The 141,588-nt window shown below is 43.2% G+C and overlaps 14 protein-coding genes across 14 annotated transcripts; all 14 read right to left on the minus strand.

The window, feature by feature from the left end:
• Positions 1-960: 960 nt before the first annotated feature.
• Positions 961-1,589, minus strand: KRTAP3-1 (keratin associated protein 3-1). The gene has a single exon (XM_017640224.3). It carries the CDS (start codon positions 1,519-1,521, stop codon positions 1,225-1,227), a length of 297 nt encoding a protein of 98 aa, XP_017495713.2. The 5' UTR covers positions 1,522-1,589; the 3' UTR covers positions 961-1,224.
• Positions 1,590-25,866: 24,277 nt separating this feature from the next.
• Positions 25,867-29,733, minus strand: LOC108383628 (keratin-associated protein 1-3-like). Its single transcript, XM_073235574.1, has 2 exons — positions 29,312-29,733; positions 25,867-26,852 (listed from the first exon to the last, which is right to left on the minus strand). The coding sequence occupies exons 1-2, from the start codon at positions 29,534-29,536 to the stop codon at positions 26,460-26,462; spliced, it is 618 nt and encodes a 205-aa protein (XP_073091675.1). The 5' UTR covers positions 29,537-29,733; the 3' UTR covers positions 25,867-26,459.
• Positions 29,734-39,088: 9,355 nt separating this feature from the next.
• LOC118973215 (keratin-associated protein 1-4-like) lies at positions 39,089-40,482 on the minus strand. The gene has a single exon (XM_037022679.2). The coding sequence runs from the start codon at positions 39,923-39,925 to the stop codon at positions 39,512-39,514; it is 414 nt and encodes a 137-aa protein (XP_036878574.2). The 5' UTR covers positions 39,926-40,482; the 3' UTR covers positions 39,089-39,511.
• Positions 40,483-44,252: 3,770 nt separating this feature from the next.
• On the minus strand, positions 44,253-45,096 carry LOC140849133 (keratin-associated protein 1-4-like). Its single transcript, XM_073235575.1, has one exon. The coding sequence runs from the start codon at positions 45,016-45,018 to the stop codon at positions 44,641-44,643; it is 378 nt and encodes a 125-aa protein (XP_073091676.1). The 5' UTR covers positions 45,019-45,096; the 3' UTR covers positions 44,253-44,640.
• A 2,909-nt stretch (positions 45,097-48,005) lies between these two features.
• KRTAP2-1 (keratin associated protein 2-1) lies at positions 48,006-48,682 on the minus strand. The gene has a single exon (XM_037022639.2). It carries the CDS (start codon positions 48,608-48,610, stop codon positions 48,239-48,241), a length of 372 nt encoding a protein of 123 aa, XP_036878534.1. The 5' UTR covers positions 48,611-48,682; the 3' UTR covers positions 48,006-48,238.
• Positions 48,683-56,124: 7,442 nt separating this feature from the next.
• On the minus strand, positions 56,125-56,824 carry LOC118973220 (keratin-associated protein 2-1-like). The gene has a single exon (XM_037022691.2). The coding sequence runs from the start codon at positions 56,747-56,749 to the stop codon at positions 56,378-56,380; it is 372 nt and encodes a 123-aa protein (XP_036878586.1). The 5' UTR covers positions 56,750-56,824; the 3' UTR covers positions 56,125-56,377.
• A 4,046-nt stretch (positions 56,825-60,870) lies between these two features.
• On the minus strand, positions 60,871-62,351 carry LOC118973213 (keratin-associated protein 2-1-like). Its single transcript, XM_037022674.2, has one exon. The coding sequence runs from the start codon at positions 61,627-61,629 to the stop codon at positions 61,258-61,260; it is 372 nt and encodes a 123-aa protein (XP_036878569.1). The 5' UTR covers positions 61,630-62,351; the 3' UTR covers positions 60,871-61,257.
• A 3,457-nt stretch (positions 62,352-65,808) lies between these two features.
• On the minus strand, positions 65,809-66,565 carry LOC118973212 (keratin-associated protein 2-1-like). Its single transcript, XM_037022673.2, has one exon. The coding sequence runs from the start codon at positions 66,498-66,500 to the stop codon at positions 66,129-66,131; it is 372 nt and encodes a 123-aa protein (XP_036878568.1). The 5' UTR covers positions 66,501-66,565; the 3' UTR covers positions 65,809-66,128.
• A 6,564-nt stretch (positions 66,566-73,129) lies between these two features.
• On the minus strand, positions 73,130-81,938 carry LOC140848623 (uncharacterized). The gene is made up of 3 exons (XM_073232890.1): positions 81,096-81,938; positions 75,868-75,893; positions 73,130-74,364 (listed from the first exon to the last, which is right to left on the minus strand). Exons 1-3 carry the CDS (start codon positions 81,573-81,575, stop codon positions 73,836-73,838), a joined length of 1,035 nt encoding a protein of 344 aa, XP_073088991.1. The 5' UTR covers positions 81,576-81,938; the 3' UTR covers positions 73,130-73,835.
• A 12,852-nt stretch (positions 81,939-94,790) lies between these two features.
• On the minus strand, positions 94,791-95,778 carry LOC140849141 (uncharacterized). The gene has a single exon (XM_073235588.1). The coding sequence runs from the start codon at positions 95,695-95,697 to the stop codon at positions 95,080-95,082; it is 618 nt and encodes a 205-aa protein (XP_073091689.1). The 5' UTR covers positions 95,698-95,778; the 3' UTR covers positions 94,791-95,079.
• A 1,145-nt stretch (positions 95,779-96,923) lies between these two features.
• LOC108387393 (uncharacterized) lies at positions 96,924-106,963 on the minus strand. Its single transcript, XM_037004104.2, has one exon. The coding sequence runs from the start codon at positions 103,723-103,725 to the stop codon at positions 102,964-102,966; it is 762 nt and encodes a 253-aa protein (XP_036859999.2). The 5' UTR covers positions 103,726-106,963; the 3' UTR covers positions 96,924-102,963.
• A 19,708-nt stretch (positions 106,964-126,671) lies between these two features.
• On the minus strand, positions 126,672-130,542 carry LOC140849139 (uncharacterized). The gene has a single exon (XM_073235586.1). It carries the CDS (start codon positions 127,830-127,832, stop codon positions 127,146-127,148), a length of 687 nt encoding a protein of 228 aa, XP_073091687.1. The 5' UTR covers positions 127,833-130,542; the 3' UTR covers positions 126,672-127,145.
• A 1,452-nt stretch (positions 130,543-131,994) lies between these two features.
• Positions 131,995-134,743, minus strand: LOC140849138 (uncharacterized). The gene has a single exon (XM_073235585.1). The coding sequence runs from the start codon at positions 133,153-133,155 to the stop codon at positions 132,469-132,471; it is 687 nt and encodes a 228-aa protein (XP_073091686.1). The 5' UTR covers positions 133,156-134,743; the 3' UTR covers positions 131,995-132,468.
• Positions 134,744-137,307: 2,564 nt separating this feature from the next.
• Positions 137,308-139,622, minus strand: LOC140849140 (uncharacterized). The gene has a single exon (XM_073235587.1). It carries the CDS (start codon positions 138,466-138,468, stop codon positions 137,782-137,784), a length of 687 nt encoding a protein of 228 aa, XP_073091688.1. The 5' UTR covers positions 138,469-139,622; the 3' UTR covers positions 137,308-137,781.
• Between the last annotated feature and the right edge of the window lie 1,966 nt (positions 139,623-141,588).

Raw genomic sequence — 141,588 nt, forward strand, 5'->3', positions numbered from 1 at the left:
ATTGGCGTTTGGGTCATTATAATGGATTCTCATCATAATCCTGAGACATAAGTGAGGAAGGCAGTATTGTTTCTGCTGTAATAACAAGGAAACCAAGGCTGAGAGGGAAGTAAGGGGCCCAAAGTCCCAAGGCAATTTCGAGAAAATATACAACTAGATTGTACTCTTTCTGGTGCTTCTTGCAAAAACCTTTTGCAACTAAAGAAATGAATTCATGGTCATCATTAAAGTTTTGTTCGAAGAGGAACTGTATGTTTTTGCTCCCAAGAACTGTGTGCCTGTTTCCGGTGTATAGACAATACTGCTCTATAGCCTGGTGCTCTATAGCCTGATATTTTCAGTTTATTTCACTGCTGTTATTTTATATGTCACTTGAGCTAGTGAACTTCTAAACATAGTTATGAGTAATGTAAACCAAGTCTTATTTGATGGAGCAAGGGATATTCAATAAATGCTAATATTCACATAAAATAGATTTTCCTAGAAGTCAGTGTGTATCAAGAAATGAATATCTGTACTTCCCAAAACTGCATCACATTTTGAGCTTGGAATTTCATTGATGACTATGACTAAAGGAGTCAAAATTATTTCTACACACCAGCAAAGTAATCAACTTCTTTAGTCAACCAAGGGAGAAAAAAAATCAGTTTCAGGAGTAGTGGAAATTAAAATATTTTTAAGGTGCATTAATCTCTAGACTGTAGTTTATGCTTGGCACAGCGGTTGTCTTCAAAAAATATTTATTGAATAAAAAGATACAAAATGATCTACTGAATTTTTCACTTTTTAATTAATCACAAAGAGCTTTTCGAACTTATCACATATAATTTTTCATTGATTCCACCACAGAAGCTCTCATTCTGCCAGGGTAAATCTCAGTATAGTGACCCACTGTTAGGTTTAGTAGGCTTTCCGCTTTCCCTATGAGGAAATAGGGGAATAAATAATCACAAGGCTGTGTTTGCTAAGCCAGAATGAAGTTTATTAATGAATAGTCAAAACGGTTATTTCTCAAAGAGCACTGAAATAGCCTAAAAGACAGAAAGAAGGTCTCCAGCTCTACCCAAAGGAGGAAAGAATTAAGAAGGGCAAGTTCATGAAAACATGGCCTGGAGAACTGGGACTGTTTCAGCCTGATGTAGGTAGTAGGGAATGTTGAAGGCCCAGTGAGGACGGGCAGGATGTTGACCTGCCCATCGCTGAGCTGTGCAGGGAAGTGGCTGCTTAGCAGCCGGGCTCACAGGGACCCTGGCAGCAAGGCGTAACAAAGGTCTTCAGCTCAATTCCACTCAGGCCAGGAGCCGAGTAGTTAGAGTTGAGCAGCCAGCACGTTGGCACGTAGGTGTCAGGCTGGCAGCAGGGCACAGGGCAGGTGTCGCAGCAGGTTGGCAGGAGGAGGCTGATCCCGTGCGGGCAGGTGCTGGGCAGGCAGACTCCGCACCGGCAGCTCTTGTCAGAGGAGCAGATGGTGGTGGCAGGGCCGGTGGGGACGCTGCAGCAGTAGGAAGCACAGCAAGCCATGGCGTTGGGAGTTGGGCTTTTGTGGGGTTGAGAAGAGAAGTCTGTTGGTGTCTCAATGCTTCTGCCCTCTGCTCTGGCTCTTATATACCCGCCTCCCTGGGCGTCAGCCTATTACCAAGATTTTTTTCCCCCATGTTTCAGTTTATAGTTATCTCCATAAAAACCATCTAATTACCTAAGTGTTTATTACTTAAGACACACTCCTTACCTCATAAAAGGGGTTTAGGTTGTTTTGTCAAATTAGTATTCCTCACATTGGCTGTTTGTCACTGCACGACCATTTCCTTTCAGTCTTCAAAGGCACCAAGTCACTGTCCCCTAATCATCACACATTGCTGATGATGGCCCGGTATGCCAAGTATCTGCAAGTCGTCCCCACATTTTTGGTCCAACTTTTCAGATGAAGAGATAAGTAGGCTTTTTAACTGCTATTCTATCAGCAACCAAAGACTGTATGTGATAATTTAGGCCTTTTTGGCTGAAAAAAATGATAATATCTTTAATTTATTCCCTGTGGCTCCAAGAAGCTGAACTTAGATGCATGGGTGGAATCTATAGAACAAGAGATTCTGGTTCTGTGTAAAGAAGCACTTTCTTACAGAGCTGTAACAAATCATTTGTTCTCCATTCCCTTTATACATGCTTTGAAAGATAACTTGGCAGGGTCACACAGATGGCAGGTTAGAACTGCATGGGTGACAGAGACAGATGCATTTTAAAACTCTGTCCAACCATGTTACAAATTAAAATTACTTATGACTGAAAGACTAGTTTTTTTTTTTTTTTTGCCATTAGAGACTGTATGGTTCAGTATTCCCAAAATGAGTTCCATGAATGCCCACTCCAAGGAACAATTAAAGAATTCTCTGGTAAACGAGTTTGGGAAACAGTGAATTCTTCATTCGTGGACATTTCAGAGCCCTTAATATACTAAAGTGCTCTGTGACTTTTCAACAAAGATATATGCTATGTGTTTTCTACCAAACTTGACCATAGAATAATTTTTTTTGGTGTTAGTGTTCATAGATCATGTTCTATGGAACACACCTGTGGAGATTTCCAAATTACATCTAAACCACTAAAACCTTAATAACAAAATTATTTAAGTAAATAAAGTTATAAAACCTAGTACGATATTTTAGAGTATGTTAAAGTAGGAAAACATTTAAACTGGTAAACCTTTAGAAACATCTTACTTAGAAAATCTGAAAAATGTGTATGTTTTCATGGCCAATCTGCAGATAAAATGTCTCAGGCTCTAATAACACGTAGAAAATTGCAGAGTGTAGTGGAGTCAGATGCCCAGAGATGCAGATCAACAAGATGATGGAACCAAAGGATGCTTAACATTGAAACTGCACTCGTTTCAGTCATCTTCTTGCTAGAACAATTTTGTGGTTTTGGATTCATCTGCTAGAATTGTACTTGTCCATCTGGCTTCAATAGATATCTCTTAGTTTAGTCAAACACTCGTGGTTGAGCATCTGCTATAAGTCAGGCATAATGCAAAACAGAAGCAATTATGTTCCTGCCCTTGAGGAGGTCATAGAGAAGAAGAGACACAGACAAGTAAACTGGCAAATGGCAGCACAGGGTTGTCCGCTGAGGTTTTCTAGGTAAGATGTGGGAGCTTAGAGGAAGGTGCCGCTGACTTTAACTCCCCACTGACAAAAGAAACATTCATGTAGTTCTTGAAGGATGAACAGAAGCTCAGCAGGTAGAAAGGACGAGGAGGGGAATTTCAGCACGTGAAGTGCAGATACAAACTGGCATGGAGTATAGATGGGACGGTCAAAGTGCTGATTGGTTAAGGCCAGATTTTGGATCTCTCTCAGGGAGGCTGAGGGAGAGAATGATGAGAGATGAAGCTGGAAAGGAGTCCAGTGCCACAGTAGGGAGAGTTTGCACTGTGCTTGGTTGTTCTGTGCTTAGAATTTTGAAGGTCATCTCATTGGCAGTGGACACTAATGGAGGGTTTTTGAGCAGATATGTGACACAATCGGATTTGTATTCAGGAAGATGGCTAGTGTTTTAGTGGAGTCTCGTCATCACCGCCACTTACTAAGTATTAGGCCTTGTGCTGAGTGATTTTATGTGTTGTGCTGTTCTCACCACAGCCTATGGTGCCTGGCCGTCTTACAGGTGAGGAAGCTGAGGCATAGAGAGGCTGAGTAACTAGTAAGCGAGTAAGCGATGGAGCTGGCGTTTGAAGCCAAGCAGCCTGGCTCCGGATCCTGTGCTCTTAACTGCTATGCCATACACCCTCCCTAACACCGCTATGGGGGGATTGTTCCGACTAGAGTGAAGATGACCCTCAAGATGAGCTGCATGTAAGATGGTCTCTAACGATGGGACTAGGTCATGGAAGGTCTGGAGGCCGTAAGGTGATTGATTTTACAACCAGTTTTCCTCCCTCCCTCCCTCCCTCCCTCCCTTCCTCTCTCCTTCTTCCCTCCCTCCCTCCCTCCCTCCTTCCTTTGTCCCTTCCTCCCTCTTTTTCTTTCTTTTCCTTCCATCCTCTCTCTCTCCCTCCCTCCCTTTGTTCCTCTTTCTCTCCTCACTCATTCCCCCCCTTTCCTTCCGTCCTTCCTTCAGTTCTTTTCTCTCTCTCTCCCCCCTCCCCCTTCTTCCTTTCCTGAAGTCTAATTGATATACAATATCCTATTAGTTTTAGATGTACATTGTAGTGATTTGATAGTTTCATATATTACAAAATGATCCCCATGATAAGCCTAGTTACCATCTAAAGCCTAGTCTCTTACTAAAATACTATGCTGTAGGAGGGAGATAATTTGAAAGCAGCAACAGTGGTTGGGAAACTATTTGGATGTGATGTGTATTTTATGGGAGTGATGAAAAGAGTGTAATTTCTGTCTTAGAGGCTATCGTAGTTGGGTGGAAATAGAGAAGAGGGGACATACTGGGATCTCATCACATCATTCAGTTTCCTGGGGATACTGGTGGTGCATCAGTTTCCACAATAAAACTAATATTCTTCTTTTAAAGGTAACTAGAGCATGATAATCTTATCTTCCACTAAGAGTTAGCATTTATTGACTACACACCACATGCCAGCTGGTCTTCAGTATTTAATGCCCATCTTCTTCCTTATTTCTTATAGCCCTGTAAGATAAAAACAGTTACTATACCCATTTCCCAGATGACAAACCGAGAGTAAGGATATTAAATAATAGTTTAAAGTGATATGGCTCATCAAACAGTAGTACTTCACACTTACCAATAAAACTCAGTATTTTTCTGGAGTTGAATTTTATGTAACTATAAATTGTGTTCATTCTTTTTAAAAATTTATTAAATTTTTCAGCAAAATGCCAGCACCAGGCTAGGTACTATGCATATAGAAATAAACAGGTCAGAACACCATCAGTAGAACAAAAAGGGATCCTACAGTATGAGAGAATATATTCATAAATGACATATCCGATAAGAGGTTGACATCCAAAATATACAATGAGCTCATGTACCTCAACAAGCAAAAAGCAAATAATCCATTTAAAAAATGGGCAGAGGATCTGCACAGACAGTTCTCCAAAGAAAAAATTCAGATGGCCAACAGGCACATGAAAAGGTGTTCCACATCGCTAATCATCAGAGAAATGCAAATTAAAACCACAATGATATCACCTCACACCAGTTAGGATGGCCAACATCCAAAAGACAAACAACGACACATGTTGGTGAAGATGTGGAGAAAGGGGAACCCTCCTACACTGCTGGTGGGAATGTAAACTAGTTCAACCATTGTGGAAAGCAGTATGGAGGTTCCTCAAAAAAGTCAAAATAGAAATACCATTTGACCCAGGAATTCCACTCCTAGGAATTTACTCTAAGAATGCAGCAGCCCAGCTTGAAAAAGACATATGCACCCCTTTGTTTATTGCAGCACTATTTACAATAACCAATAAATGGAAGCAACCTAAGTGTCCATCAGTAGATGAATGGATAAAGAAGATGTGGTACATATACACAATGGAATATTATTCAGCCATAAGAAGTAAACAAATCCTACCATTTGCAACAACATGAATGGAGCTAGAGGGTATTATGCTCAGTGAAATAAGCCAGGTGGAGAAAGATAAATAGCAAATGATTTCACTCATCTGTGGAGCATAAGAGCAAAGAAAAAACTGAAGAAATGAAACAGCAGCAGAATCACAGAACCCAAGAATGGACTAACAGTTACCAAAGGGAAAGGGACTGGGGAGGATGGGTGAGAAGGGAGGGAGAAGGGAAATAAAGGGCATTATGATTAGCACACATAATGTAGGTGGGGCACCGGGAAGGCAGTATAGCACAGAGAAGACAAGTAGTAACTCTACAGCATCTTACTATGCTGATGGACAGTGACTGTAATGGGGTATGTGGTGGGGACTTGATAATGGAGGGTATCTAGTAACCACAATGTTGCTCATGTAATTGTATATTAAAGACACTAATATTTAAAAAAAGTTAAAAAAAAGAAACAGGTCAGTTGAGGTCCTTGTTCTCAAGGGGTTCATTCTAGTGGGGGAGACAGACACTAAAAAAAGTAAACAAATGAATAAATAAGAACTTCAGACAGTGACAAGTGCCAGCAGGAAGCAGAGCAGGGTAATGTGACAGACAGGGATTAGGAGGTGGTGCAGGGAGTGTGCGTACTTTGGTTAGAGTGGCCAGGGACATTCTTTGTCAGGTGGCTGAAGTATAGTGAAAGAGAAGTGTGGAATGAAATGAGGTCAAGGAGATGGCAGGTGCCAGGCCATGGGGGAGTTTGTAGGTTGTTTGGCAGTGTTTCAGCTGTATTCTCAGGGCACTGAGAACCCACTGAATGATTTGCAGCAGGAGCCATAGGATGTCAGGTGTGTTCTACGGAAAAGCAACCGCAGCAGGGTCAAAGTGCACATAGGCAGAACGTGTAAGCGGCCCAGGTAAGGGGGCAGACAGGTACGTCGATGGTTGATGACCCGGTAAGAGGTGGTAAAGTCTGGGAGATTTTTGAAAATAGAGATGGTAGGTCATGCTGATCAAGAGGGTGTATGGAGAGAGAGGTCAAGGGTCATGTTGAGGTCTCAGATTTACTCATAGGTGAAAGGGCACCCGAGCCAGAGAGCTGCCGTGAGGGGTGGTAGGGCAGGGGTCGGTGGTGAGTTCAGTATGGGATCTGTAGAGAGTGAGCAGCCTAAAGCCCATGAGCGTGAGCAGGGTGGAAAATTTGGGAGGCTCCAATACACAGGTGAAACATGTGCTCACTGCCAAGTTCCTTGACTGAGATAAAAGATCGTTTTTATGTGTGTTAGTCACAGTTTGTTGTAAGCCTCTGTGCCTTACCAGCGTCCATCTCCCAGTAACTCAGTGGATTTCTGGATTGCTGTCGGGAAAACCCTCCCATGATGGCACCTCCTGAGTCAGCAGGAAGGCCACTGCTAGGAGGCGTCGCACTTGACTGCAACTCAGTTTTCTTCCAGCCTCATGGAGCCCTCATCCCTTTATAACTGCAGGCTGTGAGAGCCTTTTCAGTTTGTCATTCTAATAAAAATGCCTGTAAGTAAAAATATTTGGTCTTTATTTCCTGAATTGCACTATCCTTTCAATTTCTGGTGAACTCCTTTATAATACAGATGAAGAGTAGCTGCTCTCATTGACATCAGTCTTTCCATGGCAGTATGTCCACTTTGCTCTTTGCTGAGTGTGCAGGCACAGGATCCTGGGTTTGGGTTGAGTGGCAGATTTTGGGGTCTTTCCCAAGTGGCATCAAGAGATTTTTCTTCCCAGGATGTGGTTATAGTCAAGACTGACATAACTCTTGCTAGCTTATTAGCCTGCGCTGAAAATTACTCTCAACTTGGATCTCTTTCAAACAGAAGTAATGTTATTTTGCTTCTTGAGGACAGCTGATATCAGCTGTAGTTTTGTATGTTTGTATCACCTAAATGGGGTGACCTCTTCTTCCCTGCCTCACGTGGACATGTATGATCCCATTGCAACATGCCAGAGTGGATCTCACAGTACTAGCTGTATGGCACCCACAAGCTTAGCCCAGCTTCTGCTGGCTGGAAGTGTTGCCTATTTTTCTTGGGGAACCTAGCCTTTCAGTTTCTTCCTCATGTATTACTGTAGCCTGTGGAACCTGCAGATAGCCACTGAGAGTTATGCACAGTTAAGTAAGGTATGAAATATATGTATTAGTTAAAATTAACCTGGTTGGAAAATGGATGTTCAATAAAATTTGAATGCATTCTATATGCCATGCACTGGGAATATAAAAATTTCAGCTGTTTACTCTGTGAAATCTAATATTGAGATATTTAAACTTAATTATTTTATTGTTAACTTTGGGTTTTTCATCCTTGGAATTATTTACTCTCAATAGTTGTGTCTTAACAATTTTGTCTTGAATCAGAGGTGTTTTTGTCCATTAGTTAAACAAATCTGATTACAGGACTGAATTAGATAGCTACTGGATTTTCAAAGAGCTCCTGTAGCAATAGAAATTTATTTTAAATTAAGAGAGTTTAGTGTTTATATATGAAATATTAACAATACGACTTTAAAAAAGATTTTGAGTTGTTAGTTTACTGAAAATACAGCTGGTTTTATAATAACAACATATCCATATACAGCATTTACTATATAACAGATACAGTTCTAGTTGCTTTACATGTGTCATTTAATTATTACAAGTTATTCATGTAAGGCAAACTGAGACATAGAAAGGTTAAATAAGTTTCCCAAGGTCAGCACTGGTGACTAGTAGAGTTGGCATCTGAACCATGGCTGTCTGGCTCCAGGGTCTGTGTTCTGAATCAGTATACACTAATCCATAATCTCTCCATTACAGATAATTATATTTTTCAAGAGAAAATATTTAGTTCATTTCAATGAATATTTGTTGAGCTGAGCACCTGCTATTTGCCTTGCACCATGCTAGGAGATTTGGGGAATTCAAGGATGAGCAGGACACAGGCGCACTCTTAAGTGTTTTGATTCTACTGTGGGCACAAGGGACTGGAACACAAGTAAGAGAAGCGGGAAGGTCATTTACGCTGTAGTGAAGTGGAAAAAAACAAATTGTCATTTGGAAGCAATGAATAGTGCACTGTGTCTAGAGAACAATCACCCAAAATAAAAACTAGACAGAGTCTTGACCCCCAGGATGAGGAGTTTGAACTTCACTAGGCCTTCACTAGGTGTACCATTAAAAGCCATTGGTATGTGGTTTTCTAAAGCAGAGAAGTTCCTTCATTAAGCCCCTCATTTGTGAAACATGGCCAATGTTACTATCACACTGATAGGTTGTTGAAGGAATAAGCTAAATAATGCATTAAAAATGTTTAAGACATGAACAGATCCCAGAAATGGGTAGCTTTAATTTGTCTGATTTCTCTCAGACTGTTCAAGTACAGTTGGACAATATCCATCATATCATAGACAAATTTTCACAAATGCCTAGGGTGCCTAACTGGTTTTCTTGGCTTCACTGGAGATGGCTGGTAATTGTAGATTTGCTTTGTTTATGTCACCATATTCCTATTATGTTAATATGTGTGTGCAAGTTAGTTAGTAGTTTAAAACCTATACATGCTTAAGGTACTCTACAAGAAGATATGTCAAAGAAATAATCAATCCTCCCATGTTTTCTTCCATATGCTACCTCTATAGCTTTTCTTCTTCCTTCCTAATTACAACCCTTAAATAGAATTCGTGCCTCATATCGAATTTACCGAGTATCATAATTCCTCCAGGTGGTAAAGATACCTCGAGGCAAGTGCTGGGCATAGAAGCCACAGGGCATAAATCTGCAAAAAAGTAAAAAGCTAACCTTTTCAAACAATATGGCTTCTCTCTCACTTACCAACTTTACATTTCCCTGTATGGCCCCGGAAGATGACTGGTTAGCCAGAGATGGGTAAGATTCCTCAAGGGAGGAACAACCTAAGACAGGCACAGTCGCAGAGGGGCCATCAGGTGAGAAATCGGGAACAACAGTGGTGAAGCTTAGAACCTCACCGCCCCCTGTTTTGAGAGAAAGCTTCTGCATCCGTGGATGTTTTATTGCCCTTGTCTAGCTCGGATTAGCGCATAGTCTACAGGCACACACATGATCATATACAACTGCTCTCTTACAGCACTAAACTATGTTTTCTACCTTTATCTTGCATCTACCTACCACTTCAGCATTTTATTAAAAATAAAAATAATAATAATAATAAAGGGAGAAATGTGGGATCCACATATAAATCAAGTATAAAAATCAAACAAATATTCATATTTGACCTGACTGTTTATAGTTCATATTGCATGATCAAAACCGAAAGTTTCTGTGATGAATGCCCTTGTACTGTTCACCATGTAAGAACTTATTCACTATGTAAGATTTCGTTCACCATGTAAGAACTTGTTTGTTATGCTTCAGAAGATTGGAGACTGATGAAAATTAGGCTTGAGATGGATTAATGACTGTGCATTGAGCATTGACCCCCCTATACAGAATTTTATTGTTGTTAACAACCATTTGATCAATAAATATGAGAGACGCCCTCTCAAAAAAAAATGTTTAAGACAGTGTCTGGGACATAATAAGTGCTCAATAAATGGTTCTAATAGATGTGGTAGTTATTATTAAATGAGTTGAGCTCTTTGTCCATCATTTAAAGTTTTCTTTCTATCCAGCAGTAGGGTGATCTAGGGGTAAATCCAGGAGCACAGCTTTCTAGGCTGTCATGCCTGGAAAGGCTTCTGCCTGTTCATAGTTTTCACTATAACTTTTGTAACCAGTAGGGATCCTACGGCCGTGAAGGAAGGAGTAGTGGCCCTCAGCCTTGCTTTGCTGCAACTCTGTGAGGCGACTGGGAAGTAGCTCCTGCTTTTCCAGTGCCTTCTGCCCAGGTGTATCTGCCCTTTTCGTGGAGGCATCACAAACTCCCAGGAAGATTTACATGTAGAGGGACCAAAACAAGTCTCTGTTAGCTTTGGGTATGGATTCTCTCCACTCTGTATTTGTCATTATCAACTGTGGTTTATGTGAAACGATGAAGTTTACATTTAATCCACTCAGAAATTTTAGCTGGAGACTGATATATTAGGTCAGTTTGTAATCACAGTTGTTCAGCATTCCTCAGCAGAAATTTGGCTTCTTGTCCAGTTGGGAATAACTATGTGAAGAAAGAAAAGAACAGGAAGGAAGGGGCATGATGTGAGGAAAAAATCCCCACCAATACTAAGAGTGTTTTCAGAGAAGACAAGTAGTGACTCTGTGGCATCTTACTACCCTGATGGTTGGTGACTGCAGTGGGGTCTGGGGGGGAGACTCAATATGGGTGAATGTAGTGACCACATTGTTTTTCATTTGCAGAGTGTCTAACAATAATACCTTAATAAAAAAAACTATTAAAAAAACCAAAGGAACAAAACAGCAGCAGACTCACAGAACCCAAGAATGGACTAACAGTTACCAAAAGGAAAGGGACTGGGGAGGATGGATGGGAAGGGAGGGAGAAGGGGAAAAAAAGGGGGGGCAATACTATTAGCAGACATAATGTGGGGGGCACAGGGAGGACTGTACAATGCAGAGAAGACAAGTAGTGATTCTGTAGCATCTTACTGCACTGATGGACAGTGACTGTAATGGGGTATGTAGGGGGGACTTGGTGATGGTGGGAGTTTAGTAAACATAATGTTCCTCATGTAATTGTAGATTAATGATACCAAAAAAAATATATCAAGAGTGTTTTGGTTTTTAAGAGTGCAGATGAATTGGATAAAGAAAAAAGCCAACCACCCAAATGGAGTAAAACATCACTCTGACAGTCCTCTTTCTAGTTTTCTCAGCTTTTCCCACACTCGAGTATCTGGGTATTGCTATCCTCCCAAGAGTCAGCAGGATTTCTGCTCCTAAAGATGTACAATTGAATGGAGAGGAAGAAGAGAAAAAGTATTTATTAACCACCTACCATGTGCCAGGCATAGTACTACTGATAAACTTTTTTGATACCTACGGGTCACTGTGAGATATTAGAAATCCCATTTGATAGGAAAGATAAAAACTGAGCTTCTGAGAAGCTACAAGATTTGTCTGCAGCCACAGTCAGTCAGCGGGTAGATTTGGGATTTTCAACTCAGGTCTTCTGATTCCCTTTCTCATCCTACTGTCTGTCTCCTCCTATAGTTAAAAAGTCTATAGAGTGGTCAAAGCGTGCAATATATACTCATATGCAACATAACAAGTTGTTTGTTTGGCTTAGTACATGTTAACACATAAAACGAGTGTTAGTATTACTTCCAGGCTCAGCTCCTGGCTCATACTAATTTCCACTCCTAAACTTTGTGCCATTCTCATTTTTGTCTCTTCTGTTCAATAAAACATAAACATTGGGGTGAAGTTTCAAAATACTAACTCAGATTTTTCTGAGTTCTATATTTAGGATTCTATTACATTGTCTCCTGCCACCCCCCACCTCCCACAGCCCTACAGTGGAGAACCATGAATTCCTCTTGCTTTGAGAACTTTGTGGCTGTTACTCTAAACCTCTGACTCTTCTCAATTTTTCTCTTGCTTCCTGGCCTCGGTTGCTCTGAAAATCATTTCATCCTACACTTCATCCTACAATGTTATAAAGCTATTAGAATCTTTTCTCTATGTGTACAGGCCTCATCTTTTGAACAAATGAATGCTCTCTTACAGATAACATAATTATATTACTTTGTACACATTCAGACCAAGGTTCCTCTAATCCTTTTGGGAAAAGATTTGGTTTGTCTCTTCTATCAAGTTTATCAATAGGACTATGTGTAAGATAAATTCTAGCCGAAAAAATTTGAGAGACCCAAAGTCTTGAAATTCTGTGTTTTAAACATTAGTTTATTAAGAGCCAGAAATTTTTTATTGTAGGATCACAAGTGTATCAATCCTATTTCTCTGTCTCATATTTGTAATTCAGAAACAAAGAAGAGAAAAAAGGAATGTGCTTAGAAATGAGTAGTCCCAATATGGACTAATACATGGTGCTTTGGGTTAGTCTCTCTCAACCTCATAAAAACAATTTTACTCAACTTCCAGGTCACCTGCCTCATCCAAAGCTTTCATGCCTCAGTTGATTGGATGACTCAACATTTTCTTCCTTGAAGTTTCTTAAAATCCTTTTGTATTATTTGACTTTTAAAACTGCCCCTTGGCATTTAATAGAAAAATCAGGAGGGAAAGCATCTTCTTAAGTCAGAGTTGTGGTTTTTGGGGATAAGTCAGTGATTCGCAAGGGGCTGACTGCTGTCAAGTCTCCTGCACAGTCCATTTTGCAGGTTTTTAATAGAAATGGTGGAACTTTTGGAAGGTTTTTAATGGAAATGGTGGAACTTTCTTAACTACAGAGCTAAATGGTGCTTAGTATATCTTTCTAGTTCCTCAGCCAGATTCTTTCAGGCCTAAATTGTTGTAATTTCTCTGATTGTCACTTCCAAAGCCGGGAGACTAATTCTTTCCATAGTCAGCTTCTATGATTAACCAAAGGGAGTAAGTGAAAGGCTCAGATTAAATGACTTGAATTTTTAAAAGCAACAAGTGTATAAGTAAGGGTTCCATCAGGAGATGACACACCCAGTATTTGAATTGAATGAATTTTATGGGCAGAATTTTAAACTAACTTGTTAGCTAGGTAACTGTAACTCACTGGGGTGGGGGAGCATGGGGGTGGTAGGTTTTGGGGGAGGTGGGTGGGTGGGGAAATGTGTTTCCAGCCCAGGGCAGATAAACCTTTGAAGCTGAAATCAGTCAAAGGGAGAAATAAAGTGGGAGAAACCCATTTATTGTTTACAAGCAGTCACCCACTTCTGCTCATTCATGTCTCTCCGGACCTGGCTGCAAAGACCCCCCAAACCTCTCTGGTCCAGGTATGTGCTTGCTCCCCACCCCCTTGCAATCACCTATTGATATGGAGATATACTCTCCACCCCTTGAAAACACCTATTGATATGGAGATGCACTAAGGCCAGACAAGAGATTCTGGAAATATTACGGTTTTACCCACAGCAACTAAAAAGACGGAAGGGAACCCAAAGACATTACAAATGTAGGAACAGCAGAAAGCGCTAGGAGTGATCCTTTCTTTAAAGGCAAGAGGGAAGGAATTAAACGCTGAGAACTTTAGAGAGGGGGTAGCTCTGTAGAGCTGAAATTCAGATGTTTTAGGGCAACCTGGCTGGTGCTGGTAACTCATGGATGTATGTGTGTGTGCACATGTGTGTGTGCGTGTGTTTGTGTAGTTCTACAACTGTTGAGAAAACGGCAGACTAAATTTAAGTGCTTCTGTGGAAAGGATCTGCAGCTGGAGTCAAAAGTGTTACTGTGGTGATAATCCTGGGAACCAGCAGCGTAGGGAAGCCCCTATGTGGTAGAAGGAAGCAAAAAGGAAGGAACAAGCGGCTTCTTCCTCCTCTAGCGTTGTGGTTTTCCTCTGTCACCCCCTTGTGGCACAGCCTGACAGAGTGTCTGGCAAAGCTGTAGCATGGTTGGCAGAGCACCAGCACAACATCATGAAACTGAGAACCGAAGGGAGTGTGTGCCGCTGTGAGACAGCAAGCTGGCACCAGGAGAAACTTATTCTGAAGCCCATAGCTTCCAAGGTAGCCACCTTTTAATTAGTGGACCCTCCCCACACCATTCTTTACTTCCAGTTCCTTAACTTCATTGTCTCTTCCTGATTTTAGAGTTAGAATTGGGTTTATATTTCAATTTTTACTTATGAGCTGTGTAACTCTATGCGAACTACTTAACCTCATTTATTTGTTTATAAAAATCACTTTATAGAGATATGATTGACAGAGAAAGCTGTGCATATTTTGATAAGGAAAATAATATGTTTCAACATGGCCAATAGGGCTAACAGGAGAATCTCAGCTCCCCCACCTTGGGACCCCTCTGGGTTCTTCTTCCTCCCTGCTTGCTGTGTGCACCAAAATGCCACATATTCAGAAGTAGAAAAGTATAAATTGCTCCCTTTGGCTGTCATCAGGGCTCAGATCTTTGGAGATCACTCTCCTCTGAGCCCACCGGTATGAAATAAATCTCCCACCCTTCAAGACCTCTGAGTGCTGCTTGGTTCTTCTGTCGGGCAATCCAGTCCAGGTTCTGTTACATTTGTTTCCCTGACCGGGAAACCCAACTGTGCTGGCCCATTGTTACCACCAGTTTGGGGTAATGGTGGGGCGGTGAAAGAACGAGAAATCGCAACGGAGAAGGTGCGCCCTGCCTAATCTTTTGGCAGTCTCCCACCCGGTAACCTCAGACCAGTCCCAGTCCACTGTTCCTGCCGGACTCAAGGAGACTTGGCAGGTGAGGACCCGGTTCTCACATCGGATTATGGTAAGGCCTGGGGCCCCTGACCCAGTCAGACCACCTTCAGGGTGAAAGGGGAGCCTGATCACCTCCCGGAGACCTCTTAGAGATCTCACAGGTAGGGATTGCGGGGCTGGGGGGAATGTTTAGAATCTGGTCTGAGTGTGTGTGTGATTGTGCAGAGTGACTAACACTATTCAGTTTGCACCGATTCCGTGATTCCACAGCCTGCACTACAGAATCTGAGTGGACCCTTTGCCATATTTGCAGTTGGCCACCACGACATAATGGTGATTCAGCTTCGGCTAACCTGGCCCGGGACTTATACGGGTGCACCTTAGTGACGGCTGACCAAATTCTCAGAAAGGGGAGCAAATACACAGGCATCTGATTGGTCTCCTCTCTGAAGGAGGCACCCCTTACCTTGTCTGTGTTCGTGGCACCGTCTCATGGATATGTCATGAGGTCAGGACACAGCAAACCTACAGTTCTCAAAACCATGATAAAAAGTTTGGGGAAGGAATTTCCAGGGGAGTACGGAGTAAAAATGACCCCCGGCAAGTTGAAAACCCTGTGTGAATCTGAATGGCCCACCTTTGGTGTAGGATGGCCTTGGGAAGGAACTCTAGATGCCCCAATGGCTCGCTGAGTCTGGCGGGTCATTACTGGAGATCCAGGTCACCCTGATAAGTTCCTGTATATTGACTCCTAATTAGGAGTCGCCCAGACCCTTCCCCCAGGCAGGGACAAGGTAGGGTCTTAGTTGCCTCAACAAAATGGCCTACAAAAGACCAGCAGAAGCCTGAGCCTCCACAAATTCTTGTTGGTGATCCAGAGGAAGAACCAGTATCGACCCCACCTTATGCACCCCCAAGGCCGTCAGCATCTAGTCCCTTGGTCCCGGACACTCTGCCACCATCAGTCTCCCCACCGCCTCTAGGTCTCATGGACTCACTCTCTCCCAGACCAACAGCCAGACTGCCCCCTCGACTGGGCTCAGGCACCCTTCATATGCCAGTACAAGAGGCACAGGAGCCTGAGAGGTGTGATGGAAATGGGACCATCCAGCCCGGCTGGTCCCTGCTTTACTATCAACCCTTCTCCACGACTGACCTCCTCCACTGGAAACACAACACCCCGTCATACTCGGAGAAGCCACAAGCCCTGATTGATCTCATGGAATCCCTCTTCTAAACCCATAGATCGACCCGGGAAGACTGCCAACAGCTTCTTTGCACCCTATTCTACCCGGAAGAAGGAAGGTGGATTATCAGAGGGGCCTGCCAATACCTGGAAGAATACCTGGAAGAACATGCACCAGCTGGGGTCCTTGATCAGGGTGCATGGGCTGAAATCGCTGTCCCTGAAGAGCACTCCGGGTGGGATTTCACCATGACTGAGGGACAGCGCCCCCGATATCAGAAGCCCTCCTCCAAGGGATCAAAGCTGGGTCTAGAAGGCCCATGAACATCACTAAAACATCTTCAGTCACTCAACACCCAGGAGGGTCTCCTGGGGACTATTACGAGAGGCTGTGTGAAGCTTACTGCACTACACCCCCTTCGACCCTGAGCCACAAGAGAGCCAACAAATGGTCAACACCTCGTTCGTGGCCCAAGTTGCCCCGGACATCAGACGGAAGCTCCAGAAACTTGAAGGCTTCGCCGGAATGAACATCACCCAATGGACTGAAATTGCCAACAAAATATATATGAACAGAGAAGTTCAGGCCGACAGGGAGGCTGAAAAACAAATGAAGAGAAAGGTCAGCCTCCTGGCAGTCGCTCTAAAGGAAAGCGATGACCAAAGGTAGAAAGAAACTGGCTGCTGAGAGGGGGTAAGCCTGGGACACCCCTAGCCAGGGACCAGTGCACTCACCGAAAAGAGAAGGGACATTGGAAGAACGAATGCCCCAAGTGAGGGAAAGCCCTGAAGCCCAGTTGCTGCCAGGAAGAGCTTCACGGGGAGAAGCTCATTGGCTTGGCAGGAACAGACTCAGGTTGACAAGGACCAGGCTCTCTCACTCTCAGCTCCCATGAGCCCACAGTCAAAATGAAGGTGGGGGACCAAAACATGACTTATGGTCAACACAGGGGCAGGACACTCTGTGGTCACCCTCCCTGTAGCCCCTTCAGTGGAAGGACTGCAACTATTCTTGGAGCCACCAGGACAAAAGCAGTCCAGCAGCATGTCTGCCAAGCCTGTTAATGTGAACTTGGGGGCCACAAGGTCCGACATGAATTTCTCTACCTACCCCAGTGCCCCATTCCCCTCCTCGGCTGACATATACTCTCGAAACTCAGAGACCAAATAACTTTTGAACCAACTGGATGCACCAGCCTGAAACTAAATCCAGGGCAAGAAGAGCCAGGGTCCCTCGTACTGGCAATAACCACACCCAGGGAAGAGGAATGGAATCTGTTTTGTGCCCAGGCCCCCTCCAGTAACCCCTCTGAATTCAGAGCTGCCTTCCCCTCTGTATAGGCTGAAGACAACCCACCCGGACTTGCTCATAACTGAGCCCCTGTCATTGTAGAATTAACTCCAGAGGTGCAGCCACAGAGACAATGGCAATACTCCCTTTCACAAGAGGTGAAAGCAGGCATTCTAGTTGAGTGCCAGTCACCCTGGAACACCTCGCTCCTACCAGTCAAAAAGCCAGGAGGAGGGTACCGGCCAGTTCAAGACCTGCGAGCCATCAACAAGGTGATGGGTATTTTGCACCCAGTGGTCCCAAATCCATATACCCTCCTCAGCCAGATCCCGGGATCTGCCAAATGGTTCCGTTGCCTAGACTTAAAAGATAGCTTTTTCTGCCTCTGGCTGGCCCCCCAGAGGTAGCTCTTGTTTGCCTTCGGATGGACTGAACCGGACATGGGACGGCAGATGCAGTTAACATGGACGCAGCTTCCACAAGGACTCAAGAACTCACCCACTCTCTTTGGAGAGGCATTGGCCGCAGCCCTTGCCAGCTTTCCGAGGGGAACCATGCGCTGCGCCCTCCTGTGGCACTTACCGCCTCCTTGCCAGTGACACCCAAGAGAACTGTACAGAGGGCATGAAGGCCCTCCTGTGACTCCTGTCAGACTCAGGATACTTAGTCTCATGGAAAAAGGCACAAATCTGCCAGCAACAAGTCCGGTACTTGGGCTTCCTCCTCACCCAGGGAGAAAGGGCTCTAGGGCTGGAGAGGAAAAGAGTCATCACCTCCTTGCCCCAGCCCCAGGCAAAGAAGGGCCCATGAGAATTCCTGGGGGCTGCAGGGTTCTGCCGAATCTGGATCCCCAGATTCTCGGCAATGGCACAACCCCTCTACAGCCTCCTGGGGGGCCAGATCGGAGCCCCCTGTCTGGACAGAAGAGGCAAAAGCCACCTTCCTGGAAATAAAGGCTGCTTTAGGATAGGCACCAGCTCTAGGCCTGCCAGATAAAGAGAAGCCCTTCAATCTCTTCATACATGAAAAGGAAAAGGTGGCCCTCAGGGTTCTCACACAGACTGTTCGGCCCTGGCAGTGGCCGGTCACATACCTGTCAAAGAGACTGGACCCAATTGCGGCAGGATAGCCACCCTGCCTCAGGGCTCTGGCAACCACAGTTCTACTCATTAAGGAGGCAGCCAAACTTAACCTGGGACAAGAACTGAATGTCAAGGTCCCCCATGCTGTTGTGTCCCTTATGAACACATAGGAGCACCCCTTCCTCTCCAGTTCTCAGCTAGCATAGTACCAGTTGCTCCTCTGTGAAAACCTGCAGGTCCCTCTTGAAACAGTATGGACACTGAATCCAGCAACCTTCCTCCCCACCCAAGAGGGGAAACCAGATCATGACTGTTCCGAGGTAACTGACAAAGTCTACGCAAGTCGTCCATATCTGTAGGATCAAGCAATACAGAATCCAGAACTCACGCTATTCAGTGCTGGAAGCAGTTACCTACAAGAAGGTATCCAGAGAGCAGATTAGGCAGTGACCACTGCCACTGAGATCTTAGAAGCTAAAGCCCTACTGGCCTGATGGTCAGCACAATGGGCCGAATTACACGCCTTAATCAAATCACCATCAGCGAGAGCAAGTCAGCCAATATCTACACTGACTCCTGATCCACTTTTGCCACTGTACACATTCATGGGGAAATCTTCAAGGAAAGAGGTCTCCTCACTGCAGCAGGAAAAGCAATCAAGAACAAGGAAGAGATACTGAGATACTGAAACTCCTTGAGGCTGTTTGGCTCCCCAAAAAAGTAGCAATTCTACATTGCAAAGGACACCAAAAGGGAAATGACCCAATAATCGTTTGGCAGCCGAAGCAGCTGAAGCAGCAGCCAGTAAGGAGACAGGTGAAGCTCCTTCCCTCACCATGGCCCTACTGCCCCCAGTGGAGGCCCCTCCACCCAAGTACACTGAAAAGGAGAAAGACTGGGCCATGCCTGAAGGAGCCACCCTAACCAAGAGAGGGTGGTGGATGCTGCCCAATGGATGCATCTTTGTCCCAACTGCAACTGGAAGACATCTAGTCAGCGAGTACCATCAGCTCACCCACCTAGGAAAGACTGCATTGGAAGCCCTCCTCAAGAAGCAATACTACAGCAGCCAGTTGCCAGCATTGTGTCAGGCAACAAGTGTGTCAGTCACACCATGACTTGTGCCAGGAATAATGCTTGATCTGCTCTGTGACCCCTGCCAGGTGTCCAAAGGGCAGGAGTTGCCCCCTTTGAAGGCCTAGAAATAGACTTCCCAGACATCCAGCCAAGCAGAGGACTCAGATACCTCCTAGTGATGTGTGCACATACTCTGGGTGGGTCGAAGCCTTCCCAACCGGGACAGAATGTAGTCAAGAGGTAGCCAAAGCTCTCCTGAGGCAGATTGTACCCCAGTTTGGCCTACTGTCTACAATCCATAGTGATAACAGACCTGCATTTGTAGCAGATGCAGTACAGATTTCAACCAAATCTCTCAATGTCCCCTGGAAACTCCATACCGCCTACAGGCCCCAGAGTTCAGGGAAAGTGAAGTGAGTGAATTGTACCCTCAAGGGAACCCTAGCCAAGTTCTGTCAGGAAACTCGTCTCCCATGGCTGGACCTACTACCTCTGGCCCTTCTGCGTACCCACTGCACACCCGGAGCACAAAGGTTTTCCCCTTTTGAACTAGTGTATGGACGCCCCTCCTCCCCATGTTTGGGGAGCCTTTCAGGGAACTTACACCAAATAGGGGATAAAGGGGTAAGAGAAAAGATCCAAGCCTTAGGAGCCACCCTAAATGAGCTACAACAATATACCATAGAAAGAGCCCCAATCTCCTTGGGGACCCCAGTACATTCCTTCCAGATAGGGGACTCAGTCTGGGTCAAAGATTGGAGAAAAGACCCCTCAAGCCTCAGTGGACTGGGCCCCACATTGTTGTTCTAACCACTCCCACTGCCTATTTATATAATTGTTGTTCTGTGTCTGGCTTATTTAACTTAGCATAATGTCCTCTGGGTTCATCCATGTTGTTGCAAATGGCATGGTTTCCTTATTTTTAAAGGCTGAATAATATTCAGTTGTATGTAAATGCCACTGTATGTATGTAAATTTTCTTTATCCATTATCCATTGATGGACATTTAGTTTGCTTACATGTTCTTAGATACTGAATAATATGATGCAGTGAACATGGGAGTATAGGTATCTCTTGAAGATACTGATTTCAGTTAATTTAACCTCTTTTAGACTTAATTTGCTCATCTACAAACCAATTATATTTTACAGAATTGATGTAAGTATTAAATGAAATTGGGTTCATATGAAGTTTACTAAGCCGATAGTAAAACATGTGGTACTACACAAAGGAAGAAGAAAAATAAGGAAGAAAACACACATAGTTTCTATTGTCCTTCTTTCTAATTGGTCACAAGGCTATATATGACCAATCAGTTATAGCTGATATTTATAACTTGCTTCTCTCTGCCCATTTCATATTTCCTATTCCCTCACCCGGGACCTCACCTGGTTGGAGCTCTTTACTTGGTGTGAGTGATTTAAATCTTCATTCCTGAGATGTCTGAATCTGCACTGGTCTTATCTTTTTCAGGTTATTAGTAAATGGGTTAAAGAAGCACATTCAAATATAGTATATATTGACTTCAAAATACAAAAAGTCTACCAAGAGTTGTTCTTTTCTAGCTGAAGATAGGTCAAGGGGCAGCAGTTTTTCTTTCCCCTTGGAAAGGAGATCTCAGTACATTCTGGACAGCCTGACACTAAGGAAGTTCACTGAGGTGGTGAACTCCTTACTTTTTGTGAGGCTTATCACCTATCCTGGAATTCAAATATGTTTTTTTTTTGAGAGGGCATCTCTCATATTTATTGATCAAATGGTTATTAACAACAATAAAATTCTGTATAGGGGACTCAATGCACAATTATTAATCAACCCCAAGCCTAATTCTCATCAGTCTCCAATCTTCTGAAGCATAACGAACAAGTTCTTACATGGTGAACACGTTCTTACATAGTGAATAAGTTCTTACATGGTGAACAGTGCAAGGGCAGTCATCACAGAAACTTTCAGTTTTGATCACGCATCATGAACTATAAAAAATCAGGTCAGATATGATTATTCGTTTGATTTTTATACTTGATTTATATGTGAGTCCCACATTTCTCCCATATTTTTTTAAATAAAATGCTGAAGTGGTAGGTAGATGCAAGATAAAGGTAGAAAACATAATTTAGTGCTGTAAGAGGGCATCAAATATGTTTTAATAAGACATCTAAAGTACTTGCTCCTTCTTGCTTATCAGAAACAATTAGCATGATGTCATCAGTGTAGTGAACTGATGTGAGGCTGTGTGGAACTTCAAGATGATTGTAATCTGTCCTGAGTATATTAAGACAGAAAGCAGGAGAGTTGACATAGCCTTGAGGCAAAACTTGGAAAGTTACTGTTGGTCATACCAGGTAACAGCAAATTATTCTGGATTGTCCTTGCAAACTTATATGGAGAAAAAGACATTTTTCATGTCGAAAGCTGCATACCAGGTACCAGGAGCTATACTGATTTCCTCTGTTAAAGATACTCTGTCTGGAGCATCAGCTCCACAGCCTAAATTAGTTTAAGATAATAATGAATAATTATTCTGTTATTCTCTAAGATTTCTCTTCTTTTTCCATAGGACAAACAAGTGAGTAAGTAGGAAAATGGTACGTATCACCACCCCAGCTTTATTCAGGTCTCTAATAATGGCACTTACCTTTCAAATTCCCCTAGGGATATAGTATCATTACTAGTTTACTACCCTTGTAGTGAGGGGCACTCCCAGGGGCTTTTACTTGGCCCTCCTATCATATGAACAGTATTCCTCAAGCCAGAGTGCTAATATGGGGATTCTGCCAATTATTAAACATGATTATTCCAATTATACATTCACAATTTGGGGAATTGATCTGGACCTACTGGGTCTGTTGTGATTACAATGCAGGTTACGATTCCCAACTATCACTTGGCCACCATAAGCCACCACTCTCATTTGTGGATTTGGAGTGACATTTTGGGTCTTAGGCATTATGCCGACTCAATGTCTAACAGTCCCTATGGTAGGCAGAATTTTGGCTCTTATGACCTCTGAGCCCTGGTGTCATGCCTATAAGTGTGTTATTTTACAGGACAAAAGGAACTTTGCAGATGAAATTAAGGTTACTAATCAGTGGACTTTAAAATATGGAGAATACCCTAACTTATCCAGGTGGGCTAAAGACAGTAACTTAACTGGCACAAAGAGGAACTTATTCCAAAGGCCACAGTTTCCTACATAGCCATCTTTCAGTCTGATGAAACTCCCCATATTTTTCCTTATGTATAGCTCCTTAATTTCATTCTTTATAAGTTTTGGAGTCAGAATTAGATTCAGGTTTCAGCTGTTTTGTTTTTCACTTATGAGAATATGTGTCTTAAACAAATTGTTTAGTTTGACTTTGACTGGCTTTCCTATCTACAAGCCAGAATAACAATATCTATTTCACAGGATTGTTTTAGATGAAGTAAAGCTCACATGAAGTATGTTTTGTGTGTGACACATCATATGGACTAAACAAGGCCATGTTGGTTCCCATCTTTCTCTTTTATGTGCATCTTCCCCATCATTACTCCTCCTTTTCATTTCTGCCTCTTGTCCCTAATCTTTGTCGTTGTGCCTTCCTGTTTTTTTTCTCCTCTATTTTTTTCTTTTCTCTTCCTTTTCATTCTTTTCTCCATCATTTATTACCATATCCCCCCCAATTTGCTACTATCCCTTTTGATATCCATCAACTCATATTATGGTCTATGAATGTCAATAAAAAGTGCTCCCCACATTTGCTTAGAATTTGTAATTCATGCCCTCTTGCCATCACTGAACTGTTTACGCACCTCAAGCCCTCTTTAATGTCATATATAGGAAGTCACCATTTTGAGAGCTTACTGCGTTTTTTTTTAAATTAAGGTATCATTAATATTCAATCTTATGAAGGTTACATGTGAGCAACGTTGTGGTTTCAACATTCACCCATATTATTAAGTCACCCCCCACCCCATTGCAATCACTGTCCATCAATGTAGTAAAATGCTTAAGAGTCACTACTTGCCTTCTCCATCCTGTACTCCCTTCCCTGTGACCTGCCTGTATTGTGTGTGCTAATTATAATGCCCCTTAATCCCCTTCTCCCTCCCTCCCCACCCACCGTCCCCAGCCCCTTCCCTTGGTAACTTGATTATTGTCCACCTGCTCTTTCTCCTGATCTGCAAGCTCTGTGTAATCTTTGCCCCTTTAGCACCCCTCTCACTGTTAGGAAGTCTTTAAAAGTGCCCGCCTTTCTTTTGTTACAGAGCGGCCATTTGTGTGTTCCTGTTTTCCACAAGCAGCTGGAATCTCATCTCTCTTGAGTATTCTGCCCATTTTTGCTTTGCAACCCCACTAATCTCCAGAGCGCCATGTAATGTGGGTTTGTGCTACAAGAGCAGATCTCCAGGGCAGGGTGTATAGCAGCCTTGGGCTTCTATTCCCTCCCCACTCCATTTCTCTTCCTCCCGCTTGTGAGCTGGGGAGGGGAGGGCTTGTGCCCTCCTGGATAATGGCTTTGCTACTTTACCTTTTTCTGTGAGGTCTTCTCTTTTCCCCAGATGTAGGCAGTCTGTTCCTCAGTCTTCAGGTTGCTATTTCAGGATTAGTTTTATTTGCTGTCTTTTTGTGTTATATATGGTTTTGGGAGGAGGTTTCTGCCTCACTTCTCACACCGCCATCTTTTCCCCCCTAAGTCGAGAGCTTACTGCAGTTTATTGTGTAGTGTATCAGTGAGGAATGTTCTAAGTTTTCACTTTTGGAAAAGCCAGCAAATATTGACCTGATTAAAGGACTTATTTTTCTCACAAGTTGGCAGCTGTTAACATTGGTTCAGGAGCTCAATTGTGTCAGGATCAGTGTCTTTTCCATTCTCCTGGGGTTTTGTAGCTCCAGGAATCTATCTGTGTTTAAAGTGAAAAGAGGAATCAGGGTGAAGAGGAAGGGGGAGTGCCATCAATGTGTACCCCTTTTATCAACAGAGGAATGCTTTCTTCAAAGCCTTCAGATGGCTTCTGTCCAGGTTTCATAGGCCAGTCCTGTGCCTATTTCTAAGCTTATTTCTTTTTATTCATAAGCTTATATTTTAGTGTTGGACTATAGACATCTGCAGGGCATAGTAGGCAGACACTGAGAATTTTTTCATCTCTTTAGTTTTGCCTTTTCCAGAATGTCCTCTAGTTGGAATCATATAGTATGTAGCTTTTCCAGGTTAGCTTAGCAATATGAATTTAAGATTTTCCCATGTCCTTTTGTGGCTTGGTAAATCATTCCTTTTTTATCACAGAATAATATTCCATTGTATAGATGTAATACAGTGTGTTTATTCATTCACCCATCGAAGGACATCTGAATTGCTTCCAACTTTTGGCAATTACAAATAAAGTTGCTATAAACATGCAGGTTTTTGTGTAGACATAAGTTTTCAGCTTCTTTGGGTAAATAATGAGCACAACTGCTGGACTGTATGGTAAACTTATGTTTGGCTTTGTAAGAAATGGCCCAATTGTCTTCCAAAGTGGCAAAACCATTTTGCTTTCCCACCAACGAGTGAGAATTCCTGTTGCTACACCAACATTTCATCAGCATTTGGTGTTGGCATTGCTTTGGATATTAGCCATTCTAATAGGTGTGAATGTTGGACATTTTTTTACTCACTCTTTCCTTTCCATTTAGAATGATGTTCAAAGCTCACTTCAAAGACAACCTCCCTTGCAAAGCCTTCCCTGATGCTGCTCCCAGCATGGGCCCTTCTGGTCCTAAAGTGATCTCTTCCCTTTCGAAGTTCTGTTTCTGGCCCTTCTATCTTCTTTGCAGTCTACATAACCAAGATATTACTTTCCATGGTAGGAGCCATCCAAAGCCTTTCCACTATTTCTGAGAGTTTCCGAGGCATTTCTTTCTTTTCTGAGGGGAGGGATTATAAAGTTTTATTGACCTCTTGAGTAGATCTCTCCTCCCTTCTTTTTTCTTGTCACTCCCTCTCTGGAGTAAAAAATATTCCTCTCTTTGTCTCATGTGTAATTGTTTCACAACCTTCTCTTCTTAGCCTTTTGGCGTTGCCACCATTTATGTCCAATATGGATGCACCTATCCAGGCATATTGCCACAACGGCTTCTATCCGTAAGTTAGAAGTATGTTTCTTTTCCCAACTTTTAAGAGAGTAAAACTTACTTGGTCACATTGCATGTAGCTATTTTCACAAATACACTTTTTCTATCTGGATAATAAGGATATCATCAAGGATAAGAATTCTTCAACTTTCTGATCCCCATAGTCCCTGCTTTAGAACTGGTGGTCAATAAATGCTTATAATAAATGAATAAATGAATGAATATACTGTATATGTCTTCAATCTCTTAAAAGAAACAAATGTATTTCTTTCAAGTAGGCATTCTTGAATTACCAGCAGTTAACCCATTTTATGTACAAGTGGAACACAGACCATTGTTTCTTTGCCCAGTAAATAATATTTATTAAGAAATGACAGAAGACACTGTATCACAGATATAATTGAAATAGCCAACAGATAAGATCATTATATGACCCAAAGAAAAGAGATGGAATCAGATGTTGAAATATGGAGAAGTGTAGACTACTTCTTAGAAGCTGAATGTTGGGGAAGGAGCTTCCATTCTCTCTGATGACATCTAAAGACTGTCAGTTGACTTTGATGTTGGAAAAATTTTAGGTAAACAGAAGCTAAAAATAGATCATAAAGCAGGGAAAAATTAGACTTGTGGACAATTCTCAAGGATGAATTCCATAATGTGTCAGTAATCTTCAGCCCTGCAGGAAGAACAGACATAGTATATCCAAAGCAATTTGATGATCACCAGGTGGGTCACAGCATTTCTGTGTCCATAGTGCATACTCAAGGTATTCACTGTAGAAATGGAATCAGATAGGACTTCTATATTTGATCGTCCCATAACAGAAACCCAACTTGTAGTCTAAGAACTTCTTAGTGGTTCAGGGGTGGTTGAGGAGATAGTTAACTCATGAGTTGAATTAGAAGTTGAAAATCAGCAACCTGGCTTTTAGCAGGTGGGCTCACAGCAGTAGGCACAGCAGGCGGGGCGGCAGGATGACTGTCCGCAGTAGGATGGGCGGCAGCAGGAGGCCTGGGCATGGTGCAGCTGGCAGCAGGATGGGGGTATGCAGCTCACCACACAGCAGGGGGGCAGGACGGTGCCCTCCACGCGGCAGTCAGGGCGGCACCACCTGGTGCGGCAGCTCACAGCTCCGGAGCCACCCTCCAGGCTGTAGCCGGTGCCATAGCCGATGCCATAGCCAGTGCCACAGCCGATGCCACAGCCGGTCCCACAGGAGCTGGTCGTGCAGCAGGTTGGCTGGCAGCAGCTGGAGCCACAGGTCCCAGCGGTGGAGTAGCTGGGAAACCCACAGAAGCTAGTGGAGCAGCAGGCCATGGTGTCAGGGGTTGGCTGAGAGTTGGGTTGTTGGAGGAGTTTTGATGGTGACATCTATGTGGCACCTTTTATATATCTGGGCCAGCTGGTATTTATAAAATTCTTAACATATCTTCCTTGTTTTTGTTTAAATTTGTTCTTCAGTGGTCCTCTGATTGGCTTGCATTGAAATACTTATGACACATTGTGAGCAACAGTTTAGTAATTTGTTTTATAGTTTCATTCGGACTGCTCATCTTGGCCCTTTGCTCTCTGGAATGTCTGTGGTCTCCCCTGTTCAAAGAGTCCTCCCGGTTTAGTCCTTGTCAACACCCTCGTTTTGTGGAGGTAGTTATTCTACTTGAAACTCCGTCCAAATCTCTAAGGCTAAAGGTAATTGTGTCCTAATTTATAACTATTATTTTTTCCTTCTGGATTTATAGACTGAATTCTTTCGAATTTAGGACATCACGATATCCACTGAATTGAAAGAGTACCTTTGGACATGCATAGTTAAATCTTCCAACTCATTTACTCCAACATCAAATCAGATTACCATTATAGTTCCTTTGACTTCAACCAATTTGAGATGTGTAATATTATTCATATTCCAGGCCAGAAACCTTTTCTTGTGACCCAAAGGACATAGGATGTATCTAGGAGAGTGCTTAGCTTCTGGGAGAACCTTAATAAATGTTTATTGAATCAGATTTTAAATGGGTGGAGTAAAAGGCATGATTCATAGATGCCTGTACCACTTATAAATGACTAAATAGAACTTTCAAGCTGTAGTACCTCCCATGAAGGAGTCCTTGTTACTGTCAAAAGAGGTTAGGAAATGCTGAATTTTTTCCCCTGCATTTCGTAGTTGACAAGGCTCAGGGAAGAACATCCGAGAGTTACATTTTGAGGAATGTACTGTCATCTACTTTAGTCTTCTCTGAAACACACAATCTTGTGTGTAATCTATTATTGATACCAATTAAATGATAAAGGTAAGTGCTGGGAACTTGTAACTCTGAAAATATTTTTCTTAAATTGTTTTCTATATTTTGTCCTATTGTACTTTGTATATTGCTGTCAGATACTTGATGAAGAATTGAAAATTAAATGATAAATGTATTTCTTGTTCTAGATTTGTGTTAACTTCTTAAGAGAACATCTTTCAAATTGGGTTGCAAAATGCAAAATAATAGCAGTTTCAGATTTCTAATATATGTGTTCGTCAAGTGGTAATGTTGGAAATGACTGGGTATCTCCATAGCTCCTTTTTCTACTCTTGCTTAGACCTTAGATAAACCTTATACATACTTTCATTAAATGGAAGTGAGTGGTGGGAATTGAAGCTTAGAGAGCAATTTGGGGATCAATGGGAAGAATTTAACAGGCTAAGGCATATGAATTAAACCTAAATGCTCTTGGAAAATAGATAGTGTCTGATCGATAGTATCAGTAGATATTTAAAAATCATAATAGGTAATACAATCTTTAAATATTGGGCACACCTGAAAGAGATCATCTAGAATATTAAACAGAAGGAGATTAAACTGGTAGAAATACCTCTGGGTAGAAATCCCACACTTTTGATCAACCTGAAGATTTTAGCTGAAAGTGGCATTATTTGTCTAGACCCAATCATAACATTAGAGCATCTAAGTTTTGAATAACCATGCAGATTACTAACACACAGAGCATTGTATTAAGTGATGGATTCAAGCATAATATAATTTGTTTTTAATCTTTCTAGTTTAGATTTTATGTTTATGCCTTAGGATTATTATGAAAATACAAATCCACTCTTCTTGAGTTCCAGCTAAAAATAGACAAGGTTAAAGGTAGAAGGAAAAAAATAACTCAGTTTGCTTTGCACATTTAAACATTTTATTTCAAATTAACAGGATATTCAGGGGAAAACAGGTCTGAAAATATGGGGACCAAGAGATAAGGAGGAGACCAGAGATGTCACTGAAATGACGAGCTACCCCAGTCAGTCCTGCTCACACAAGGCAGGATATCTAGACAGTGTAATTGATACATGTTTTCAGTGTGCTAATTCTGCATATCCAAGAGGGTCCTGACTAAGACTAAGTATTCTGAGTGGCTTAGAAACATCATGACACTTAGCACCTAAGCAAAATTGGACATTTCTTTAGAGAGCAGTGTAGTTTTGCTGTACTTCCCCTTTCACTCTTAAGTAATCAGCAACCTGGCTTTTAACAAGTGGGCTCACAGCAGTAGGCACAGCAGGCTGGGCGGCAGGAGGACTGTCCGCAGTAGGATGGGCGGCAGCAGGAGGCCTGGGCATGGTGCAGCTGGCAGCAGGATGGGGGTATGCAGCTCACCACACAGCAGGGGGGCAGGACGGTGCCCTCCACACGGCAGTCAGGGCGGCACCACCTGGTGCGGCAGCTCACAGCTCCGGAGCCACCCTCCAGGCCATAGCCGGTGCCATAGCCAGTGCCACAGCCAGTGCCACAGCCGATGCCACAGCCAGTGCCACAGCCAGTACCAAAGCTGGTGCCACAGCCGGTTCCACAGGAGCTGGTCGGGCAGCAGGTTGGCTGGCAGCAGCTGGAGCCACAGGTCCCAGCGGTGGAGCAGCTGGGGAACCCACAGAAGCTAGTGGAGCAGCAGGCCATGGTGTCGGGAGTTGGACTGAGAGTTGGGTTATTAAGAAAAGTTTCTGAGTTTTGGATTGCACGTTCCATATCTGGCCTTTTATATATTCCCTAGAGCGGCATAATTCCCTGACAGCATCTTTCCTTGATATAATTTGCAAAGGCAGTCTCTGATTGGCTAGTAAATGAGTTGTTTAGAAAGTTATAAATAGCATTTCAAAAGCTTGCTTTGGTCATCATTCAATTAAGTCTCATTTTGTTTATTCTTTGCCCCCTGGGTCAAGTAAAGGCTCATCATGGAGGCCAATCACAACATCACCTTTTTATGCAGGTCACATGACAGACTAGACTTGGACTAACCATTGCTCCGGCTTGTTTGTCATCCCTTTTCTTTGATAACTTTTAGGCAGATTTTATCTAAGCTGAACATTTTCTTCCTAAGTGGTCATTCAATTAGGAATCATGATTTCATACATTTCAAATTTGTCCAGACTTGGAATAACTAACATTTGTGTCATCAGAACATGAGCTGTCACCTAAATCATCAACATCCAAAAGAAGTATGCCTTTCTATGATCAGTTCGTACAAATTATAGGATCCTCAGAGTTCTCATGGGTATTTTTGCCTTCAGTAGTCAATGTACATATTTCTAGCTGCAATCCTAATGACTTTTACCTGTAGATTAGTGGAGTAAATGGAAGTTTGCTCCCAGAATTTCTGCTCTATTTGTATATCAGCAGGCCACTGCAGCACCGCATTTGTGTTACTGGTATGTAATTTTTCTGGTGCTCACCAGTCACCAAGGACTCACCCATGGAATTCCTCCCAGAAGGCGTGAGGAGGGGAAAGCGAGCATGCGCTGGGACTGGAGGGATGGATGCAGCGGGCTTGCCAGTTGGTGGCCAGAGAGGAAAGACTTGGGAGTGCGCTGAGGGGAAGCTGAGCAAGAGACTGAGGTGTGAGAAATAAAACCCTTTAACCCACCCTGCCCTTTCCCTTGTCCTCCTTTAGTTTCATCCTATTCATAGGAAACTTTACCTGGGTGGGGAACCCCCTTCCTTCTGGAGCTACATTTTGGCGAGAGTTGGCAGGATCTGGTGAACCCAACATCTGTTCTTATGGGTATGATGTTTCAACGGGATATCCCTATAGATGGTGGTGAAATAACCCTGAACACCCCTATGGGTGGTGGGGACGTCCCCTGGGACCTCTCTATGGGTGGTGGGGATTCACCCTGAGACTTCTCAGTGGGGATTTGGTCTTGGGTAAGGTGCCTCCTAGAGGAGTGGGCCCCTCCTCAGAACTGGGGAAGGATGGGGATGCCAGAGACAGTGGAGTTGGCCCTCTGCAAAATTGGGGGCTCCTTACAGGAACTGAGTGCCTGTGGCACTGTGGGAAATGTGGGGCTGTTTCTCACAGCATTGGAAAGAGTTACCAAGGAGAGAGATGCACTTTGGCAGCAAGTGGCAAAACAAGAGAACAAGTTGTGGGATGCTCTGAAAGATTAACGAAAGCTTAATAGATGGCACTGCTCAGAGACATGCTAGCGGTGCAGAAGGAACAGCAGGAAGACGCAGGCTGCAGAGGCTGTGGGGGAGGTGAAGGAAGGAGTTGTGCTTTCAGCTCTGGAAATGGTAGAGGGAAAATCAGGGGAGAAGGAGCCAGGGGAGGTTGGGGGTGAAGCCGAGGGTGGAACTGTTCCTGAGGCCATTGCCTAAGGCACCAGCCCCTCCTGTATTGAAAGACTGCCTGATTATAGTTAAGAAAATAAAGACACAGTAACCACAGGTTCCTCAGGAGAGTAGCAGCCCCCTCACCAGGTTGTGGAGTGCTCCATGCTCTGCTCCTATGGATTTGAGCCCCCAGTTTTGGCAGAGGCCCTCAGAGCCTCTGCCCACGTGGCTTTTGTGTCTTTGGGATTCAGGAGTAGATGGCATTGTTTTGTCTGTGTCAGAAATGGGTAAAGTGGCTTCCCTGATGACTCACCCCTCGCTCTGGCTGAGGTTACAAAATGCCCATCAGACTCCAGGGAATCATGTGCTTATTGATTGGCTGACTGTGGCCCTCTGCATGCTACGGCCAAATCAGGGCAATTTACCACACTTCCCCATGAGTTGGCAAATGTATGCAGAGCTCCTGCAGGTTTTATGGGAGTTGAACATGAAAAATATCATCTACAGTATGGGCCCTGATGAGGAGTTGTTCACTGTGGGGATGAGAAATCTGATGCTCCATACAGCTCCCTAGTCCCTTTTTCGGTCCCTACTGACTATTCTTGTCCTCCACTTAGGGCAACCCATAAGTGAGGTTACTCATACTATAGAAGATCTGGGGAAGGTTGAAACAATAAGAGCATGGAAGGAGATACAGCCTGCTACTGAGAGAAGAGGTTCAAAGGGCCCCAGGAAGGTCTCAAGGACCCAGATGTGGGTTGACTTGGTAAAGGCAGGTGCAGTGAAAGAAAAACTTGATAGACAGCCCGATAGAATCTTGCTAGAGCTGTGGCACCAGTTAAAGCCAGAGCAGCATTTCTAGCTGCTGAGGTCCAAGACATGGAAGCCAGAGGCAAAGCCCCATGTCCAGCCTGTGTGTCTGCCGGACTTCCTGGGGGTGGACCTGCAGAACCCATCTGGACCCCTGCTGAATAATGATTGGGTGTTACGATCTGACTGAGGGGAGGGTCAAGCCACCTGCCCTAGGGGGCTGGCTGGGGCCTCTTGTGACAGAGACCCCATGTTGAGTAAAAGATCAGCCCCCAGTGAATGTGTAATATCCTGGCTTTGGTGGACACAGGAGCTGGATGTTTCCTGATTTACTGCTACTCTGAGTGGAATCCTGGGTTCCCTCTGTTATAAATGGTTGCAGGAGTGGGGCTGTCAGAGTGGAACAAGCCTGAATCTCCTTGGGAATAGGGGAATCTAATGTTGTACTAACCTCTGATTCCCTTAGAGATAACTGTGGCATTATTAGAAGAGTTTTTTGGTCTTGTAGGCTACTGGAGAGTGTTTATCCCACACTTGGCACAAATTCTGAGGCTCTTGTGCCCCTTGGCATGCAAGGGTGTCAGGTGGGGCTGAACGTGTACATTTACAACTGCCATTGCAAAATGGACAAGCTGGGTGTCTTTGAGGCTAGGGCTTTGGCAGCACCTTGCAGGCCTTTGCTTGGCATCTCCAGGGAATGATGAAGCAGCCAACTTGGTCCAGGGAAGAAGACAATGCGGGCTGTAGCCCATCAATGAGGCCTGCCTCTGACATTTGGAGAAGTCAGTAGAGCATGGCAGGAACACATTGTGTAATCAAGTCCCACAGCAGCCTGGAGACTGTGTGACCTTGGTCATCTCGGCACATGCAGTAGTGATGGCTGGCAGTTCTGGCACTTTGGGGACAAGGCCTGGAAGCTGGTCTCTTGTGTGTTCCTGGAGCAACTGCAGAGTGGCTCCCAATAATCACAGTAGTGCACCCAAACAGCCAGAAGGTAAAAGCACTTTACAGAGAAGTTTTGTCTTATTATTGTGGCCAGTGCCTGTGCCTCCAGTAGCACTACATCTACCCTGTTCTTGCTACTGTCCCATCACAGGACCCTTTCTGCATGCATCCTACTTGCACTGTCCTGTCACAAGACCACTCTGCACACATCCTACCTGATGGACAGGATTTGCTTATGTTGGTGTCATTAAACGTATGTCTTATTGCCTTTAAGGTTACTCTCTTCTACAGTCTTTGCAGATTGGGCACACCCCCTAGCCACAGCTGGTGTTTACCGAGTATGCCTGGAGCCCTCTGCTGGTTCAGCTGCTGGCCTCCTGTGGAATGTGCAAGCTATGGGTTTAATTCGAGTCAGACTTTGAACTCTGGTTACAGTGCATCAGCCTTCTCACACAGGGCCAGTTTTGGAAGACTGGGGGTGCATAGATTGTAAGGCAAGAATTCTGGAGAGGTGTGTGGTGGGGTAAACGGAAGTTTGCCCCCAGAATTTCACACCCTATTTGCGTATCAATAGGCCATGGCAGCTCTGTAGCTGGGCCAAGGGTGGAAAGAAAACAGACATTCTCTACTCCCCTCCGTTTCTGGTATGTAAGTGGTCTGGTGCTCATCAGTCACCAAGGACCTGCCCATGGAGTTCCACCTGGAAGGGGCAAGCAGGGGGAAGTGACCTGGTGCTGGGACCAGAGGGACGGTCACAGCAGGCTTGCCAGTTGGGGAGCCAGAGAGGAAAGACTTGGGAGTGCACCAGGGGAAGCCGAGAGACTGAGCCATGAGAAATAAAACCCTTTAACCCACCCTGCCCTTCCCCCTGTCTACCTTCAGTTTCATCGGATTCATGGGAAACTTGCTCTGGGCAGGGAACCTCCTTCCCTCCATAGGTACAAGATTGTTTTCTGACTCTACTAAATTAAAAATATATGCTAGTTATGAATACACATTTTAACAGTACATTCAAACAGTACACAGGCATATAGAGAAAAGTTAATATTTTTCCTCTTTTGCCCCAAATAGTACTTCCCACAACTAGTACTTCCCTCCCCAAACTAGTACTTCAGAAATCATCAATACTAACAGTTGGGTGCATATATCTGACACTTTTCTCCCTGCTTTTGCAAATATGAACCAGCAAATATACACATACATCTTCTAGCTCAGTAAAGTTGGAGTCTCCTATATTTATTTTTAACAATTTACTTGTAAAATACACATAACATAAAGACCACCATCTTAACTCTTTTTAAGTGTACAGTTCACAAGAATTAAGTACATTCACATCACTGTGTAGTCAGTTTCCAGAACATTTTATCTTGCAGCACTGAAATTCCATATCCATTAAACAGCAATCTTCCCACAGTCCCTCCTAAGCCCTTAGTAACCACCATTCTACATTGTGTCTTGATGAATTTCACCACTTTAGGTTCTTCATACAAGTGGAATCATACAGTACTTGTCTTTTTGTGGTAGACTTATTTTACTTAGCATCAGGTCCTCAAGATTTATGCATGTTATAGAATGTACCAGAATTTCCTCCATTTTTAAGGCTGAATAATATTCTGTTGTATGTATATACCATAGTTTGTTTATGCATTCATCAGCTGATGGACACTTGGGCTGCTTCCACCTTTAAGCTATTGTGCCTAAGGCTGCCATGAACGTCAGTATACTAATATCTTTTCAACACTATGCTTTTAATTCTTTTTGCTATATATCTAGCAGTGGAATTGCTGGATCATATGGTAAGTCTATTTTTAGGTTTCTGAGTAACTGTTATACTGTTTCCATGAGAGCTGTACCATTTTATGTTCCCATCAACACTGTAAAGAGTTCCAATTTCTGCACATCCTTGTGAACACTTTTTGGGTTTTTGAGAGTAGCCATTCTAAAACGTGTGAGGTGGTGACATTGTGGTTTTGGTAGCATTTTCCTAATGATTAGTGGTATTGAACATCTTTTCATATGCTTGTTGGTCATTGTAAATCTTTGTAGAAATGTCCATTTATATATTTCACCCAATTTTTAATTGTTTTGCTCTTGTTGTTCTTGTTGTTGAGTTTTAGGAGTTCTTTATGTTCAGGATATTAACCTCTTACTGGATATGTGATTAGCAAAAATTTTCTTCCATACTATAGATTGCTTTTTCATTTCCTTATTATATCCTTTTATGCACAGAAGTTTTCAATTTTTGATGTAGTTCAATTGATCTATTTTTAATTCTTGTTGCCTATGCTTTTGGTGTCATATACAAGAAATCATTGCCAGATCCAATGTCATTAAACTTTCCTTATGTTTTCTTCCAAGAGTTCTATAATTTTAGCTCTTATATTTATGATCCGTTTTGAGTTAATTTTTATATATGATATGAGGTAAGAGTCTAATATAATTCATTTTTATGTGTATATACAGTTTTCCCAACACCATTCATTGAGAAGACTGGCCTTTTCCATTCACCCTTGTTGAAAATCATTTGGCTATATATGTGAGGGTTTACTTCTGGGCTCTCTCTTCTATTTGTCTATATGACTGCCTTTATGGCAGTGCCATACTGTTTTGATTACTATAGCTTTGTAATATAGTTTGAAATCAGGAAGTGCAATGCCTCCAACTTTGTTCTCCTTTCTCAAGCTTACTTTAGCTATTCAGTGTCTTTTGTGGTTCCCTACAAATATTAGGATTGTTTTTTCTATTTCTGTGAAAAATGCCACTGGAATTTTGATAGGAACTGAACTGACTCTGTAGATTGCTTTTAGCAGTAGAAACATTTATTTAATTGAAGTATCATTGACATACGGTCTTATATTGGTTTCAAATATACAACCCAGTGGTACAACAAGTACCCATATTATTAAGTCCTTACTTCTACTAGTTCAGTTACTATCTGTCAACATAGGAAGAAATTACAGAGTCGTTAACTATATTCTCTATGTTGTACTACCATCCCTGTGACCAACTTATATTATGATTGAGAATTTTTGTGTCCTTTTATCCCTCTCGCCCTTTCCACCCACCAACCCCTCCTTCATGGTAACCAACAGTCACTTCTTAGTGTCTGTGAGTCTAGTAAAGACATTTTAACAATATTATTTCTTCAAGTTCATGAGCACAGAATTCCTTTGCATTCTTCAATTTCTTTCATTATCATCTTATAGTTTTCAGTGTACAGATCTTTCATATCCTTGGTTAAACCTATGTCTAAGTATTTTATTCTTTTTGATGCTATTGTTAATGGGATTGTTTTCTTAATTTCTCTTTCTGATAGATTGTTGTTAGAGTATAGAAATGCAACTGATTTTCTATCCTGCAGCCTTAACTGAATTTGTCTACTAGTTCTAACAGTGTTTTTGAAGTAGTTTTTAACGTTTCCTATATATAGTATAATGTCATCTGCAAATAGAGACAATTTTACTTCTTTCTGATCTGGATGCTTTTTATTTCTTTTTCTTGCCTAATTGCTCTGGTTAAGACTTCCAGTACTGTGAAAAATAGAAAAGGTGAAAGTAAATATTATTGTCTTATTCCTGATCTGAGAGAAAGTTTTCAGCCTTTTACCACTGAGTATGATTTTAGTGTGGGCTTGTCATATATGGCTTTTAATTAGGCTGAGGTAGTTTCCTTCTATTCTTAGTTTGTTGAGGGTTTTTTTTAATCATGAAAGTTGAAATTCAAAAAGTTAAATGAAGGTTGAATTTCATCAAGTACTTTTTCTACATCTATAGAAATAACCATGGGCATTTTCCTCCCTTCATTCCTTATGTGATGTATTACATTCATTGATTTCCATATGTTGTAACATTCTTGCATTCTAGTATAAAATCCCATTTGGTCAGGTATATATCCTTTTAGTGTGCTGTTGAATTATGTCTGACAGTATTTTGTTGAGGAATTTTGCATCAACATTCATCAGGGATATTGGTCTGTAGTTTTCTTTTTTTGTAGTGTCTTTGTCTGGCTTTGGTATCAGGGTAACCCTGATCTCATATGTGAGTTTGGAAGTAATCTCTCCTATTCAGTTTTTTTGGAAGAGTCTGAGGCAGATTGGTGTTAATTTTTCTTTAAATATTTAGTAGAATTCACCAGTGAAGCCTTCTGGTAGTGGAATTTTCTTTTTTGGAAGTTGTTTTTTGTTACTAATTCAATCTTCTTGTTAGTGTGGATCTGTTTAGACTTATATTTCTTCATTAGTGAGTTTTCATAGGTTGTGTGTTTCTAGTAATTTATCCCTTTCATCTAAGTTACCTAATTTTTTGCCTATTCTATACATATTGCTCATTATTTTAATAGTGATGCAAACATTCCGGGGTTTAATCAAACCACACTTCATTCAGTCATCCCCCTGTTGAAAATCCTCCCTTGATTTTAGTTAGTGCTTTTGAATTAAAAAAAGTCAAAAATTTAAGCTGAAAGGACTTCAACTGGGACTATCTTTAAGTGATTATGGATGGTCATATGGTATAAGGGACTGAGACCTTAACTGAGAACTAAATTAAGCTGATTAGATTAAGTAAGCTTCTCAAACTGCTTCTACCATTAAGTGACTGTGTGACCTCAGAAAAGTCACTTAATTCCTCTGAACACTGGTTTATTCATCTCTGAAATGAGAGGGCCTCCCAGACACCTCCAAGGCTGAAATTGTGTAATTGCTCTACCAGATCATTCTTCCTTTAGGGCATGATCTGCCTGTGTCTGAATTACCTGGGTATCCTACAGAGTGCCTGCTGCACCATCTTATATTAGACACTCAGTAAATGATTGTTAAATAAAAGGGGGAATGAATGATTAGTAGCATATGGTAATGATAAGCAGCCAAATTTGCATTTTACTAAATTCACTTGCCATTTTATTTTATATTTTCCTCTCAGCAGGAGCTGTTAGGTAGTGATACCTGAAAGTGGTCAGTAGTGTCTTTTGGATTGGATCAGGTCTCTAGAAGATATGTCATGAAAATCAATTCTTTGCTTACACATTATCTTTTACTCATGCTTTCTAATTTCTTAATTTTCCTTAACCCTTGAATGAATAATGAATTGTAATTTTAACCAAAGTAATAGTGCTCATAAAAAGAGTAATTTCAATACTCTCCAGTTCTAAGTCCACTGAGCCAGGAATTAATCCTGATCCTTGTCTAAAAAAAAACCCTTAGTTATGAAGTATTCCTGATACTTCTGTTTAAATATGTTTAAATTCTTTGTATATGTGTATTATATATAAATGCATGTATATGTATAGTAAACATGTGTGTAGTTCTAAGTGAAAACATAAACCATAGTACAATTGACCCTTGAACAACATGCATTTGAACTGCATGGGTCCACCTCTATGTGGATTTTTTTCAATAAATATATTGGAAACATTTTTTGGGATTTGTGTCAATTGGAAAAAACATTTTATTTTCTCTAGCTTACTTTATTGTGAGAATATAGCACTTGATGCAGATAATGTACAAAATATGTGTTAATCAGCTGTTTGCATTATCAGTAAGGCTTCCAACAGTACATACAATACAGTAAACTATTGGTAGTTAAGTTTTTGGAGAGTCAAAAGTTATATGTCGATTTTCAACTGTACCAAGGGTTAGTACCCCTAAGCTCCCAGTTGTTCAAGGATCAACTGTAGATATGTTGATTCTAAAAATAGAACAAAATATTTATTATCCTCAGTTCCAGGTGAGAAACTGGGAGAAAAAGTTTGGGAGTAAAAATCTCCATTTAATTGAAAACATATTTCATCAGAGATGCATCCCCAACTTACACTTCTCTTGCTTTACTCTGCAAGACTACATATAAATGGAAAAGAGTAACTTATTAGCATACATTGTCATTGATTGGAGATTGCCCAAAAAAGCATTCCTCTAACAGACATGAAAAAATAGGTCATATGGTGGCCCTTGATTCAGAGGTCCTGACTTCTGTAACTTTCTGGTTGTGAAGCACTGTGTGAGGTCAGATATGGTAATAGAGCCCGTACCACTTCTGAGGCCCCAGATAACTGCCTTTGTGCTAACATTTTATGCGAATTAACCTCCACTGAATCTGATCAAATTTCCATATGATATAAGAGCCATGTGGGATATCAAAAACAAATTGAAATCTTTTGTGTGACTTTCTGTGAAATATACATCATGAACACAATCAATGAAAAAGAGATATGTTTGCTGTATCAAGTATATATAGTTTATTAGGTATTGGTGTTTTATTCCTTTTTCATAGGAAGTGCAATTTTCAGGACAGTGGAGTATAAGAGGTGAATGTATCTGAGAAGGGCAGATGGTTCTTCTATGGCCTTGGCAGCATTGAACCACGGAGAGTAGAAGCAAATGTTTGCTGAAGGTCAATTCCAAGGCAAACTGCTTTTCCCATTTCTGGCACCAAATTTGTATTTTGGCAGCCTTAGTGGGGGAGATCAGAGTCTTTCTGGTGTAGAATGGAATCAGATAGCTCTGTGAAGCCCAAATATTTGGTAACTCCCACAACAAAGAGCCCAGTAAAAGTTCAAGATTTTGCTAATGGTCCAGGGTAGTTGAGATATTCGTAAGTTGAGTTAGAAGTTGAAACTTCAAGTTAAAAATCAGCAGCCTGGCTTTTAGCAGGTGGGCTCACAGCAGTAAGCACAGCAGGCTGGGCGGCAGGAGGATTGTCCACAGTAGGATGGGCGGCAGCAGGAGGCCTGGGCATGGTGCAGCTGGCAGCAGGATGGGGGTATGCAGCTCACCACACAGCAGGGGGGCAGGACGGTGCCCTCCACGCGGCAGTCAGGGCGGCACCACCTGGTGCGGCAGCTCACAGCTCCGGAGCCACCCTCCAGGCCGTAGCCGGTGCCATAGCCAGTGCCACAGCCGATGCCACAGCCGGTGCCATAGCCAGTGCCACAGCTGATGCCACAGCCGGTTCCACAGGAGCTGGTCGGGCAGCAGGTTGGCTGGCAGCAGCTGGAGCCACAGGTCCCAGCGGTGGAGCAGCTGGGGAACCCACAGAAGTTAGTGGAGCAGCAGGCCATGGTGTCAGGAGCTGGCTGAGAGTTGGGTTGCTGGGAGTAGTTTTTGAGTTTTGGCAGTGACTTCCACAATGGGCCTTTTATAAGCCTTGACCAGCTATTATTTACATAATTTCCGAAGTCTCTTCCTTGTTTGTGTTTAAGAAATTTGTCTCTGAATGATAATTACCTGTCCCTGAGTTATTTGTTGAACCTCCAAAAGCCTTTAAAAGTTGATTTTATATGGTCTTCAATTAGGAGTCTTGACCGTGGTGAAGTAGTCATTAGTGTTCATTGACTACCTGACCCCTTGTCACATGTATGTGTAAAATTTGCTCATTGCCCTGAAAATAATTGGCTTATGCCTCACCTTTAAGTAGTGTCAGGATTACTCAATGTTGACCCTGATAATTGAGCTCCTGGGTCTCACATGACAGTTTACTTCCCAGCATCCCAGCCAGTGTTGACTGCTGCCCCTTTCCCTTCCTCATCTTCACTTTGGCCAGAAATGGATGCTTTCTTTGGGACTAAGAAATGTGAATAAACTGTTATTGATAAGCTTTTTGGAGCACTAGGTATATGCTCAAACAGTTTTGACTACTTTGCTTGTATCAGTTCATTTAATTTTCACTGTAATCCTATCAGGTAGGTATCATTGCTACTCCCATCATCTATGTGAAGAAACTGAGCTGCAAAGAGATTTAAGTCATTTACCCAAGTTCACACTAAGATTCAAGTGGTGAATCTGAAATTTGAACCCATGCTATCTGACTCCAGACTAAACTCTTTTTACCATTACAGTGAATTCCCTATTTTCCAAGTAAACCATTTAGAGAAAATCAGAGGGTAAGAGCCAGATGTGAAAATTTGTTCACTTTCTTACAGACTTTTCTGAGAGTGAAGGGAAGGAAAATAGAGTTTAGGGTAGTAATGCTATTTATTAGAGACTTCTCTGGATGTTTTATTTTCTTTAACTGCATAATTGCACTTCAAGAAAATCTCAAGTGCTAAAAAGGTTAACCTACTTGACTTGTGACTTCATCTAATCTTTGATCTTAGGATGTCCTATAAATTTAAATGTTCTGAATGGCATAAAAACCACACTCATATTTTTAGTAGTGGAGTATGTGGCACACTATCATGTGTTAGATTTGCAGTATGCATTCACTGCAGGTGTTAGAAACCAGTCCAACTCACTGGGAAGTTTACATAATTTAAATAAGGCAACTGATTGAGGGTGAAGATGAAAATTTTGTTTAGGTACAATGAGAGGTGACCTAGTCTCCATGGAGTGTGGGCTCTATTACAGGGAAATGGAATTTAAAATGCCACTTACAGGGTTTAAGCCAGAATGGTGTTGCTGCTCTAGAAATGACAGTTTTGAATTTAGATTGTAACTCTTCCTAAGACATAATTAAGACATTTTCAAATCCTACATCAAATTTGAATGAAAAGATTCTCTGTGAAATTTTCGCTACTTCTCCTTAAGCAAATCTACATCACCAATCCTTTAATTAGCTAATTTCCCTACCATGTATGTTTGAAATGTGTGGATTTGTCATTACTACAATCTCAGGAGTTGTTTATTCATATCGAAGTTCAGTAGAATCTTTGATACTAAAAAGTTTTCCCTGCAAAAAATTCAGGTGTTTGAGTTGTTGCAATACATACCGATAAGGACATTAGAGATAGTAGCATTAGCTATCAGATCTCCCTTTCTGTGTTTTCAGTATCTCAGTGTAAAATTTAACTCAATTTTCACATTTCTGGTCCTTAGTTACTCTTAGGGAATTATGAAGAATAAGGTGTTTTAGTCAGAGTTCTCCAGAGAAATAGAATCAATAGGTTATGTATAAATGCATAGGAAGAGATTTATTATGAGGGATTAGCTCATGTAGTTATGGAGACTGAGAAGTCCACCAGCACTGAAGTCTGAGGCAGGAGAAGATGGGTGTCCCAGTTCAAGCAAGGTAGCAAATTCTCCCTCACTCTGCCTTTTTGTTCTATTTGGTGTCTCAGTGGATTTGACTATGACCACCCACAGTGGTGAGGGCACTCTACTAAGTCTGTGGGTTCAAATGCTAATCTCTTCTGAAAATCCCCTCACAGACACACCCAGAAATAATGTTACCAGCTCTCTGGGGATCCCTTAGCCCAGTCAAGTTGATACATAAAATTAACCATCACATAAGGTATGACAGTAAATATTTGAGAATTCTACTCTTCTGCCACAGAATAAAGACTAATCTGAACATTCCCTTACCTCCCCTAAATAAATCAAGAAAATAAAGTTCTTTCCTTCTACGACTTAAATCCATTTCTTCTTGATTGGTTCTCATACAGAGTAGGAAGTTATAATTACTTGTGATGTCTTTCTGTGTAGATTTCCTATCCTGTTTAAATGCTAGATACCTCTATCTGTGATCTTCTTTGGGAAAAAAATATCAGTACCTTTACATTTAAAGCTATGTTATTACTGTGCTTGTTCTCTTTGGTTTTCTTTACTTTGTTTAAGCCATGGAGCTCAGACCATTCTAGAGCCATAAGAAGACAGGATGTTTTTGTCTGTAATTCTTGAATGTTTGCCTTCTGTTTACAAATACTAATGTTTTAAGTTAATCTTTCTTTAAGATGTCAGGGTTCTAGTTTTCTTGTTATTAGTTTTGGGGGTTCTCTCAATTCCTTAAACTCCATTTTACTAGCTCTTTCATTCAGTTGTATCTGCCTTAGAGTCCTGAGAGATAAGACATGGTTGATGCAGCAACTGATCAAACACCTGCAACTTTTTATCCAAAACCAAATAACAAGATGTTTGTCTCCTGAATGCAAACCTGGCTCTTCTGAGCTGAAGTCCTAAGGTACATCCAACCTAAATCTTCCTAATCTTTCACAAGAGATTTATTTGTGATGGGGAATAGAATGTTGACCATGTTTTAGAGACGTAGTCTATGAATGTGTAGGTTGTGCCCTGACGGGGGGCTCTGTCCACTTAGAGAAGGAGAACCTCTCTTCACACAAAAGATGCTGAAGCTCAAACAGCTGTGCATTGCTTGGACTGTGTCTCCCACAGCAGTGATGCCTTTTTTCTAATTCTCATAAAATTGTGCTAGTGGAGACCCCAGTCCTTTGATTTTTTTAAAGCCAAGGTGAAATTCACATAAAATACAACAAACCATCTTAAATTGTACAACTGAATGGCATGTAGTGCATTCATCATGTTGTGCAGCCACCACACACGCTATAGTTGCAGAACTTCTTCACTCTGGAAGAGCATCTAATGAGTTTTAAGTAACCACTCCCCACTCCCCTTGACCTCTAGCTACTGGCTCACCACTTCGGTTTTATGACCAAAAATTTTATCCATTTGAGTGGAAGCTCCCTTATGTCTTTTATTTCATCCTTACTTCATTCTAGAACTCCCTCTGGAGATTAGAATAAGAATGGGGATACTGTATGCTGACATCATTTATTTAAATCCATCCTTATAATGAACATTTATTTTCTACTTCACAGTACGTGAGAGAATTGTATAGATGTTATAAAAGGATCAGCTGAAATTTCCTTTCATCATTTTCTAAAGTATATTTTGAGGAACACTTTTGTTAGTTGGTAATAAAGGAACAGGGGATGCCCTGATTACATCAGTTTGGGAGTGATCGGTATAGAGGTTCCTTCATTGCAGGACATCTTAGTCCCTTTAATATTCTAATGTGTTTACAGGACTTCAAGATGGTGAAAATGCATGCAACATTATTTGACCAATGAATATTTTTTCCCCTTTGGGCATCTGAAGAGACTAATTGTCGGTGAGTCACCTGTGTAGGAAATGATGCTGATCTCCTATCCTCTGCTTGGAAGAGAGAGTATAAGAAATAAAATTTAACTCTCTAATTTTCTAGGTTTTCTAGCTGGTGACAGGCAGGTGAAGGGATTTGCTCAAGAGTACATGGATTGTTAGTTACAAAGTAGAGACCAGAACTCAGGTTGCCTTTGCATCTTATGCTGTTACTTTAAATCTTGTATTTACTGTCTTTCCAATTATGTATTATCCTTTTATACCACTGATGATTGAAAGGATTGCACACAGAATCATGTGAATGAAATGAATAGATTTGGCAATATCTCAGATGCTAAATGACATAAAAATCCTTTCTATACAATTGATCTTTTGAATCAATTTGTACATGTCAATTTGTACATGTGAGGACCTTGGGAAATAGTTCCTAAATAAAATGTATGATGTATTTTTTAATCATACATTTTAGTTGCAAACTGTTGCACCATTTAATGGCAGAACAAAGGAAAACCATTTCTTAAAGACCATTATTAAAAGGACAAAAACAAAGAAACATCATAGTACCATGACACATTTATTGATACCTAAAAAAACCTCAGTACCCCAATTTCCATAACAAATTCCAAAGAAAAGAAAGCTCTAACAATGACTTCGTCACTGAAAAATGCAAAATCCAGTGAATTGTTGAGCTATTTCAGATGATATTTAGAGTAAGGCTTTACACATCTCTTTTCACGTTGTAGGACTTCTGTTGGTATCCAGCTCTATGAAATACTTTTGGTCTTCCATTATAAATTAATTTACATTTGGGGGAAATTATGTAGCCATGTGACAAGAGATTGCAAGCTGAGTTATGGGTGTTGGAGCTCAGAAGTTGGTGGGGACTTTACATGGGCTAGTTTTGAAGTGCGATTTTGTCAGGATTTCCATCAGAAGGAGATTTTCAGCAGGTGGGCTCACAGCAGTAGGCACAGCAGGCGGGGCGGCAGGATGACTGTCCGCAGTAGGATGGGCGGCAGCAGGAGGCCTGGGCATGGTGCAGCTGGCAGCAGGATGGGGGTATGCAGCTCACCACACAGCAGGGGGGCAGGACAGTGCCCTCCACGCGGCAGTCAGGGCGGCACCACCTGGTGCGGCAGCTCACAGCTCCGGAGCCACCCTCCAGGCCGTAGCCAGTGCCATAGCCAGTGCCACAGCCGATGCCACAGCCGGTTCCACAGGAGCTGGTCGGGCAGCAGGTTGGCTGGCAGCAGCTAGAGCCACAGGTCCCAGCGGTGGAGCAGCTGGGGAACCCACAGAAGTTAGTGGAGCAGCAGGCCATGGTGTCGGGAGCTGGTCTGAGAGTTGGGTTGCTGGAGGAGTTTCTGAGTTAGGGTTGCTTGTTCCTCCCAGGCCTTTTATAGGCCTTGGCCAGTGCCTATGTTTGTGATGGGCAGCATTTTTATCCTGTTACTCTTTAAGCAAGCTTTTCTGTGGCCCTCGGATTATTCAAATAGTGAATTGTTTTAAATGTATCTCCAAATTGGTTTTTCCTTATTGCTCAGCTAATACTCCGTAAATGTGTTTGTCTTTGGTAGAAGTGTTGATGTTTCATTTTCAAACAATGCTGTAATTTCCCCTCAGGCCTCTGTTCTGTTCTTGTGATCGCATCACCTGACAAAGTGACTCTCACTCATAAGACAACGCTGCTTTAGAGTCATGTTTACCCAAACTCGAGTCTCCAGAAAAAAATTATTAATCATTAACTGCTCTTCATGTAAGGCTATCTTTATATTTTTGAGGATAATAAGATTATAGTCTCTATAATCAGACAGACAGAAACTCTGATAAATTCCACATTCATGGAAACTTACAGATCTTTCCAGAAATTGGATCTCTGATTTCTGTGATCTCCCCTGAGCCTCACACATTCAAATTTGATGAAATATTTATCACTCAGGAGGATATAGGGAACAAAAACTGTTCCATTCCAATTTCCTGTAGATATTTTATTAGCACAAATTTGAAAGAAGTGTTTAAAATTATATCCAGTAATTAGTAAAGAATCACAAAAAATTTTTATGTAATTTTTATTTCTCTATAAAAGATAAAAATCACTGCTATATGGATTACCTGGCCAGTATCCATTTCTCAAAGATGAGATTTATTTTCAGTTTGTCATTTTATGTAACTACATTATGTGTCCTATGAGAAGATATTACACCGAAGAGCATGACAATTGAAATCATGAAGAGAATTCATAATTCTTTTACTGACAAAAGAAAAGGGAGTTAGGAAATACTTTTCTGGATCACAGTGTTTATATGGCAGGTTAGGAAAAGGATGACTGATATCATTCAATAGGCATATGTGCAAAGGGATTAAGTATATCTTATACTTAAGGTATAAGAAAATTGATGTTATGGTATGGACCACTTTTAATTTCCCCTCAACATCAGTTTATGTTAAAATACTGTTGAATCTGTGAGTGGCTACATTGTAGAGAAGTTAAGTGACTTGCTCCATTTACATGGTACATAGCCAGAAGAGCTGGGTATAAATTTCAGCAAAATGAAAATTGAAACAATTTCTGGTGGTTGGTAAAAGAAGGAATGTGATTTTCCATTTGGAATTTAGGTTTACATTGAAGGAATGAAAAAAAGTGGTGGCCAAAAGAACATATTATTGCCACTCATGGGAGGTTTATTCCTCCCTTTCAATCATGAATGGAAGCACATAGTTAGTTTTTTTATGAGGTGGAGGTATTGGTTTGTACAGTGATAGAATTACATTAGAATATGATTCATAAAGATGTTGATGTTATATGATAACCATGACTATAGGTTTGAAGTTGAGAAATGGTTAAAGGAATCATCAAATATTGGAGATAAAAAACCTAATAAATCATCTTATCCAGCTACTTAATTTTATAAGTGTAGACACTGATAATATTCTTCTTATAAATAGTATATGTTTGTTGAATCCTATTATATACAAAGCACTAAAGGGCTGCCCGGAAAACAAGACCCAGTCTGTCTGCCTCATATCTTTCCCTTGTGCACAAATAAGTGTAGTACTGATAGGGATTAATGAAAGAAAAGAGTTGACTATAGAACCATTTGGCTTCAGAGTTCTCAGTTGGAGCACTGATGTGGTATGGACTACTTTCAATTTCCTATCAGCATCAGTTGATTTTAGAATACCGTTGAGTTTAGAAATTGCTGCATTTTGGAGAGGTTAGCAACTTCCTCCGTTAATACAGTATGTAGCCAGAAGAGTTGGGTATAAAACTCCTATCTTTCCTTCCTAGATCAGTTCATTTTACTTTATACCATGCCGCTTTCCAAGATCAATTAGAGTTATTAAAACTCTGTCTCTTATATTTAAAAAAATTTACAGTAGCTCAAGAATAGAAATATTAGTGGTGGGCAGAATACACTGTAGAATAGTGACTTTAAACACACAGTAAATAAGCATCAATATGTTCAAATTCTTTCAAGGTCAGAAGAGTTTCTCCTAGAACTACAATAAGTCACATTAGGTTCCTAATTGTTTTCTACATTCATATTAGTTAATATACCATCTGGGTTTCTGTATTTGCCACACTCTTTGCATTTTCTTTATTTTATGGCCATTATCTTAGTCCAGCCCTTACTATATATTGCTTGGACCAGGGTAATGGCCTCTTGATTTATTCATGTGTAGTTGTTATGTGTCTAACCTTTGGCCTTCTGTTTTTATAACTAGCTACCATATGAACCATCCATGCCTGATGCCTGTCATGCCATTCCCCTGCCCCAAGGCTTTTGATAGCTCCTTTGTGCTATTGCATCAAGGCATACTCCTTTGGCTAGTATTCAAAGCATACACATTTCCCAAATTTACCTTCCACTGTTACTCTTCATATATACAGTGCTCCCAGCCAAACTATCCTCTGAATAACCCCTCTCTATATACCTTTGTGTATACAGTTTCTGTTTTTGAGAATGCTGTTTTCCCTTAGATCTGTACACCAAAATCTTAACCCATATACAATTCTAGCTTCTTTTTCAGTCTTTCTTGTTCTTCCCAATTAATAGTGACTTCTCTGTTGACAGGATAGTGGGGAAAAGTTGTATGTCTCCTTTTCATAGTCTAACTTTTAGTTGAGTTATTGTGAATTTCATTCATCTCCTTAGGAGTTTCTTATGGAGGGGAACATTTTTAAGTCAATTTTAATTTCAATTGTATACTACACAGTCCGTGACTTGAAGATGGTTGGCTATCAATAAATTTTTGTTATGTTTAAATTTAATGAAAATTATTGCAATGAATAAGTAATACCAAATCTGTGTTTGCTAGGCCAAAGATTTGTTTATTAGAAAATAAACATGTTACAAGTTTAAAGGTCTAAGATGGGAAAAAGAAAGTTGCTACTGCTACAAAGATGCGTCTGGATCTCCATTCAATCCTGGTTGACTTGGCGTCTTGATGGCTCAGGTCAGAAGGTTTTTTAGGTAGATAAATGGGAGTATGACTTTTTCAGAAGGTTGATTACTTGCTCTAGGCAGTCAGTGCACTGCTCAGCAGCAAGAGGTCCTGCAGGTGCTGCGGCAGGCGGCAGGCTGGCAGCAGGGGGGGCGGCAGCAGGGGGCCTGCACAGAGATGGGCTGGCAGCAGGTGGAGGCCCAGCAGCAGGGGCGGCAGACCACGGCCGTGCAGGACGTGGGGCAGCAGAAGATGGGGCAGCAGCAGCCGTCCTGCCCGGAGCATGGGTCACAGCAGACGGGGCGCCGGCAGGGCTCGCAGATGGGGCGTGTGCAGCGGGGCACGCAGGTCACGGGGCGGCACACGGTGGTCTGGGAAGACACGGGGAGACAGCAGCAGGGGTCGCGGTAGCAGCCTCCCCCACAGCTCAGGGAGGAGAAGCCGGAGCCGCAACAGGAGTCGATCATGGTGGTGTCTGGAGCTGGGCTGGGTTGGGCTGGTGAGAGGATTTGGGTGTTCTTGGGTGTGAATGTCTTCCTCCTGCTCTGGGCCCTTTATATACCCTGCACAGGTGCTGATGACCTCTCTTGTTTATCTTTTAGCCAATTAAATAGAATTTTGTTTTGACTAATGGTTGTATTGCATGTGACATACTTATGATCTCATTAAGAAACTCTTCTTGCATCCCTAAATATGGATATATTCATGTTGTTCATCACCATCTAAGCACTCACAGCCACTTGAGGTGATAGCAGCTCTTGACACTTATTTTGGTAGATAGAATCTGATGAGTACTGGGCAAAATGGTCCTAAAGGAACTGAAATTTTTTAAGTAAGTTAAACAACTAAGAGTGTCCAGAGCCCTGAGAAGGTCCTGTCCTTGACCCTTAAGAGATCCCCTGAAAAGCCTACAAGTGAATCAGGTATCAGTTATGTCCTTTGGGGTGGATTCCTTGGGAATACGTTTACTTATCACCTGACGTAATGGAATGCATAGGCCTTGAATATGACTGCATCTTATATACTTGCATGCGAAAGGCAAAAGTTCATTTTTGTAAACATTGGAATAAAACATCCAAGATTGCCATCCATTTTCTTTTTTCTCTTCTCCTGTTCAGGTTGTATGCAACTCTGGTACTTCTGGTCACAGAATGGTGATTTTATCTCTGAGACATGACATTTTTTATACTCACCTTTTCTGTATATGTGATAAAGAATCATGTAATGATAAGTTTTTTTTTTTTACATATCCCTTGACATGGGTGCAGGGGCTATGAGTAAGAAGTGACAAGATGGAGGTTTTTCCAACCAACATTGCAAACAAATACAGTACGTTGTTCAGAGGCCGCAGAGCTGCTCTGCAATGGCATTGCTAGAAGTGTGATGGATGTGCTTCTTCGGGGAATATTTGCCAAGGCAGTTGAAGAATTGCATGGAGGAAATGGCCTCATTACTTTTCAGCTTTACCCCTCCAGTTATTTACCAGACAGGAATTTGGGGTCATTCCCATCATTCAAAAGAATATGCCTCAGGCCCTAGGAGCTAAGTCTCCCCAAATGGAATTTCAAACATTATTTCAAAACTTTAAAGGGAATGTAAATGGACTGAACTGAACGTATAGTCACAACTGGGGAAACAGAGGAGGGAGAAATCAAGGGCAGTCTCATCAGTGGGTACCTCAACTCTCATGTTTCACATTCTTTCCCTTGTCCGGGGACGCACATGATTTTTCAGAGCAGGAACCAGAGTCTAGATAAAAACTTGCATATTCCTCTCTTTCCTCCCCCAGTTTTTTTGAAATATAATTGACATATAATATTGTGTAAGTTTAAAGTGTACATTGTGATGGTTTGATACGCATATATATTGCAAAATGTTTATCGCAATAAGGTTAGTTAATACATCCTTCACCCCATGTAACTACTATTTTGTTATTATGATGAGAACACTAAAGCTCTACTCTCTTGGCAGCTTTCAAATATACAGTGAGGTGACTGTAGTTACCATGCTATGCATTGGCTCCTCAGAACTCACTCATCTTAAACCTTTACGTTTATACCCTTCAACCAACAGCTTCCCATTTCTTCCACCTCTTAGCCCCTGGCAACCACGTCTCTACTCTGTTTCTGTGAGTTCAGTGTTCTTGATTCCACTTATAAGTGAGATCATACAATGTTTGTCTGCTTTGTCTGACTTATTTCACTTAGCATAATGCCCTCAAGTTTCATCTAGGTTGTCACAAGTGGCAGGATTTCCTTCTTTATGACTGAATAATATTCCACTATGTATTGTACAGACATCACATTTTCTTTATCCGTTTATCCATCAGTGGACATTAGGTTGTTTCAACCTCTTGGTTATTGTGAATAATGCTGTAATGAACATGGGGTATCTCTTTGAGAGAGTGATTTCATACCCTTCAGATATATACCCAGAAGTGGAATTGCTGGATCCTATGGTAGTCCAATTTTTAATTTTTGGAGAAGTCTTCCTGCTGTTTTCCTTAGTGGCTGCACCAGTTTACATTCTTACTAACAGTGCACCAAAGTTCCTTTTTCTCTACATTCTTACCAGCATTTGTTATCTCTTAGCTTTTTGATAATAGCCATTCTAACAGGTGTGAGGTGATATCACATTGTGTTTTTCATTTGCATTTCCCTGACAGTGAGTGATGTTGAGCACCTTTTTGTATACTTATTGGCCATCTGTATGTTTTCTTTGGAAAAATATCTGTTCACGTCTGCTGCCCCTTTTTAATTGGATTGTTTTTGGTTTGTTTTTGTTATCGGCTTGTAGGAATTCCTTATGTATTTTGGGTATTAACCCCTTATCAGATATATGGATTGCAAATATTTTCTTCTATTTGGTAGGTTGCCATTTCATTTTCTTGGTCATTTCTTTTGCTGTGCAGAAGCTTTTCAGTTTGATGTGGTCCCACTTGTTGATTTTTGCTTTTGCTCATAATGCTTTACTCTTTTCAAGGCACATTGTCCCATTATCAATTTTTCATGTTGCCACGGGTGTTTATGATGACCACATTGTGTGCAGAGGGAACCTCTTCAGATTATAGATAAAACCTCAAGTTAACAAGTCTAATTTCTCTGTCCTAGACACTTCTGATACAAAATCATTCCAAAGAGATTTTTCTCCCCACTTTATAATGATCCACAAACACAGAGAATCTGTGAGTCCCTCAGTAAGTAAGCAATTCTAGCATTTATTCAGTCTGAGGCACTCATCCCCACCTTCAGCCAAACTTCATTTTGGGACAGAGAAAATATGGGTCATGTTTCAGTAATACGTGCCACAAGGTTCTGTGATTGACACTGGTGACAAGTCATATGCTATTTTCTGACACCACTTATCCTAAAACCAGACGACACTCATTAAAACATTGCCACATAACTGGTCATGTATCCTTGTACCATGGGGGATAATATTAATATATACTAGGGTTGTTGTGAGCATTAAGTGATCTAATATTTGTCAAGCACTAAGAACAGTGCCTGGCACTTAGGAAGTGTCTAATATTTGTTAAGTAAATAAATATATTTTTAAAGGTCATGTTACATTGGTGCCTTATAAACTCTAAGTTTTGAATTTAGAACAAAGATGAGTGTATTTGATATGGCAGATAGCCAGTTCTTTGCTTAGTCACCCCAGAGTACATATTAAATAGGATTGTTCAGTGAGGACTTTCATTAAAAGCATGAAATAAAATAATAATATCTGGAAGGAAGATAGAGAGCCCCCACTTTTGGGGAGGAAGTCCAACTTCTGAAAGAGGAGTCAGGCTGCGGTAGAACCAATAAGGAGGATAATGTTAGAATTGTGGATAGTGGCATGAGCCCTACTGAGTCCTATAGCCCATGCAACACAGAGTGGGATCTTAGGAAAATATTCCTAAAAAAAAAGACTTACAACTAATTTAGATGGACTCCTACTGGTAACGGGCAACATGTTTTACATAAAGGGCTTTATTTAACAGTATCATTCAACATTATGGAAAGGTTTTAACTTGAAAGATATTGTCTTGTTTGTGTTTTCAATTCTCAATTATCTGTACAAATGGACAAAAACAATGGTATGTGTAATCTGAAACAGCTACTGGTTTTAAAAAATACTTAATTTGGAACATATCAAAAGGGCATCTTATTTTAAGCAATTGAGATGATACTAAAATGTTAAAATATAATTTGATGACATTTGAAAGATATCAGAGAAGTCCACTATATGTAACATAATGGTATTCTTTTCTATGTACTGAAAGACATCTTTAGGGGTACCAATAGCTACTATCTATCTGCTTTAAATTCATTTAGACTTTGATAGGTAGGCTTTTAAAAGCAGAGCATAATTGTGAGAAAGGTTTAAATATTTTTCCCAAAATAGATGTAGGTTCTAGCAAGTCCATTTCATTAAAAATAAAATATGTTCATTAAAAAAACTATGTAATTAAGAAGAATATTTTAAAAATGAATATTATCCCCAGTTACTCTTGGATTTTGTTGCATGATGTCCCAGATAATTTCTTAGGCATAAATACACATAGACACACAGAACATATTTCTCCTTACAAAATAGCTTAATATTTTACAGCATACTTACTTTTTACTTAAATATATCACAAGACAATTGCATGATGTTTCCTAAGTTTACAATCTTCAGCTATTTTTTAATACAGAATGTATGTAGTATATTTTATTACATACAATAACAATTTCTCTCACACGCACACATCCAATTCTGTTAGCTCCTCCTTCAAAACCTGTCCAGAATCTGAATACTTCCTCTCTCTTCTTAAGCCACGCCCTGGGTCACAGCACCATCTTACTGACCTGGGCCATTGCCATGGCCTCCTCACTGGTCTCTCCACTTCCCAGCCCTGCTCCAGCCTCTGTTGCCCCAGCAGCCAGAGAAATCCTGCCCTTCACTGCACAGATGGGACAGTAATGGGAGAGGCGACCAGACACAGAGGTGGTGTCAGGGCCAGGCCGTGGCCTGTTCACAGCATGCAGGGGACCTTGTACTCTGTACAGTTTGGAGCCACCCTGGCTGAGCACGTGAGTGTGGGAATGGGGAGTGCCTATGCATACCTGCATTCCCTTTCCCAGCAGGTCTACAGGTATTTTAGAGCACAGCTCTTTTGCTCTGGCTCTGTGGCCTCCGGCAAGTTGCCTAATCTCTTTTTTTTTTTCCTTTTTAATTAAGGTGTCATTGATTTGCAATCTTATGAAGGTTTCACATGAACCATATTGTGGTTTCAACATTCACTCATATTATCAAATCCCCCCCTGCTGCCACCCCATTGCAGTCACTGTCCATCAGTGTAGTAAGATGCTATAGACTCATTACTTGTCTTCTCCATGTTATACTGCCTCCCCCGTGACCTACCTATGTTGTGAGTGCTACTTATAATCCCCCTCAATCCCCTTCTCCCTCCTTGCCCACCTGCCCTCCCCACCCCCTTCCCTTTGGTAACCGCTAGTGCCTTTTGGAGTCTGTGAGTCTGCCACTACTTTGTTCCTTCAGTTTTGCTTTGTTGTTACACTCCACAAATGAGTGAAATCATTTGGTACTTGTCTTTCTTCACCTGGCTTATTTCACTGAGCATGAAACCCTCTACCTCCATCCATGTTGTTTTGCAAATGGTAGGATTTGTTTTCTTTTTATGGCTGAATGAATATTCTATTGTGTATATGTAGCACATCGTCTTTTTCCATTCATCTACTGATGGACACTTAGATTGCTTCCATGTCTCGGCTATTGCAAATAGTGCTGTGATAAACATAGGGGTGCATATGTCTTTTTGAATCAAGGATCTTGTTTTCTTTGGGTAAATTCCTAGGAGTGGAATTCCTGGGTCAAATGGTATTCCTATTTTTAGTTTTTTGAGGAACCTCCATATTGCTTTCCACAATGGTGGAACTAATTTACATTCCCACCAACAGTGTAGGAGGGTTTCCCTTTCTCTGCATCCTTGCCAGCATTTGTTGTTCCTAGTCTTTTCTATGTTGACCATCTTAACTGGTGTGAGGTGGGATCTCATTGAGGTTTAATTTGCATTTCCCTGATGATTAGTGATGTGGAGCATCTTTTCATGTGCCTGTTGGCCATCTGAATTTCTTCTTTGGAGAAGTGTCTGTTCAGATCCTCCGCCCATTTTCTTAATCAGGTTATTTGTTTTTTGGGTGTTGAGGTGTGTGAACTTTTTCTGTATTTTGGATGTTAACCCTTATCAGATAAGCCATTTATGAATATGTTCTCCCATACTGTTGGATGCCTTTCTGTTCTGCTGATGATATCCTTCGCTGTACAGAAGCTTTTTAGTTTGATGTAGTCCCACTTGTTCATTTTTGCTTTTGTTTCCCTTGCCTGAGGAGACGTGTTCAGGAAAAAGTTGCTCATGTTTATAGTCAAATGATTTTTGCCTACGTTTTCTAATGTGAGTTTTATGGTTTCATGACTTACATTCAGGTCATTGATCCATTTCAAGTTTACTTTTGTGTATGGAGTTAGACAATAATCCAGTTTCATTCTCTTACATGTAGTTGTATGGCTTTGCCAGCAGCAGTTATTGAAGAGTTTATCATTTCCCCATTGTATGTCCATGGTTCTTTATTGTATAGTAATTCACCATGTATGTGTGGGTTTATATTTGGGCTCCTATTCTGTTTTATTGATCTATGAGTCTGTTCTTGTGTCAGTACCAAATTGTTTTGATTACTGTAGCTTTGTAGTACAGCTTGAAGTTGGGGAGCATAATCCCCCCAGCTTTCTTCTTCCTTCTCAGGATTGCTTTATCTATTTGGGGTCTTTTGTGGTTCCATATGAATTTTAGAAATTTTAGAACTATTTGTTACAGTTTGTTGAAGAATGCTGTTGATATTTTGACAGGGATTGCCCTAATTTATAGATTGCTTTAGGCAGGATGGCCATTTTGACAATATTAATTCTTCTTATCCAAACTTCAACTATTTTAAACTATTTTTGGCATAATTTCTATACTTATATTGCTTATATTATATACTATTTGAATTTTTTTAATTTATATTTCATTTCCCTGAATTGATTAAAACCTCTTCGAAGCAGCAATCCTTTTTTATTCTTTACATTGCCTCAAGGTGATCAACTCAGTGTCTTCTTCATAGTAGATGTTCAATAAACGTGTGGATAGACAGTGATTGATTAATTGGCTGGGAAAATGCCATTACTACCCAATTCCTGAGCCCAAAGGAACACAGTCCTGGAGAGCCAGCATGGAGATTGTGAATAACATTCTAAATAACAGTCAGGTCTATAACATGTGAAAAGAAGTGCATTATCTTACGCAGCAGTTATGCCTGGCTACAAAAAGCAAGAGTATTGTTTTTACAAAAGACGAAAGAGTTCCTCTGGGCAAAAGAACCTGTCTCCTGCCATACCAAGAGGAAGTGTTTGAATTAAAGACTTATAGTCAGGGAGCTTTCATTCTCCTAGGTCTTTTCTGAACATCGGTGATTATAATTACATTATAATAACATTAGTAAGATGCTTATTTAATCTGTCACTACTCATTGCCCTTCCGCCTCAAAAAGAGCTGTCGTTTAAGGTTCCTTCCACCCCTAACATCTTGGGTCTTGTATGCTGTACTTACAGGTGTCAGTTCAGTGATCAGACCCTCACACTGCGAATGTAAGTGTCAGCTCGCACGCAGCCTCCTTACTGGTCACCACTGAAGGACATTTCTTAGGTGTTTGGTGTGTCTGGAGTTGTCAGCTCAAGTGACCTTGTATAATTAATGTAGGTATAATTGTGCCCACCTTCCTCGCTCAGCTGCTGTGGCCTATGAATGCCATTTACAACAATAACAAGGAAACTACCCAGACTTACGTTTTTTCGGAGAACAATTTAAGAGGATTATTCTGTATCTTGCTTTGAATATCTCTGGACGAAACAGAGAGACAAAGCCTACTGAAAGGAAATACCACAAAGACCATGATTTTTATGCTGGGAATACTAAGTTTATTAGAAAACAGACAATATGATATAGGTAGGAGTTAGAATTCAGTCTAGAGGGGGTGAAATTCTTCATCAGTAGTTAGTCTGAAGAGGTATCTTCAGTGGCTACTCCAAGCTAGTTTGAAGAGATGAGAAATGGGTTTCTCAAGAAGAAGCATGTTGTTCTGCCATGAAGCCAAGGGATAGCAGGATAGACCAGCTGTCTACTGGGTAACCTAGTGATGACACACTGCTCAGCAGCAGGAAGTCCTGCAGGTGCTGCGGCAGGCGGCAGGCTGGCAGCAGGGGGGGCGGCAGCAGGGGGCCTGCACAGAGATGGGCTGGCAGCAGGTGGAGGCCCAGCAGCAGGGGCGGCAGACCACGGCCGTGCAGGACGTGGGGCAGCAGAAGATGGGGCAGCAGCAGCCGTCCTGCCCGGAGCATGGGTCACAGCAGACGGGGCGCCGGCAGGGCTCGCAGATGGGGCGTGTGCAGCGGGGCACGCAGGTCACGGGGCGGCACACGGTGGTCTGGGAAGACACGGGGAGACAGCAGCAGGGGTCGCGGTAGCAGCCTCCCCCACAGCTCAGGGAGGAGAAGCCGGAGCCGCAACAGGAGTCGATCATGGTGGTGTCTGGAGCTGGGCTGGGTTGGGCTGGTGAGAGGATTTGGGTGTTCTTGGGTGTGAATGTCTTCCTCCTGCTCTGGGCCCTTTATATACCCTGCACAGGCGCTGATGACCCCTAGACCTACATCATTTCCTTGTTTTTGTTTTTTCTTTCTGAAAAGGCACTGGCAGGTTAGTAACTTCTTTAGACATTTTTTTTTTAGGTGCTCAGGTACTCATGAAAGACTATTTGCTTTCCTTATTTAAAAGAGACCCATTATATTTTGCTATTTATGGTTCACCGTGAACTTAATGTCCCTAACTTCAAAGTCCCCAATTATCTTTACGAGTCAGTGATGCTTTTCCCAGCTGTTGTTTTGATAGCACAGAGTAGCCGTCATGCTCTTACGGTAATTACTAATAGTGGAAGTGAATTCTCCGAGGTGTGAGTGACCTTTTACACTGCAAAGCTTCCTGGACAAAACAACTTCAGAAAAATACCAAAGGAATATTTTAAAAGTCACGGTTTGTTAGCCAAAGGAGAACTTTGCAGTGTACTTTTTGGAGCTACGGGAATGCATCTTAGTGGACCTCTTATCAGTGGCTTTTTTTTCCCAATTTTTTTTTTTTGTGATAAAATACACATAACATAAAATTACTGTCTTAACCATTTGTGTACAGTTTGGTGGTCCTAAGTATAGTCATATTGTTATTCACCATCCATCTCTAGAACTCTTTTCATCTTGCAAAACTGAAATTGTGTACCCATTTAACAGTAATTGCCCATAAACCCTTCTCCCCAGCTCTGGAAACCACATTGTAACTTCTTTTTTAAAAATCATCTCTGCTTTTCTCCCATAAACTGTAAGCATTGGCTGCAACACTCCTAGATATATGCAGGCCACTTACCTGGTTCCTTATGCGTAAAATGTGGAGTATTATCCCAGCCTCTGGGAGCCACTATTCTACTCTCTGTTACTATGAGTTTGGCTTTCTATTTTGGTCTTTGATGCACACTTATTAATTCCCATAGCTGTATCCTTCCAAACCATGGTGAATTTCATTATTTATAATCTTCATGATAGCCAGTATTATTGAGTTCTAATTATATTCTAAACACATTTCTTTATGCTAAAAGAAATAAATGTATTAATTTATTCTTCATAATAATCTTATTAGGTCGGTATTGTTATAGTCCTCATTTTACATGTCAGGGACCAGATAAAGGACTTGCTAAGGCCAAACACCTAGTAATGATGGAGCCAATACTTAATCCAAAAATATCTGTGGGAACATGACTTGTAAGGCTAAGGAAATGAAGAATGGAATTGTTGTTACCACATTCCCTGTCATTAAGGAATGTCTGCTTTATTTAGGAATTTCAGCAGTGGCTTATTTTTAAAATAGTTGTTATTTGTGAAATGGCTAATTTTTAGAGTCCTTTGAAAATCTTACTGGTTGAATGCACTGTGTTTTCCCGATTCTTGTCTTCTAGAAGAAAAGAACTCAGTTAAGAGACAAGATGGTTTTAAACAGCAAGAGTTTATTTTTTTATTACTTTTTAACATCATTTGTTAAATTAAGGTATTATTGATATACACTTTTATGAAGGTCTCACATTATGAAAAAACAATGTGGTCACTACACCCACCTATGTTATCGTGTCCCCCCCACGCCCCACTGTAGTCACTGCCCATCAGTAGAGATGCCACAGAGTCACTATTAAACAGCAAGAGTTTATTAAGCAAAATATTAAGTACACTCTCAAAAGGGTTGAGAGTGGGCTGTCTGGAAACCAGAAGCAGTCCTGCTATTAGGGTTAGGCTGGCTTTTATTTTTTCCTAAGATAGCGGGAAGTCTTGCCCTGCATCGTATGTCATTTGATTGACAGGTTGATTGACAGCTCTAGGTTATATAACTTTTTTCTCAGTGCACAGGCACCTACCTATAAGTACCTAAGTGAAGCTCACCGGGGGGGCCAAAACCACAATGCTAATTAGATTTAGATGTTATTTTAATGAGGTGGGGTTACTTTCGGACAAGGCCTTTGGACCTTGCCCTTGCCCTGTAATCAGGGAAGCCCCTGTGGTCTCGGGCCTCTGAACAGTCTCGGTGTCCTTGACTGTCTGGGCCTCCTCATAAGCTAGGATACATATCCTTGACTGTGAAACTGGGAGCTACGGAGGGCGTAGGGGTTGGCAAGGGAGGAGTCTTCTTGGTGATGGGCTGGCCCTTTTCTCCTGCTTATGTTTAACTAACTGCCTACTATAACAAAAGGACTATGTCTTACCAATATCTTTGGAAATTGAAAGAATTATCTTCCACAGAATCTTCTCAAAATTCCAAAAGATACCCTAAGGGAATAGTATCAAAGTTGGACATGATCGAGTGGCCACTGGGCATTATAACAAAGCCAACATCCAGATGAAGGTTGCAGTAGGCCTGCAGGACAAAATCCCCAGGTAGTGATCCCAGCAAAAGGTGGCCTCCAGGCCTGCCCTGCCCATACCCCGGGGTTTCTTGCTCCAGTGTCTCCCCATGGACTGTACTTGACCTTGTTCCTGCTTACACAACCCACTGTGATTTTCTGTTGTTTCAAACTGTCAGGGTCAGTAGGAAAATCATGTTGGCCAACCATTTTGTAGACTTTGCCTCTGAATTTCCTTGGTTCTGACCTTGTGCTTTATAACCAAGTTTGTTGTACATCTGTGGTTGGAAGCTCCAGTTTAAGCTTTCTTGATTATTCTGCTTGAGCAGTTCCTTGCAGGCTTCCCAGACCTTCACCAGCCACTGTGGCTAACCAAGGCATGGAATTACTGTGGAAACAAACATGATCCAGTAATAAGGATGAGCTTGAGAGAAAATAAAGCAGCCTACATCTGAGCAAATACTATGAGGATGTTTCTAGAAAGCTAACAAGGAAAATTCTGCCAGGCAGGAAACAGATGTAGTTAGAGAATTTTAAAAATGGTGATCGAGAATATGTAGAAAGAAACTGGACTTGGGAGCATATCCACAAGTAAACTATCAAACCCTTAATAAAGAGAAAACTCCATTGTGCACATGCTGGCAATGTTAAAGTTCTGAATATAAGTGCTTTTTATAGAGAAATGTTTACTGTATTTCAGTATTTCACATTTCATTTTCTTCAGGAGGTGGCTGTTGTCTTATTGTAAGAATGCACATGTCCAGGATGACGGCAGAATCACGGTGGGACAACAATGTCTTTCTCTCTTCTCACCCTGCAGAACTTACTCATTAGATCATTCAACAGATAATTTTCTGATTATATGCTATGTGACAACTGTTGTGCAGGTCAATGGGAATCTAGTAGTAAATAAAGTCAATCAAGATCCAGGCTTTCACAAAGCCTGTCTTGCCTGACTCCTCTCACATGGTCAGGCAGACAAGCAACACTTTCCAAAAAAGTCTTTTGGAGCAGAAGTTGGGAACTCAATAGGCATTTCTCAGGAAGTACAGTAGTGGTTAGTTTCCTGACCAAGCTAAAAGGGATTAACAAGAAAATATATCCAATGTGGCTTGGTGTCCTCACTATTTCAGCTACACTGGCATTGTTTTAATATAAATTAAAACTGATGTAACCTTATTTGGAGTTCCAGATTAGAATGGTTCCAACCAAGCGACATTTCTCCCTCTCTTCTCAGCAGCAGTGCGTCCACTGAAATCAGAACTGGCCACAAAAAAGATGGGATGGTGGCTCTTCCAGCACAGACAGGCAGTGGTTAGGGATTCCCAGTTACCAGCTGCTATTAATCACTGCGCAGTTTTCTAATTCGGAAAACACATGGGGCTCTGCCTTAGGCTTCCTCCTTCTCAACATATGTGTGTGGATGATTTGTGAGCCAAGTCCATGATCAGAGAGTCCTGCTGTAATTTCTTCATGTCCTTAGCATCACCACAAAACCTGTGGCTTCAAATATAAAGGTGCTTCCCAAAAGCTGTTCTGAATTATTTGAATTGCTATTAAAATCACAGACTTGGCACCTGAATTGTTCCTAAAGCTAAAAAATAAACAGCTCTTGGAAAATCCTTCTTCCTTTGGTTCTTCTGATTCTGCATAATATAACTTAAGCTAAAAATGAGCTTTTAAAGATTAATAAATAAAAAAGGGAAACACACTTGCTCTCCAGAAATAAAATTTTATTATTTTACTGTGCAAAAACCCAGTATAAATATATTATCCTGGAAAAATAACCTTATCGTGGAATAGTAGAGAAGTGATGATGAGTCAGTGGGACAGGCTCATTCAAGACGAACTTTGATCTTTATTTACTCATTTTTTTCAAGCCAGGAATTCAAATGATGGAAGCTGGAATTTTTCTAACCATTGTCAAAGAGGGCCAGGATTAACTGCATAATTATGTGGGAAGCTGGATAGACAGTTATTGTTGAGTTAGTTGTTGAAGAGCTGATAGCTTGCAAAGGCGGTATCTCTCATCTGATCCATAAGGGATGGGAAGAGTTTGCATGTTTCTGCACACCTGACAGTGTTCTGTGCAGAGCTGCTCAGCAGCAGGAGGTCCTGCAGGTGCTGCGGCAGGCGGCAGGCTGGCAGCAGGGGGGGCGGCAGCAGGGGGCCTGCACAGAGATGGGCTGGCAGCAGGTGGAGGCCCAGCAGCAGGGGCGGCAGACCACGGCCGTGCAGGACGTGGGGCAGCAGAAGATGGGGCAGCAGCAGCCGTCCTGCCCGGAGCATGGGTCACAGCAGACGGGGCGCCGGCAGGGCTCGCAGATGGGGCGTGTGCAGCGGGGCACGCAGGTCACAGGGCGGCACACGGTGGTCTGGGAAGACACGGGGAGACAGCAGCAGGGGTCGCGGTAGCAGCCTCCCCCACAGCTCAGGGAGGAGAAGCCGGAGCCGCAACAGGAGTCGATCATGGTGGTGTCTGGAGCTGGGCTGGGTTGGGCTGGTGAGAGGATTTGGGTGTTCTTGGGTGTGAATGTCTTCCTCCTGCTCTGGGCCCTTTATATACCCTGCACAGGTGCTGATGACCCTCTGGACACAGGTCATTTCCTGGAGTTGTGGTTGCTCATGGAAATGGGAACTCAAGATTGGTGCGTTCAGCTGCTCAGGCAGCAATTCCAACATCACTGGAGGATGCTGTCTGCTTTTCCCCTTGAAATGTATTCCTGGTTATTTTTATCAGAAAAAATTCCTCAGTTGAATAGCCAATCTTCCAAAAAACCATTATCATTGATGAGCTCAGTCTGAAGGACCCACTGTCACCACCACCATACTTTCTTCTTGCTCACCATCCACCACAAGGCAGGACACTATGATGTCCATGAGGTCACAAGCCTGGCATCTGATTGACGTTGAGATGAAGCAAGAATTTATGAAAAACCAAAATGGCTCATAAACGGAGATGTATACTGGTTCTGCTATGAAACAAACGTGACAGTGCTTCTGAAAACAACATATTGCTTCACGCTGTTTATGAGGAAATAACTACTAAACCCACGAGAATGATGCTGTTTAGTAACATGAATTGGCATATAACTAATAGCCCTTAAGAGACACTTACTATGTAAACTATTTGAGAGTGTCAATGGAAAAGAAAGAAAAATAATTGCATTTCTTATTACACAGTAACTACAAATTTTAGGAAGGCAAGACAAAGACAGGTAAAGCAATTAAAAGAGAAGAATTTTCCATAGGACAATAAGGTAAACTAAATGAGCATTTTATTCATATTGTACCTTTTGGAATGTCCCTCTGTGAATGTGGCCTTAGAATCATATTGAAATTAGGGTATTTCTTGCCACTTAGGTGTGATATAAGCACTTGTATTGAGTTATACAAAACATATTGAAAATACTTATAAGGAACCAATTTTGTCTTTAGCAGATGCTTTGGTCTGTTGGCCGAGGGTTTTGATTCCTTATGAATTGTGAAGGTGGGCTTCTGAAAAAGATGAGGGAAATTAAGTGAACTGGTGACTAATAAAATAGCTTTGTCTGTTTTCAGGCACAGCAAAGAAAAATGGGGATATAAAAAATAAATTTATAGTTGGAAGTTAGGTTTAAGATAAGGGTCTGAGGGTTACTGATGGCCCTCAGCCCAAACTTTGCTCCAAAGTACATCTTATTTGGTGTGATCATTTTTCATACACTCCTTATTCTGCCATAGCCCTGGTCCTTGAAGGCCTGTGAGTTTGCGATCTATCATAGTCCGTCTTCGTTTTTGGAAGACCAAGTTTGTGAATTGATTTCTCCAAAGCCATACAGAAAAGAAGTGGCAAAGCTTTAACAGTACTACAGCCCTTCTGTTGAGTACAAGCACTGATGAGGAAGTGACCCCTATCTTTTCCCAACTCTGAGTTACTTCAAAATAATGAACATTTAGTACAGTACTAGTTATCAAAAATTCTATTCCATCCAGTGAAATCAAGTAAGAACTTGATTTATGGTTTGGCATATTGTTATTTGGCTTAGACTATACACAGAGATTCACATATTAGAAATAAGAACATGTCTGCCAACTGACTGCTATTGTTAACTGACTGAAGGAGAGAGTACCTCTGTGTTCTAAGATCATAGATTGTCAGAAACTTTGCTGTTTGAAGTAAAGTCAGTAAAAAGGGAAGATCGCACTCTTGCCTGGACAGAATCTTAGTCACCTTAACACAGAGAAACAGCCTCAACATCCCGCCCAGAGGCAGAGTATCAAATGATAAGATTTTCAGACAGGATACTCCCATTTATCTTAACTATGTAGTTTCTGAAGAAAGAGGACCGGACATCCTAGAAAGAGGACCCGATGTCCATCACAGCCCAGTCCAGAAGTTAATTCTTTTGCACAAAGCCCTATTTTGCTTTGAGTCTATCACAACACCATTTCATGTAATTTTAACTAAACTCCACCATTCCTTAAAATCCTGTAAAAACCTTTCTTCTTTCTTCATTTGGTGGGATGCCCCAGGGTCTTATGCCATGTGGTCTCCCGTGCTATTGCACATTAATGAACCTTGGCTTGTTATGCAAGAGATGGGTCCCGGGTCTTTATTACATGGGTTTTTTTAGTCATATTATTCAAATTCCAGACATTCTACAAAAGCATCATTCACTAGAGTTGGGAGCCAGTAAATGTTAACCACAAGGATGATATTGTGGAACTTTTGTGGTTGAAGTGGAGAAGAATGTAGTGTTGATGATGTTTTGTGATGGTTGAACCATGCCCTCATCTTAATAGTTTCATGAGTTGTGTTTTGTTAGGAACTAATTTAGGGGCTACTGGATGTTAGAAATATTTTTAAATTCTGAAAACAGATTATACATTTTTTGTTCTCCAAAATTATCTTTAAAATATCCTTCAATCATAAGAGTCAGAGATAAGGATGGGGAAGATTGAGGAAGAAAGGGCAGAAGAGGGTGGAGAAGATGAACAAGGGTTCAGACCCTGCCTCTGTCACCGGTCAGCCGTGTAACTCGGAGCACATACTTACACTCTGCCAGCCTGTTTCCTCATCTACAGAATGGGAAGAGCCTTCTCTCCCTGGTGTTTTTCATAGGCTAGGCTTATCCTAAAACTGATACAAATGTGGAAAAGAGAAGAAATGGACATCAACAACTGAAAAGAGAAAATGTTTTAGTTGGAAAAGACAGCAGGACTTAAGGGAACTGGTGGGATTTGTTTCTGGAATTTAAAAACAACTATCTCTTCTAAGTGGTTTAGATATTCATCTGCCTAAAGCCAGTGAAGTCTAACCAACTCATCTTTTGGAATCTTTTACAGGCTTGAATTATTTCATTCCTTTGGGTGGCTCAGGATGAAAGGAGAAGTCTATCGGATGCATATATTCTCCCCAGCTCTTCTTTGCTCCTGATGCCAAACCCTTCTTCATAAATCTGTAATCTAAGACTCTGTCCTATGGTCTTGCACTTTAGATTTAAAGAGCCCTTTCATTCTGAGACAGCCTCCATCTGATAATGAATTTTTTTGCCTTCTTTATTGTGTTTGTTGAATCCTTTTCTGCCATTGGATGCGGACTCTCCTGGAAAAAACAACAAAAATGCACCCCCCCCCCCCGAATCCTTTCCCACTCTCAGTGACACGATATGTAACATGTAGCACATCTTTTAGGCCTATTTGATATGGTGATTGTTCAAATGTGCAACAAGGGATATAAATGAATGGTACTGGGTATTTTCTATATGGCAGGCAATTTACACAAATAAAGTCATTTAACTTTTCCAGCAATCAACATCAATAAACATAAATTTTCCCATTTTGCAGGTTAGAAAACCTAAGGGTCAAAGAAGTTAAGTAATACTGATGCTGAAGGGTCTTTTTTTTCTTTAAGTAAATATCTACCTTTAAGAATTCTTGTCATAAAGAGAACCCCATTCCAATTTAGTTTGCGTCAACAAGTAGAAACCAAATACCAACTATATTTTGAATACTTTAAACTTGAGCTCAGTACTAGGAGCCAGAATAAACAAACTGTGGCCCCTCTGTTGGAGGTAGAGAAATAGATAATCTCAATACAGTGCCTTATGGGAAGGGAGGTAAGCTCAGGATACTATTGGCATGTTAGGGACACTTAACCTAGACTGTGTGCGTGTGTGTGTGTGTGTGGAGGGGTTAGGACGGAGAATACTGAGCTAAATCTTGAAAATAACTCAGACTTAGGTAGCTGAGGAAGAAGATATGGGAAAGAGTAGGTAAAAGGATATTCCATACAAATGAAAGAACATGACATAACAAAAGATGTGTGGAACGGCACAGCATGTGCCGGTTACTGTGAGACATTCACTGTTACCTGAAGTAAAACTTAGTGGGGAGTGTTGAGACATGAATCTGTAGATGTGGGCAAAGGACAGGCCAGGGAGACCTGGTGGGAACAGGGTTCCTGCCCACGCGAGCAGTCAGAGCCCTGGCTTGGCTGTGCGGTACCACCTTCCCGGACTCATACCAGGATTCCTTTCCCTCTCCTGCCCTCCTCATCTCTCCATCTCTCCTTTCCTCTTCCTCTTCACTCCTCTTGTTATTCATTGTCTGCTCACCTGTGTACACTAATAAATAGGCACAAATGAATGAATCAAGTGGCAGGGAAGTTCACAGGAAAATTAGTTTATTGAGAACAGGCAAGAAGCACATGACAAAAGCTGAAGGGGAGGGTTCGAGCAGCCTCTGGAGTTGAGGATGAGTTTGTGAAGTCCACTCCAGGGATTCTTTTAAAAGACGGATTCATCATCCATGTTGACTTCTGGAGACTCCTGGGAATTGGGCTGAAAGTGATGATAGACATCTGCTTGTATATCCAGATAGATGTAAAAATGACTGTTGTCACCCTATGGAAAAAATCTATTTTTCCTTCAACTTGATTGAAGTGCAGAAGAGGTGAATGCTACTCTGTGCAGATGGTGAGGGGTTCTCAGCAGCAGGAGGTCCTGCAGGTGCTGCGGCAGGCGGCAGGCTGGCAGCAGGGGGGGCGGCAGCAGGGGGCCTGCACAGAGATGGGCTGGCAGCAGGTGGAGGCCCAGCAGCAGGGGCGGCAGACCACGGCCGTGCAGGACGTGGGGCAGCAGAAGATGGGGCAGCAGCAGCCGTCCTGCCCGGAGCATGGGTCACAGCAGACGGGGCGCCGGCAGGGCTCGCAGATGGGGCGTGTGCAGCGGGGCACGCAGGTCACGGGGCGGCACACGGTGGTCTGGGAAGACACGGGGAGACAGCAGCAGGGGTCGCGGTAGCAGCCTCCCCCACAGCTCAGGGAGGAGAAGCCGGAGCCGCAACAGGAGTCGATCATGGTGGTGTCTGGAGCTGGGCTGGGTTGGGCTGGTGAGAGGATTTGGATGTTCTTGGGTGTGAATGTCTTCCTCCTGCTCTGGGCCCTTTATATACCCTGCACAGGTGCTGATGACCCCCTGGACACAGGTCATTCCTTGTTAATCTTCCTGCCAATTAAGTGAGGATTTAGCATTGACTAATGGTGTTTTGAACACTTCAGTACATACATATCCATACGCACACCACAAATATTCCTTCATTTCCTGTACTGTTTATTCTCACCAAATCCAAACATTAGATTCAATTCTGATGAATTTGAAATATTCCTAACTCATACAGGAGAAAAGTATGAGTTTTCTAAAATAGTATAGTATCCAATCACTGCCCTTTTTCCTTCAAGTTAGCATTTTATTCCTGGACTTCAAAGACTCCCGTAATTATCACCCAAACACTGACTTGACTTACCTGTTATGCCCATGCACCTGACAGTAACAGGTGAGTAGCAGCACTTACTGCAAACCAGAAGTCATCCATTTCCCAAATGTCTCCTTCCATGACTCACTGGAAGGCAGGTTTGTGGTTTTTCATATGAGGAGGCACTGCATGGCACCCCGGGTCCCTGCCACCCTGGTTTAGTCACTCTCCCCCAGGGGAGCCTGGGCTGTCCTGATCGCTGACATCTTCCAGTCACCTGGAGGGCCTTCCTCAAGCCTTCCAAGCCAAACTCAATTTCTACCTTGATTGTAAAACCCTCATCAAAGATCCACTACAATTTTTATCTTAGCAATTTGTCTGGGATTAGTCATTGCATGTGTAGATTCCCCAAAGGGACTGTGGAAAATAGATAGGCCTCTCCTCTCATGTTACAGGAGTGATCACATGGGCTCTCCAGGGTCACACAGTGGAGCTCAGGTCTCCTCACTCTTCAGAATTCAGCCTCTTCCAAGAGTTTTGTGTTTGTCAGGCTCAGTAGATCAGAGTCTTCAGGCAGGAGAAAGAACATATCAAGTATTTCCTCCACAGTTTTATTGAGATATAAGGGACTATCATAAATCTTAAATAAATAGCATCATTAAAAGTAATTACTGGATGAGAAACAGGAAAAAGTCTTACCCACATGACAGATGACCCAAAATAGCCCCAGGACTTGTGTGTTGGGTCAGATCTGTGTGCCAGCTCAGAGATTTCTCTGAAGATCAACACAGGTCAACTTATTTGAGGGGGGAGTGGGGTTGCTGCTTGTTTCCCAAATGTTGGTCTCAAAGTGTATTTGCTTTCCCTTGGTGAGACATTGGAGCCCTGTGAGAGACACACTTGTCTGATTTCTTTTATGTTTTGTTTTTTATTTGCACCTTCATCCTATACCTTACCCTTTATGATGAGTTCCATAAATTTACTTTTTTAAGTTAAAGTACAGTTGATATATAATATTATATTGGTTTCAAGTATACCACACATTGATTCAACAGTTGCCCACGTTATTAAATCCTCACCCCAACTAGTGCAGTTACTATCTGTCAAGAGAGAAAAATGCTACAGAACAAGTGACTGTATTCTCCATGCTGTACTTCCATTCCCGTGACCAACTTATATTATGATTGAGAGGTTTTGTGCGCCTTTATCCCCCTCACCTTCCCCACCAGCCACCCCAACCCCTCCCCCGTGGTAACCACCGGTCACTTTGCAATGTCTGTGAGGCTACTGCTGTTTTGTTCATTTTCTTTTGTTTTGTTTTTAGATTCTACATGTAAGTGAAATCATGTGGTATTTGTCTTTCACTACCTGGCTTATTTCTTACTTACAAGTAGATTTATACTTTTCCTTTGGAGTTGGGGAAAAAAAAAAGAAAAAGAATGCTGTTCAGGCAATTCCACTTACTTTCTATGAGCACTACAGGAAAAAAGGAGAGCCAAGATCTTACAAACCACCAGACAAATGCTTTTTAAGTGTTATTTGTCCTAAAATTACCCCCTTGAGCTTTGTTGTTGTCATGGGGGAACTGTTGTCATGGAAGGTATCATGGATGTGAATTACATAAGATTCATTCTCTATATTTCTTCCTGCCAAATTCCCTCTTTGCTCCTTTTATAATAATAGTTGATTTTTATTGTACAGACTACTACATAATTCCCTGAGATAATGTGGCTAGAATAAGATGCAATATTCAAGGCAAAGCCAGATTTTAATTTGGTATAAAGGTTATTTTCTGATTTGTTTACAAATAGCCTTTTTATTTATGACCAAATTTTGCAGACATTTTTGGCCTCCATAGTCCTTTGAACTAAAATTTTTCTAATATACTTTTACAAAGAATCTTATTCCGTTCTCTATCTAGGCTCTTACTGGAAGCTTACAGCATTTTCCTTAAAGAACAGTTATAACAGTTCTCTTTGGCTATACAGTTCCATTTGTTGATGCTAGATATCAGCTTCCATTTTGCTTTCTACTATGTAAGAACTTAAGTTACCATTTATTGAGTGTTTGGTATGTTTCTGGGACTGTAATAGGTACTTCACCTATATTATCTGATTAATTATCATAATAATCCATTGAGCTAGGCATTATTTTCTCTACCTTATAAATGAGGAGTCTGAACCTTGGAGAGTTAACTGATTTTCCCAAAGTCACACAGCTTTTAAATGAATGAATGGATACAGATGTTGTGTGTGTATATATATATATATACACACACACACACACACACACACACAAATACATATACACACAGTGGAATACTATTCAGCATAAAGAGAATGAAATCTGGCCATTTGTGACAACATGGATGGAAATTAGGGTATTATGCTAAGTGAAATAAAACAGAAAGATGAATACTGTATTATTCCACTTATATGTGGGATCTATGAAACAAAACAAACGAAAAAATAAAACAAAACTCATAGATACAGAGAACAGATTGGTGGTTGCCAGAAGGGAAAGGTTAGGTAGTGTGCAAAATGGGTAAATGTGGTCAAAATATAAACTTCCAGTTGTAAAATAAATAAGTCATAGGGATATAATGTATAGCATGATGATACTATACTATATATTTGAAAATTGCTAAGAGACTAAATCATTAAAGTTCTTATCATGAGAAAAACATTTGTAACTGTATGGTTGGTATGGCTATTAACATCTGTATGGATGAATGGTAACTAGACTTATTGTAGAGATCAGTATGCAGTTTATACTAATGTCAAATCATTATGTTGTACATCTGAAACTAATATTATATGTTAATTTTACCTCAATAAAAAATTAAAATAAAAAATGGATAAAGAGCTAAAGACATGAATTAATCTGTTATAATTTAGGATAGTAAGACACATACATGTTCACATACACATATACACACACCACATTCGTTTAATATCTTAAATAATCTATATTTTATGGAGCATTTATTTTCAAAGTGATCTCAACATGGGTTGTTTTTCCTCTTTATCTTCACGTAAAATATAATTGCCTCAGTACTAAGTAGAATGATCATGAAAACAATAAGGAACAATGACAATGAATTCTTATGTGTAGAAATCTTTATTAGACAGCAGAGAAGCAACAAGACATAAGTTAATTCTATTAGAAAATACAGGAATGTCTCTGGGATGGTAATAGGTACATTACACCTATTACAGTGTAGTTGCACCCCCAGGTTTGAAGGTGTCAAATCAGTGCTACAGATAATGTCCACTTTGTTAGCAAGGATAATCTGGAGACCTAAAGTGGTAAGGAAAAATGAGAAGTTTAGAGGAATGGTATAATTTCATAGTTGTTCTTGGATTACAAATTAACGAATATTTAGTGCCAATTTCAAAAGGAAAGAATAGCAAGGGAAAGAATTTAAAAGGAACCAAAATGTACTTAGACACTCAGTGGGGATGGTACTGGGCTCTTGTAATCATGACGCCCAACAAGTTGAATGAATTGAACCAGATTCCATGTGTCTCAAGGGTCAGAACCAAAAACGGTCATCCTGAAAGGTGGTAACAGGGTTGAGGGCTCAACAGCATGAGGAAGCACAGCACACGGGGTGGGAGGGGGGCAGGTGCAGATGACACAAGTTGGTGGTAGCAAGTGGTGTGGCAAAAAACCTGACCACAGACTGGACACAGGCACCACCAGGGACTGCAGCAGCTGGAGACACAGAAGTTGGAACAACCACAGGAGGGGTGGCAGCAACTGGAGGTGCAGCAGCTGGAACCATCGCAGTCAGAACAACAGCAGCTGGGGAGGCAGCAGCTGGACACACCGCAGCTGGGGCGGCAGGAGATCCTAATATTCACAATGACATGGATGGACCAAGAGGGTATTTGCTGAGTGAAATGAGCCAGGAAGAAAAAGGCAAACACCATACAATTTCACTTACATGTGGAATCAGAGAAAAACACAAAATGAACAAAACTGCAGTAGACTCACAGACACTAAGTGGCTGTTGGTCACCACGGGGGAGAGGCTGTGGTGTGGCGGTGAAATCGGTGAACTGGATAAAGAGGAACAAAACTTCAGTAATACCATAAGTAGCCAGGGGGATGGAAGTACAGCATAGAGAATACAGTTAATAATTGCTTTACAATTTTTTATGTTGACGGATAATAACTACACTAGTTAGGGGAAGCATTTAATAATGCAGATAACTGTTGAATCACTATGTTGTATACTTGAAATGAATAATATATGGTGCATCAACGGAACTTCCATAAATAAAAAAGGAAATGAACACAGAAAATGAAAAATGAAGGAACAAATATAGAAAATGTAGGTGCTTACCTTACATAAATTTTTTAAATAATGGAAGACTAGAGAGAGAGGAGACCAGAATAAAAGAAAGAGGGACAGACACGAAGAGCCACAATAAAATAACCGACTGGGTTTAACCTGCTCTCCAAAGAAATTAAGTGAAATACGCTATTAGATATTTGGGGTCAGGCTGGGAACACTGCTGGTGCCTTAGGGGGAAATGAAGTGGTCCCTAGGATGGCCTCCGTGTAGTTCTTGAAGGGCATTTCTGTGGTGCAGCTCTGGGAGGGAGAGCCAGGTAGAGTCTGGTCATCGTCCTGCCCTGAGGAAGTGGAGCTGGTCTGCAGGAGGCCAACACAGCTGGAGTTCCCAGGACAGAGAATGAGAGAGGAGAGAGCTGCACAGGGAACCCCAGAGAGGTGCAGAAGGTCCACCTGAGTCTCAGCTGGGTACTGATAAGTGCATGTGCTTGAGGAAACCACCCCTCCATGCCCATGAACGACAGAAAGAGCCATCCTTAGAGGTGATGCAGGGCCAGGAAGAGTCCATGCTCCCATGCATTCAGCCAGAGGAGAACATTCTGATTCATTGGTTAGTGGTGAAAGTACTGTGAAGTGTACCCTGAAAAGATCTGGGGCCCCTTGGAACTAAGGCTGACTAGAAGTCTGAGGAGGCAAATGTACACATGAGTCTGGGATGCTTTCTCTATCAGAAAGCAAGGAAATCCCAAAAGACTTCTAGATGCATGACAAAAGGCAGAGAAAGGAAGCCAACTGGAAGTTGCTTATTTGGGTATCAGTAGGTTTGTGAACTGGAATGGATTGATTTTGATTTGATTGAGCTTGAATGCCTTCTTACCGCTGCCCCCTTATAAGGTGCACTGACAGCCGATCTTACCATGTGCTACACTCTTCCCTTGTTCTTCCTGCTGAGAAATCAACTAATGGGTAACGTCAAGTATATTGAAATACATGTGTTCATATTGATGCAACTTAAAAGAACTCTGTGGTCAGCTTTGGAAGATGCAGACTGGTAAAGAAAGGGAAGGAATCAAACTTTTGGCTTCCTTTCCTGTCCATAATATCTCCTCAGAAATAACCAAATGTGGATGAGGGGAAGATTCTCTTCATTGAGTGATCCCAGCTAATGAATCACAAAAAATAGAATTGCAATATCACAGTGTTGATAGGATTAATGAAATAGTGGTTGCCGGCAATGATCATCAACAGCTGCTAACATCACAGAAGATGCGTGTCTCCTGATTGCAAAGCATACCGCTATCTGTGAAGCAATCTGTTGAGTCCAGATCTTTTGGAGGTCAGACTTCCGTGAGCAGGTTCAGCCATTGTGTTTGTGAGTTGTGCTGTAACTTAACTCTATAGTTTCTGGTGTGTGAGAAATAGAGGTGGGACAGGTGGTGAGGGATCTTGTGATAGCTTTCGGCACTGAAGCATTTGCCCAATTTTGAAGGATGGACATAGCCCTCGATGTCCATAGGGAAATGGGATCATCTCTGCAAGCCCAGAGGATGCTGGAAAATTTGGGTCTCAAGATCTTCAAGTGCATCATCCAGGTAGGAAGTTACCTACCTCATGGTCCCATTCTCTCCCAGTTGGGGCTGTGACCTTGACCTGCAGAACTGCCCAGGCTCAGAGAACATCTGGAACTCTGCTCCTCCTGCGATTTAGTCCTAGGCTTGGTCCTCAGCTTTCCCTGAACTCCGGCTTCAGATGACGGTCGATTCTATACTGCCAGTGAAACCTCTGGCTTTTACATGTGCCCTTTCAACGTCGACTTACCACCCTGAGCCTTCCGTTATGTTTTCGCAGACTATCGATTTACTCCCAGCTCTGAGCATCTACTTCCATTTTCCTCATAATTACCGAATGCTTTCACAGATATAGAATATGGAAAAGGTGTCCCATAGAGAATCCATTGTTTAGTCGTTTTCTAAAATGTTTTTCTCTGACTTTCATCATGAATTCCTGAGAATTTTTGTTTTGCCTAAAAGAAAAAGACTGTCAGTGAAACCTGACGTGTGACTAAGGCTCAACATCTGTTATAAAATTGACAAAGCTGTGTTGTCAGTCCCACAAGAGTGAGTAAAATGCAATTGTCCAGACCGCATAGAAAATCTCAAAGAAGAGTACCATCACACTGAGATTTCATACGGGAAAATGTTGATTTATTTTGGCACTGAGTTATATACATAGGAAAATCTGGGTAAAAGCGTTATGAAAGAGAATCCTTTGGATAATTAAGAAGGAGACTATAAAAATCTATAATGTAAAAATCACTGAGAGCAAACACGAGCTCCTTGGGCTTGATGACCTGATGCCCAATAGTTAAGAAGGAGAATTAGTGAACCCAACCATTGATCTGTTACGAGCAAAATTCACACTTTGGTGAAGTAGAAGGAGAGGTCTAGGTGGAGAATTTGGACTGAGGCCAGAATGTGCTCACAGAGTTAGTTGGCCTGTGGTGGGCTTGATAAAATCATGAGACCCAACTAATTTCAGCAACATGAGACCCCCACCATGAGTCCTATGTGTCAGCACCAAATGAGGGTCTAATCTGTGGGGACGAAGGTAGCTGGAGAGGCCGTCAGAGGGCTGGGGAATCAGCAACAAGAGGAGGCACAGCACGTGGGGCGTGGGCAGGTGGAGATGACACAGGTTGGACGGTAGCAAGTGGTGTGGCAGGAGACCCGGCCACAGACTGGTCGCAGGCCGCAGCTTGGGCAGCAACAGCTGTGTCCACAGCAGCTGGAACCACTGCAGCTAGAGCCACAGCAGGAGGGGCGGCAGCAGCTGGAGATGCAGCAGCTGGGCCTGCAGCAGCTGGAGCCACAGCAGGAGGGGCGGCAGCAGCTGGAGATGCAGCAGCTGGGCCTGCAGCAGCTGGAGCCACAGCAGGAGGGGCGGCAGCAGCTGGAGATGCAGCAGCTGGGCCTGCAGCAGCTGGAGCCACAGCAGCTAGAGCCACTGCAGGAGGGGCGGCAGCAGCTGGAGATGCAGCAGGAGGGGCGGCAGCAGGTCTCCTGGCAGAAGCCAACGCCACAGCCCTGGTCAAAGCACGTGGAACCACAACAGGAGCTGACCATGGTGTCAGAGAGTGGAGGATCGGTCGTCTTCCAGAAGAGTGAGGTTCTTCAATGTGAAACTTCCTTGCCCTCTGTCGCTTTTATACCCTGCTCAGGGCTCCTATGACCATGTGCGGGACTCTTCCACTGGTTGCTTATCCTGAAAGAAAATCAGTTATTTTTAGTAAATTATATAATTATGTTATCTGGCAAATATTCCTATCTGTACAAAAGGCAACGTTTCCTTTTCCTATTGCACTTAGAGCCGCTTGAGTCAGCCCCCATATTTCTTCCTCTGTCTGGTGTATCTTGTAAAGTAGACACATTACACGGCATTGTTTCATTGGATTTCACAAGTGTCAATTCTTCATTTATGTATGAACTGCAGGGTAATATGTTGAGAATGGATTTTATGGTGACTAAATCTCCTTTGCTGTGAAAGAGGTTAAGAGCAAGGCATATGAAATGCTGGTAGGAAAATAGGATGAAAGACCCATCTTGGAGTGGGGACAGTAAGCTGTGTGTGATAAGGAATACCGTGATTGCTTTGGATTTCCTGGATGGCCAGTGAGGTGTAAAGATCCCAGCGAAGTTCCTGTCTGTCTGCTCTTATCAAATCTATATGATTTGAAACACCTCTAGTGCAGTGCATTGGCACAATGGGTCCTTTGTTATTTATTAAGTTAAGATTGACATGTTCTTCAGAGATAGAGATTGATGAAGGTGTTTTTTTAATGTTATCCTGGCAGACCAGCATACCCAATGGAATATATATAATGAAATGTTTTCTTGTATTCTGAGTTACTTTCTCTCAACAAGGTATGTTTCGAGGTACTTTATTGATAAAATGAGGTATAAGGGGTTAAACTTTAATCTCTTTCCCCCACGCGACTTGAATAAGACAAACAAGAAACACGGCAGTTTGACAACTACTTAAAAAACATGGTGTGATCAGTAAACAAAATAACAGTTATGTGTTTAAATCCATACACAAGAAAATTGAGGTGCTACTACTGAGAGTAAATATTTTTGAGTGCCTACTGTGTGTCAGGAATTTTCTGAGTCTTCTATAATTGTTATCTTGTTTACACTTCACAAGGATTCTATGAGACAGACATGAATTTCCTTCATTCTTTAGACATGAGGTAACTGAGGCTCAGACAGACTGAAGTCCCACAGTCTGTAGGGAAAGTGGTTTTCTCTCCTAGAATGTTCAAAGAAGGCATGAGGAATAATGATCCCATGTCACCTCTAATGCTTTGTGCCTTGTCACCTCAGTAAGCTCTTGCTCATACTTAAATGGTCAGTGCAAATACCAACTCATCTCTAATATCCTTGCTGGTAGCTACCACATTTAAATCGAATCCTTCCTTCCCTTTTGCTCGAAGGTAGGCCTGTGATCGAGGGTGTCACACTCTATCGTAATTGGTTTATGCATCTTTTTCCAATCCTTCTGTGCACCCCATGAGATCAGAGGTCATAGACTGTTTTATTCATATTTATAAATATAGAGCCTAGCAATAGCGTTGAATGGATGTGGAACTATTTTAAGACATGGGCATTTACTCACCGGTTAACGAACATACTGTGGATTGCCTGGATGGATGCAGATTAGAAGAGAGAACATTCAGATAATGGGGACATGATATAATGGGAGTATATTTTTGTCTTTTGAGGGAGTAAGTGACTTCTCTGGATGATATGTGTAGAAGAATAGAGAAAACTAATACTGCACTGATAGTCTGAGGAGAATATAAGGATGTTCTTGAATTTATGCAAAGAAAGTGGGTATCCTGTCATCACATAGGTGGGAGAAAGGTGTCAGCAAATACGTAGGCTTTTCATACCTGATTTGGCCGGCGGTGGGTGAAGTGACAGGAAGCGGGAAGAAAGGTCACAATGTAGGGGTGAGAGATGGATGCCTGCCTGGGTTGATGACAGTGAGTGCAGGAAGGAAGATATTGATACAGTACACATTCCAGAGAGCCAGCCAGGCCCACGTACCACATGAGAATAGAGGTAACAGGAGGACTTATCATTAGAGAGGACTCATAACTTAATTGTTTTTCTAATTGTTTACACACAATTTGCAATTAAATTCTTGTAGTGAAAACATGCTGATTTGAAAATTAAAAATAATAGTGGTAAACTCGCCACTAACAGCAAAGTAAAAAGACAAATGATTTAAATGTTAGACTACAAAGAAGGCCAGAGGCCTGTTGGGAGAATGTACGGCAAACCTTTCTTCATCATGTCAAGCCCAACTCATGCATCCGAGTAGAAATGAAATTATGTGGAACACTAGTTTCACCTATGAGGTTGTCAGAAATTCCAAATTTGATGATATTCTCTGATACGTAGAGTATGTGGAAATAGGCATGCTCATGCTTTTGTTATGAACACTCGACCATAGCTAGCAGCATTATTCTTTGACTCATCTATTCCAAATCTGTAAATTCCCCAGAAGGCACTCAGGCAAAAACACGAAAAGATGTGACCCAAGATTATCTATAGAAGTGCTGCTTGTGAAAAACAACTAGGTGCAATCCAGGTGTCCTGCAATAGGGTACTGGTGAATAAACTATGGTTCATTCCCACAATGGATGCTGTTCAGTTGTGAAAAGGAACAAAGGGTATCTGTTTAGGTTACTGAGGAGTAATCTCTAGGACGTATTTGAAGAGATGATAAAGCATATGGAGAAGGTGTCCGTAGTGTTCTGCAAAGTGTCTGTCACAACAAGGGAGAGGCAAGAATGCACGATGGGAAAAGACAGGCTCTTCCATAAGAGGTGCTGAAAAACCTGGACAGCTACATGCAAGAGAGCGAAGCTGGATTACTGTCTAACAACACATACAAAAGTAAACTCACAAGTCCTAAATATAAGACATGAAACCATAAACCATTAGAGGCACACATAAGAAAAAGTCTCTTGAACACAAGCATGAGTAATTCTTTTCCAGACATGTCTCCCTGAAAAGGGAAACAAAAGCAAAGGGAAACAAAAGCAAAAGGAAACGTTGGGACTACATCACACGGAAGAGCTTCCGTACAGCAAAGGATTCCATGAAGGAAAAGAAAGGCAGCCTGTGGTACGAGAGAGTTGCACTTGCAAATGATATATCCAGTAAGGGGCAAACACCCAAATATATAAAGAACTCATGCAATAATCACCACAAAGACAACCGAATTAAGACATGAGCCGAGGACCTGAATAGACGTTTTTCCAAGGGAGACGTGCAGGTGGCCAACAGGGACATGAAAAGACGCTCCACATCGCTAATCATGAGGGAAATGCAAATCAGAACCACAGCGAGGTATCACCTCACAGCAGTCGGAATGGCCGCCATCCAAAAGACAAGAAATAACAAGTGGTGTTGAGGATGTGGAGAAATGGGAACCGTTCTACCCTGTTGGTGGGCATGTCCGTTGGTGGAGCCACTATGGAAAGCACTATGGAGTTTCCTCAAAAAACTAAAAATGGAAATTACGAATTTCATTTGGTAATTCCATTTTAGGAGGTTTCCCGCAGAAAACAAAATCTCTGATTCAAAACGTATGCACCCCTACGTTTATTGCCGCATTATGCACAAAAGCCAAGATACGGAAGCACCCAAAGTGTCCATCAGTAAATTCATGATAAAGGAGGTGTGGTACATGCATGCACACAATGGAATGTTTTGCAGCCCAAAGAAGGAAAGAGATCCTGCCATTTGTAGCAACATGGGTGGACGTAGAGGGCGTTAGCTAAGTGACATAAGCCAGCCAGAGAAAGGCAAATACTATACGATTTCACTTGTATGTGGAATCTAGGAACAGCACAAAATGAGCACAACAGCAATAGACTCCCAGACACTAAGTGGCTGTTGGTCACCATGCATGGGGGAGAGTTTGTGGTGCGGGGGTGAAATAGGTGAACTGTGTAAAGAGGCACAAAATCTCAATCGTACTGTAAGTATCCACGGGGATGAAAGAACCACATAGGGAATATAGTTGATAATCCTATTACAATTTTCTATGTTGATGGATAGTAACTACACTAGCTGTGGGGAGCATTTAATAATGCAGATAACTGTTGAATCACCATGTTGTATACTTGAAGCGAATATTATATGGTGCATCAACCGTACTTCCATAAATAATAGCAGAAATAAAAATTTTAAAAAAGCAAAGGAACACATATACAAAACGTAGCTACTTATGTTACATAAATTTTCTAAATAATGGAAGACTAGGGAAAGAGGAGACAAGAATAAAAGAAAGAGGGACGTACACTTCCAGTCACGGTGAAATAACCGACTGGATTTACCCTCCTCCCTAAAGAAATTAAGTGAAATACGCGTTTAGATATTTGGGGTCAGGCCGGGCACACTGCTGGTGCCTTAGAGGGGAAATGAGGTGGTCCCTAGGATGGCCTCCGTGTAGTTCTTGAAGGGCATTTCTGTGGTGCAGCTCTGGGAGGGAGAGCCAGGTAGAGTCCGGTCATCGTCCTGCCCTGAGGATGTGGAGCTGGTCTGCAGGAGGCCAACGCACCTGGAGTTCCCAGGACAGAGTGTGAGAGAGGAGAGAGCTGCACAGGGAACCCCAGAGAGGTGCAGAAGGTCCACCTGAGTCTCAGCTGGGTACTGGTAAGTGCGTGTGCATGAAGAAACCACCCCTCCATGCCCATGAACGACAGAAAGAGCCATCCTTAGAGCTGATGCAGGGCCAGGAAGAGTCCATGCTCCCGTGCATTCAGCCAGAGGAGAAACTTCTGATTCATGGGTCAGTGGTGAAAGTACTGTGAAGAGTACCCTGAAACGATGTGGGGCCCCTTGGAAATAAGGCTGACTAGAAGTATGAGGAGGGAAATGTACACATGAGTCTGGGATGGGTTCCTCTATCAGAAAGCAAGGAAATTCCCAAAGACTTCTAGATGCATGACAAAAGGCAGAGAAAGGAAGCCAACTGGAAGTTTCTTACTTGGGTATCAATAGGTTTGTGAACTGGAAGTGATTGATATTGATTTGATTGAGCTTGAATGCCTTCTTACCCCTGCGCCCTTTTAAGGTGCACTGAGAGCCGATGTTACGGTGCACTACACTCTTCCCATGTTGTTCTTCCCACTGAGAAATCAACTAATGGGTCACAACATGTATATTGAAATACGTGGGTTAATATTGATGCAACTTAAAAGAACTCTGTGGTCAGCTTAGGAAGATGCAGACTGGTAAAGAGAGGGAAAGAACCAAGGGTTTGTCTTCCTTTCCTGTCCGTATTATTTCCTCAGAAATAACCAAATGTGGATGAGGGGAAGTTTCTCTTCATTGAGTGATCCCAGCTAATGAATCACAGAAAATAGAATTGCAATATCACAGTTTTGATAGGATTAATGAAATAGTGGTTGCCGGCAATGATCATCAACAGCTGCTAACATCACAGAAGATGCGTGTCTCCTGATTGCAAAGCATACCGCTATCTGTGAAGCAATCTGTTGAGTCCAGATCTTTTGGAGGACCGACTTCCATGAGCAGGTTCAGCCATTGTGTTTGTGAGTCGTGCTGTAACTTAACTCTATAGTTTCTGGTGTGTGAGAAATAGAGGTGGGACAGGTGGTGAGGGAGCTTGTGATAGCTTTCGGCACTGAGGCATGTGCTCCATTTTGAAGGATGGACATAGCCCTCGATGTCCACAGGGAAATGGGATCATCTCTGCAAGCCCAGAGGATGCTGGAAAATTTGGGTCTCAAGATCTTCAAGTGCATCATCCAGGTAGGAAGTTACCTACCTCATGGTCCCATTCTCTCCCAGTTGGGGCTGTGACCTTGACCTGCAGAACTGCCCAGGCTCAGAGAACATCTGGAACTCTGCTCCTCCTGCGATTTAGTCCTAGGCTTGGTCCTCAGCTTTCCCTGAACCCCGGCTTCAGATGACGGTCGATTCTATACTGCCAGTGAAACCTCTGGCTTTTACATGTGCCCTTTCAACGTCGACTTACCACCCTGAGCCTTCCGTTATGTTTTCCCAGATTAACGATTTACTCCCAGCTCTGAGCATCCACTTCCATTTTCCTCATAATTACCGAATGCTTTCACAGATATAGAATATGGAAAAGGTGTCCCATAGAGAATCCATTGTTTAGTCGTTTTCTAAAATGTTTTTCTCTGACTTTCATCATGAATTCCTGAGAATTTCTGTTTTGCCTAAAAGAAAAAGACTGTCAGTGAAACCTGACGTGTGACTAAGGCTCAACATCTGTTATAAAATTGACAAAGCTGTGTTGTCAGTCCCACAAGAGTGAGTAAAATGCAATTGTCCAGACCGCATAGAAAATCTCAAAGAAGAGTACCATCACACTGAGATTTCATACGGGAAAATGTTGATTTATTTTGGCACTGAGTTATATACATAGGAAAATCTGGGTAAAAGCGTTATGAAAGAGAATCCTTTGGATAATTAAGAAGGAGACTATAAAAATCTATAATGTAAAAATCACTGAGAGCAAACACGAGCTCCTTGGGCTTGATGACCTGATGCCCAATAGTTAAGAAGGAGAATTAGTGAACCCAACCATTGATCTGTTACGAGCAAAATTCACACTTTGGTGAAGTAGAAGGAGAGGTCTAGGTGGAGAATTTGGACTGAGGCCAGAATGTGCTCACAGAGTTAGTTGGCCTGTGGTGGGCTTGATAAAATCATGAGACCCAACTAATTTCAGCAACATGAGACCCCCACCATGAGTCCTATGTGTCAGCACCAAATGAGGGTCTAATCTGTGGGGACGAAGGTAGCTGGAGAGGCCGTCAGAGGGCTGGGGAATCAGCAACAAGAGGAGGCACAGCACGTGGGGCGTGGGCAGGTGGAGATGACACAGGTTGGACGGTAGCAAGTGGTGTGGCAGGAGACCCGGCCACAGACTGGTCGCAGGCCGCAGCTTGGGCAGCAACAGCTGTGTCCACAGCAGCTGGAACCACTGCAGCTAGAGCCACAGCAGGAGGGGCGGCAGCAGCTGGAGATGCAGCAGCTGGGCCTGCAGCAGCTGGAGCCACAGCAGGAGGGGCGGCAGCAGCTGGAGATGCAGCAGCTGGGCCTGCAGCAGCTGGAGCCACAGCAGGAGGGGCGGCAGCAGCTGGAGATGCAGCAGCTGGGCCTGCAGCAGCTGGAGCCACAGCAGCTAGAGCCACTGCAGGAGGGGCGGCAGCAGCTGGAGATGCAGCAGGAGGGGCGGCAGCAGGTCTCCTGGCAGAAGCCAACGCCACAGCCCTGGTCAAAGCACGTGGAACCACAACAGGAGCTGACCATGGTGTCAGAGAGTGGAGGATCGGTCGTCTTCCAGAAGAGTGAGGTTCTTCAATGTGAAACTTCCTTGCCCTCTGTCGCTTTTATACCCTGCTCAGGGCTCCTATGACCATGTGCGGGACTCTTCTACTGGTTGTTTATCCTGAAAGAAAATCAGTTATTTTTAGTAAATTATATAATTATGTTATCTGGCAAATATTCCTATCTGTACAAAAGGCAACGTTTCCTTTTCCTATTGCACTTAGAGCCGCTTGAGTCAGCCCCCATATTTCTTCCTCTGTCTGGTGTATCTTGTAAAGTAGACACATTACACGGCATTGTTTCATTGGATTTCACAAGTGTCAATTCTTCATTTATGTATGAACTGCAGGGTAGTATGTTGAGAATGGATTTTATGGTGACTAAATCTCCTTTGCTGTGAAAGAGGTTAAGAGCAAGGCATATGAAATGCTGGTAGGAAAATAGGATGAAAGACCCATCTTGGAGTGGGGACAGTAAGCTGTGTGTGATAAGGAATACTGTGATTGCTTTGGATTTCCTGGATGGCCAGTGAGGTGTAAAGATCCCAGCGAAGTTCCTGTCTGTCTGCTCTTATCAAATCTATATGATTTGAAACACCTCTAGTGCAATGCATTGGCACAATGGGTCCTTTGTTATTTATTAAGTTAAGATTGACATGTTCTTCAGAGATAGAGATTGATGAAGGTGTTTTTTTAATGTTATCCTGGCAGACCAGCATACCCAATGGAATATATATAATGAAATGTTTTCTTGTATTCTGAGTTACTTTCTCTCAACAAGGTATGTTTCGAGGTACTTTATTGATAAAATGAGGTATAAGGGGTTAAACTTTAATCTCTTTCCCCCACGCGACTTGAATAAGACAAACAAGAAACACGGCAGTTTGACAACTACTTAAAAAACATGGTGTGATCAGTAAACAAAATAACAGTTATGTGTTTAAATCCATACACAAGAAAATTGAGGTGCTACTACTAAGAGTAAATATTTTTGAGTGCCTACTGTGTGTCAGGAATTTTCTGAGTCTTCTGTAATTGTTATCTTGTTTACACTTCACAAGGATTCTATGAGACAGACATGAATTTCCTTCATTCTTTAGACATGAGGTAACTGAGGCTCAGACAGACTGAAGTCCCACAGTCTGTAGGGAAAGTGGTTTTCTCTCCTAGAATGTTCAAAGAAGGCATGAGGAATAATGATCCCATGTCACCTCTAATGCTTTGTGCCTTGTCACCTCAGTAAGCTCTTGCTCATACTTAAATGGTCAGTGCAAATACCAACTCATCTCTAATATCCTTGCTGGTAGCTACCACATTTAAATCGAATCCTTCCTTCCCTTTTGCTCGAAGGTAGGCCTGTGATCGAGGGTGTCACACTCTATCGTAATTGGTTTATGCATCTTTTTCCAATCCTTCTGTGCACCCCATGAGGTCAGAGGTCATAGACTGTTTTATTCATATTTATAAATATAGAGCCTAGCAATAGCGTTGAATGGATGTGGAACTATTTTAAGACATGGGCATTTACTCACCGGTTAACGAACATACTGTGGATTGCCTGGATGGATGCAGATTAGAAGAGAGAACATTCAGATAATGGGGACATGATATAATGGGAGTATATTTTTGTCTTTTGAGGGAGTAAGTGACTTCTCTGGATGATATGTGTAGAAGAATAGAGAAAACTAATACTGCACTGATAGTCTGAGGAGAATATAAGGATGTTCTTGAATTTATGCAAAGAAAGTGGGTATCCTGTCATCACATAGGTGGGAGAAAGGTGTCAGCAAATACGTAGGCTTTTCATACCTGATTTGGCCGGCGGTGGGTGAAGTGACAGGAAGCGGGAAGAAAGGTCACAATGTAGGGGTGAGAGATGGATGCCTGCCTGGGTTGATGACAGTGAGTGCAGGAAGGAAGATATTGATACAGTACACATTCCAGAGAGCCAGCCAGGCCCACGTACCACATGAGAATAGAGGTAACAGGAGGACTTATCATTAGAGAGGACTCATAACTTAATTGTTTTTCTAATTGTTTACACACAATTTGCAATTAAATTCTTGTAGTGAAAACATGCTGATTTGAAAATTAAAAATAATAGTGATAAACTCGCCACTAACAGCAAAGTAAAAAGACAAATGATTTAAATGTTAGACTACAAAGAAGGCCAGAGGCCTGTTGGGAGAATGTACGGCAAACCTTTCTTCATCATGTCAAGCCCAACTCATGCATCCGAGTAGAAATGAAATTATGTGGAACACTAGTTTCACCTATGAGGTTGTCAGAAATTCCAAATTTGATGATATTCTCTGATACGTAGAGTATGTGGAAATAGGCATGCTCATGCTTTTGTTGTGAACACTCGACCATAGCTAGCAGCATTATTCTTTGACTCATCTATTCCAAATCTGTAAATTCCCCAGAAGGCACTCAGGCAAAAACACGAAAAGATGTGACCCAAGATTATCTATAGAAGTGCTGCTTGTGAAAAACAACTAGGTGCAATCCAGGTGTCCTGCAATAGGGTACTGGTGAATAAACTATGGTTCATTCCCACAATGGATGCTGTTCAGTTGTGAAAAGGAACAAAGGGTATCTGTTTAGGTTACTGAGGAGTAATCTCTAGGACGTATTTGAAGAGATGATAAAGCATATGGAGAAGGTGTCCGTAGTGTTCTGCAAAGTGTCTGTCACAACAAGGGAGAGGCAAGAATGCACGATGGGAAAAGACAGGCTCTTCCATAAGAGGTGCTGAAAAACCTGGACAGCTACATGCAAGAGAGCGAAGCTGGATTACTGTCTAACAACACATACAAAAGTAAACTCACAAGTCCTAAATATAAGACATGAAACCATAAACCATTAGAGGCACACATAAGAAAAAGTCTCTTGAACACAAGCATGAGTAATTCTTTTCCAGACATGTCTCCCTGAAAAGGGAAACAAAAGCAAAGGGAAACAAAAGCAAAAGGAAACGTTGGGACTACATCACACGGAAGAGCTTCCGTACAGCAAAGGATTCCATGAAGGAAAAGAAAGGCAGCCTGTGGTACGAGAGAGTTGCACTTGCAAATGATATATCCAGTAAGGGGCAAACACCCAAATATATAAAGAACTCATGCAATAATCACCACAAAGACAACCGAATTAAGACATGAGCCGAGGACCTGAATAGACGTTTTTCCAAGGGAGACGTGCAGGTGGCCAACAGGGACATGAAAAGACGCTCCACATCGCTAATCATGAGGGAAATGCAAATCAGAACCACAGCGAGGTATCACCTCACAGCAGTCGGAATGGCCGCCATCCAAAAGACAAGAAATAACAAGTGGTGTTGAGGATGTGGAGAAATGGGAACCGTTCTACCCTGTTGGTGGGCATGTCCGTTGGTGGAGCCACTATGGAAAGCACTATGGAGTTTCCTCAAAAAACTAAAAATGGAAATTACGAATTTCATTTGGTAATTCCATTTTAGGAGGTTTCCCGCAGAAAACAAAATCTCTGATTCAAAACGTATGCACCCCTACGTTTATTGCCGCATTATGCACAAAAGCCAAGATACGGAAGCACCCAAAGTGTCCATCAGTAAATTCATGATAAAGGAGGTGTGGTACATGCATGCACACAATGGAATGTTTTGCAGCCCAAAGAAGGAAAGAGATCCTGCCATTTGTAGCAACATGGGTGGACGTAGAGGGCGTTAGCTAAGTGACATAAGCCAGCCAGAGAAAGGCAAATACTATACGATTTCACTTGTATGTGGAATCTAGGAACAGCACAAAATGAGCACAACAGCAATAGACTCCCAGACACTAAGTGGCTGTTGGTCACCATGCATGGGGGAGAGTTTGTGGTGCGGGGGTGAAATAGGTGAACTGTGTAAAGAGGCACAAAATCTCAATCGTACTGTAAGTATCCACGGGGATGAAAGAACCACATAGGGAATATAGTTGATAATCCTATTACAATTTTCTATGTTGATGGATAGTAACTACACTAGCTGTGGGGAGCATTTAATAATGCAGATAACTGTTGAATCACCATGTTGTATACTTGAAGCGAATATTATATGGTGCATCAACCGTACTTCCATAAATAATAGCAGAAATAAAAATTTTAAAAAAGCAAAGGAACACATATACAAAACGTAGCTACTTATGTTACATAAATTTTCTAAATAATGGAAGACTAGGGAAAGAGGAGACAAGAATAAAAGAAAGAGGGACGTACACTTCCAGTCACGGTGAAATAACCGACTGGATTTACCCTCCTCCCTAAAGAAATTAAGTGAAATACGCGTTTAGATATTTGGGGTCAGGCCGGGCACACTGCTGGTGCCTTAGAGGGGAAATGAGGTGGTCCCTAGGATGGCCTCCGTGTAGTTCTTGAAGGGCATTTCTGTGGTGCAGCTCTGGGAGGGAGAGCCAGGTAGAGTCCGGTCATCGTCCTGCCCTGAGGATGTGGAGCTGGTCTGCAGGAGGCCAACGCACCTGGAGTTCCCAGGACAGAGTGTGAGAGAGGAGAGAGCTGCACAGGGAACCCCAGAGAGGTGCAGAAGGTCCACCTGAGTCTCAGCTGGGTACTGGTAAGTGCGTGTGCATGAAGAAACCACCCCTCCATGCCCATGAACGACAGAAAGAGCCATCCTTAGAGCTGATGCAGGGCCAGGAAGAGTCCATGCTCCCGTGCATTCAGCCAGAGGAGAAACTTCTGATTCATGGGTCAGTGGTGAAAGTACTGTGAAGAGTACCCTGAAACGATGTGGGGCCCCTTGGAAATAAGGCTGACTAGAAGTATGAGGAGGGAAATGTACACATGAGTCTGGGATGGGTTCCTCTATCAGAAAGCAAGGAAATTCCCAAAGACTTCTAGATGCATGACAAAAGGCAGAGAAAGGAAGCCAACTGGAAGTTTCTTACTTGGGTATCAATAGGTTTGTGAACTGGAAGTGATTGATATTGATTTGATTGAGCTTGAATGCCTTCTTACCCCTGCGCCCTTTTAAGGTGCACTGAGAGCCGATGTTACGGTGCACTACACTCTTCCCATGTTGTTCTTCCCACTGAGAAATCAACTAATGGGTCACAACATGTATATTGAAATACGTGGGTTAATATTGATGCAACTTAAAAGAACTCTGTGGTCAGCTTAGGAAGATGCAGACTGGTAAAGAGAGGGAAAGAACCAAGGGTTTGTCTTCCTTTCCTGTCCGTATTATTTCCTCAGAAATAACCAAATGTGGATGAGGGGAAGTTTCTCTTCATTGAGTGATCCCAGCTAATGAATCACAGAAAATAGAATTGCAATATCACAGTTTTGATAGGATTAATGAAATAGTGGTTGCCGGCAATGATCATCAACAGCTGCTAACATCACAGAAGATGCGTGTCTCCTGATTGCAAAGCATACCGCTATCTGTGAAGCAATCTGTTGAGTCCAGATCTTTTGGAGGACCGACTTCCATGAGCAGGTTCAGCCATTGTGTTTGTGAGTCGTGCTGTAACTTAACTCTATAGTTTCTGGTGTGTGAGAAATAGAGGTGGGACAGGTGGTGAGGGAGCTTGTGATAGCTTTCGGCACTGAGGCATGTGCTCCATTTTGAAGGATGGACATAGCCCTCGATGTCCACAGGGAAATGGGATCATCTCTGCAAGCCCAGAGGATGCTGGAAAATTTGGGTCTCAAGATCTTCAAGTGCATCATCCAGGTAGGAAGTTACCTACCTCATGGTCCCATTCTCTCCCAGTTGGGGCTGTGACCTTGACCTGCAGAACTGCCCAGGCTCAGAGAACATCTGGAACTCTGCTCCTCCTGAGATTTAGTCCTAGGCTTGGTCCTCAGCTTTCCCTGAACTCCGGCTTCAGATGACGGTCGATTCTATACTGCCAGTGAAACCTCTGGCTTTTACATGTGCCGTTTCAACGTCGACTTATCACCCTGAGCCTTCCGTTATGTTTTCCCAGATTAACGATTTACTCCCAGCTCTGAGCATCCACTTCCATTTTCCTCATAATTACCGAATGCTTTCACAGATATAGAATATGGAAAAGGTGTCCCATAGAGAATCCATTGTTTAGTCGTTTTCTAAAATGTTTTTCTCTGACTTTCATCATGAATTCCTGAGAATTTCTGTTTTGCCTAAAAGAAAAAGACTGTCAGTGAAACCTGACGTGTGACTAAGGCTCAACATCTGTTATAAAATTGACAAAGCTGTGTTGTCAGTCCCACAAGAGTGAGTAAAATGCAATTGTCCAGACCGCATAGAAAAATCTCAAAGAAGAGTACCATCACACTGAGATTTCATACGGGAAAATGTTGATTTATTTTGGCACTGAGTTATATACATAGGAAAATCTGGGTAAAAGCGTTATGAAAGAGAATCCTTTGGATAATTAAGAAGGAGACTATAAAAATCTATAATGTAAAAATCACTGAGAGCAAACACGAGCTCCTTGGGCTTGATGACCTGATGCCCAATAGTTAAGAAGGAGAATTAGTGAACCCAACCATTGATCTGTTACGAGCAAAATTCACACTTTGGTGAAGTAGAAGGAGAGGTCTAGGTGGAGAATTTGGACTGAGGCCAGAATGTGCTCACAGAGTTAGTTGGCCTGTGGTGGGCTTGATAAAATCATGAGACCCAACTAATTTCAGCAACATGAGACCCCCACCATGAGTCCTATGTGTCAGCACCAAATGAGGGTCTAATCTGTGGGGACGAAGGTAGCTGGAGAGGCCGTCAGAGGGCTGGGGAATCAGCAACAAGAGGAGGCACAGCACGTGGGGCGTGGGCAGGTGGAGATGACACAGGTTGGACGGTAGCAAGTGGTGTGGCAGGAGACCCGGCCACAGACTGGTCGCAGGCCGCAGCTTGGGCAGCAACAGCTGTGTCCACAGCAGCTGGAACCACTGCAGCTAGAGCCACAGCAGGAGGGGCGGCAGCAGCTGGAGATGCAGCAGCTGGGCCTGCAGCAGCTGGAGCCACAGCAGGAGGGGCGGCAGCAGCTGGAGATGCAGCAGCTGGGCCTGCAGCAGCTGGAGCCACAGCAGGAGGGGCGGCAGCAGCTGGAGATGCAGCAGCTGGGCCTGCAGCAGCTGGAGCCACAGCAGGAGGGGCGGCAGCAGCTGGAGATGCAGCAGCTGGGCCTGCAGCAGCTGGAGCCACAGCAGCTAGAGCCACTGCAGGAGGGGCGGCAGCAGCTGGAGATGCAGCAGGAGGGGCGGCAGCAGGTCTCCTGGCAGAAGCCAACGCCACAGCCCTGGTCAAAGCACGTGGAACCACAACAGGAGCTGACCATGGTGTCAGAGAGTGGAGGATCGGTCGTCTTCCAGAAGAGTGAGGTTCTTCAATGTGAAACTTCCTTGCCCTCTGTCGCTTTTATACCCTGCTCAGGGCTCCTATGACCATGTGCGGGACTCTTCTACTGGTTGTTTATCCTGAAAGAAAATCAGTTATTTTTAGTAAATTATATAATTATGTTATCTGGCAAATATTCCTATCTGTACAAAAGGCAACGTTTCCTTTTCCTATTGCACTTAGAGCCGCTTGAGTCAGCCCCCATATTTCTTCCTCTGTCTGGTGTATCTTGTAAAGTAGACACATTACACGGCATTGTTTCATTGGATTTCACAAGTGTCAATTCTTCATTTATGTATGAACTGCAGGGTAGTATGTTGAGAATGGATTTTATGGTGACTAAATCTCCTTTGCTGTGAAAGAGGTTAAGAGCAAGGCATATGAAATGCTGGTAGGAAAATAGGATGAAAGACCCATCTTGGAGTGGGGACAGTAAGCTGTGTGTGATAAGGAATACTGTGATTGCTTTGGATTTCCTGGATGGCCAGTGAGGTGTAAAGATCCCAGCGAAGTTCCTGTCTGTCTGCTCTTATCAAATCTATATGATTTGAAACACCTCTAGTGCAATGCATTGGCACAATGGGTCCTTTGTTATTTATTAAGTTAAGATTGACATGTTCTTCAGAGATAGAGATTGATGAAGGTGTTTTTTTAATGTTATCCTGGCAGACCAGCATACCCAATGGAATATATATAATGAAATGTTTTCTTGTATTCTGAGTTACTTTCTCTCAACAAGGTATGTTTCGAGGTACTTTATTGATAAAATGAGGTATAAGGGGTTAAACTTTAATCTCTTTCCCCCACGCGACTTGAATAAGACAAACAAGAAACACGGCAGTTTGACAACTACTTAAAAAACATGGTGTGATCAGTAAACAAAATAACAGTTATGTGTTTAAATCCATACACAAGAAAATTGAGGTGCTACTACTAAGAGTAAATATTTTTGAGTGCCTACTGTGTGTCAGGAATTTTCTGAGTCTTCTGTAATTGTTATCTTGTTTACACTTCACAAGGATTCTATGAGACAGACATGAATTTCCTTCATTCTTTAGACATGAGGTAACTGAGGCTCAGACAGACTGAAGTCCCACAGTCTGTAGGGAAAGTGGTTTTCTCTCCTAGAATGTTCAAAGAAGGCATGAGGAATAATGATCCCATGTCACCTCTAATGCTTTGTGCCTTGTCACCTCAGTAAGCTCTTGCTCATACTTAAATGGTCAGTGCAAATACCAACTCATCTCTAATATCCTTGCTGGTAGCTACCACATTTAAATCGAATCCTTCCTTCCCTTTTGCTCGAAGGTAGGCCTGTGATCGAGGGTGTCACACTCTATCGTAATTGGTTTATGCATCTTTTTCCAATCCTTCTGTGCACCCCATGAGGTCAGAGGTCATAGACTGTTTTATTCATATTTATAAATATAGAGCCTAGCAATAGCGTTGAATGGATGTGGAACTATTTTAAGACATGGGCATTTACTCACCGGTTAACGAACATACTGTGGATTGCCTGGATGGATGCAGATTAGAAGAGAGAACATTCAGATAATGGGGACATGATATAATGGGAGTATATTTTTATCTTTTGATGGAGTAAATGACTTATCTCGATGATATGTGTGGAAGAATAGAGAAAACTTATACTCCACTGATAGTATGAGATAGAATATAATAATGTTCTTGAACTTATGCAGAGAAAGCAGGTATCCTGTCATCACATAGGTGGCAGAGAGGTGTCAGCAAATACATAGGCCTTTAATACCTGATTAAACCAGTGGTGAGCAGGAGACCTGGCCACCGACTGGATGCAGGCCACAGCAGGGGCAGTATCAGCTGGTGTCACAGCAGCTGGAACCACCACAAGAAGGGTGGCAGCAGCTGAATATGCAACATCTGGGCCTACAGCAGCTGGAACCGAAGCAGGATGGGCGGGAGCAGCTGGATATGCAGCAGCTGGGCCTACAGTAGCTGGAGCCACTGTAGCTAAAGCCACAGCCAGAGAGGCAGCAGCAGCTGGAGATGCAGCAGCTGGTCCTGCAGCAGCTAGAGTCACAGCAGCTAGACCCACAGCAGGAGGGGTGGCAGCAGCTGCAGATGCAGTAGGAGGGGCAGCAGCAGCTGGGCACACTGCAGCTGGGGAGTCAGCAGTTGGACACACTGCAGGTATGGCGGCAGCAGGTGGTCCTGCATCTGGTAGTCTGGCAGCACCTTTCTTCTTTAACCATTCATCTACTGATGGACACTTAGGTTGCTTCCATATCTTGGGTATTGTAAATAGTGCAGTGATAAACATAGAGGGAATACACTGTAATTTATTGAACCAGTCTCCCATTGCTGGACATTTGGTTTGTTTCCAGTCTTTTGATGTTATATACAGTGTAGCAGTAAGTTTGTTCATACCTAATTTCACACGTATTTTCTGAAAGGCAAATTCCTATAGAAATAGAATTTCTGGATCAAAGAGTATATACATTTATTCACAATATTTGTTAAATAATGCCAACTTCACCTTCCATGGGGAGTGTATCAATTTACCAGCAATGTGTGAGTGCTTGTATTTCCCCATTTTTATAAACACAATACACATGATACATAGTTACATGCCTAGTGACATATATTTATATATATATATAGACATCTGTCTATTTTGGCTATTATGATAGGTCGAGAAGTTTTTCCATGTGATTTTAATTTGCATTTATCTTACTCTTTCTGTAAGTGAGATTGAGCAGCTCTTCTGAGGCTTAAGATCCATTGATGTTTCCTTTAGTATAAGGAAAATTATAGAAAATTTTCCATATTATCTGTACGTATTTATGTTTTTCTACTGAGTTTAGTTTTTATGCATCTATTTTTGCAGGAACTCTTTATATGTTATAAAAATTATCCTTTTCATCTAATGTGAATTTCAAATATTTCTCCTAGTTTGTCTTTCTTCTTTGACTTTGCTTATGTAGTTTTTGTCACACAGATGTTTACTTTTTGGTAGTCAAATTTATTGATCTCTTATGGCTTCTGGGGGTGGGGTCTTACTTTGAAAGGCCTTTCCAGTTGTAAATTTGCATAAATGTAGTCTCATAGTTTCTTCTGTTAAGCTCAGTTTCATGTTTTTATTTTCAAATATTTAGTATGTTAAGAATTTGTAGTTATAAAATATGAGGTTTAAATATTTTTAAATCTTATATGACCATAACCCAATGCCACTGATTAATACATTTTTCCCCTACTGATTTCAGATGTCCCCTTTTCATGTACTAAATTTCCTTATGTGTTTGGGTCTATTTCTGGATCACTTTTTTCAAGTATATTAATGGTTTTCATGCATTCATATTACAGTCATCAATGTATAGTATTAACTTGCTTTTTTTTGTTGTTGTTTTTGTTTGTTTTATTTTTAAATAAAGTTCGTTGGCAGTATTAACTTGCTTTTAATGGTTATCGGGTCCAAGCCAACCTGACTAGATTATGGCAATATGCTAGTGAACTCAACTATCTGTGTGGCAGAACAGTAAATGCATACTGGGTTCCCTGCTATAAGGATGTAAACTGTATCTGGCAGAACCCTGAAACTGGCAGTGTAAAGAACGCATTAGTCAAGTCTTTACGAGCGTACCAGTCTTGCTAGGCCCGTTTTGCTTCCTATAAAGTTCTTGTATATTAGTTAAAACTGAAGCAATCAGAGGAGTCACCTTATTTAATTGTGGAGAGGCCGCTGTTAACTTCCAGGAACTGTCTTCCCAAATACCGACCTGACAGGACTGTTAAAAGGGAGTTTGTGGGAATCAAAACTCTTAATTCAGCTGTTTCCATAATCAGAACAGTCATCTCTCATTGTCCTTCTGGAATTCTATGTTGCTTAGAATCTACTGCCTCAAAGGGCTTGAGCAATTCCAAAGGTACATACTTAACATGGCCAAATAAAATGAGGTGAAGGGCAGACAGTTAATGAGACATTCACTTAAAATCATCCCAACTGTCTACTCAGGTAAAGTTGATGGTACCACACAAGAGTCACACTTACCCATTCATAATGGTTTCTACCCTGTTTTTCTCCAACACAATATCTCCAATATCACTTTCAGGCCTTTTAGAGCATCACAAGTCTCTTGGATGAAATTACTGTACATTGAGCAACTGCATGTAATGATCCTAAGAGGTTTTGCATGGCCCCCTTTGGCTATTTCACCTCGTTATTACGAGCCCTGGATGCTGAGCTGTTGCTGGTTGCTTTCCCCAAGCTCTGTCTACACTTTTGTAAATGGTATTTTTATTACCCACATTCAGTATGCCATCTCATTCCCACAGTGACACTGTTCTTGCTCTAAAAACAAGAAATTATAAGCTTCATATACTTGAATACTGAAAAAGACAGTATAAAATCTATATTCTTTGATTTAGCTCTAGCTAATAAAGCGTAATGTTAAAACCAGAGCCTGCATTTTATAAGTAGTAGTTTCCAAAGAAGAACAGATGGGAGGATAAAAGATTTGTTAATTCTAGTGTATGAAAAGACAGGGCTGCACTCTGTAGCACATTTTAGAATAAGTTGAAAGGTAAAGCTGAAAATGTCTCTGAGACATTTCTATGATATACTAAGAATATAGCACACGGTCTATGTTAGATAAAGCCCATATTATGTCAATTTCTATCTATCCGGTTTGTCTCTTGACACCTTAACACTTTCTTTCTTAATTTTAGAAATAACAATCATCTCTTAGTTACACTTGTTATTTGGAAAGATAACAACTAGTAGATAAAACTCTGATGGATGCAAAATTTGAATTTAAAATGTTTTGGTATACTTCAGATTATGAACCAGAGTTTATAAACCTTTATATTTACAGAAATGTGATGCAGTTGTATATATGGTGAGACATTTTCACGGCTAATGGGTTATCATTCTAACTCGAGTTTTGGTGAAAAGAAAACTGAGTCTCAAAGAAATATCCTGTGCGAGTTCTCTAAGGAAGACCAAAATGGGAGAGTAGAGCCATCAAGAATATGATAAATTTTAATAACATGAGAGGCAAAAATTATGAAGGAATTTCAGTCTGGAAATACTAAACTTTTGAGCATCTATTAATAAAAAAGTTTTTAAAATTTTTATGGAAAAGTTTGCATGGACTCCAAAACTTTCCAGAAATCTGGACTTAGAAGGTACACTTAGTATCCTGAAAGAGAATTTTATGTTTAGAAAGGAAAGAAGGAGAAATGAAGGAAGGAGGGAAGGGGGGAAGGAGGGAAGGAAGAAAGAGGGAGAGATGAAGTCGTTGAGCGAGGTAGAACACTCCAAATTCATACAACTGATCACAGAACACACTGGAAGTAGAAATACAGTCAGGTGAAATTTAGATGACTTCACAATGTTCAATTACTGGAGTTTTTAAGGGACATTTGAGACATATACCAAACCTTAGTTTTGCATTACAGAAGTCAGTGAAACAATTACACAGACTTTCCTTGCTGTTTGTCAAAGAGACCACTATGCTAAGGTAATATTCCGTCCAGAATAGTGTTTCAAAAACAATAAAATATTTACTGAGAGCCCCACCTGATGGTAAGTGTATTACATGGATTATGTCTTTGAACCTTTGAAGAATATAATGTATTATCCCCATTTCACAGAGAAAGAAAAGCTGAGACTTGAAGAGGTAAAATAATTTTGCCCATGTCCTACAATGAATGTCTGGTGGAGTCTCTATGCCAACATAAGTAATTGCCATTAAATGGGCTTGCTGGCATTTGAAGCAGGATGGTGTTTGGTATGAAATGATAGGTAAAAACACATACACATGCACAGGCCAAGTTATTAGCAAATCAGGAGAGTCAATATCAGGGAAAATGGCTATTTATTAAGAACATATGGAAACAATGTCATATGAGATCATTACAATCAATGTGTACTTAGGATGAAGACATTGCTGTTCTACAAATAGATGCATCTGGGCCTTAGTTAAAATCATTTGACAAATGTGTTTCATCTGTCATTTCCTTGAACTGGATGCCAAATCAGAAGAAGAGCTGGCAGCTAAGGGTCCATCTCCAGTCACTGGCTGGGTCCAACACATTTTAGATGACTTGTGAGAACATCCGTAGTGGGACAGAGATTATAGGGAGAGACTCAGCAACAGGAAGAAGCACAGCACGTGGGGCGTGGGCAGGTGGAGATGACACAGGTTGGGCGGTAGCAAGTGGTGTGGCAGGAAACCCGGCCACAGACTGGACGCAGGCCACAGCCAGGGCAGCAGCAGCTGGAGCCACAGCAGGAGGGGCGGCAGCAGCTGGAGATGCAGCAGCTGGGCCTGCAGCAGCTGGAGCCACCGCAGCTAGAGCCACAGCAGGAGGGGCGGCAGCAGCTGGAGATGCAGCAGCTGGGCCTGCAGCAGCTGGAGCCACCGCAGCTAGAGCCACAGCAGGAGGGGTGGCAGCAGCTGGAGATGCAGCAGCTGGGCCTGCAGCAGCTGGAGCCACCGCAGCTAGAGCCACAGCAGGAGGGGCGGCAGCAGCTGGAGATGCAGCAGCTGGGCCTGCAGCAGCTGGAGCCATAGCAGGAGGGGCGGCAGCAGCTGGAGATGCAGCAGCTGGGCCTGCAGCAGCTGGAGCCACCGCAGCTAGAGCCACAGCAGGAGGGGCGGCAGCAGCTGGAGATGCAGCAGCTGGGGCAGCAGCAGGTTTCCTGGCAAAGGCCGAAGCCACAGCCCTGGTCAGAGCAGACGGGGCCACAACAGGAGCTGACCATGGTGTGGGAGGGTGGAGGCTCTGGTTGGGTTTCTGTGAGAGTGAGGTTCTTGAGTTTGGGAGTCTCCTTATGCAGTGGCCTCTTATATACTGCCTGAACAAAATGGGCTATCAACAGGTTTTCCTTGTTTTTGTTTACCTAATATTTAAATACTTATCAGATTACACAGATTAGTGATTTAAACTTGTTGAAAACAAAATTTTCTTTTCCAGATGTGATCAAGTCTTTTCCTCCTGATTCATACCAGCTGGCTTCCTCTAGACTACACTCTCCTCATCTTCTTCCACAGAGGGCTGCCCTTTGATGTCGGCATTTGGAACTACATTTCTGACCCTCCCCTCCTACATCCCCGCCGGATGGGATTAAGGCTGTCATGTTTCTGACTGTGCACTTCTTCAAAGACCAATAGGAAGAAGCACCATGTGTATAGTATGACATCTGACCTGGGACAGGAGGAAAGGCCCTGTTTTATGGGTCATGTTTGATCAATGAGTAAGGGGAGACTTTATGTGTGTGTGACACTGGTGACCTCTAGTCATTGAAACGGGTTTCTCTGCATGTTTGTTTGGATCATGTTCTATATCCTTAAACCCCAGCAAGCAACTTCTCCACATGGTTCCTGTTGCACAACATCCCATAGTTTAAGTTGGTGCTTTGCTCTCGTGTGTTTGTGTCATATCTCTCCAGCTGGTCTCCTAGATTCTGGAAGACAGAGCCTTTCTTTTTATTCCTGATCTCATTCTTAATTAAAGACATTTCTCCAATGAAGTGAAAATGTTGAATAATCAGAAGGTGGCTTTCCTCAGAACTTACCTCCAGAGCTGGGAAATGTATAGCACAACTTTTTTGGATCAATTTGAAATGTGAATGGTTTTAGTCAATTCAACCTTATTTAATTACAATTTCTACTTATTCTTTACTGATATTCCAATTTGAGCATAAGTCATCTGCAAGTCTTGTTAAAAATAATTAGGATATTCCCAGTTTCTGGAGCTTGAAGTTTTGCATTTCTAACAAGTACCCAGGCAGATGTTGATGTTGAAGGCCCAAGGCTCACACTTAGAGATCTACTACTTTATTCTGAACGCTCATTCAAGCTTTGAAGAATTGCCTGTATCAAGTTCCTGCCTTGTTCACAAGCAGATTTGCTGAGTGGATGATCTGAGATGCATTTGCCGGTCATTAAATGTGATTTAGAGTCTCCTCCCAGGGAATTTACAGTTTTCTGAGAAGACCACACACACCTGTAATATAATGTAGAAACACATCAGAGGAATTCATAGTAGTGAAATTTAACTAAAAAGAATTGTGCTTAAGGCAAATTAACCAATATGACAATTTGATATGTAGATTTATTTGTAAGTAAATATTTCCAGTCACTGTTTTTAATTTACTTTTTATAATTTATTTTACACTTGAGGTAAAATTTACATACACTAAAATGCACAAATCCAAAGTATACCATTTTGTGACCTTTGACAAATGTATACACATCTATATAACCCCCACACCTATCAAGATAGAGAACTATTTTACCAGAAAGTTCTCAGATCTCACTTCAGTAAACTCCCCACCACCACAGAGGAAAACACTATTTAATAATTTGTTTGTTTTTTTGCCATAGATTCATTTTGACCTAGAACTTCAAACAAATGATATATGGTATAATTTCTTTCCTGTCTGGCACCTTTAACCTGACATGTGTTTTTGGAAACCACTGATGTTTGTGCTTCTATCACTGGTTCATTCAGAGCTGTACTAAGAAGTACCAAGGCATGCTTTTAACTATTACCAATCATTTTCATGGACAAGTCATCCCTCTTTGTCCAGGACTGAGGGGGTTCCAGCTCAAGACTTTGAGTATTAAAATCAGGAAAGTCCCAGTCAGAGAGAAATTATTAGGTTATCCTCTGATAACATCTTTAAATACCTTAATTAGGATCATTTGGAGGCCAAGCCCTTTGTACTATTTTTATCACAATAACTTGCTTAGTAAACACTTGATTTATGTTTTTTTTTTTATCTCATAGGCTTGTGTTTGCAGAGCTAGAGATGATGAGGCAATTGTGAGTTAACATGGTGTTCTCAGGGGAGAGATTTCACTTGATTTGCTCTATAGGAGATGCTGAGGAAAAAAACATAAAAAAGATTTTGATTACTAGGGGAGAGTTTTCTATATAAATTCAGGGAGATTAAGAAAAACCCTTTGTAACAGCAGCAAAGGCAGCATACGTTCTTATTATAGAGAAGTGTACAGAGAGCACAGCCCCTAGACAAGTGCCTCACAAAGTGGGCTGCATATTGGAACCACCTGGGGAGAGATTAAAACTACTGATGCCTGGCTCCTGCCCCCAAAACTCTGAGTTTAATTGATTCGGTGTGTATCCTGGGCATCTCAATTATTTACAGCCCCTCAAGTAATCTTAATGTACAGCCAAGTTTGAGACCTCTTTAAACTGTCTATATTACATGTATTAGTATAATATTAAGTTGGGAACAGAAGTAGCTAAAATATTAAAATAGAATTGGTAACTGTGGATAAAGTGAAGGTTCCTGTGGCCAGGATTCTCACCTGGCCCCAGTCAGCTAGCTCACTACACCTGTGTGGGCAATACGTTGCTATTGACTCTGTATAAAGAGCTCCACCCAGTACTCGAGGCCACATGGTGTCATGGTTGCATGGCTGCAGGAGAGCAGAGACTGGTGTGGTGGCAGCGTCAAGGACAGACTGAGACGGCAGGGTGGGCAGAGAGGCCCAGAGGCAGAGACCGGCTTGCTGCATGCAGACTCTCTCTGAGTGTACAGGATTCTAGTGATTGACCTGCCACCGTGGGAATAAAGTTGGGTTATAAACCCTTTCACCCCAAGAACATTCCATTGTCATTTTTCGGTCTCATTGAATCCATAGTGAACTTGCAAGTGAACTGAAACCCACTGGCAAGACAATTGGCAACGGTCAGCAGGATTCATTGTTGACAGAGGAATGGAACAGGCTGCCCTCCTGGGAGGAGTGTTTCCACGGGCTGCTCTATGCATGGGGAGACATTCGAGTGTCTGCAGTGGGCATGTGGTCTGATGTGGCTTGCCTCCTAGAGGACTGGGCCCCACCCCAAGACTGGGAAGGGGTGGACATGACACCTGAGGCAGCAGGGGTGGCCCTTGGTATAATAAATAAATCCTTTGAGAAACAGAAAGCCCGTGAGGCAGTGGGAACATTGGGAAGTTTTTTCCTCACAATATTGAAAAAGGCTCCAAGAGAGAGAGACGCCCTCCCGCAGGAAGCACAAGAACATGAGTTGCAAGGTGCTGTTGAGGAGGTAAAAAGTTTGTTGGTGACTGAAAATGCCATCACTACAAGGTGCTGGAGAAATGGTAGAAGATGTTGTGGTAGCTGGAGAAGCAGCAGCACGAGGGCACAGGCTGCCAGGTGACCGGGGGCAGGTGAAGGGTGTAGTGGAGCCGTCAGCCCCAGAAAGGAAGGAGTGGAGGTTTGACAAACAGGTGCGGATGGAGGCCCTGCCGGTGCTGGAGGCATCAGCCTCTCCTCGGTTGAAACCCCACCCGGTTGAAAGCTGGTGGAGAGCCAGAAAGAAAGACTCGGCAACCACGGTTTCCTCCGGGAGAGGTGCAGCCCCCTCCCCAGGACATGGAGCACTCTGTGCTCTGCTTCCATCCTCAGGCTCAAGCAATGAGGGCACAAAAGGAAATACGGTCTGCTACTCAAAGGGAGAATTTAAAGGACCCCATGAAGGTCACGAGGACCCAGATGATTTGATAAACGCAGGAGCAGACAGGCAGAAATTGGGTGGAAAGTCAAATAATAGACTCTTACTGGAGCTGTGGCAATTGAAACCAGAGCAGTGGTTCTGGCTGCTGAGGACAAAGCAGAAGCCGGAGACAAAGTAACAAGACCAGCCTGTGTGTCTGCAAGACTTTCTACTGGGGAGGCTGGAGAAGGTGGGTATTGTAAGGCCCACCCATGGTTCTTCTGATAAACTCATGTGAGTAGGACTGGTTCAAATACAGCCAGGATGACTACTTGGTGGCAGTGGATATCCTCAGGCTTGAGGGTTATTATAATTTGTCATAATTTGTTATTTGTATATTGTATTATGTTATTGTGGAATTTGGTTACAATGTTCCAGCTTCCTCACACAGGGACCATTGCAGAGGATTGAGGGCGCATAGATTGAGAGGCAAGAATCCTGGAGGGGTGGAGTGTGGATCAAGTGAAGGTTCCTACGGCCAGGATTCTCACCTGGCCCTGGTTGGCTAGCTCACTACACACGTGTGGGCAGTATGTTGTTATTGACTCTATAAAGAGCTCCGCCCAGTGCTCTGGGCAACACGGTGGCATGGCCACATGGCTGCAGGAGAGCAGAGACTGGAGTGGTGGCAGCGTCAAGGACAGAGCCTGAGATGGCTGTGGGGGCAGAGAGGCCCAGAGGCAGAGACCGGCTTGCTGCCTGCAGACTCGCTCTGAGTGGACAGGATTCTAGTGACTGACCTGCCACCATGGGAATAAAGTTGGGTAAAAACCCTTTCACCCCAAGAATATTCCATTGTCATTTTTTCGGTCTCATTGAATCCATAGCTAACTTGCCTGGGGCTGAAACCCATTGACAAGACAGTAACATCTAAATAAAATGATCCTGAATTAGAAACACTACTTTGAGCAACTTCAGACTGAACCATAGATAATTCTGTTTACTCTTTTAGATCACTTAAATACCAAAACCAAAAGCCCTATGTGGATGAAAATGAAACAATGGGGCCTGGAGCACAATGGAAAATTACTATAGAAAGAACATGAGTTTTTTTCTTTTTTAATGAAAATCAAAACCAGAATAGCTATCAGTCTGTATATTCCTTGCTAAAATTTTTACCCATAGTCTAATAGAATTTATAAATAATATCGAGATCATAAACACAAATTATGTATAATCTACCTTAACTGTGCGTCTCTTGTTACATAGAGTAGAGGGAGTATAATTTTTCACTTTGGTATACTTTTTATTTTTAAACTACTTATTTTGTTGTTGTTTTAGAATTCTGTAATAAAAAGACCTTAATTAGGTAAACATCAAGGAAATTTGGATGACCCAATTGATATTCGCCATCACTGTCACTGAACGTGTGCTGTGTCTCCAAGGGAAACTTGGCACATCGTGTTGACATATCCTTTAAAGAACGGCATGCAAAAAAGGCTTTTCTTATCAGGTATGACATATGTTACTTTAATGCTCATCATTATTTTTATAAATGCCTGGAATGTATTTTATCTGTGGCTAAAACGCACTACCACTAGATAAATTATAGTGATTTACTGTGTAATATCTAAAGAGAGATATCAATAATAGGTATGGGTAAGTGATAAGGAAATTAACACATTTTCATTCAATTAAGGTCCTTCATACTAAAAATTGAATTCTATTAAAATATTTATGAGTACACATTAATCAATATTACCAGTTGATATTAAGTAGTATGTGTAACACAGCAATATTTAAAACAATATAAATGCCCATATACTATTAATTGATTTTCTCTTTGTTCTTTAACTATCTTTAATCACTGCTTAATCGGATCTTTCTTTTTAAATTTTAAATGACGTAAGCATTTCAGTTCACCATGAATTTATAAAAACTTATTATGAAATACACAAATATACTTCAAAGTGTATAAAACATATAGATACAATATAATAAATTAGGATGCAAACATCTCTATGCCCAAAGCCCAAGTCAAGAAATAGAACATTGCTATTATCAAGAGGGTCTGTGATAGGTCTTTCCTTGACCACATCTCCCTTCTTCCACCCTACAGATAGTTGTCCTAATTTGCTACTAGGTGTGCATCCATAAACAATATAGTTCAGTGTTACATGTTTCTGAATTTTATGTAAATGGAATCTTACTATATGTGTTTTGATTCTTTTAGTCAATATTACATAAAAGTTAGGATAGGCGGCCCCTCAGATGGCCCAGTGATTTCTGCCTATTGGTATTCATGGACTTACATAATTCCCTTCCGTCATGTAACTTGCTTCTAACCAACAGCATATGGCAACATCAAGTGGGTAAGTTATAAAAACAGGGGTTTAAGAGCAACCAGTTTATTTGAGAAATGATCCTAAGAAGCATGGTTAGGGCACCTGGGAAGTGATCCAGGGACAGGATGGGAGCCAAAATATAATGATTACAACAGCAGATTACTCCCATAGGCAGCTGGGGCTGAATTCCACTAAAGACCTCTGGGGGCTGGTACAACATGCCCTGATTTGAGGGGGAAGAAGCCAGGGCATGAATCCACTGGCTCCTGACCATTGGTTGAACACTACCCCCTAGAGACTTTAACTCCTTCCTCTGGCCTTCCCAGAGCTTGCTCCTTCATCCAGAGAAAGTCTTCTGGCAGAGAGTTCCAGACGCTTGCTGTAAGAAATCATCTTCCTGTATTAGAATGAGGAGTGCTGAGGGGATAGAGGTGGGAATCCTGAAATCGCCTACTGCAGCCTGCTTTTTCTGCAGAGAAAGCTAACTACTGACAGCTAACAATGACAATTCAAGAAGGAAAAATAATGAGACATGGCACTCTTATGCATGGAAAATTAAGATTTATTTAAGATATAGGAACATCTCCATATGAGAAAAATCTGGCAGGGAGCAAATATATCAAGTGAGATGACATATTGCTTGACAGATTTCAGAGAAAGTTCAAACTTTGTGTTCATTTGGGAGAGAGTAACATGGTGGGGATAGGCAGGATATTTGGAGGTTAAACTCAGTTTAAGAATCAGTTGGAACTGAGGTTTTACCATTGGCCTGTCATGATTCATCTCACAGTTGGACTACATCAAGATTGGTTGATGGAAGACGGGTAGGTGCAAGCCAGGGCTTTGAGCAGCAAGAACCAGTAGAGCAGACTGCATGGCAGCAGGTGTTCTGGCAATAGCTGGACACACTGCAGCAGCTGGATACCCTGAAGCTGGGGCGGCAACACTAGGTTCTGCAGCAGGTGGTCTGACAGCAGCTAAGGCAGCAGCAACTAGAAATGCAGCAAGAGGGGCAGCAGCAGGTGGACACCCATCATGTTACAGAGATTATAGGCAGAGATTCAGCAGCAAGAGGAGGCACAGCACGTGGGGTGGGGACAGGTGGAGATGACACAGGTTGGGTGGTAACAAGTGGTGTAGCAGGAGACCCAGCCACAGACTGGACACAGGCTGCAACAGGGGCAGCAACAGCTGGAGACACAGCAGCTAGGGCATCAGCAAGATGGGCGGCAGCAGCTGGAGCCACAGCAGGAGGGGCGGCAGCAGCTGGAGATGCAGCAGCTGGGCCTGCAGCAGCTGGAGCCACCGCAGCTGGAGCCACAGCAGGAGGGGCGGCAGCAGCTGGAGATGCAGCAGCTGGGCCTGCAGCAGGCTCCGCCACAGCTAGAGCCACAGCAGGAGGGGCGGCAGCAGCTGGAGATGCAGCAGCTGGGCCTGCAGCAGCTGGAGCCGCCACAGCTAGAGCCACAGCAGGAGGGGCGGCAGCAGCTGGAGATGCAGCAGCTGGGCCTGCAGCAGCTGGAGCCGCCACAGCTAGAGCCACAGCAGGAGGGGCGGCAGCAGCTGGAGATGCAGCAGCTGGGCCTGCAGCAGCTGGAGCCGCCACAGCTAGAGCCACAGCAGGAGGGGCGGCAGCAGCTGGAGATGCAGCAGCTGGGCCTGCAGCAGCTGGAGCCGCCACAGCTAGAGCCACAGCAGGAGGGGCGGCAGCAGCTGGAGATGCAGCAGCTGGGCCTGCAGCAGCTGGAGCCACTGCAGCTAGAGCCACAGTAGGAGGGGCAGCAGCAGCTGGGCCTGCAGTAGCTGCAGCCATAGCAGGAGGGGCGGCAGCAGCTGGACACACCACAGCTGGGACGGCAGCAGGTAGTCCTGCAGCAGGTGGTCTGGCAGCAGCTGGGGCGGCAGCAGGTCTCCTGGCAGAGGCCGAGGCCACAGCCCTGGTCAGAGCAGGTGGAGCCACAACAAGAGTTGACCATGGTGTTGGTGGGTGGAGGTTCTGGGTGTGTCTTCAGGAAGGTGGGTTTGGAAGGTCTGGAAATCTCCTTGCCCAGTTCCCTTTTTATACCCTGCTAAGGAGCTGTTGTCATCAAATACAGCATTCTTTCCTTGTCATTGTTTGTCCTAATAAATAGACAATTATCAAATAAGCCAAGTTTGTTTTCCTGGTTAAGCTTTTCAAAACAGATGGAAAACATTGTTTCCTGTCCCGATATGTTAGGGTGCATCCCATCAGCTCTTCCTGAATCGCTTCTCATGTGCCTCTCTTGCTTTAGCTTCCTCAAAGAAAGCTGCCATAATGATACAAAGATGATATATGTGTTAGTTTCATTCTGCATGGCATATCATGGCTGCCCCTGCATGAGAATGATTCTTACCTGTTCACATTCCTTTTGGTGATCTGGGAGGATAAAGCTGCATTTTAATGGCTCGTTCATTGTGTGTCAGGTGGGCAGAAAAGTTTTGAATGTGAAATAGGATCACTAGCATGAGAATAAGAAGACTTTGAGGGCACATCCCTCAAATCATAACCCCTTTTCTAGACTTTCCAATGAGAAACAAATAACTGTTCTGAGGAAGAAAAGTAAGTCATGAAATTTTGATGTTTCCTTTTTTTCTCTTGGCTTTATTGAGGTATGCATAATATACAAAAAGTTGCACATGGTCAACATTTATATTTAATGAGTTTGGACATAATACACACAGCTGTAATACCATCACTACAATTAAGGTATTAGGTATATCCATCACCTTCCAAAGTTTTCTATGTCTCCTTGTTGTGTGTGTGTGTGTGTGTATGTGAAGATGTGCATGTTAAGAGGATAGATCTTGTGCTAGGTGTTCTTAAGGTTTAAAGTGCATCATAATGTATTGTTAACTTTGGGCACAATGTACAGCAGATCTCTAAAATGTATTCATTTTGTGTAACTATAACTTTATACCTATTGACAGCAACTACTCCTTTCCTCTCCCCATGGGAACCACCATTCATTCTCTGCTTCTATGAGTTTGATGATGTTAGATATCTCATATAATAAAACTCATAGAGGCTGAGAATAAAAAGTGGAATCATATAGTATTTATTTGTCCTTCTGTGACTCACTTATTTCCCTTAGCCTAATGTCTTCCTGGTCCACCCATACTGTTGCAAATGGGAAGAGTTCCTTCTTTTTAAAGGCTGAGTAATATTCTATTATGTGTATATACTGCATGTTTTTTTATCCGTTTGTCTGTCAATAGACCTTTGGGTTATTTCCATATCTTGGCTATTGTGAATAATGCCACAGTAAACATGGGAGTGCAGATATCTCTTCAAGATCCTGATTTCAGTTGTTTTGGATGTATACCCAAAAGTAGGATTGATGGATTATATGGTAGTTCTATTTTTAATTTTTGAGGAACCTCCATACTGTTTCCTGTAGTGGCTACACTATTTTATATTCCCACTAGCAGTGTACAAGGATTCTAATTTCCCCATATGCTCACCAACACTTGCTATCTTCTGTTTTTTGATAAGAGCCATCCTAACAAATGTGAAGTGATATTTCCTTTTTCTCTGGAACTCAGCTTTAGGACTTCTTAGGGGAAGGTGGCTGCAGAACTAGCTAGAATTTCTCTATCCAGCTGTATTGTAAGGTTCGGGTCCCTCGTTTCTGTGCAGGGTTGACCTTCCTTCTGACCCTGACTTCTTGTCTTCCTGGCTTTCCCAGGGTATGTTGGTTCTCCCCTCTGTTTCTAAGGTTCACCAACCCAAGTCACGTCGCCTGGTGTCCCTGCCTGTGGCTCTAATCCACACCCTACCATCTTGCTCTCTCTGTTGAATCGCTGTGCTCTGAAGATGCTCTATACTCTTCTGCTTCATTGATCAGATTTTACTCTCTAGGTCTTTATTTTGTAGAAAGGAGACAGAAAATGAATATCCAGATCAAACAACATCAGCCTATGTATGTTCTCATAGTGGGGATGAAGTAAAAGCTTATAGGGTGCAAAAATGCCGAACCAAACGACTAGCTAACTAGTTTTCAAACAATGAGTACTGCCAGCTCACTGGGTAGCTTTCAGCACATTTGTACCCTTGGGGATTGAGGAAAACCAGGGAGGGAGGAGAATACGTACTGAAAAATCCCGTCTTTGTATTTTGTTCTCCCAAATATGTGTCACTTTCAACTTTAGGATGGTTTTTGGGTAGCCATTCCTGTCCTGGACTGGTCTTTCTGAGGCCAGAGCCATGGACAGCTGAACTTCACTGACAGTCTCTCGATAGTAACGAAATTGGTAAAGAAAAGACACAGGCGTTTCACATGATAGTAATCTCAGTACAAGTCCCCACTCACTGCCATTAACACCAGATTAAACCCTGAATGCAAACACTGATACATTAATGGAGGGTGGCATTTGAAAAGGAAGAGCAGCTCCTCTCTGAGCATTCAGAACACATCTGGAAAATGCATTTAGTTCCAGGCCACATAAGAAGAATAAATTGAGGTATATTAAAAGTAAAATTGCTATGATGGTGACATCCTGCCCAGTGAAAAATAGATGAAAAAACTTTGGAAATATAACCTAAAGAAACCTGGGGGGAAAAAAAAAGGAGACGTGTGAGAGACTAGACTTGCCCCAAATGGCTGCAATGGCTGATACACATTAAATGGGGGGCTCGTGGAGAGAAACAGATTTTGGCTCACCAAGGGGAAGATGCTGTACGGAATGGCCTCCTCTACGCATAGTAGAGGTATTTAAGTGTAAGCTGTGTTGCAGAGGAAAACTCAAGAACCAGATGGAGGCGATTGGATGAAATGACTTTGAGGATCCCTTTCTACCTTAAGGGACTTACAAGCCCTAATTAACCAAACTCCTCATGATGCTTTTTTTGGTCCTAGCCGGTTTCTCCTCCTGCCCTGGCGCTAATTTCTAGGCTGACACAACCAGGATGACAACAGTGTAGGCTCCCCACTGGACCTCAGCTTGGAGGTTGAAGTGGTGTTTCTGAGCCTGAACTGTGTGTAACTGATGAACCCAAATAGAGCATCTTCTTGGAAAGGTCCTCAGCCACTTCTTCTGTCACAGGAAGATGAGGGAACAAGAGCAGTTTCCAAGTTGTTTTGGGAGCAAAGGTCCTGGAGAGCTCCACTATGGCATAGAAGAAGAACTCTGAGGTTTCCAGAAGACCTGGGATTGGGGAGGAAAGAATGTCCCTGAGGAGCCCTGATGACTCAGGCCTACTGATGACTCAATAAAGATATTTTTTATTTATAATGGCTATTTTTTTCCTTTATGGTGTGTGTGTGTGTGTGTATGTGTCTGTGTGTATCAGGATAAGCTGTAGATTATGTTTGGAAATCCCTCATGATTTCTTCTAGTACCTTAAGTTGCATTCTTTTTTTTTCTTTGAGAGCAAGAAATAAACTTTTATTGTTACGTGAAACCACTGACATTGTGGGATTGATTTGTTACTGCAGGAGAATAAGCTCCTGAACACACAGTGTTGTGTGCACCGAATCCTCAGGGCTCCTGGGTGGGGCAGTCTTCTTCCAGGAGGGCCTCCTGGCCTCTAGGAGCTGCTTGTTCCTCCTTTACAGCAGGCAGAGCTCCAGCCAGGATGATGGGCTGGGAGGGCGTCTGTGTCTCTAAAGTGGACCCTAGCTCCACTGTGGGGGGCCCTGGATGTGGGACCCTGTTCTTCAGAAACCCAGACGGGAACAAGGTCCTGGTGTTCCATAATTTGGCTTGACTTTGATAATGGACTTCAGGGTACACCAAGAATCAGAATGCAGTCACTCCTTTCCACAGATGGATTAAAGAGAGCTCTGATTCCAGTAAATGCCACCCAACAGCAGGGCTTTTTTCTCCTTGGAATGGGGATACTTTCCGTTGAATAGTCAAGACCCGCCACGCTCCCTCCCTGTTCATCGCCGGCCCCAGCACCTCTCCTAGGACAAAGCCCCAGAGGAACCAGTGGGGCAGCAGCCAGGGCTTCCCAGACCGTGGCCATCTGCAGGGCTACTTGATGTTCTGACAAACACAGGACCGTGCAATATGCTGGGCCAGTGTTTGCTTAGAGAATGTATTTCTACCCAAAGAAAATGCCTGCTTTTCTATCTGATCCAGAGTTTGTGAGGACTTGTGGTTTAAAAGACATTTAAACCACAAGGGATCTATAGCGCAGCTTCCTTGCCCATTAAAAGGGCTCGCTAGAACCTAGCCTGGCCATGCCAAAGGGTAGTTAAGAGGGATAAGGTGAAAGGGTCTTCCTCAGGCATTTTTCTCCCTGCAGGTAGCAGAAAGCCCTGCTAGAGTACCTTCAAGTCGAGAGGTTTGTTTCCCCCGTTACCAGAAAATGTGAGGTTGATTATCTCAGGCTCAATGATATTGTACGCAGGGTCAAAGCGTCTTTCCCTCTTTCATCTCAGCCATCTTTAAGCATGCTGACATTTGTCTTCATGCTTATTGCCTTATGTTCCCAAGATGGCTGCTGCACCTCACACCTCACATCTGTGTCCAATGCAGGAAAAAGGGATCAGGACAGAGGCTTTCTCTTAGTGGGACATTGTTTTTTTATTTGGCATGGACAGTCCTCCCTATAGATTATTCCTTGTATCTCACTGGCCAAAACTGAATGAAATGCACCCGTGCCCTCACCAATTTATCACTGTCCAAAAGAAGCAAAATTGCTATGGCTGGTTTAGACCAATAATAATCTATCCCCTTGGTCTCGGGGAAGAACTCATCCTTCTTAAAAACAGGAGATGTCCACCTACCATCTAAAGAAAGTGGGGATGGGGGTGCAAACTATAGGGAGGCAGTGGAAAGCATCTGCTATAGAACCACAGATTGGGAGTCAAGTTGTAGCCCTAGTTCTCTGCATTGGAGCTGCTGTGTGGCCTAGGTTAACAGCTTCATTCTTATATAGAGTTTTTCATCTAAATGAAATTTGTTTTTATTTAGTGAATGAAATAGTATCTCTCCTTCCTTTCCTTTCCTTTCCCTCCCCTTTCTTTCTCCAAAAGTTAACAAGTTGTCCTGGACTTTTAAAATAATCCTTTCTTCTTTAATGATTTTAAATTGCCACTTGCATTAATTCCTATAGGCTTTTAGGTCTGTTTCTGGACTCTATGCAGTGTCACACCTTACTGTTTGAAAGTCACTCTAATGTGACTTTCAGTTCTTTGAATCTGTACATTTATGACTATTTTTTCAAATCTCTTTCACTTGACTATTTGTTGTTCTCCATGCTTCCTCCTACCTATGTTCTTGTTTTTATTTTAGAATTCATACTAGTTCTCTGATTCAGTCATATGAAATCACTTTTCTGAATATTCACTTTTATGGGATATAGTCAATAACCTTTGTGCTCATTCAAAGGATAGAACTCAAATAACCAGGCATACATGCCCAAAAGATAACCTGCCTGAGATAAATTATGGGTTAGGAAAGTGATACAGAACTCTTGGAAGATTATTTTTCCCTACAGCTATATTCGCAGATTATTGATAAATCCCACCTATACCCACTATATATTGAATATAACTAAGTAGGCTACAGAAATAAATGCAACCTATATTTCTATACTTCCAGCAACGTATTTTACCTGCTTCATGCCTGTGTGCCTTTCAAAATCTGAGACATTAACTGATGGTAATCCAAGAAAGTGATATTTAGATTCCCAGAAGAAAAGAGCGATTCTTTTGCAAAAAAAAAAGGAGAGTAAAATATCAGAACGGTTTAATCCAAGAAGAACATAGATTTATGATGAAACTTTTAAAAGCCATAGGAATAAGAAATACAGAAAATAAAGGCAAATTTACTAAATCCAAGAGTATTAGCATTAGACCAGTATGTCTTACAACTTAAAAGTAACCAGTTGCCCCTCTCCTGGTGAATAAACCAGATGTCCCTCCACAGGTGAATCGCTGAAATACCCAAACTGGGATACATCTATACCTTAAAATTCTCCTCAGTAATAAAAAGGAAAAAAACTATTTATAAACTGAACAACTTGCATGACCTCAAGGGAATGATGTTGAGTATAAAAAGCCAATCACCAAAGGTTACATACTATAAGATTCGATTCGTAGAACATGCTTGAAATAAAAGTGTAGAGATGGAAAACAGAGTAGTGGTTGCCAGGGGTTATGGATCATGAGTGGGAGAGAGTGGATATGGCTATAAAAGAGTAAGCTTGAGGGAGCCTTATGCAGGCAGAACAGCTCTGTATCTTGATTGCAATGGCAGTTACACAAATCTACACACATGACAAAATTGCATACAACTGCACACACAAACATGAATGCATGCAAAACTGGTAAAATCTGGCCAAGTTCTATAGATTGTACTAATGTCAATTTCTGAGTTTTGGTATGTACTATAATTATACAAGAAGTGGCCACTGGGGGAAATTGGGTGGAGGGTACCCAGGATGCTACTATACCCTTTCCAACTCCCTGTGAATCTGTATTAATTTAAAAATGAACTATAAAATTAGACTAATGTGAGGTAAAAGGGAGCATGCCTTTGTTTGTCTACTGTGAACTTTTATCCCATTGAATATTTATCACAACTTAAGTTTTCCCCTTCAGTTGATCAAATTATTTAAGAAATGAAGAGATTCTTGTAGATATGAGATAAAATGTTGAAAACTCTAGTTTGCTGTCTTAACATCAGACACATACAATTTTCTTTACAGTTTAAAAAAGTTATCTTTACTTTGTTAAGTGTGAGACACATATGATATACCCTCTAAATATACAAACTGTATTGTTAGTAAGCCCTATGCTATATAGTCGATCTTCAGAACTTATTTATCTTGTGAAACTGATCAATTGTACCCTCTGATTTTAGATCCCACATGTAAGTGAGATTATATAGTATTTGTCTTTCTGTGTCTGGGTTATTTCACTTAGCATGATGTCCTCCAGGCTCATCCATGCTGCTGCAAATGGCACAATTTCCCTCTTTTTTTAAGGTTGAATAATATTCCATTGTATACATACACTACATCTTCTTTATCCATCCATCTGTTGATGGACATTTAGGCTGCTCCATATCTTGGCTATTGTGAATAATGTTGCCATAGACATGAGAGTGCAGGTATCCCACATCTGATTTCATTTCCTTTAGATAAATACCCAGAAATGGTATTCTGTTTTTAACTGTTGAGGAACCTCCATGCTGTTTTCCATTATAGCTGTACCAATTTACATTCTCACTGACGGTGTACCAGGGATCCCTTTGCTCCACATCCTCACCAGCACTTGCTATCTGTTTTTTTAGTAATATAGGCATCCTAATAGGTGTGAGGTGAAGTGTCATTGTGTTTTGATTTGCATTTCCCTGTTGACTAATGATGTATAACAACCTTGATAAGTGGGTATTGTGAACTTTTCTTTAGAGAAAAGCAATCCTAGGTTGAGAGAGTTTTAAGTAACATGTCCAGGAGCACAGCTGGTCTGCAGTACCATCAGAATTCAGATCTAACCCTAATTCCCAATTCCATGGATTATTCTCTATACTGCACTGCCTCTATTTAAATTGATTTAAATCAATTCATGGATTATAGTTTACTAAGGACTCTTTTTAGTTTTTTGGTAGCAATTGTAGTGCATAACTCTCATGTTACAGATAGTAGGTTCAAAGATGTTTCCCTTTAAACATTTTCTTGTTTCTGCTGTGAGACTGAATTATGGTCTAGATAAAAATCTCATCGGTGAGTACAAATTTAATACTTCTATTACAGGGTCCCCTGAGAACATGTATTCCTGTCTTAAGCAGAAAAAGAGATAGCAATATGTATTGAACATTTCATTAATAAGAAATAGTGTCTTTCAATGCTTAAAAGTTTTATTGTGGAACCTCAAGCAATTCCACATGAAAATAAATTCCATAGAAAAACATTAGAAAGAAAAAATCTAGAAGGGGAACATTTGAAGATGTCTGTATTTTGCATCAGAATTAGGGAATCTAAAACAACTTAATGCAGAATCTCTAAGTTCTGATTCACTGGTGATGAGATGTTCCTACAAAAGAGAGTAAGTAATAATATAGAGGCCAAAGGTTTCCATATCAATCCATGGGCCTGTTTGTAAGGTCACGCCATGAGGAAGTACCACGTGTTTTGTTGAATCAGGTGCTCTCTGCCCGGACTGCAGGATGAGGGTAAGGCCGTTCAAGCCCACAGCAGGGCAGGAGCCACTTCAGCAGCAAGAAGCGCTGAAGTAGCTGGGATGGCAGCAGGTCGTTCTACGGCAGGTGGTCTGGCAGCAGGATGGGCAACCATAGCTGGACACACAACAGCTGGGCACACAGCAGGTGGGGTGGCAGCAGGTGGCCCTGCAACAGCTAGGCTGGCAACAGCTGGGGAAGCAGCAGGTTTCCTAGATGAGGCTGTGACCACAACCCTGCTCAGAGCAGATGAAAACGAACCTACACATGTCACAAATGGGATGTGTCCAAATTAATGAGATTTTGTTGTGTGAATATTATAGCAAAAGATTCAAAGGGTATAGGAGACATTCAGAATATTGCCCTAATTTTTTTTTTTGATGATGATTCAGGTAATATGTTAGCAAACTCGTGGGTTAAATAATACCTAACACTCTCAGGAGTGTAATATGCCCTTAGAATAGAAAGACTTTCTTGAGCACAACAGTGAGTCACAGACCTCACAGTATTCAACACTCAGAATGTGTACAGGATTGTATAAGGATTGGGTTGAAGCCCGAAAAGCCACAGGTCTTTTCAGCAAACAGTGGTTGAGAGCTCCCCCTATTCTATTCCAGGCACTAAGCATGAACCCCCATAATACTTATTCTCCTAGACATAGGTGTCATCAGCTCCTCCAACAAACCCTTCGTGATACTTCCCACCCAAAGACCCCATCCATTAGGTGAGCCTTCTCTCATATCCCGGTGGCACTGTCCTATCAGCACTTTTCTTGATCTTTCTAAGAAAAGATACTAATGAGTCTTTTTTGTAACCCCCCAGGCCTAGCTCACAGCATGGCCAAACCCAACTCTATATACATGTTTGTTAAATAAATCATATAGTCCCCACCTTTGAGAAGCTCAGTGTGAATAGGGAAAGAGGTGAATAATCAAACAGGTACAGCAAAAAGAAAATTTCTATATAGAAAACCGAATGCTATGAATCCCTCATGGTTAGACAGATTAACTAATTATTTAGAACTGCAGAAAAGGGATGTTAGACATGGGCCTGAATGAACAAGAAGGGACAGGTGGACAATGAGCTTGAGCCAGAAATGCTGAGATGTACAAGAGCACAGAGACGCAGGAGAACACGGCGTGTTCACGGGGCAGCAAGTGATTCTGAAGAGTTAGAATTTGCATGTTCTCTATCATTAGTGTACAGAAAACAAAACAGAGTAAAGGATATTAATCATTTCACTGAAAAGACATATAAATGCCTTTTAAGCTTTTGAAAGAGTTCAGTCTCAGGATTTTTTATTTGAACAAGTTATCCATGCATCCAACTATCTGTCAGACACCTACTGTATGCCAGGTCCTGTGCTATGTTGTGGGAATAAAATAGTGAATAGTATGGAAGGACAAATTAAAATATTTAGTTTTAAAAACTTTAATAAATTGGTGAAGTTATAAGGACACGGACATTCCCATACACAGATAGCAGAGGGGTCTAAATGGGGCCAACTTCTTTAAATGGCAATTTAACAGTATCCATAAGATTTTTCAATGTGCATGCCCTTTGAGAAATTTCACTTATAGAAACTTATTCAACAGAGACACAATTACATGTGCTTCAAGACATAAATTTAAGGGTGTGTTTTTCAGCATGGTTTGTAAAAAACAAAAGATTAGATTTCATAGTGGTTATATAGGAGAATGACCTTGATGTAGGAAGCACACCAGTATATAGGCATGATGGGGTGTCCTTTCATCACAAAGAACGCTCTGAACTATTCTTGCAACTTTTCTATAACTTTAAAGTTATTTCAATAAAAAAAAGAAATAAAGCACACTTTTAAGGCAAACAGGTCATCCCTATTCCATACAGACAGCACATTGCCTTTTAGACTGAATTTTTCAGCAAGGAAGGAAAAAAGCACAAGAGCATGTTTGGTTGTGTTGTTTTCTAGTTATTGATGTTTAATTTCATTGCATTTTGCTAAGAGAAAAAGGCCTGCACTATTTCTGTTATTAAGATTTTTTTGTAACCTTTGTATTTTGTGAATGCTCTGGGTGTATAGGAAAATTATGGAAACAATTTTTTAGGCACAAAATTGCATATAAATATCCAATTATACCTAAGTTGATAATGGTTCTACTGAAATTCTCTATATTCTTGTTTATTTTTCTTTTCCAAATGACAAATTTTGAAATAATATTGTTGAAGTCTGTGCTCTGATTGTGGTTTTACCATTTTCCTATGTATTTATAATAGGTTTTTTTGCATTTAGTTTGAATGTAAACCAAAGTGCTTATGACAACAGGAAAGCTAATATTGTGGAGACATGAATAATATATCAGTGAGAAATCATTATCAAAGTGAAGACAAGATTTCATAGGCTTAGGATTTTGATCCAATTGAGCCACAGTGGTGTGGTCATTTGCTTGTTGAGAGATGGTCGGTTCTCTGTCTGAAGGCAGAGAAACAGCTTAGAGACCCCCATCCTCCTCAAAATGACTATAGAGTTTTCTTGATATATTTTTTAATGTAATGATTTCCTTTATATGAATATAAATACTCTGCTTTCATCTGATTCTCTCCTTCACTTTATCTTGTCTTATGTGTTTGTGACTTGTACACCTTCCCTTGAATTTTCAAACTTGACACATGTTATTTCTAGGAATCAATCCTTATATACTCCTCTCTGATTGAACAGATTCCTCTTTCTCACCAATATTACCGATGTACCCTTGCTGACAAATATCTTCCTATTCAATTCAAGATTTCATTGTGAGTTACCTAAGGGATGGAAACTGGCTCTCATTCAACTTTGAGCTTCCCAGAGCCCAATAGTGCAAGGATCTTGGTAGTTGGTCAATAATTCAATTATAGTAAAAAGGACATTCTTGTTTTCTCTCAATAAACTTAATGCCAGGTAAGGTGGACAATCTGATTTGTGAAAAAAATTAATTATTTGGCATTTTCTTTGGTACAGGCATTGATTAATGTGCAAAATCAGTTTCTTTGTTCACATGACAGAAACCTAATCTTATCTCCAGTTCATAATCAACACTATTCTGGGCAACAGTTTTCTGATAGGAAGAGAATAAGTACTTTTTAGATACCGGTTCTCCATCACACATAACTCATTGTGAAGGTAAAGCCACGAACAACTCTTGTAGAACTGGGGGCCTGTCCCCATGAAGTGGTATAGACATGTGGTCATCTGACCGAATGCCAAGGTTATAGGCCCAGAACTTGGAGGTTCTGAGTGGTATTTAGTTTGAATTGCTGCTTTTTAAACAGTTGCTTGGTGGTATGAATGTTGGGATGAAAAAACATAGTGACAGACCAGGGCAAGGCCAGGTGTGGTGGACAAAGGGAATGAGAGCAAGGCAGACACACGGGCATGATGGTGGTTGACTCAGGGCTGGTGGAGAGGAGTGAAGTGCAACAAGGGGATCTGCAGCAGGTGGTCTGGCAGCAGCTGGGGCAGCAGCAGGTCTCCTGGCAGAGGCCGTGGCCACAGCCCTGGTCAGAGCAGACAGGCCACAACAGGAGCTGACCATGGTGTCAGAGTGTGGAGGTTCTGACTGGGTTTTCAGAAGAGTGCAGTTCTCAAGTAGAAGTCTCCCAAATCCTGCTGAAGAGCCGTCATCATCTTGTCCAGTATTATTTTCTTGCTAATGTGTATCATGTTTACAGAGAAATGATCAGACATTCTGATTGTAGCATTTCGATGCAGTTAGCTTTGGTATTTAAAATGCATATTTATGTAATTTTCATTGCTTCATCTCTAAAAGCATCACTTGCCTTTCTTTTTTGTTTCAGCATCATCTCCTCTTCTCCCTTTTATACTTGCCCAAGTGTCATTGATACTCTGAGCATAGTTCAAGCCAACTCTTTGACCCTCCATTTATCTTCTTGTGTCTGAAAGAGACATGCAGCCCCAGTTTCTTCTATTTGGACAGTACTTTAAATGGACACAAACATGGCTATACTAATGCATGAAATATCAGACCTCAGTCCACTATAGCAAAGTGGCTTGGTGCCAGCACAACACATTTGTAACTTATGAAGAAGCTAAGAAGTAAAACTGGTTTAAGACATGTGGCTTCAAATTTACCTTGTCCAAAATAGAATTAGTTATTCTGTTATTTTTCCAAAGCCACACCCCAATTATCCAGTCCTATTACAAATTACTATTGGTCCAAGTTTTCAAGCTAATAAACTTAAGAGTTCTTTATTCATGTATCGATTCCCACTCTTCAGCCAGAGCCATTCTCAGGACAGAGACACAGAAGTAAATAATAACTTCCCCACCCCATTTCTGCTGTGACTCCATTCTGACTCAATGAGTAGCCACAGATTATTTGACAGGATGATTCAGTAACACTGTTTCCTTATGCTGGATCTGCAAAAGGGGTTTATCCACCTTTGCAGCCAAGATCAGGATGCCTCAGTAGCAGAGTCACCAGCAAACTATGCTCACAGTTAAGTCAGAACAAATGAAGCTGCTATCAGGAGCCACCTTGTTGCCATGCAAGAAAGAGGCTTTTTCTTTCAAAAGGTTACAAATGTGGAAATTGCTAAGCATCTAAAATGTCATGCATGTAAAATATAGAGCATCTAAAATGTTACTCTGCTTTGCTCTGCCGATATACAGGATGGAGTCATTGTCCCTTTTGTTCCTGCATTTAATATACTTAGTTGTATTTGTATTTTTAAACTGCAATTCAGAGCAAACTATTTAGTTGTCAGTTTAACTGCTTTGAAACCTTTCCTTCTCCACCACTAAATGTAAATATAGTGTCCCCAGGGCAGATTTGTTATCAGGTCTGTCCACAGATTTGGAGCTCAGCCTAGAAAAAGTTAATGTCAATTACAGTAGATTTCAGTCCCCTAAAGAAGGACACAAGATACTCAAGTGGAGTTGCTTGCAAATAATAGATGTATTTGTTCTTGAATTTTGTGTAGCCCAGATGAAAACCTTGTTAAAATACACTTTTAATTCAAAATGTGTTAAAATATGGTTTGAATTCCTCATTTATGTTTCATCTGTCTGCAGAGGAATATCTCAATATAAAAGTAGAGGCAAGGGAAAAAAGGTAGGTGATAACAAAAGCTCTGATCTCTTCTCCAAATAACCTTGAACTGTCAGGTGACCAGAGGATGTACTCTGTCTTGGAAAATGATTCATAGTTAAATGATGCTATTGATGTTTGACTCTCCCATCCCTGGAAATAAATTATTATGGTTTATCACTTAACTAGTGGGACAATCCTATCCTTTATTTTCAGAAGATTCATAATATTTAAGGAACTCTTCCTCCTTGGGCAATTCTCCATGGGTCATGAAAAAATGTCATATAATAATAACCAGGAAAATTCTGTTCACTGGTCCCAAATTTGGGGATCAGTGTATTAAAGGTCTGGTGAAAAAGATAATTTCAGATTACAAGAAATTTGTCCCTGTTCAAAAGCCCACCCTCCGTCCCTGGCAACATGACCCACTCATGCTGCTCCCCTACCTGCTGCAGGACCACCTGCTGCCAACCTACTTGTGTGGCCACCTGCTGCCAGCCCTCCTGCTGTGGGTCCATTGGCTGTGGACAAACCGGCAGTGGGTCCAGCTGCTGCCAGGCTTGCAGCCACCCTGTCTGCTGTAGGACCACCTGCTGCCAGCCCAGCTGTTGCTGCAGCCCTTGCTGTGTGCCTAGCTGCTGCCAGCCTTCCTGCTGATGATCCATTTGCCACTGACCCACCACCCACCCAAGACATATTTCCTAGACCATTTTGCTAAAGTTACTGTTCCTGCAGGAAACTTGCTCCCTAAGCTTTGCCAAGAAAGAACATGCTGACGTTGAGTTTTGTTGTCATCTGTTTCTACCATGCTTGTGAGTCTACTGAAGGGATGCAGTTCACTTCACCCTATATTTATTTTTCTTCATTTCTTCTTGATCGTTGTACCAGATGCTTCTCAGCTCCATCTAACTTGGCCATGGATTCACCATCTCAGCCTTGAAAAAGTAATCATCACCTTTTGCCTCTCTGGCACTTAAGTTCTTATGACTATACAGTTAGCTCTCCACAGTGATCAGTACTAAAATATCTTTTTAGATATTTGCATTATATTTAGTAACTTCTGCCAGGTTACTAAACTCTTCAGGTCACTTTGAATTGTCTTCCTACCTGTTCTTTCCTAATAAAATCTGTACATCTTTGCATCCAATGGTATGTGTTTGTTTGTTTACTGTACTTCTTTTATGAAGCCTTACTTTTGAGTTTCATTTTATATTTATTATTTCATTCCAGGCTCACAGTAGCCCTACAAGTTAGACAGAGCAAAGATTATCATTCCATTATTATTCTCATTTTAGTGATCAGATAATGATTCACCAAATAGCTAGTAATTGACAGGAGCAGGTCCTATGCACAGGTGCTTTGATTCCAGATCAAGGGTACTTTTATTTACATATTTCTGCAAGTAGAAATAACACTGGTAATGGCAGAGGGAAAGTGTCCCTACCCTTGTCTAGAAGAAACTGTTCTTTGATGTCATGGAATTGGCATCCTGGTATTATTTCATTCATCTCAACAGAGATTGGGATAAAGAATCACACTTGAAAAAGCACACAAGCTCAGATTATATTTCCTGGACTCCCAAGCTTTAAGGCAATTTGGTCTCTTAACCTGGATATTATTAAGGGAAGATAAATTTTTAGAGTCCTGAAAGTTGAGAAAACTATGAAATGGACATACAACCCTTTGATCCAGTCATAATCTTTGGGCCATAAAAGGAAAAAGAACAACTTGGCTGTGTCCTGTGAGATGAAGGCACATGAGCTAAAGGAAACAAAAATCACAGTTTTCAGGAAAAAGAGAAAAAGAAGTAGAAAGGATGCACTATTCAAAGTCAATCTGGGTATTGATTAGTTCCCAAAGGGCCAACCTGGATCTTTGGATGAAAAACTGAATAATAAAAAAAATGGCTGAAGTACCCAGCAGTACAAGAGCTAATACAACTCTGGGAGAAGAATAGGAAGTTTTATTATGCCCACCTTCTTAAGAGATATAAAAGTGCTTTGGATTCATTAACACACTAGATATAACACAGTGTGATCATCCTAGAAGATTTGTCTGGAATCCTTTGCCAGATTACTATACTTTCTAGCATGGAAATGGATGGGAAAAATTCCCACCATTTACTGAGGGTCAGCTACATGCTTTAATCTTTTTATTTCTCATTTTCATACAATTCTGGAAAGTGGGCAGTATTGCCCCTGCATTGAAGCAAAGGAAATCAGTGCTGAGGTAAAGTTACTTACATGAAATTCCATAAACAGCAAAGTACATTCTGACTTCAAAAACAAAGCTCTGTTTTGGAGGTTACTGGGGAAATGATGAAGGTACAGATCAATGGAACAAAACTGGGTCCAGAAATAGATTCCCAAATACATTATGCATTGGTTTTTGAAGAACTTGCCAAATTAGTGTGCAGACAAAGTATGCTCTTTTTGAACACAAGATACGGGAAGAATTAAGCATGCACTCGCAAAAAAAGTTATTCTTCAGCCATACTTAACACAATACACAAAAACAGATTTACAATGGATTGTAGAAGTACCTGTCAAGTTAAAACTACAACACTTCCAGAAGGAAATGTAAGAAAAGATCTATAGAGCAACTAGTTCCCATCTGCACCCCATTATAAACGCTTCTTTTCTGTGTGACAATTTTGTAAGATGCTGGTAGTGTGTACTATCCATTTCTTTACTAAACTCGCTAAAAGACTGTGCATCTATTAATCCCAATTTTAACTTCAGTAACTTCATTGTTGGAAGGGAAGACAGTAGAAAAGATACGGGGGTTGGGTGGAGGTAGGCTTGATGTGTGGTTTCAAGTTGTCTATCTTCAGTGAGGGACACTATGTCCTTATCCATTGTAACTCCTCCAGGAAATTCCGTATGTTAAGCTAAACACATGGATTTATTGATCCTGTTCCTCTCCAAGATACTCGTTAGGAGACCCACAAAGACTGGGAATATATCAACTAAGACTGCTTGCCGTGCCTTAAGATAGGTAGATGTCTGACTACCAGAGAACATTTTAGGAATCTCACCTCCTAACTCCCTGATTTTTAAAATGGAATCTTAGCCTACGATGGCACCCCTCCTCTTCTTCCAGCTCTGTTTATCTCAGCATTTCTCATCACAGGCAGGAAAAGGTAACAATGATGCTTGTCTCATGTCTCAGCTCTATGTCAGCTGCATTAGATAGAGCGAGTCTCAAGGTCAGCCCAGATTCAGACCACATGGCAGGAACTCACATTGCCAAAGGGCATTGTCTCTGTGAGTCCTTCTGGCTCTCTGTATTTATATGACTAAGCCCCTGAGTTCTTGGTGAGCGCCCCCCTCTTTGCATCGCACTTATATCGGTCTTCCGGCCTAACACCTTCGTCTCCAAAAGGGGAACCTATAGACCTGCCTTGCACATGTCTCCAAGCAATAAACGTAACGTGTGTGAAGCATCCAGTGGCAATACGAGCAGCAGTAGGCAGCCCAGGACACGTGAGTTCCTCCTCGCGTCCACTCAGACCCCCAGCAGGAAGCAGCAGCCAGCAAGCTCGGTGTGGGCACTCTCTTCAGAACATGCCATGCACACAGTGTCACCAGCTGACACGTGTCCTGGGCACTGACCTGGTTAACTCAGCAGAGTTAGCTCTACTGCTCCCAAGGAGGTGATCCAAGCCCCAAACTCTTCTATTCCTTTCAGAGCCCGAATCACACCCTACCTCCCTGAATCTCAGGCAGCATCATCAGTTCAGGGCCCAACGCGCCAGCCTTCTCTGCTGGCTCCTGTGAATGCACAGGTTCCTCACTTTAGTCTTTCCCACATCGTTCAGATTCCGCTGGATTATTAACTTCATTTCCCTCCAGTGCCTCAGATGTCCCTCACAAAACACAGGAAGCTGTTTTGTCCCCTTAGCTCGTTCAGAGGTTACAGATTACTCAGTGTCATCCACGCCCATTGCATAGCTTCTCAGTCCCCAACTTTGCCCGTACTGAATTTCCTTCCTAACATTTTGGTCACGTGGAAGAATGGCCTTAAATTTGGGGAGCATAATATGCCTGGCAGAAAATTACTTAATTCCTCCTTTGGTGTCTATAGGTTCTCATCCCAAGGAGGCCATACAAGAATACGGTTTGCATGATGCCCAAGAACACATGTCATTAGATGGCCTCCTTGTCATGAGGAACCTGGATTCTTACCAATGTTTGGTGCAGATGAATTTCAGGGAGTGGCTGGACAGCACGTGAGGCCAGGAAAGGATCCCTGCATTCAGAAGAGCTCCCAAATGCAGAAGAGCTCCTACTGGTCCAACATTAGTTGCTGTTCCTGAGCTGTAAGACACCAATTGGGCCGGAACATTGGACACAGGTATCATCTGCGTATACAAGAGAATAGGACTTCCGTTGTTCAAGAAGAAACTCATGTTAATGTTTTGCTCATGCTCAGTCCCAGGGTTCGTTCTGACTTGTCTTGACCAATAAACTTTAAGTACCCTTGAACAGAGGACAGCCTTGGTTGTCCATCTGTCCATATCAGCTACATAACATGACACTGTGAAATTTTCTCATATGGAAAAGGGAGAGAGTAATTTTATGGGGACTGTATGAGGCTCAGAATGCACAATGCATATGCTGTTGCACATGTATGTAAGTTCATATGTCTGGAATGCTGTATTTATTAAGAATAATGGGGGACACACCCTACATCTAGGGCGATAATTCCAAGAGATCATAAGAGGCAGAAAGCTGGATACAAGAACTGGGAGTACATGGAAAAAGAAAGCATGACTGAGAGATTTTCAACAGTGGTAGAAACGTGTGTAAAAGCTCTAAGGATAAGTTTTCCCAAGTCACTTAGAAGGAGAGGAAGAAGATCTTGACGGCAGAGTCAGAGCAGAGACCAACACTCCATGTCGAGGATGCACGAAGCTGCCACACGATTCACAAGATCTAAGGACCAAGAGAATCGGGGCGAAGCACGCCACACTCCCTCAAGCTGGTTCACACGCTAAACAGGCAGATGAGTAAAGCAACTTTGGCGAGAGCGTGCTGCCTTCCAGTACGTTTGTAAGTGGATTTGTTGGCAAATGGCAGGTCAATGTTGTGGGCAGATGACTGTTCTTGGTCGGGCAATCAGCAGCAGGAAGGCTGGCAGCAGGCGGTCTGACAGGACACCGGGCGGCAGCAAGGCTGGCAGCAGCTGGATCCACAGCTCTGTGGCAGGCAGCCAGGCAGGCTGCAGCAGGTGGGCCGGTAGCAGGTTCTGTGGCAGTACACGGGTCCAGAGCACACTGGCTGGCAGCAGGTGGATCCACAGCAGGTCTGTCCACAGCCACTAGACCCACAGCAGGAGGGCTGGCAGCAGGGGGTCACACAAGTCGGCCGGCAGCAGGTGGTCCTGCAGCAGCTGGTTTGACAGCAGGTTGGGCGGCAGCAAGGCTGGCAGCAGCTGGACCCACAGCAGGTCTGTCCACAGCCAATGGACCCACAGCAGGAGGGCTGGCAGCAGGGAGTGCTGCAGCAGGTGGGCTGGCAGCAAGGGGAGCAGCACGACTGGCACATCGTGTTACGATAGAGGGGGGCTCTTGCTCACAGGTGAGTTTTTCGGATTCTGATGACTCCTTGTGTTCTGGAGCTTTTTATAGTCCAGACCCCCCAAAATTTGGACCAATGACAAGGACTTTGCTTGTTGTTGTTTATATTGTTTTCCGTAGCCACTAGGGAATTGTGAAAGAGGAAGAAGTTGTTCCCTCTTATGAATTTTTAGCAAGTAAGTGTTTCATGTGTTTCTTAATTGAGAATAACTCACAGCAACTCTTTCCAGGATCAAGGAAGGTGGTCGCCTCATCAGCATCGTTCCTGTAATGATCACAATCAGATCATGTGATGCAGTTCCCACTGGCCGACGGAGGGTCAGAGCACTTGTCTCTCCAGATTTCTTCCTTGGTTGTACTTAGAGTGGGACGTGTTCCTGCAGAGGGGCACCATGCTGATATGTTCAGAGTCACAAACTGCATGCACGCCCGAGTCCAAGTCTGTTTCCCCACAGAAGCCTGATTCAGGACCACTACCCGTATCTATCCGTAGCATCCACCCCACCTGCGTACCCTGTTCTACCAGAGGCACTTGGGTAGAGGGTGTTTGGCACAACGTCTTTCATATGGCAGGGCAGAACCGAAGCAGTTGCAGAGAAGCAGTGGGACAGTGGCACTAAGAAAGCGTCTTTTTCAATCCTGGGTGAACAACAGTCCTAATGCTTCCAGAACTAAGGGGTTTCCCAGGAAGTGAGACTTGCAGTTGAAGTTTGGGCAGACAAGGATGAATTGGAGACTCTAGCCCAAACATGGAGAGAAAGCACCCTCAAGTGACCTCATATCACTGACAGTACGTTCATTGCGCCATGGTGCTGTCTTCTTTCTTCTCTATCTGTCTCTGTCTCTCTCTGTCTCTGTCTCTCTCTCTGTCTCTCTCTCTGTCTCTCTCTGTCTCTCTCCCTTTGTCTCTCTCCTTTCCTTGTCTTTTGATGTCTCTTGTTCTTTCTATGTTTCTTTTTCTATTTAGCTTTCTGTCTGTCTCCCTTCCTTCCTTCCTCCTTCCCTACGTTTTGTCTCCCTCCTCCTCCTCCTCCTCCTTATATTCCTCCTCCACGTCCTTCTTCAAAAAATTGTGGCTGTCCACCACACTGAAGTTGCAAATATTCGATCCGAGTGGAGAAACTCTTAGATTACAGATGGTGTTTTTAATACCCTACACCTATGTCTTGGATCTCAGTATGTTCAGGCTAATTTCTGTCTGTCAGATCCACTTCTCTGTGCCTGTGGGCTCTTTTCATCCAACAGCACAAAGTCGTGCTCTGTGTGTGTGCCACGCTGAGAAAAACACTCCTCCAGTGCTTCTTTAGAGTTGGCTTATAGAGACTCCAGCTTCCTTGTTCCTCAATTAGGATCATCCCCAAATGAGTGTCTTCCGTCATTTCTCATAGTATCCCTCCAGTGTAAGCGTCAGCTGCCCACTGTGATGCTGGCTCATGACCGCCCTTCCCGCTCTCACTTCCCCACTGCACTACCGCTATGGACCACACTCCCCAGACCATGACATGCACTTGAACCTTTTCTCCACAGTAACTTCTGGGAGGAAGCAAACTATGACATCAGCGTCTTCCGTTTCCACACCTTTGCAGGGCTGTTGAGTTGTTCTCCTCTGTTCTTGTCCCCACCGCAACAAAGACTTGAAGGGCAGAGACACGGTAGTGAAGCGGTGTGCAAGTTTTCTTTGAGTACACTCTAAGTGAGGAACGGGCCAGAGTTGAGGGAGATGAAGGCAAGTTTACTTGAATAAGGTCGAGATTAAGGAAAAAAGGGGGAGGAAAAGGAGGCTCATTGAACCGCTGCTTGGCACAGGGCATAATCCCTTGCCAACTTCTAAAGCCACACTCACCTGCCGTCCAGTGCCCGCTTGAGTCTGCATGGCAAGGGAACTAAGTCTCTGCCCGTGGGGGAGCCTGAGAGCCCTGCATTCAATGAGATTATGTCCTGAGAACGTCCTAAAGATCAAGAAAGGAGATTTTCAGGCAGGCTACTACGGAGTATGATCGTATTGCTGCAGTTGCGTCTCGGCAACCCAGGCGATGGGAATTCGCAAGCCCAAATCACAGCTCTCCGTAGCCCCTCCCTGCTTACTTGGAGTAGGACAGAGAGAGGGACACACTGGAAGAAAGGCGAGTGCGGGCAGCCTCAGAGAGGCGGCACTCTTAAGGGCTTCGGATTCTGTCTCTCAAGGCTTTCAAGAACAGGATAAAGGTAAACGGATGGGGGGGTTGGGTTGATGTGTAGGCTTGATGTGAGGGTTCAACTCGTCTATCTTCAGTGAGGGACACTATGTCCACATCCACGGTCAGTCCTCCAGGAAATTCTGTATGTTAAGCTTAACACAATGGATTTATTGATCCTGTTCCTCTCCAAGATACTCGTTAGGTGACCCGCAAGGACTGGGAATATATCAACTAAGACTGCTTGCCGTGCCTTAGGATAGGTAGATTTCTGACTACCAGAGAACATCTTAGGAATCTCACCTCCTAACTCCCTGGTTTTTGAAGTGGAATCTTAGCCTACGATGGCGCCCCTCCTGTTCTTCCTGCCCTGTTTATCTCAGCATTTCTCATCACAGGCAGGAAGAGGTAACAGTGATGCTTGTCTCATGTCTCAGCTCTATGTCAGCTGCATTAGATAGAGCGAGTCTCAAGGTCAGCCCAGATTCAGAGCACGTGGCATGAACTCACTTTGCCACGGGGCGTTAGCTCTGTGAGTCCTTTCTGGCTCTCTGGCTTTATCTGATCAACCCCCTAAGTTCTTGGTGAGCGTCCCCCTCTTTGCATCGCACTTATATCGGTCTTCGTGCCTAACACCTTCGTCTCCAAAAGGGGAACCTATAGACCTGCCTTGCACATGTCTCCAAGCACTAAAGGTAACATGTGTGAAGCATCCAGTGGCAATACGAGCAGCAGTAGGCAGCCCAGGACACGTGAGTTCCTCCTCGCGTCCACCCAGACCCCCAGCAGGAAGCAGCAGCCAGCAAGCTCGGTGTGGGCACTCTCTTCAGAACATGCCATGCACACAGTGTCACCAGCTGACACGTGTCCTGGGCACTGACCTGGTTAACTCAGCAGAGTTAGCTCTCCTGCTCCCAAGGAGGTGATCCAAGCCCCAAACTCTTCTATTCCTTTCAGAGCCCGAATCACACCCTACCTCCCTGAATCTCAGGCAGCATCGTTAGTTCAGGGCCCAACGCGCCAGCCTTCTCTGCTGGCTCCTGTGAATGCACAGGTTCCTCACTTTCGTCTTTCCCACATCGTTCAGATTCTGCTGGATTAATAACTTCGTTTCCCTCCAGTGCCTCAGATGTCCCTCACAAAACACAGGAAGCCGTTTTGTCCCCTTAGCTGGTTCAGAGGTTACGGATTACTCAGTGTCATCCACGCCCATTGCATAGCTTCTCAGTCCCCAACTTTGCCCGTACTGAATTTCCTTCCTAACATTTTGATCAGGTGGAAGAATGGCCTTAAAGTTGGGGGGCATAATATGCCTGGCAGAAAATTACTTAATTCCTCCTTTGGTGTCTATAGGTTCTCATCCCAAGGAGGCCATACAAGAATACGGTTTGCATGATGCCCAAGAACACATGTCATTAGATGGCCTCCTTGTCATGAGGAACCTGGATTCTTACCAATGTTTGGTGCAGATGAATTTCAGGGAGTGGCTGGACAGCACCTGAGGCCAGGAAAGGCTCCCTGCATTCAGAAGAGCTCCCAAATGCAGAAGAGCTCCTACTGGTCCAACATTAGTTGCTGTTCCTGAGCTGTAAGACACCAGTTGGGCAGGAACTTTGGACACTGCGTATACAAGAGAATAGGACTTCCGTTGTTCAAGAAGAAACTCATGTTAATGTTTTGCTCATGCTCCGTCCCAGGGTTCGTTCTGACTTGTCTTGACCAATAAACATTAAGTACCCTTGAACAGAGGACAGCCTTGGTTGTCCATCTGTCCATATCGGCTACATAACATGACACTGTGAAATTTTCTCATATGGAAAAGGGAGAGAGTAATTTTTATGGGGACTGTATGAGGCTCAGAATGCACAATGCATATGCTGTTGCACATGTATGTAAGTTCATATGTCTGGAATGCTGTACAATAAGACAAAACAAAATGTGGCATGTATGATGGTACAGGATTTATTAAGAATAATGGGGGACACACCCTACATCTAGGGCGATAATTCCAAGAGATCATAAGAGGCAGAAAGCTGGATACAAGAACTGGGAGTACATGGGAAAAGAAAGCATGACTGAGAGATTTTCAACAGTGGCAGAAACGTGTGTAAAAGCTCTAAGGATATGTTTTCCCAAGTCACTTAGAAGGAGAGGAAGAAGATCTTGACGGCAGAGTCAGAGCAGAGACCAACACTCCATGTCGAGGATGCACGAAGCTGCCACACGATTCACAAGATCTAAGGACCAAGAGAATCGGGGCGAAGCACGCCACACTCCCTCAAGCTGGTTCACACGCTAAACAGGCAGATGAGTAAAGCAACTTTGGCGAGAGCGTGCTGCCTTCCAGTACGTTTGTAAGTGGATTTGTTGGCAAATGGCAGGTCAATGTTGTGGGCAGATGACTGTTCTTGGTCGGGCAATCAGCAGCAGGAAGGCTGGCAGCAGGCGGTCTGACAGCACACCGGGCGGCAGCAAGGCTGGCAGCAGCTGGATCCACAGCTCTGTGGCAGGCAGCCAGGCAGGCTGCAGCAGGTGGGCCGGTAGCAGGTTCTGTGGCAGTACACGGGTCCAGAGCACACTGGCTGGCAGCAGGTGGATCCACAGCAGGTCTGTCCACAGCCACTAGGCCCACAGCAGGAGGGCTGGCAGCAGGGGGTCACACAAGTCGGCCGGCAGCAGGTGGTCCTGCAGCAGCTGGTTTGACAGCAGGTTGGGCGGCAGCAAGGCTGGCAGCAGCTGGACCCACAGCCACTAGACCCACAGCAGGTGGGCTGGCAGCAGGAGGTCACACAAGTCGGCCGGCAGCAGGTGGTCCTGCAGCAGCTGGTTTGACAGCAGGTTGGGCGGCAGCAAGGCTGGCAGCAGCTGGACCCACAGCCACTAGACCCACAGCAGGTGGGCTGGCAGCAGGAGGTCACACAAGTCGGCCGGCAGCAGGTGGTCCTGCAGCAGCTGGTTTGACAGCAGGTTGGGCGGCAGCAAGGCTGGCAGCAGCTGGACCCACAGCAGGTCTGTCCACAGCCAATGGACCCACAGCAGGAGGGCTGGCAGCAGGGAGTGCTGCAGCAGGTGGGCTGGCAGCAAGGGGAGCAGCACGACTGGCACATCGTGTTACGATAGAGGGGGGCTCTTGCTCACAGGTGAGTTTTTCGGATTCTGATGACTCCTTGTGTTCTGGAGCTTTTTATAGTCCAGACCCCCCAAAATTTGGACCAATGACAAGGACTTTGCTTGTTGTTGTTTATATTGTTTTCCGTAGCCACTAGGGAATTGTGAAAGAGGAAGAAGTTGTTCCCTCTTATGAATTTTTAGCAAGTAAGTGTTTCATGTGTTTCTTAATTGAGAATAACTCACAGCAACTCTTTCCAGGATCAAGGAAGGTGGTCGCCTCATCAGCATCGTTCCTGTAATGATCACAATCAGATCATGTGATGCAGTTCCCACTGGCCGACGGAGGGTCAGAGCACTTGTCTCTCCAGATTTCTTCCTTGGTTGTACTTAGAGTGGGACGTGTTCCTGCAGAGGGGCACCATGCTGATATGTTCAGAGTCACAAACTGCATGCACGCCCGAGTCCAAGTCTGTTTCCCCACAGAAGCCTGATTCAGGACCACTACCCGTATCTATCCGTAGCATCCACCCCACCTGCGTACCCTGTTCTACCAGAGGCACTTGGGTAGAGGGTGTTTGGCACAACGTCTTTCATATGGCAGGGCAGAACCGAAGCAGTTGCAGAGAAGCAGTGGGACAGTGGCACTAAGAAAGCGTCTTTTTCAATCCTGGGTGAACAACAGTCCTAATGCTTCCAGAACTAAGGGGTTTCCCAGGAAGTGAGACTTGCAGTTGAAGTTTGGGCAGACAAGGATGAATTGGAGACTCTAGCCCAAACATGGAGAGAAAGCACCCTCAAGTGACCTCATGTCACTGACAGTACGTTCATTGCGCCATGGTGCTGTCTTCTTTCTTCTCTATCTGTCTCTGTCTCTCTCTGTCTCTGTCTCTCTCTCTGTCTCTCTCTCTGTCTCTCTCTGTCTCTCTCCCTTTGTCTCTCTCCTTTCCTTGTCTTTTGATGTCTCTTGTTCTTTCTATGTTTCTTTTTCTATTTAGCTTTCTGTCTGTCTCCCTTCCTTCCTTCCTCCTTCCCTACGTTTTGTCTCCCTCCTCCTCCTCCTCCTCCTTATATTCCTCCTCCACGTCCTTCTTCAAAAAATTGTGGCTGTCCACCACACTGAAGTTGCAAATATTCGATCCGAGTGGAGAAACTCTTAGATTACAGATGGTGTTTTTAATACCCTACACCTATGTCTTGGATCTCAGTATGTTCAGGCTAATTTCTGTCTGTCAGATCCACTTCTCTGTGCCTGTGGGCTCTTTTCATCCAACAGCACAAAGTCGTGCTCTGTGTGTGTGCCACGCTGAGAAAAACACTCCTCCAGTGCTTCTTTAGAGTTGGCTTATAGAGACTCCAGCTTCCTTGTTCCTCAATTAGGATCATCCCCAAATGAGTGTCTTCCGTCATTTCTCATAGTATCCCTCCAGTGTAAGCGTCAGCTGCCCACTGTGATGCTGGCTCATGACCGCCCTTCCCGCTCTCACTTCCCCACTGCACTACCGCTATGGACCACACTCCCCAGACCATGACATGCACTTGAACCTTTTCTCCACAGTAACTTCTGGGAGGAAGCAAACTATGACATCAGCGTCTTCCGTTTCCACACCTTTGCAGGGCTGTTGAGTTGTTCTCCTCTGTTCTTGTCCCCACCGCAACAAAGACTTGAAGGGCAGAGACACGGTAGTGAAGCGGTGTGCAAGTTTTCTTTGAGTACACTCTAAGTGAGGAACGGGCCAGAGTTGAGGGAGATGAAGGCAAGTTTACTTGAATAAGGTCGAGATTAAGGAAAAAAGGGGGAGGAAAAGGAGGCTCATTGAACCGCTGCTTGGCACAGGGCATAATCCCTTGCCAACTTCTAAAGCCACACTCACCTGCCGTCCAGTGCCCGCTTGAGTCTGCATGGCAAGGGAACTAAGTCTCTGCCCGTGGGGGAGCCTGAGAGCCCTGCATTCAATGAGATTATGTCCTGAGAACGTCCTAAAGATCAAGAAAGGAGATTTTCAGGCAGGCTACTACGGAGTATGATCGTATTGCTGCAGTTGCGTCTCGGCAACCCAGGCGATGGGAATTCGCAAGCCCAAATCACAGCTCTCCGTAGCCCCTCCCTGCTTACTTGGAGTAGGACAGAGAGAGGGACACACTGGAAGAAAGGCGAGTGCGGGCAGCCTCAGAGAGGCGGCACTCTTAAGGGCTTCGGATTCTGTCTCTCAAGGCTTTCAAGAACAGGATAAAGGTAAACGGATGGGGGGGTTGGGTTGATGTGTAGGCTTGATGTGAGGGTTCAACTCGTCTATCTTCAGTGAGGGACACTATGTCCACATCCACGGTCAGTCCTCCAGGAAATTCTGTATGTTAAGCTTAACACAATGGATTTATTGATCCTGTTCCTCTCCAAGATACTCGTTAGGTGACCCGCAAGGACTGGGAATATATCAACTAAGACTGCTTGCCGTGCCTTAGGATAGGTAGATTTCTGACTACCAGAGAACATCTTAGGAATCTCACCTCCTAACTCCCTGGTTTTTGAAGTGGAATCTTAGCCTACGATGGCGCCCCTCCTGTTCTTCCTGCCCTGTTTATCTCAGCATTTCTCATCACAGGCAGGAAGAGGTAACAGTGATGCTTGTCTCATGTCTCAGCTCTATGTCAGCTGCATTAGATAGAGCGAGTCTCAAGGTCAGCCCAGATTCAGAGCACGTGGCATGAACTCACTTTGCCACGGGGTGTTAGCTCTGTGAGTCCTTTCTGGCTCTCTGGCTTTATCTGATCAACCCCCTAAGTTCTTGGTGAGCGTCCCCCTCTTTGCATCGCACTTATATCGGTCTTCGTGCCTAACACCTTCGTCTCCAAAAGGGGAACCTATAGACCTGCCTTGCACATGTCTCCAAGCACTAAAGGTAACATGTGTGAAGCATCCAGTGGCAATACGAGCAGCAGTAGGCAGCCCAGGACACGTGAGTTCCTCCTCGCGTCCACCCAGACCCCCAGCAGGAAGCAGCAGCCAGCAAGCTCGGTGTGGGCACTCTCTTCAGAACATGCCATGCACACAGTGTCACCAGCTGACACGTGTCCTGGGCACTGACCTGGTTAACTCAGCAGAGTTAGCTCTCCTGCTCCCAAGGAGGTGATCCAAGCCCCAAACTCTTCTATTCCTTTCAGAGCCCGAATCACACCCTACCTCCCTGAATCTCAGGCAGCATCGTTAGTTCAGGGCCCAACGCGCCAGCCTTCTCTGCTGGCTCCTGTGAATGCACAGGTTCCTCACTTTCGTCTTTCCCACATCGTTCAGATTCTGCTGGATTAATAACTTCGTTTCCCTCCAGTGCCTCAGATGTCCCTCACAAAACACAGGAAGCCGTTTTGTCCCCTTAGCTGGTTCAGAGGTTACGGATTACTCAGTGTCATCCACGCCCATTGCATAGCTTCTCAGTCCCCAACTTTGCCCGTACTGAATTTCCTTCCTAACATTTTGATCAGGTGGAAGAATGGCCTTAAAGTTGGGGGGCATAATATGCCTGGCAGAAAATTACTTAATTCCTCATTTGGTGTCTATAGGTTCTCATCCCAAGGAGGCCATACAAGAATACGGTTTGCATGATGCCCAAGAACACATGTCATTAGATGGCCTCCTTGTCATGAGGAACCTGGATTCTTACCAATGTTTGGTGCAGATGAATTTCAGGGAGTGGCTGGACAGCACGTGAGGCCAGGAAAGGCTCCCTGCATTCAGAAGAGCTCCCAAATGCAGAAGAGCTCCTACTGGTCCAACATTAGTTGCTGTTCCTGAGCTGTAAGACACCAGTTGGGCAGGAACTTTGGACACAGGTATCATCTGCGTATACAAGAGAATAGGACTTCCGTTGTTCAAGAAGAAACTCATGTTAATGTTTTGCTCATGCTCCGTCCCAGGGTTCGTTCTGACTTGTCTTGACCAATAAACTTTAAGTACCCTTGAACAGAGGACAGCCTTGGTTGTCCATCTGTCCATATCGGCTACATAACATGACACTGTGAAATTTTCTCATATGGAAAAGGGAGAGAGTAATTTTTATGGGGACTGTATGAGGCTCAGAATGCACAATGCATATGCTGTTGCACATGTATGTAAGTTCATATGTCTGGAATGCTGTACAATAAGACAAAACAAAATGTGGCATGTATGATGGTACAGGATTTATTAAGAATAATGGGGGACACACCCTACATCTAGGGCGATAATTCCAAGAGATCATAAGAGGCAGAAAGCTGGATACAAGAACTGGGAGTACATGGGAAAAGAAAGCATGACTGAGAGATTTTCAACAGTGGCAGAAACGTGTGTAAAAGCTCTAAGGATATGTTTTCCCAAGTCACTTAGAAGGAGAGGAAGAAGATCTTGACGGCAGAGTCAGAGCAGAGACCAACACTCCATGTCGAGGATGCACGAAGCTGCCACACGATTCACAAGATCTAAGGACCAAGAGAATCGGGGCGAAGCACGCCACACTCCCTCAAGCTGGTTCACACGCTAAACAGGCAGATGAGTAAAGCAACTTTGGCGAGAGCGTGCTGCCTTCCAGTACGTTTGTAAGTGGATTTGTTGGCAAATGGCAGGTCAATGTTGTGGGCAGATGACTGTTCTTGGTCGGGCAATCAGCAGCAGGAAGGCTGGCAGCAGGCGGTCTGACAGCACACCGGGCGGCAGCAAGGCTGGCAGCAGCTGGATCCACAGCTCTGTGGCAGGCAGCCAGGCAGGCTGCAGCAGGTGGGCCGGTAGCAGGTTCTGTGGCAGTACACGGGTCCAGAGCACACTGGCTGGCAGCAGGTGGATCCACAGCAGGTCTGTCCACAGCCACTAGGCCCACAGCAGGAGGGCTGGCAGCAGGGGGTCACACAAGTCGGCCGGCAGCAGGTGGTCCTGCAGCAGCTGGTTTGACAGCAGGTTGGGCGGCAGCAAGGCTGGCAGCAGCTGGACCCACAGCCACTAGACCCACAGCAGGTGGGCTGGCAGCAGGAGGTCACACAAGTCGGCCGGCAGCAGGTGGTCCTGCAGCAGCTGGTTTGACAGCAGGTTGGGCGGCAGCAAGGCTGGCAGCAGCTGGACCCACAGCCACTAGACCCACAGCAGGTGGGCTGGCAGCAGGAGGTCACACAAGTCGGCCGGCAGCAGGTGGTCCTGCAGCAGCTGGTTTGACAGCAGGTTGGGCGGCAGCAAGGCTGGCAGCAGCTGGACCCACAGCAGGTCTGTCCACAGCCAATGGACCCACAGCAGGAGGGCTGGCAGCAGGGAGTGCTGCAGCAGGTGGGCTGGCAGCAAGGGGAGCAGCACGACTGGCACATCGTGTTACGATAGAGGGGGGCTCTTGCTCACAGGTGAGTTTTTCGGATTCTGATGACTCCTTGTGTTCTGGAGCTTTTTATAGTCCAGACCCCCCAAAATTTGGACCAATGACAAGGACTTTGCTTGTTGTTGTTTATATTGTTTTCCGTAGCCACTAGGGAATTGTGAAAGAGGAAGAAGTTGTTCCCTCTTATGAATTTTTAGCAAGTAAGTGTTTCATGTGTTTCTTAATTGAGAATAACTCACAGCAACTCTTTCCAGGATCAAGGAAGGTGGTCGCCTCATCAGCATCGTTCCTGTAATGATCACAATCAGATCATGTGATGCAGTTCCCACTGGCCGACGGAGGGTCAGAGCACTTGTCTCTCCAGATTTCTTCCTTGGTTGTACTTAGAGTGGGACGTGTTCCTGCAGAGGGGCACCATGCTGATATGTTCAGAGTCACAAACTGCATGCACGCCCGAGTCCAAGTCTGTTTCCCCACAGAAGCCTGATTCAGGACCACTACCCGTATCTATCCGTAGCATCCACCCCACCTGCGTACCCTGTTCTACCAGAGGCACTTGGGTAGAGGGTGTTTGGCACAACGTCTTTCATATGGCAGGGCAGAACCGAAGCAGTTGGACAGAAGCAGTGGGACAGTGGCACTAAGAAAGCGTCTTTTTCAATCCTGGGTGAACAACAGTCCTAATGCTTCCAGAACTAAGGGGTTTCCCAGGAAGTGAGACTTGCAGTTGAAGTTTGGGCAGACAAGGATGAATTGGAGACTCTAGCCCAAACATGGAGAGAAAGCACCCTCAAGTGACCTCATGTCACTGACAGTACGTTCATTGCGCCATGGTGCTGTCTTCTTTCTTCTCTATCTGTCTCTGTCTCTCTCTGTCTCTGTCTCTCTCTCTGTCTCTCTCTCTGTCTCTCTCTGTCTCTCTCCCTTTGTCTCTCTCCTTTCCTTGTCTTTTGATGTCTCTTGTTCTTTCTATGTTTCTTTTTCTATTTAGCTTTCTGTCTGTCTCCCTTCCTTCCTTCCTCCTTCCCTACGTTTTGTCTCCCTCCTCCTCCTCCTCCTCCTTATATTCCTCCTCCACGTCCTTCTTCAAAAAATTGTGGCTGTCCACCACACTGAAGTTGCAAATATTCGATCCGAGTGGAGAAACTCTTAGATTACAGATGGTGTTTTTAATACCCTACACCTATGTCTTGGATCTCAGTATGTTCAGGCTAATTTCTGTCTGTCAGATCCACTTCTCTGTGCCTGTGGGCTCTTTTCATCCAACAGCACAAAGTCGTGCTCTGTGTGTGTGCCACGCTGAGAAAAACACTCCTCCAGTGCTTCTTTAGAGTTGGCTTATAGAGACTCCAGCTTCCTTGTTCCTCAATTAGGATCATCCCCAAATGAGTGTCTTCCGTCATTTCTCATAGTATCCCTCCAGTGTAAGCGTCAGCTGCCCACTGTGATGCTGGCTCATGACCGCCCTTCCCGCTCTCACTTCCCCACTGCACTACCGCTATGGACCACACTCCCCAGACCATGACATGCACTTGAACCTTTTCTCCACAGTAACTTCTGGGAGGAAGCAAACTATGACATCAGCGTCTTCCGTTTCCGCACCTTTGCAGGGCTGTTGAGTTGTTCTCCTCTGTTCTTGTCCCCACCGCAACAAAGACTTGAAGGGCAGAGACACGGTAGTGAAGCGGTGTGCAAGTTTTCTTTGAGTACACTCTAAGTGAGGAACGGGCCAGAGTTGAGGGAGATGAAGGCAAGTTTACTTGAATAAGGTCGAGATTAAGGAAAAAAGGGGGAGGAAAAGGAGGCTCATTGAACCGCTGCTTGGCACAGGGCATAATCCCTTGCCAACTTCTAAAGCCACACTCACCTGCCGTCCAGTGCCCGCTTGAGTCTGCATGGCAAGGGAACTAAGTCTCTGCCCGTGGGGGAGCCTGAGAGCCCTGCATTCAATGAGATTATGTCCTGAGAACGTCCTAAAGATCAAGAAAGGAGATTTTCAGGCAGGCTACTACGGAGTATGATCGTATTGCTGCAGTTGCGTCTCGGCAACCCAGGCGATGGGAATTCGCAAGCCCAAATCACAGCTCTCCGTAGCCCCTCCCTGCTTACTTGGAGTAGGACAGAGAGAGGGACACACTGGAAGAAAGGCGAGTGCGGGCAGCCTCAGAGAGGCGGCACTCTTAAGGGCTTCGGATTCTGTCTCTCAAGGCTTTCAAGAACAGGATAAAGGTAAACGGATGGGGGGGTTGGGTTGATGTGTAGGCTTGATGTGAGGGTTCAACTCGTCTATCTTCAGTGAGGGACACTATGTCCACATCCACGGTCAGTCCTCCAGGAAATTCTGTATGTTAAGCTTAACACAATGGATTTATTGATCCTGTTCCTCTCCAAGATACTCGTTAGGTGACCCGCAAGGACTGGGAATATATCAACTAAGACTGCTTGCCGTGCCTTAGGATAGGTAGATTTCTGACTACCAGAGAACATCTTAGGAATCTCACCTCCTAACTCCCTGGTTTTTGAAGTGGAATCTTAGCCTACGATGGCGCCCCTCCTGTTCTTCCTGCCCTGTTTATCTCAGCATTTCTCATCACAGGCAGGAAGAGGTAACAGTGATGCTTGTCTCATGTCTCAGCTCTATGTCAGCTGCATTAGATAGAGCGAGTCTCAAGGTCAGCCCAGATTCAGAGCACGTGGCATGAACTCACTTTGCCACGGGGTGTTAGCTCTGTGAGTCCTTTCTGGCTCTCTGGCTTTATCTGATCAACCCCCTAAGTTCTTGGTGAGCGTCCCCCTCTTTGCATCGCACTTATATCGGTCTTCGTGCCTAACACCTTCGTCTCCAAAAGGGGAACCTATAGACCTGCCTTGCACATGTCTCCAAGCACTAAAGGTAACATGTGTGAAGCATCCAGTGGCAATACGAGCAGCAGTAGGCAGCCCAGGACACGTGAGTTCCTCCTCGCGTCCACCCAGACCCCCAGCAGGAAGCAGCAGCCAGCAAGCTCGGTGTGGGCACTCTCTTCAGAACATGCCATGCACACAGTGTCACCAGCTGACACGTGTCCTGGGCACTGACCTGGTTAACTCAGCAGAGTTAGCTCTCCTGCTCCCAAGGAGGTGATCCAAGCCCCAAACTCTTCTATTCCTTTCAGAGCCCGAATCACACCCTACCTCCCTGAATCTCAGGCAGCATCGTTAGTTCAGGGCCCAACGCGCCAGCCTTCTCTGCTGGCTCCTGTGAATGCACAGGTTCCTCACTTTCGTCTTTCCCACATCGTTCAGATTCTGCTGGATTAATAACTTCGTTTCCCTCCAGTGCCTCAGATGTCCCTCACAAAACACAGGAAGCCGTTTTGTCCCCTTAGCTGGTTCAGAGGTTACGGATTACTCAGTGTCATCCACGCCCATTGCATAGCTTCTCAGTCCCCAACTTTGCCCGTACTGAATTTCCTTCCTAACATTTTGATCAGGTGGAAGAATGGCCTTAAAGTTGGGGGGCATAATATGCCTGGCAGAAAATTACTTAATTCCTCATTTGGTGTCTATAGGTTCTCATCCCAAGGAGGCCATACAAGAATACGGTTTGCATGATGCCCAAGAACACATGTCATTAGATGGCCTCCTTGTCATGAGGAACCTGGATTCTTACCAATGTTTGGTGCAGATGAATTTCAGGGAGTGGCTGGACAGCACGTGAGGCCAGGAAAGGCTCCCTGCATTCAGAAGAGCTCCCAAATGCAGAAGAGCTCCTACTGGTCCAACATTAGTTGCTGTTCCTGAGCTGTAAGACACCAGTTGGGCAGGAACTTTGGACACTGCGTATACAAGAGAATAGGACTTCCGTTGTTCAAGAAGAAACTCATGTTAATGTTTTGCTCATGCTCCGTCCCAGGGTTCGTTCTGACTTGTCTTGACCAATAAACTTTAAGTACCCTTGAACAGAGGACAGCCTTGGTTGTCCATCTGTCCATATCGGCTACATAACATGACACTGTGAAATTTTCTCATATGGAAAAGGGAGAGAGTAATTTTTATGGGGACTGTATGAGGCTCAGAATGCACAATGCATATGCTGTTGCACATGTATGTAAGTTCATATGTCTGGAATGCTGTACAATAAGACAAAACAAAATGTGGCATGTATGATGGTACAGGATTTATTAAGAATAATGGGGGACACACCCTACATCTAGGGCGATAATTCCAAGAGATCATAAGAGGCAGAAAGCTGGATACAAGAACTGGGAGTACATGGGAAAAGAAAGCATGACTGAGAGATTTTCAACAGTGGCAGAAACGTGTGTAAAAGCTCTAAGGATATGTTTTCCCAAGTCACTTAGAAGGAGAGGAAGAAGATCTTGACGGCAGAGTCAGAGCAGAGACCAACACTCCATGTCGAGGATGCACGAAGCTGCCACACGATTCACAAGATCTAAGGACCAAGAGAATCGGGGCGAAGCACGCCACACTCCCTCAAGCTGGTTCACACGCTAAACAGGCAGATGAGTAAAGCAACTTTGGCGAGAGCGTGCTGCCTTCCAGTACGTTTGTAAGTGGATTTGTTGGCAAATGGCAGGTCAATGTTGTGGGCAGATGACTGTTCTTGGTCGGGCAATCAGCAGCAGGAAGGCTGGCAGCAGGCGGTCTGACAGCACACCGGGCGGCAGCAAGGCTGGCAGCAGCTGGATCCACAGCTCTGTGGCAGGCAGCCAGGCAGGCTGCAGCAGGTGGGCCGGTAGCAGGTTCTGTGGCAGTACACGGGTCCAGAGCACACTGGCTGGCAGCAGGTGGATCCACAGCAGGTCTGTCCACAGCCACTAGGCCCACAGCAGGAGGGCTGGCAGCAGGGGGTCACACAAGTCGGCCGGCAGCAGGTGGTCCTGCAGCAGCTGGTTTGACAGCAGGTTGGGCGGCAGCAAGGCTGGCAGCAGCTGGACCCACAGCCACTAGACCCACAGCAGGTGGGCTGGCAGCAGGAGGTCACACAAGTCGGCCGGCAGCAGGTGGTCCTGCAGCAGCTGGTTTGACAGCAGGTTGGGCGGCAGCAAGGCTGGCAGCAGCTGGACCCACAGCCACTAGACCCACAGCAGGTGGGCTGGCAGCAGGAGGTCACACAAGTCGGCCGGCAGCAGGTGGTCCTGCAGCAGCTGGTTTGACAGCAGGTTGGGCGGCAGCAAGGCTGGCAGCAGCTGGACCCACAGCAGGTCTGTCCACAGCCAATGGACCCACAGCAGGAGGGCTGGCAGCAGGGAGTGCTGCAGCAGGTGGGCTGGCAGCAAGGGGAGCAGCACGACTGGCACATCGTGTTACGATAGAGGGGGGCTCTTGCTCACAGGTGAGTTTTTCGGATTCTGATGACTCCTTGTGTTCTGGAGCTTTTTATAGTCCAGACCCCCCAAAATTTGGACCAATGACAAGGACTTTGCTTGTTGTTGTTTATATTGTTTTCCGTAGCCACTAGGGAATTGTGAAAGAGGAAGAAGTTGTTCCCTCTTATGAATTTTTAGCAAGTAAGTGTTTCATGTGTTTCTTAATTGAGAATAACTCACAGCAACTCTTTCCAGGATCAAGGAAGGTGGTCGCCTCATCAGCATCGTTCCTGTAATGATCACAATCAGATCATGTGATGCAGTTCCCACTGGCCGACGGAGGGTCAGAGCACTTGTCTCTCCAGATTTCTTCCTTGGTTGTACTTAGAGTGGGACGTGTTCCTGCAGAGGGGCACCATGCTGATATGTTCAGAGTCACAAACTGCATGCACGCCCGAGTCCAAGTCTGTTTCCCCACAGAAGCCTGATTCAGGACCACTACCCGTATCTATCCGTAGCATCCACCCCACCTGCGTACCCTGTTCTACCAGAGGCACTTGGGTAGAGGGTGTTTGGCACAACGTCTTTCATATGGCAGGGCAGAACCGAAGCAGTTGGACAGAAGCAGTGGGACAGTGGCACTAAGAAAGCGTCTTTTTCAATCCTGGGTGAACAACAGTCCTAATGCTTCCAGAACTAAGGGGTTTCCCAGGAAGTGAGACTTGCAGTTGAAGTTTGGGCAGACAAGGATGAATTGGAGACTCTAGCCCAAACATGGAGAGAAAGCACCCTCAAGTGACCTCATGTCACTGACAGTACGTTCATTGCGCCATGGTGCTGTCTTCTTTCTTCTCTATCTGTCTCTGTCTCTCTCTGTCTCTGTCTCTCTCTCTGTCTCTCTCTCTGTCTCTCTCTGTCTCTCTCCCTTTGTCTCTCTCCTTTCCTTGTCTTTTGATGTCTCTTGTTCTTTCTATGTTTCTTTTTCTATTTAGCTTTCTGTCTGTCTCCCTTCCTTCCTTCCTCCTTCCCTACGTTTTGTCTCCCTCCTCCTCCTCCTCCTCCTTATATTCCTCCTCCACGTCCTTCTTCAAAAAATTGTGGCTGTCCACCACACTGAAGTTGCAAATATTCGATCCGAGTGGAGAAACTCTTAGATTACAGATGGTGTTTTTAATACCCTACACCTATGTCTTGGATCTCAGTATGTTCAGGCTAATTTCTGTCTGTCAGATCCACTTCTCTGTGCCTGTGGGCTCTTTTCATCCAGCAGCACAAAGTCGTGCTCTGTCTGTGTGCCACGCTGAGAAAAACACTCCTCCAGTGCTTCTTTAGAGTTGGCTTATAGAGACTCCAGCTTCCTTGTTCCTCAATTAGGATCATCCCCAAATGAGTGTCTTCCGTCATTTCTCATAGTATCCCTCCAGTGTAAGCGTCAGCTGCCCACTGTGATGCTGGCTCATGACCGCCCTTCCCGCTCTCACTTCCCCACTGCACTACCGCTATGGACCACACTCCCCAGACCATGACATGCACTTGAACCTTTTCTCCACAGTAACTTCTGGGAGGAAGCAAACTATGACATCAGCGTCTTCCGTTTCCGCACCTTTGCAGGGCTGTTGAGTTGTTCTCCTCTGTTCTTGTCCCCACCGCAACAAAGACTTGAAGGGCAGAGACACGGTAGTGAAGCGGTGTGCAAGTTTTCTTTGAGTACACTCTAAGTGAGGAACGGGCCAGAGTTGAGGGAGATGAAGGCAAGTTTACTTGAATAAGGTCGAGATTAAGGAAAAAAGGGGGAGGAAAAGGAGGCTCATTGAACCGCTGCTTGGCACAGGGCATAATCCCTTGCCAACTTCTAAAGCCACACTCACCTGCCGTCCAGTGCCCGCTTGAGTCTGCATGGCAAGGGAACTAAGTCTCTGCCCGTGGGGGAGCCTGAGAGCCCTGCATTCAATGAGATTATGTCCTGAGAACGTCCTAAAGATCAAGAAAGGAGATTTTCAGGCAGGCTACTACGGAGTATGATCGTATTGCTGCAGTTGCGTCTCGGCAACCCAGGCGATGGGAATTCGCAAGCCCAAATCACAGCTCTCCGTAGCCCCTCCCTGCTTACTTGGAGTAGGACAGAGAGAGGGACACACTGGAAGAAAGGCGAGTGCGGGCAGCCTCAGAGAGGCGGCACTCTTAAGGGCTTCGGATTCTGTCTCTCAAGGCTTTCAAGAACAGGATAAAGGTAAACGGATGGGGGGGTTGGGTTGATGTGTAGGCTTGATGTGAGGGTTCAACTCGTCTATCTTCAGTGAGGGACACTATGTCCACATCCACGGTCAGTCCTCCAGGAAATTCTGTATGTTAAGCTTAACACAATGGATTTATTGATCCTGTTCCTCTCCAAGATACTCGTTAGGTGACCCGCAAGGACTGGGAATATATCAACTAAGACTGCTTGCCGTGCCTTAGGATAGGTAGATTTCTGACTACCAGAGAACATCTTAGGAATCTCACCTCCTAACTCCCTGGTTTTTGAAGTGGAATCTTAGCCTACGATGGCGCCCCTCCTGTTCTTCCTGCCCTGTTTATCTCAGCATTTCTCATCACAGGCAGGAAGAGGTAACAGTGATGCTTGTCTCATGTCTCAGCTCTATGTCAGCTGCATTAGATAGAGCGAGTCTCAAGGTCAGCCCAGATTCAGAGCACGTGGCATGAACTCACTTTGCCACGGGGTGTTAGCTCTGTGAGTCCTTTCTGGCTCTCTGGCTTTATCTGATCAACCCCCTAAGTTCTTGGTGAGCGTCCCCCTCTTTGCATCGCACTTATATCGGTCTTCGTGCCTAACACCTTCGTCTCCAAAAGGGGAACCTATAGACCTGCCTTGCACATGTCTCCAAGCACTAAAGGTAACATGTGTGAAGCATCCAGTGGCAATACGAGCAGCAGTAGGCAGCCCAGGACACGTGAGTTCCTCCTCGCGTCCACCCAGACCCCCAGCAGGAAGCAGCAGCCAGCAAGCTCGGTGTGGGCACTCTCTTCAGAACATGCCATGCACACAGTGTCACCAGCTGACACGTGTCCTGGGCACTGACCTGGTTAACTCAGCAGAGTTAGCTCTCCTGCTC

Source organism: Manis javanica, chromosome 4, assembly GCF_040802235.1.
Source record: "Manis javanica isolate MJ-LG chromosome 4, MJ_LKY, whole genome shotgun sequence".
Taxonomy (NCBI): domain Eukaryota; kingdom Metazoa; phylum Chordata; class Mammalia; order Pholidota; family Manidae; genus Manis; species Manis javanica.

What these genes read in the sequence shown, in the direction of transcription:
- KRTAP3-1 (XM_017640224.3), bottom strand. Translation starts at nt 1,521, where the DNA reads ATGGCTTGCTGTGCTTCCTACTGCTGCAGCGTCCCCACCGGCCCTGCC.
- LOC108383628 (XM_073235574.1), bottom strand. Translation starts at nt 29,536, where the DNA reads ATGGAACGTGCAATCCAAAACTCAGAAACTTTTCTTAATAACCCAACT. An exon ending in GCTGTGGCACTGGCTGTGGC is followed by an intron (nt 26,853 to 29,311) that starts ATCGGCTGTGGC and finishes CCAACCCCTGAC; the next exon opens with ACCATGGCCTGCTGCTCCAC.
- LOC118973215 (XM_037022679.2), bottom strand. Translation starts at nt 39,925, where the DNA reads ATGGCCTGCTGCTCCACTAACTTCTGTGGGTTCCCCAGCTGCTCCACC.
- LOC140849133 (XM_073235575.1), bottom strand. Translation starts at nt 45,018, where the DNA reads ATGGCCTGCTGCTCCACTAACTTCTGTGGGTTCCCCAGCTGCTCCACC.
- KRTAP2-1 (XM_037022639.2), bottom strand. Translation starts at nt 48,610, where the DNA reads ATGATCGACTCCTGTTGCGGCTCCGGCTTCTCCTCCCTGAGCTGTGGG.
- LOC118973220 (XM_037022691.2), bottom strand. Translation starts at nt 56,749, where the DNA reads ATGATCGACTCCTGTTGCGGCTCCGGCTTCTCCTCCCTGAGCTGTGGG.
- LOC118973213 (XM_037022674.2), bottom strand. Translation starts at nt 61,629, where the DNA reads ATGATCGACTCCTGTTGCGGCTCCGGCTTCTCCTCCCTGAGCTGTGGG.
- LOC118973212 (XM_037022673.2), bottom strand. Translation starts at nt 66,500, where the DNA reads ATGATCGACTCCTGTTGCGGCTCCGGCTTCTCCTCCCTGAGCTGTGGG.
- LOC140848623 (XM_073232890.1), bottom strand. Translation starts at nt 81,575, where the DNA reads ATGGTCAGCTCCTGTTGTGGTTCCACGTGCTTTGACCAGGGCTGTGGC. An exon ending in GCTGTGCCTCCTCTTGTTGC is followed by an intron (nt 75,894 to 81,095) that starts TGATTCCCCAGC and finishes GCATCCATCCAG; the next exon opens with GCAATCCACAGTATGTTCGT. An exon ending in CACAGTATGTTCGTTAACCG is followed by an intron (nt 74,365 to 75,867) that starts GTGAGTAAATGC and finishes TTCACATTGAAG; the next exon opens with AACCTCACTCTTCTGGAAGA.
- LOC140849141 (XM_073235588.1), bottom strand. Translation starts at nt 95,697, where the DNA reads ATGGTCAGCTCCTGTTGTGGCCCCGTCTGCTCTGACCAGGGCTGTGGC.
- LOC108387393 (XM_037004104.2), bottom strand. Translation starts at nt 103,725, where the DNA reads ATGGTCAACTCTTGTTGTGGCTCCACCTGCTCTGACCAGGGCTGTGGC.
- LOC140849139 (XM_073235586.1), bottom strand. Translation starts at nt 127,832, where the DNA reads ATGTGCCAGTCGTGCTGCTCCCCTTGCTGCCAGCCCACCTGCTGCAGC.
- LOC140849138 (XM_073235585.1), bottom strand. Translation starts at nt 133,155, where the DNA reads ATGTGCCAGTCGTGCTGCTCCCCTTGCTGCCAGCCCACCTGCTGCAGC.
- LOC140849140 (XM_073235587.1), bottom strand. Translation starts at nt 138,468, where the DNA reads ATGTGCCAGTCGTGCTGCTCCCCTTGCTGCCAGCCCACCTGCTGCAGC.